General features: G+C 35.0%; 2 protein-coding genes across 3 annotated transcripts; both read left to right on the forward strand.

Moving 5' to 3' along the window:
• Positions 1-3252: 3252 nt before the first annotated feature.
• On the forward strand, positions 3253-93087 carry LOC149576352 (putative copper-transporting ATPase HMA5). The gene is made up of 7 exons (XM_089816972.1): positions 3253-3426; positions 3625-3990; positions 89175-90566; positions 90787-91041; positions 91171-91293; positions 91608-92090; positions 92321-93087. The coding sequence occupies exons 2-7, from the start codon at positions 3649-3651 to the stop codon at positions 92735-92737; spliced, it is 3012 nt and encodes a 1003-aa protein (XP_089673098.1). The 5' UTR covers positions 3253-3426; positions 3625-3648; the 3' UTR covers positions 92738-93087.
• On the forward strand, positions 75927-78183 carry LOC149576353 (uncharacterized). 2 transcript variants are annotated; one of them, XM_089816977.1, is made up of 4 exons: positions 75927-76073; positions 76182-76820; positions 76925-77330; positions 77462-78183. In XM_089816977.1, exons 3-4 carry the CDS (start codon positions 77297-77299, stop codon positions 77785-77787), a joined length of 360 nt encoding a protein of 119 aa, XP_089673103.1. In that variant the 5' UTR covers positions 75927-76073; positions 76182-76820; positions 76925-77296; the 3' UTR covers positions 77788-78183. Both variants share the same exon structure in this region; 1 of them encodes a protein (XP_089673103.1).
• Positions 93088-144179: the final 51092 nt, after the last annotated feature.

A 144179-nucleotide genomic window follows, 5' to 3' on the forward strand; every position in this document is an offset into this window, starting at 1 on the left:
TTATGATCTAGAACTTTATATGATTATCTATTTAAGAGGGGATCCAACCCTAAATCATTACTAGAGAGAGAAGAGTGTCAAGGAGTGAACAAGATAAGTAAAAAGTAAGGAAGACTAATTTTGATAAGGAGATCAGACAGAGCAACCTAGCAATGAAGGATAGAATAGAGAAGACCAGATAAGGAGATTAGATTTAGATATTGAAAAGAGAAGATCCATAAACATATTTTTGAGAGAAAATTAAAGGATCAAGTATTGAAACATTCTAACCACTGAATCAGGGAAAATCTCTTAAGAGAGCGGTTTTAATAGACCTTGTTCAAAATCTCTTAACAAAGTGCTTAATTCATTGTAAGTTTGAATCCTTTAATCAAGGTAGACTTAAAGGTCGTATATTTCTTTTAGCCAAGAAGACCCCTCAAGGGTAGTGACTTACTATTTATTGTGTTGCATTGTAAAAAGGATGAAGTTAACTAAACCTAAAGAAAGTGATAAAATATTATTCCCTACAGGTACGTGGATTAAATTAACTAAATTATGTGTGGTTATATTTAAATGATGAATTTATTTATTACATACATATGTACATTAAATTAAATTTTAAATGCATGGTTTGCAGGTTCAGTTATTTTGGAGGGAACATATCTTAGGCAACACAAATTAGTGAAACATGCAATTCACTTTGTTGATTACCAAACTGACAATAAAGTGATTCAATATAGTCACCATGTTATTACTACATCCATTTCACTACATCCAATTAAACATAAAGGTCGATGTCACAAGTGGAGATTAGATACTAAGGACCAAGAAATAATATTAAATGTTCTCCATGAGCGTGTGGAACCACTTGACATATTTTATATTTGTAGAACTTGCTTAGATATTTCATATTTCATATTTTATTTAATCCATTTCATAAATACATGTGTATGTTCATTATATGTGTCTAGACATGTGTACATGTGTTCATTTCATACATAACTTGCTAGGACTTATATCAAGTGTATACATGTATGTGTTAATTTCATGTATAACTTTATAGGACTTATATTGAATACTTACATGTTCATTTTATATTAAATTTAGGAGACAATTTCTGTACATATACATTTTCATCAATCATGTACATCTAACCATAAACTAAATTTACATATATAATCATTCTAATCATAAATTTAACCATTCATGTACATGTCTAACCATAAAATAAATACATGTATATCACATGGACCATAAACTAGAAACATGTATATCACATTTAGATAATCATAAATTGAACCAATCATGTACACATGTCTAACCATAAATGAAATACATACATCACATCCAGACCATACACTAGAGATATATATGATGATTGAATAAACTTCAAACCAATCATGTGTTAAATAAAAAATGAATCATATATATATATATATATATATATATAGAGAGAGAGAGAGAGAGAGAGAGAGAGAGAGAGATGTCAAATCATAAATGTATATGTCTCAATTAGATCAATGATAAAGTAGACATATGCATGTGTCCTAAACTAGAGAGTCGTCCAAGATGCATACGAACATAGCAACCCTCTAATCAAGAATCATGACGATCATGTGTCTATGGAGTATCAACTAAGCCCTGCAAATTAAAATATAAAAATGCATTAGACACGTATAGGTTTGTATATATACATGGGTTCTAGTTTCAAATATTTACACATGTTTAAATTTAAATGCATTGATAAAAATGCACATGTATCTACTAAATTTCAAATTAATTTAAATTTCTATTTAAAAATTACTTGAGCACTAATGGGTGTCACATCCATCATATTTGTACCCCCATGAGTAGTAGGTATCGCATCGACAACATCTCTCCTCCCACTACGATCAAAGCCCACACTAGAAGATGCATGTTCCGCTACCTGTGCCTAAAAAAATATAATTCATTTGGAAATATTAGTACATAATTATATACTTGTACATGGAAATTAGTTAATATGCAAAAGTGAAACTTAAAAGAGGTGTAACTAGGTTTGAGGAGCAAGAGGGTCATTAGTGACATGTAACTCCCTACCAGGGAACCCAAAATAAATTAACCTAAGTTTTACTAAGTTTGCCAAACTTTTTTTTTGAATAACAACAATAGATATAATATAGTAGAAGTATTAACTCACATACACAACACCATCATAAACAAATTGCAATTCTTAAGGGTCTCATAACATTGAATCACATTTAAGTTTAATTAATACTAAAATCAATGTAAAACAATTCCACATTTAAATGATAACTACAAGTACAAATTTTATTTAAATAATATGTAATTATCTCGAATGTCACTTGACAACAATGAGAGTGCACAATCATCCATTGTATAGGTCATAAGGTATGAAAGGTTGAAATAATATACATCATGAAATAGATTACATCATCTCATAAGATCTATGAAATAAAATAAAATACACTTAGAATATAACCATTCAATGGTCGAATCTCAATGGTATAAGAAAATACTCTACCACTCGACCTTGTGAAACCCAAAAAGGATCACTCACACCATGCTAAAAAGATAGTCTCAAGTCCCAAACAAGATAACAAAACATAAGTCAAAACCAACATCTAGGTTCAAGGAATTGCCTAAAAGAAAACTATCTCAAAGGGTACCAAGACACAAGTATCAACTAATCCCAGAGGCAAACAAAGACATGTAGGAAATCTACTCTGTAAGTGGGCAAGTGTCATTGCATGAGCCAACTCTAATGTTACTCGACAATCTTTTAATACTCTAGCCCCCTAGTGTCTCTATGCAATGTTAGTATCCTTTCGTACAGACAAGGCATACTAACAAGTCAACTCTAAGATTACCCTTTTCACTACTCTAATCAATCGCGGAACTGTCAAGTCCAACTCCACACGACGGAAGTACCCATGTAGAACAAAGCATCTAGGCTTTCGGATATGAATCACTTGTATTCGTTGTCTTCTAGTTTTAGCGTGGAGAAAAAGTTAAAATGGAGAAAGTTAAAAATGGTCCAATCTTAGACGTCCTTCCATTTGAAAGGAGATACTTGTAAAATTTAGGAATGACAACGAAGTCTGGGTCCTATATAATATTTGCTTTTAGCTTGTATCTTTTTTCTTGCGTGCGACGTTTAAAATGGCCTGTGTTGGTGCACCGAGCTGAACGAATTCGAACGAACGAAACTTAGCATTGGAGTGAGGATACATATTTTATATTTTACAACTACTACAAGTTAAGAGAAACGGGCAAGTAGAGCAATAAAATTACGAGAAATGGCGTAAACATCTCAATTTTGACAGGCCCAATCATAATCCTGTGAATATCCAGAGCTAAAAGTACATCTCAATTTTGAACTTTCTGATGGTTAGACAACACACGAGATTCTCAGGACCCGCCTGCACAGGATTCCTGCCATTGGTAAAGAGTAAAACCTAATCATGGAAAAATAGTAAATATTTGAAATAAAACATCTATAAATTGTATTTTTAGGACTAAAATTGTAGGAAGCTTGAAAGCTTGGCAGCCAATCGAAGCAATTCTCGTTTCAATTTTTGCAATGCGAATCTGTGGTTTGCAATTTTGAATGATTTGTTGATGATTTGGAGTTTTCTGCAGTGAGGAGGAGAAGAAAGGAGAACAATGGCTAATAGGTTTTTGGCGCTTTCTTGTTTGGGGAAGGGGAAGAAGGAAAATGGGGAGCGGGATAGCTCTAATCTGGTTTTGTCCCCTCCGCCGTATTATCCTTCGATGCCCAGGTATCCACATGAATCTTCAAGTCATGGAAATGCAGGAACATCTGCTACACCATCTGCAGCTTCTTTGGAGATGAGGAAGGCCATGTTCAGGGTCGGAGGTATGCAGTGCTCTGCATGTGCTGCTTCCATTGAGAAGGCGGTGAAGAGGCTCCCTGGTATCCAGGATGCTACTATCAGTGTCCTCCACAATAAGGCCCAAGTCGTTTACCATCCCGAATTTGTCAATGTAAGGCCTCTTTTCTTTGAAATTCATGCGGTAGATTTATATTTTGGGGGAATTTTGTTCAATAAATTTTATAATGACATAAAAAATAGAGGTTAAAATTAGGGAAATGTACGGTGGTGTATGAGATTTACTTTGCTTGGTTTGCTTCTTGAATGTTTTATATTTGGGGAGTGGATTCGGAGTGTGGTTTGATGTTTTTGAGTTTGGAGATTGAATTTGAACGCGGTGTTTGAAATTTCAAATTATGGAATAATGGGTATATTTGCTTAGATTGTATTCTTTTCATTGTTTGTTGATTTGAAATTCTTGCAACAGGGATTTGTTTCCCTTTAAACCATTGCAGGGCTTTACCTTGGCTGTACTGGCCTTGTCACAAGGCACCGACATTTGGATGCACTGTGTTGCTCCTTATTACACACTAACATGATTGTGATGTGCTTGAATATGAAGTTTTGTATCAATGCCCCAACCTGTTTGATCGTTTCTTTTTGAAGGTGATTTTGTGCGGTCTATTTGGTGCTTTTTCAATTCTTTTCAAGTTCGATTAATCGATTTGAAGGTGGAGTCTGATATCTTTGAGCTTGGGAAGTAGGGCTTTAAGGTGTTGTTTGATATTCTGTTAATTGGGGGATTCGATTTGCAGGCAGTGTGCCTAGGTTTTCTTGGGTTTGGGAATCGGGTTTGATCGCTGTTTTTTAATTTTTAATTTTCATTTAAGTTGGGGATTGAATTTTATGTTAGAATTTTAAATTTGGATTTCACATCTGAACTCACGTGTTTGCAGCTTTTGAAGTTATGGATGTATTTTGGAATTGGTTTCAAAATTGTGTTTGATTAATTTTTTTGTAATTTGGGGATTGGATTTGAAGGTGGTACTTAATTTCTTAAAGTTTGGGCAATATATTTGAATGTGGTGTCTAATTTTTACGGGATTCAATTTTATGTTTTATTGTTTTGAATTTTGAGGTTGCATCCTAAAGTTGGTGTTTGATGCCTTTGAATTTGTGGACGTGTTTTAAAAGTGATTGTTTCTTTCATTGAACATTTTCAACATGGGTTATATTTTCTGGTGTTTTTTTTTCTTCTTTTGTTCTCAAAGGTTAAATTTGCAGATATCATTTAGAAGTAGTGTTCCAGTTTTTGACTTTGGGATTGGATGTGATAATTTGTTTGAATTTGTGGGGATTGAAAGCTTTGTTCATTCATACTAGAAATACTGGTTGGTTTGTTCCCTTTCTTAGCTGTGTTAACATTCCTTGCATTGTTTTGAAGCCTTTCAGTTAGCCACCTGTTAAGTTGTCCTACTCTTGTTCTTCGGACGTTTTCTAAGTTCAAATTCAGATTGATGCTTATGGTGCTATTACATGATCATGAATAGTAGGTTGTACCCTTTTAGCAAGCTATTTTAAAGGTGATGCTCCCCATCCTTTTTTGAACATGTGTACGAAATTTGTTATCGGTGCTTAATTTTTTCTTTTGGATGAATTTGAAGGTTGGGTTTGCAGTTGTGTTTATTCTTTTGATTGTGGTGTTTGGTTTGTTTGAAATTGATGAGTGGAAATGGAGGTTGTGCTTGGTATCAAGTTATTTTTGGCTAGAATTAAAGCAGGCAGGAGGGTTAATACAACTATGGAATATTTTAGGTTTACTTCCTAAAATGTTTTCTCTGTTTTAGCATTCCCTACCTCTTTTTGAAGATTTTTAGTTATTCACCACAACCTATATTTTATATTTTTACAACATGCAATTCTGTATAATGGGTATGTAAAGACATCTATATGTGCCTTGAAATCAACTTTGTTGTTGTGAGTTTTACACTTATTTTGCATATCCTTGGAACTCCTAGTTTCTCCATTTCCTCCTTAAGTTCTACTTCTGTGACCGCATCTATGGTTTTCCTCAGCTCAATAAAAGAAGAGAGCTCTGAGTAAATCTTTAATATCTTGCATCGCAACATTTTCCATTAGCAATCCTTCTAGAATCCTTATGGTTATTACGTGCTTCATTTCATAGATCTAATATGTACATGCACACTAAAGCCCTGAGTTCTGCTTCATTTAGTTTTGTTGATTTTTCATTAAGATTCGTTGTCCTATACATTTGTTAATGGTTTTCTCTAATCATTTCTTTTGTGAACTATCTAGAATTTTATTCTAGAAATATTATGTTGGTGTCAATTTTGAGGAGGATCTTTCAGGAGTTGAACTGAATGGAAACCTGTTTAAAAGGTCAAAATTAAATTTGGCACCTTTATTCCTCAAAATTTTGAAACTTCATTCTAGTCAATTTTTCCTATTAGTTAAATCATCTAATTTTCATCAAAATATAACTGAAGTAATTGTTAGAAATGGCTAGGTGCCACTTGTAGTAGCGATACAACATTAGGACCGAGATTCCTCAGCCAAGCATTATTTGACCCCATTCCAATGACATGGGTCCCTAGATCAAAGAGTAGCTTCACATTACTACTCATAATCCTTAGCCTAATCTCATTGGCATTACTTGTCTCATTCCAATGATATGAATCTACTACTTATGACCCAAGACCAAAGGATAGCTTCACATTACTAGCTCACATTCCTGAGCCTAATATCTTAGGCATGGTACCTTTGTACACTCTAGTCAGTATTATTCCTCAATTTCAAATGCACATAGGGGCTCTATTCATCGTTAACTTCTATGTGTAAGGGGCATGGTGCTTTATTTTCATCCTCCTACAACTTTTTTTCTAACTGTTGCTATGTCAAGGGACATTAATATAATTTTCTTTTCTTGCTATACACAAGGTCTAGTTTGATTGTTTTCTTTTGAGATTTTATCCTGAAGTTCATTTGGTAATGCTAAACTATATTGATCTTTAAGCTTCCTTTGGAACTTGATGATTTCTTTTTAGAGGGTGATTTCTATTTCCTTGTTCTACTCGTAGTTTCCATTGTCTTCTTTCTCATAGGACACAACAATATCGTAGGCATAATCTTCTTGGTTAATTGGAATGTGCCTTATGATCCACGCCACAGAGGATCCAATTTAAGTCCTTTGTATGATGATAACTTATAAAGTGGCTATAAACCCCATATGTAATTCCTTCAAAGAGTAGCACAAGAAATTTATTAAGTTTTTCCATAATCTGTACAATATTTATTAATTATTGTGCATTATAGTCTTTTGCAATTATTATCTCATTGCATTGAGAACGTGGATTATCTAATGAGGGTATTGAAATCTGTGGATGAGAAATGACTGAGTGCTTCATGAGAACACACACATGAAGACTACAACTTGAGTACTTGCCATTGTCTAAGGACACATGTTGTTGATTAGCTATGTTGTGGCAAATGATGGGGAAAGAAATTCAAACTAGTTTCCTAATGAGGTCAAGTGATTTATTGAAGTGTAGGTGGAAAAACATTTTGTGCTGATTTGCACAAGGAGTTTTGGGTCAAGCTTCTAGAGAAAATCACTGATGAATTCTATGCATGGCTTTGACATTGATGTTTTGAGGAATAGTGCCAAATCAATTGGATGTTTGAATTGATCTCTCTATTGAAGCATAATTTCTTAAGGACTTGTTTTTGAAAGGTGTAGATGACTCACACTTTTTAGTTCATTATGATGATGTATGTCGATGGAGGAAGTGCTAAGATTTTGTCAACTATTAGATGTATATGTTTCAAAATAATCTCGCTTTCAATAAAGATGCTTCTTATAGAAAAGTATGTGAAAGCTTTCCCAAAGGAACAATCTTTCATTGTGCTTATGGCGAGTGGATGAGGGCATAGTTGGTTCATAATATATTATAGAAGTGAAGGTGGAGAGTAGCAACAATAGTAGAGAGTGCAAGGAGCACAAAGAGATATGAAACACAATGTAAAGTTGCAATTGTTGAATCTAAGATGAAGGTACCTATATATCAATACATCATCTGCAAATAAGGCAACACATAAATGGAAGTGTTGTTAATGAAAAATCTAAGTTTATTGATGGAGGAGCCGGTTGGTGATATTTGAACATAGATTAATGATTTGTAGATTAGTAGTCTATTTATGGAGGAGGATATGCATTTTGATGAGGATAAACCAATTTGCAAGCCAAGTTCACCACCTTGCATGTATCATAGCACAAGTAGTTTTTCATTCAATGTGAACGAGGAAACACATGTATGGAATGCACATTGAAATGAGAGGCTCCAAGAGGAAAAGGAAATAGGTAGCCGAGTTGCATTATAGGAGGTAACTCAATAGATGGATGATATTATGAACATATATAGTAAATTCTTTAGTGAGCTATTGTCAAATGTGTGCTAAAACATTGATGATTTCAATAAGAAGGAACATTTTGATGGTGGATTAAGAATGCACTTTTAGAAGGAGTTATTGAAGCATACATTATTGACTTAGAAAGATCTTATAGAGGCAATGATTTGGTTGGATTTTTTAGAGAGCTAGAGTCATATGGTTGTAGTGCACCTCAAGTAGAAGATTGAACAAATGGCTACTTGCATGTAGCAACTAGTAAGCCGATTTCAAAGAAAATTGGTTCACAAGGTGATCAATTGAGCACCAAATAATAATTGTTGTTTTCTAATAAGAGCCATTGCCAAAAGTTGATCTTCATGCCCTCTTCTTTGTGCATCCTAGTGTTATATATCAACATGGAACCCCTTCTTTAGTATACTTTTACAAAAGTTGCAAGGGATGGCTACCAATTTTTGGTGAAGCATGTGAGAGGGCGACGCACAACACCAATTTGTGTTAAGCATTGTAGGGTTAAAGAGGTAAAGCCAATAATTACTAATAGCTATTGGTGCCCATTTGTAGCTCACATAGAAAAAAATAATTATAGTAGGGCCAAGGCTTTGGTTTTTATAGAAGTATAGAGGGCAAGGTAAAAGACAATGTTGCATGAGCGTCCATTATATAGTTGTGGAAAGCAAGGATATACTTAATGGGAATTTCCTTATTGCAACTGTTGTGATTGTGACCATATCTATTGCTCTAATTGATGGAATCGTAAAAGAGTATTAGCAAATGATTTGAAAGGGTTTCATTGCTACACCAATAAAGTGACATGTTTGGGTCACAAATTAGAGTAGGACGCAACAAAAAGAGAAGAAAATGGAGTTGTACTTTAGTGTTTGCACTATGTTGCCACAAGAACAACCATAAGATGTCATAGAAAGTGCTAGCTCTACCAAATGCCACCCAAATGTTTTGGACAATATAACATGAATTAATTAAAAAATGAGTCGCTAAGTATAATGAAGTGAGGATGAGGGTTATGCAACTTTGAATCTTTCTTATTTTTAAATTGAAGATGTTTGAAAAGTCGGTGTTATGAGTATGATTTTGAGTTCTTCAATAGGACTACACCCAAAGAGGGTGAGATACACAAAGTGACACATGTAAGAGAACTTGAGTATGATATGTAGCTCTCTTTTCCTATTAATTTGAAATTTTACATGATGCATTTGTATGCATTGATGTTGCAATAAAGGTACTCATGGAAGACATGTGGTAAGCTCTGCATTAGCTTATGATGAGCTTGTCACCTCATGTCTTATATATGACCATTAATACAATGAAGTATAGCTCTCTTTTCCTATTAATTTGAAATTTTACATGATGCATTTGTATGCATTGATGTTGCAATAAAGGTACTCATGGAAGACACATGGTAAGCTCTGCATTAGCTTATGATGAGCTTGTCACCTCATGTCTTATATATGACCATTAATACAATGAAGTAAACTTTGGGCTTTATTAAGGACACAAAGATCAATATTAAATGAGCCTACTCCATTATTGACTTTGAAGTGATTGAGACTGCATGTCATTTTCAATTTTAGGCCAAAGCCAAGATGAGATTCTAGTAATGTATGATTTATAATTTTTTGCTTGATCCATATACATTGAGAAGAAAGGCGTGAGGGATATTTATAAAATAATTATGGAGGCGTAGAACCCAAGTCAAGAAAGTTATAAATTTGGAGGCCTAGACAAAGTGTTGGCTTGTAGGCTATGCGATAGGTGATAAGATCCACACATAATCACGGAAAGAATAAAATGTATAGGGTTTATGTCACACAATATAAGACTTTTTTATGTGCTAAGTTGTTGTAGTATCCAATATATGTAATAGTACACAATACTCCTTATAGGATAAACCAATCTACGCTATATCTCATATATCCCAAATACAATATCATGCTCGCTTACGACCCAATGTTAATATAACCGACGGATGCCATGACCTCAAATGAATGTCTACTCATCCCCTAATATAATTAACTCCACAAACTATCTATATGAAAAAATATAACTACAAAAAAAAGATGTCTCACAAGATCACATCTACATCTAGTTAAATATTTTCTAATATAATATCTTTAGAAACATAACAATAGACTTCACTAATTTTAATTATGTTAACAGGCATTCCATAATGACAACAAGGAGTTTCATTCATGACCATATGAAAAATCTTAAGTTTTTATCAATAATTTTGATTGGGTCCTAGAAGCCCATTCCTATATATGCCTTGAAGCGTTATAACCAAATACAAGTGTTGTTGTCAAACTAGTTTCAAAAACATTTGTCACTATCCTTTTTGGATGTGGCAAATCAACAGTTTTACAAGAGGGATTTTGATATCCACAACTAAATAAGAAAGGGGGGATTTTAGTTAGAATTTTTTGTGGCTAATGACCTTGTAGGCATGTATGCAAAATGTGGGTTCATAGACAAGGCCTTTACTATGATTGATAAGATGGTTTAGTGAACTAGTGTCTTATATTTTAACTTATTTCCCTTAATTCTTCATTGTAACATTTGGCACAATGTTTGGTTTTGCCTAGGGCTTAATCCTCAAGTGTAACTTTTTTCTAAACATTAGATTGACATTAAATCATAACATCTGTTCAATTCTATATATTGTTCCCTTTGGTTGCATTTGTTCATTTTGCATGGGATTTGTTTCTATGAAATGTTTAAAATATCTATGTTGTTTTCACTTAGTCTTCATTATTTTATCTACATATTGCCAGTATTTTGCTTTTCTTAACTCATATTTGCTTTGTTTTACTTAGCATTTGTTTCCCACCATCTCAAGTTATAAAAAAATTAGTGATATTTCTCGTCATTTTCTACATAGATTGAATTAAAAATAAGTCTGTTAGTAATTTCATATCCTTAGGTACATAATAGACTTCACTAATCTAGTTATGCTAAGTGACATTCTATGGTGATAACAAAGATTAATAAGTCATGACCATGTATATAAAAACCTTTAATATTTTGCTAATTTCCCACTCTATTTTAAATCAAAATAAATTAACCTATTTGACTTTTACTTCAATTTTATTTATTCTATACAAATATTATTTTTTAACAAAGACATATATAAAAGAAATATAAACACTACTTGTTTTATCACTTATTCAAATCTTAACATTTATTAAAATAAAATGAAAATAATTTTTATAATTATAATTATTAATTTAGACAACCTAATTAAAAAAATAGCAAATAAAACTACCACACTATTCTAAATAAAAAAAGAAAACAAAAGAACTTAGTTGCAGTCACTTTTACAAATAAAATTACATATCATTATGCCAATTTATCCCTTTGAGTCAATCCTCCTTTGAATTTTAGTTTCATCTTTAATATTTTAAATGTTAAATTATTATTTTTAAATTGTTTATATTATTTATGTTTAAATTTAATATTGTTATTTTGAAGACATTTATTATGGAATGAACAATCTATTTATTGAATCAATAATAGAGAATTAAGAAGGATCAAAAACTAGGATTAATCTCCTTCAATTTAAAGGAATTTAAAAAAAAAAAATTATTATCTATTTTTTATAAGAATATTTTAAAATTATTATCTTTATATTTTTTCAAAAGCAATTTTATTTTAATTCTTCTTTTATGAAAATTAGTTTTTCATTAAATATATAATTTTATTTTAATTTTTTATGTTATTTTTTAAATTTGAATTTTCTTCTTTTAAGAGTTATTTTTCATAAAGTTAAAAGTGATTTTCTTGTTATAAATTTATAAATAATTAAAAATAAAAACTAGTTTAATTTATAATTATTTGTCTTATTATGATATTATTTACTCTCTCTAGAGAGAGGTGTCTTAGTCAAATATATATTAATAAAAAACTTATATCAAATAGCTATAAATTTAGGCTCTAGGTCATTATCCAATACTTGACAAAACACTACCACTATCTACTCATATCCCACCACCACATGCCAAATACTCCTAATTATATATTGACAAATCTGGGCCTAATTCATGCATGAAATGCCTCTTGAAGTTGACCACATGATAGAAGTACAATGTTTGTTTACAAAGTAATAACCCACATCCTCACTAAACTATTAACTATTTATGCATGTGATAGTTGCAAAAACCTTGCATAACAACTATATATCTATATTAACTTATCTATATCCATCTAGCTTGATGGGCCACCAAGACTCGTTAGTGACTTACTCTCCTCGCTCTCTTTTCAACTGAGAAAACTATGATCCATGAAATAACAATCCCCGTGTTGGGGTTGATGTCCAACTAGTGTAGAAGATGTACTTGCAAATTCTTTCACCAACTTATCAAATGCTCCAACCATTATTATGAAAAGATATTGAGATAACACGAGTCCTTCCCTCAATTCTTTGGAGGCTTCAAAGCAACCCTCTAGTGAACTTTTAGCTGAGATTGAGAATCTAAGTCTGAAATACAATTATATGTCTAAATAATATATTGTGTGTTGAATCCAAAGGCTTCTAGGCATTTGCAAAAGAATATCCAATCTACTTTGTCATAGGCCTTTTTGATATCTAGTTTTTTGGTCATACTTCGCATCTTGTTGTTTTGTATCGAGTGAACTATTTCATGAGCTATGATGATGCCATCTAATATGGATATGTTTGGAACACAACCAGTCTGTTCTTTTGAGATTATTGTTTGTAAGATTTTCTTTAGTTTGTTAGCCATGAATTTGGCTAATAACTTATGTAAGGTGTTGCATAAGGAGATTGGTTTGAAGCCATCTTAGCAGTTAGTATTCTTTATCTTTGGGATCAAAGTTATAAAACTACTATTCATCTCTCTAAGAAATCTTTGAGAGTGACTTGTAGCTTCCAATGCCTCTATCACATCTCAATCACCTCCCCCAATTATTTGCCAACACTTTTGAGAGAAATATGTTGGGAAACCATAAATATCAAGGCCTTATCTAGATGGATATGAGAGAGCACAAACTGCTTAGTGAACTTCTCACTAAGCATATGATTTTGTTCATCTTTTGCTTTTGTTGAATATTCCTCAACAACTATTCCTCATTTCTTAGAATTCTTCCTTCATAGTTGTTTAAAATGTGATTTGAAGGAGATTCGGGAACCCCTAGAACAAGGATGGACAAATGTTAATTTTGATGGAGTGTCAAAAGAAAATCTAGATCCATCTAGAGCTAGATTCATGGCTAGAGTCTAGAATAGGAATCTATTAATGATTGTGCTAAATGCCTTTGTGATGAGATGAATAATGAGGCCAAAGTTTAGGCTGCTCTCAATGTAGTGTTGATCATTAAAAAACTAAATGTTTTTCAAGTACATCTAGAAGGGGATTTTTTTATAATTGTTAATACTATAATTAAAGTGAAAATTGGAGTATGGTATTTGAATATGTATATAAAAATAATAATTTCTATAATTGACACATTTGACAATTTTAAAATATCCCATGTAAAATGAGGAGGGAATGGTGTGGTAGATATGTTGTCTAAGGTGGGATTAACATTAAATAATTTGGAGAGTAATCGGTTATAGGAGGATTGTTGTAATGCCCCGCCCAGAGATCCTTGGAACAAGGATAGATAAAAGCCAAACAACTTTTTTTTTTTACAAGTATGGATTCACACAACAACCAACATACAAAGATCACAATGAAAGACTAACCAAACAATCAACACCAAAGATCTCCAAGCATCACCACTGACCAAAATATAAACAAGAAAACATAAGAGACCAACCATGGTCTCACACATGACGAGGGCACAAAGGAAGCACAACTTAACAACTGAACACCATGCTCAAAGATAGTTGTTGACTCCTAAAAATTGGCTAAGTCTGAAATCCTAAAGCCCTAAAATTTGGCTAACTTTGAATTTCTGAAGCCCTAAAATTTCCTAGAATATTTATCTTAGCTCGCAGAGGTCTAGAACCTATCTCAAAAGACTCGTCGCATATATTAGAATATATCTTAAGTATAAACTTAAACGATATATTTTAAACCCCCCAAGAAATCTATTTTGAATTAAGAAGGTGTAAACCATAATAGGGTGTCCAAAACCAACTTCCAAAATTTCCCTAGCCAAGCCTAGATACCCCCTGTTTTTCGCATGAGGACAATAGACTGACATATTCTCGCATGAGGATGTGCAACAAGCCACGCGAGAAATTGCCCTTCGCACGAGGAAGTGCACCAAACGACGTGAGGAATTGCTTGGCCTAGCAACCAAGGCATCCCAAAACTGGTGTGGGCTTTTGCTCGAGAAAGTGCCAAAGGCCACGCGAGAAAGCCCAACACACCATGTGAGATCTTGCATTCTCGCACGAGAAAGTTCAATTTCGCACGAGAATCCAATGCAACACACTAGAAAACAAAAAGGTAAAAAGCTAAGAAATAAAGTTCCTCCACATCGAGGAGTATCGAATCCACATCTCGAGGCAAGGACACTCGAACAATAACTGAAAGACGAAAAGTTGAAATCTAAATCTAAACATGTAAACATAGCAGTGAAGGGAAAGTATAGAAGGTAACATCGCAGTGTACTAAAACAACTTTGCAATAAATTGAAACAACATCGCAATGTATATAACAACCAAACTAAGTACGTGGTTCCTCCCAACTGTAATAGCATCATAAGACCATCGTGGGTCCTAGCCATCCCCCGTGCATAACATCCCAAACCACCGACCAAGTCGTTAGAGCTATTATATGAGGATGTCACTACTAAAATGTGCTACAACATAAGAATAAAGAAATCTAAGATGCTAGAAGTAAAGCATAAGATAATCCTACAAATTAAACTCATCATCTAACATATGCTAAACATCATAATAAGGAAATGCGTCAATACTAACATCATCTAAACATGATATACAAACATTCCAATGAAAGCATAAATCACAAGAAAGTATACTCCAAAACCCGAAGTACCAAGTGAAGACATCCAACAATGGTCACACTAGAATAGTAGACTATCTCTATACACCGATCCCTAGCAGTGGTGAAGGTAGCTATGCCTCCCAACCACGTGGAACCCATAGGTCCACTCTCGCCATGCTGATGGAGATAATGATTCAACCACAAACACACACAAAGCAAATGTCTATGACTAACACTCATGCTAGACAGTATGATGACTGGAACAAAAAACGTAGACCATGCATAAACTACAAGTCTTAGTTAAACAGTCAATGGGCTACTAAGTAGGGGTTGACATCATGGAGAGTCGCTTGGTATCGACACGCCCAAGCTCAGATATGTGCGGACTCAACTTCCCAACAGAAGGCTCTCACATTGAAGCATTTTTTTATTATCTTAAGTTTTATTACCACCCAATGTTTTATTTAGTTATCACTTACTTAAAACTTCCTCTGCAACCCTATGGTGCCATAAACACCAAGTTGTGAGATAGAAGCCCCCTTCATATGCTACCCTACCCTACCCATGCTCATCCAACGACGAGTGCCCGTAGGCATGCATATTCCCAACCCAACTCAAATGATCACAACTCCTAGAAGTACCATGGGAGATCAAGCCTTGCAAGTCACCCGACAATTGTATGTGCACGTACTCATGTGTGGCGCACCACCATCACAAAGATCATAACACAAGAATTGGATGGGAACATAATGCAGAAAATAACTGAACCGAAAACAAACTCGGGAGGATGGATGTGACACACATCCAAATGCAACATAAAAGTGCAACAAAGGTTCAACTGATATCCAAACAGATGCTCCAGGTCCACCACCAAACCCATGCCAAGAAAACTTGAGAAAATAGGGCAACATGCAAAATGAGGTCAAAACCCCAAAAATTGAAAAACTTTGAAATTAAAACCCATTTGGCCTTTGGGCACAAAAACTTTGAAAATCCAATAAAATTTGGATTCAGACATTGTATGCAAAAACAACTAGCATAACGACGTGAAATCCCAAACCCCCATCCCGAAAATAGGGAAAAATGTTCATACCCGGCCAACCAGGCAGGACCAACAAACAAAATCGAAGGGGAACACTAGTTCTCAACCTCCTAACAAATTGCTACTAGCAACAGAAGTTGAAATGAAGCAGAAACAAGAAAACAGGAAAGCCCTACTTGACAACAAAAGGGGTTGAAACTGAAAACAACACAATAAAATAAATTGCCCATTGAAACTACCGGAAATCACGACAAAGCAAGGTCTACCCAAGCCGGATCCAATGAGACTGACCTCGCGAAGATCCCACACTCACAGCTCTCACAACGAACAAAAACGCAATCCTCTAGAAGAGGATTCTCAAAAAGCTCTTTTGTATTTTGCAAAAGTGAGAAGCGAGAAAACAAATCCCTTTTTCAATACTTATTCACTTTTCAAGTGAATAATTGATTAGGGCAAATAGCCAGTTAGACTAGCGAAACTTTGAATTGATCAAAATGAAAATAGGTTATCTCTCGTAATAGGAGTTCACCTAAGGCAAAGCTACCAGAAATTAAATTCAATAAAATTTGAAGCCCGAAAACCCAAAATCACAAAAAATTACTTAACAACTTATGCGAAAATGCAAACCTCTAAATGCACAGACACACTTACTAGTCTAATCACATAATGCAAATGAGTTCGGATCAATAATCACTGAAAGGTTTAATTTAAACAATTAAATAAGGATACGTCGACCATATAGAGACAACATTGGTAAAATATAAATAGTTGAATCGCTAATTACATGTGCCACTACATATGGAGTGTCAACATCATGAATATATGTAATGACACAACTTTATGCATAGGAACCATTTGATGAGGAGAAAGGAAAATATCTTTATTTTCTTACAAACAAAACTAGAGTCCATGATTGTAGTAAGAATGAAGTTTCATCATTTTATACTTACATTGTGTGCTATGGTTTATTGATGACTTTAGTAGAAAGTGAACTTAGTTAAATGAACATGGAAGAGAAGTAAATCAAAATTAAAAAGTCACCCGATTTCACAAGCCTTATTTTTATGGAACATGTATTGCAACTTAACTTTAAATAGATCGCTTAGAGCTCATAACACATTTTTGTGCACCACTATAATTAATAACTCTCATAAATGAGGCAAATATTGATACTTTATAATTTAGAGCTTAAACCTAAGAACAAGAAGCCAAATATTTATATTAATTATTGAGTTGACATAATAGAAAAAGTTTGGAAATTCAGTCGTATCTAATTTGCAACCTGGGGTTGGTTAGGTATGAAAAATACAACATTCTTTTTTTTGCTAAAAACATTTTTACTAATGTCCAACATACATGAGTAATACAAGAGTTTTTGCCTAGTTTGTTGGTAAAAATACTATTCAAAGAACTCACATGAAATGGAAGATGCAAAACAAACATGTCAAAGGATTATTTTGTTAATGAACAAAACTGCACACAATACTTATGATCTTTTAAATAGTCATAGTTTAGATTGCATAGGCTTATAAACACAACTTTATGCATAGGAACCATTTGATGAGGAGAAAGGAAAATATCTTTATTTTCTTGCAAACAGAACTAGAATCCATGATTGAAATAAGAATGAAGTTTCATCATTTTATACTTACCTTGTGTGCTCATATTTTATTGATGGCTTTAGTAGAAAGTGAGCTTAGTTAAACGAACATGGAAGAGAAATAAATCAAAATTAAGAAGTCACCCAATTTCACAAGCCTTATTTTTATGGAACATGTATTGCAACTTATCTTGAAAGAGATCGCTTTGAGCTCATATCATACTTTTTACCACCACTATAATCAATAACTCTCATAAATAAGGTTAATATTGATAGATTATAATTTATATCTTAAATCTAAGAACAAGAAGCCAAATATTTATATTAAAAATGCAACATTCTTTTTTTGGCTAAAAACATTTTTACTAATCTCCAACATACATGAGTAATACAAGAATTTTTACCTAGTTTGTTGGTAAAAATCCTATTCAAATGGAATATGCAAAACAAACATGTTAAAGGATTATTTTTATTTTTACCATCCCAAGTTCCTAACTTAAAACATCAAAATTTATCACTCGCAAGCTTCAAGATCAAAACAAATTTACTAATAAGAATAATAAGCACCATGTGTTATAAAGTTCTCTTATAGAGATTATGCATAAAAGTTTTTTTTTTTTCTTGATCAAAGTGGCATTCCACCATATTATTTAATTATTTAATAATTATAAGCAAGTTGGTTCAAGAGTTCAATGAGGAAAGAACAAGTAAGAAAATCTGCAATCCTTGTTCCAATATTTAAAGGTTACATACAAACACACACACAAAAGAGAAAAAATCATGTCTAATTTTTAAATTAGGAGATATTTATTATTTCTTGTTAAAGACTAGTCTTTTGTTTTCACAAATTAGATGTTTGTACAATTTTAAGAGGTATTTCATGCTTTTTTCCCTTTTTTTTGAAGCCAAGATTAATTATGCTTTGTGATTAATTATTGTTATTATTTATTAAGCTTTATCTTAATGATCACAATTTAATAATATAATTTGATGCATGACTAAGTTAAACAAATTTTTATATTTTGTATCTAAAATCTCTTTATTTTTTATCTCTTTATAATATGCACATTTAAAAAAATATTTTTTATTTTTTTTATTGGATATACATATTGTGATCTTAGATCATTTATTCAATCACTATTTTTATTAGCTAATCTATAAAATTTTAGTCATTAGGTTTTTTTTAAAAAATTGGTAAACGACCGAAGCCTTTGATTATATTAATTTAATAAAATAAAAATACAACAGAGTATCTCCATTCAAACGAGCATTGGTAGGAAATAATAGAGAAGAAAACATCCAGTCTTGCTCAGGACCATAGTCCTTTATTATTACATTATTAAAAGGGGCATACCCCAGTTACCAATTGCTAATTTTTGTTGTTGAGTATAATATAAATGATTGATTCCTTCTGTGAATTATACAAGCTCCAATGATCTTTATAATGATCATTTGAACTCTTCAATGTCTGAGATGAGAGTGACCACTTTGAACAGATCTATATATACTTTATAGTATTTTTTGCAATCCTGGATGGAGTGATAACACCTAGCTAACTTGTTGATCAATAATGCAACTCAAAATGAATGTTAGTACTATTAATTAAAAACATCGATTTAGATATCCTTGAATTCTTGGCTGGAGATACCTATGTTTCTTTTCTTTAACATTATGTCAAAGATTACTGATCAGTAGCAATTTTAAGAATGCTCTTACTTAAATTCTAACATAATATCCACCCATATTACAAACTTGATCCTAACAGTGTTGATCAGTTTAAGATTTTGTCAGTTAATCTGAATCCCTATTAAAAACATTTTTTATTTAAAAGTCTTATACTTAGATCTAAGGTTGTGGCTTCAATCTAATGAGCAATGGTTTCCTAACGGCAAATAGAATCCTACCCTTACATGTCAATTTAATGCCATATCAATTAGCATATTATGAATTTGTATACTTAAGAATTAAGTTTTTAGTTTCCTATACTATAAGAAACAAACTCAGCATGGATAGGACAATATACATTGTAAATACCTAGTCGATATAAATAGAAAGCTAAAACTCATATGAAGGATCCAGAAGCAACTAGATTGTTTGCTATCATTGCCTAATGTCAGCTAGACGACACCGAATAAATCTGTAATAAGATTTAGCTTGGTGTCACATAATGATGATAAGAGCATGGGAGACATAAAGCCTTGAATGTATTAATAAACCTATGCCTCCGAGCAATAAATTAGGAATACAGATTAATAGATATGATTTACTAATTCCTAATTCATACATAAAGTTCCTTTTCTAGATGTTCGAGTTATTATCTAACCATTTTAATTTTTTTTAAACCTTTCTTTTTTGATTAATTATTTTTAGATTGCTTTTGATTCTTTCAAATTCTTGATTAGTAGCTATAAATTTTCTCCCACTATCCCTATGATAACTATGTGGGTCAAATGTTCCAACGACTATAAGTCACATTCAACTAAATATATAGATTTTATGTAGGTATATTCTTGGGCCAACCTTTGCACCCTTGTAGAAATATATATCTAAAGATAATGTAGACGCATCGTTAATCTCTAACGACTCCTCCAAATCTAATTTCACTAATAGAGTGGTTTTCCCTAATCCTTTTATATTAGTATGGCTATTCGGTTCCTGTTTACATTGTTATTCCTTATATATTAAAATATTTTCACTGTCAACACCCTTATTTGCTAGCTGATTTGCTATTTTGTTACCTTCCCGAAAGATATGAAGAATCTGTATATCTTCAAAGTGGTCCAGAATATTTAGTACTTCTTCTAGTTTAGAGTTTAAAACCCAATTAGGCGTCTTCCTTTTCCTAATGGCATTTAGTACAATCTATGAATCTCCTTCAATAATAAGTTTTAATACACCTAGATTTAGGCAAATTTGGAGACCTTGCAGAACTTCTAGTTCAACAAGGTTGCTAGTGGTTGATCTTATGGATTTAGCCCTTTTGGTGATCCACCTACCAGAATCATTATTAATTATACATCCTATTCTAGTAGTACTAGGATTACCTTTTGATGCTCCATCAAAATTTAATTTGGTCCACCCAGTCGACGGTGGGATCCATCTACATTTGTCCCTAGCCTCTTTATTCTTCTTTTTATAAATAAGTGGAGGATTAATTAAGTTTTTCCAATTCTTTTTTATTAATCCATCCCATAATGAAAATGATCCTTCCTCTTTCTGAGTTTTCCTCAGGTGAGCATTTAAAGTTTCAACTATACATGCCTCAATTTTTTTAATAATCTCATCTTCTGTCATGTCCTTATCACGAAATATTCTTTTGTTCCTTTCTTTCCATATTTCCCACATAAGGATAGATGGACACATATTCCATAACTTGATATATATACAATTATTATTATTTGTTGGCCAACCCTTAAGAAAATCATCTAGGGATCCTGGCATGGGGGGGTCCAACCCACCATCTGTTTGAGCCAATCCCAACAATACTGAGTATATGGACATCTATATAAGATATGATCAGTATTTTCACTGACATGCTTACATAGCATACATCTTGATGGTCCCTTAATACTCATCTTACTGAGTCTATCAACAGTTAGGATCCTATTCTTATATGACATTCACAAAAAAAATCCTGCCTTTAGCAGACAAGACGAATCCCAACATAGTTTAAGTGGGATGTTCACTTCTTCCCATATTTGGGAATGTGTGATAACTCTATATCCATTTTTAACACTATACCTATCATCTTTTGATGTTGCTCAAATGAGTTTGTCATTTCTTTCTAACTGCTTATTTTCCTTTTTTGAATGATTTTTTTGTATGTCTTTTTTATTGCTGGTTCCACGTCTATATTCTCCATAGATTTCCATTCCCATCTTATAATTTCAATTTTTTAGTTTTATAATTGCTGACCTTACTTCCCCAGATAAATTTTAGTCATTAGTTAATCTAATTTTTAATTATTAATTATTAGCTTAATTTCTACAAAATTTGATATTTTCTAAATTTTAATATTCAACCATTTTTCCACTCTTTAATCCCATAAAGTTTTCAATCATCATTTTTTAAATTTAATAGGTAATAGGCCAAAGCTTAGATTAATTATTATTTGTTGAAATTATGTGAAATTGGAGGATGGAAGAGGTCAAAAAAGTCTTGGGAAGAGAGAGTTTTAGATCTTTTAAAGTTAGTTTAGTTGGAACGCTGTCATAGACTATGTTTAGCTTCGTAGGTGTTAAAAATCATCTATCTATCTATGTTAAATTCTAATCCATTTTAGGGTGTGGTTCCACGAGGGGGGCTAGAGATTAATTGGAATATTCTCCTCAGAAGTAGCAACTTCAATCATATACCAATTTTTAATTTGTATAAATAATTTTTAAAACATATTTATTTATTTAGTAAGTGAATTGAATATGTTAAAATAAAATAAAAATCATGAGACCACCCGCTTCCATAAATTATGGGTTTAAACTTTAAAAAAAAAACTCCACTACAAAAGACCTCCCACTTTAAAATAATTTTAAAAAATTTCTAGAGTATCTTTTAGATTGATTATTATGTGTTTTGATTAATTATTATTGTTTATTTATTTAAATTGAGGAGTAGATTCGAATTCAAGACTTCTCATATAAGATGTTCAATTTACTGTTGTGTTGTAGGCTCTTGACTGATTAACTCCCAAATTTGTTTGCTGGAATTAACCTGGAATAGGGAAACGAGAATAGGAAAATTGGAATAAATCTATTCCAATTTTGGCCCAAAATGAGAATAAATCGAATTCTAATTTTTTTTTGGAATTCGATTTATTCTCATTTTGAGCCAAAATTGGAATAAATTTATTCCAATTTTTTTATTCCCGTTTCCCTATTCCAGAGTAATTCCAGCAAACAAACGGGCCTAAAGAAATTTAAAAAAATTTAAATTGTATAAACCAGAAGAAATTTAAAAGATTTTAAATTGTAGTCTTCGATGTGAAATTGAATTTGAAGTCTTCCTCGGTCGAATTTCCAGCTCTCGATAACGGATTTCAATTCTCGATTGCGAGGCATCAGCACGCTCCTAGCCATTTTTGTTTGCCATCGCATTAAAAAATAGAGAATAATAGCTATAAATCAATTCCAATTACTGTAATAGTTACCGACAATTGCACTATCGGCTTAATCGTAGTGGCCAGTATTTGTAGATTCGTTGGCCCTTTAACAGATCGGGGCTAAATTAGGGCTTGGATCTCAGAAACATGGAAGACGTAGGAAATTGTTAAATCCTTTTTCATAGGTTTTCTCGTCGTCATATTAGGGACCATTGAAGAAAGAGTAAGTATATCACAAGGTGGTTTCCTAACTTTTAACGATGGTTTCCTACGAAAATGGTTTCCTAACTTTTAACCCCAAATTGTCGAAACCATATGAGCGACCAGTTTGTTCCTTTTACACAATACATCAATTGAATGTTGGTCTGAACGCTGCATGGAAAAATTTAAAAGATCATTCGCAGTCTTAGAAGAAACTCCAGTGATCAGGAAAATCCCAGGTGAAGTCCACTTGTGTGCTGACGGGGAGTATTAGATTCCAAAAAATGACATTAAGGAGGACAATTGGTTTCGCCTGCGGTGCAGGAGTCGGAATCGCTTGGAGGAAATCTGCAAATTCAAACCTAAGATTGTGGAGAAATGGATTTCGAAGGATCGGAACAAGAGTAAGATAACGTTTAACCAATATAGGAGAAATGAGATGACGGAATTATCAAATCTAAGTCCGCTACAATCCCCTGAAATTCGTCAGACCCTTATAATGTAGTCCTAGGCAAGACAAAGAACATCGGGGCAGAGAGTGGGATGGATCTCAAGAATGCGTAGTCCGTCTCACCATCGAATGCAATTTCCGGTGAAATGGTGGTTTGATTGGGTTTAGTAGCAAGCAAAAGAAAAATAAAGGAACTGTTGAAGATGCCACAGATTCAAGTCTGTTGGATTGGGATTTGGAGGAATAATGCTCCGGGGATGATGAATTGGATATTCTTGATCGACGATGTATAATCCAGCCCGTCGCTAAAATTCTGGATAATCAGAGCAAGGGACATGTAGGAAATCTAATAAACAAGAGAGAGAAGCAGCAGCCTCAAAGAAAGGTTGGCAAAGCATCGCATAAATCGAAGGGAACTTTGGAGGACAATAAGAATCGTCAAACCAAAATCAGTGAGGAAGCACTAAAATTCTTATTAAAGTACGATCCTGTTATTGATGAGAAAAGTGGAGGCTTTCCAAAGTAAGCAAAGTTAATATAAATTCTAGGAATTTCATTGAGGAAGCTAAGATTGTTGATTGTATTCTGAAAATTTGGAAATTTACATGGACCAATTGAAGAATTGGATTACCAATATCTCAAAAACACGAGACAGTTTTTTCAATAGGCACGGGTGGCTTGGGGATGCACGTAATGTGATACTTGTATCCTCCCAATTATGGTGTCTGTATTTTCCTGTTCAATTGGATTTGGAGATGAGCGAAAGACCTTGCAAATATTTTATATTTGAGAATATGTTAAGGGACCAATATAGAAGCATGGTAGAAGGTAAATGATACCTTCAATGGAATAATGAGCTTTTGTTTTATGAAGAAACTCAACTTCATCAAGAGTAAACTTAAGATCTGGAATAAAGAATGTTTCAAGAACATCTTTGTTGAAAATGAACTGGGTGAGAATGAATTGACAGAGCTTAATGAAAAAACAATTAAGCACAGAATGTTCATGGCAGATGACCAAATGGAAAATAACTGGGAGAAACATTTGGAACTACTTAGAATGAAAGAAATCTATTAGAGTGACAGAGCTCGGGAAAACTGGATTAAAGCGGGGGTTCAAAAAAAATTTACCCGCTTCTGTGGGAGGCCGTATATATCAAAATTGAATCGATGGAATAAGGCTTTCTGATGATTCTACAACTAGAGACAATAAAACCATTTACTGAGGTGGTGAAATATTTGCACTTATTCTTGCTGACAGCTCAGGGATATCATGCAATCAAATGGAGTCAATTTTGATTGTGAATCCTAATTGTATCAATAATGCTGATAACAGGATATATCAAGTGCCTTCTCACTGGAGGGAATTCCGATTGCTGCTTTTGAATTACACCCTGAGAACCTCCGGTATCAATGGACTTCTGGCTAGATTCTACCAAGCTTGCTGGAAATTCACTGGAATGTTTACCTATGATAGGTTATAGGTCCATTTTTCACTGTGTAGCACTATCTATAAGACAGTTTCTAAAGCTCTTGCCACTAGAAAAACGATACTGGATAAGATTATTTTAGAGGAGCAGAACTGTTTTCCCCAGACACAGAGATTACAGATAATATTATTGTAATTGAGGAAACACTCTGCACAATGTCTTCAAAATAAGAGCTATGCTATTAAAGCCAGATGTGAGTAAAGCACACGATAGGGTGAATTGGCATTCCCTGTTAACATCAGGAGCAAGTTTGGATTTAATTCTTCCTAGATGAAAATGATGAGGGCTTGCTCTATACTCCCAATATTCAATACTAGTCAATGTTAACAAGTGTGGTTTCTTTGAGGCGAAATGGGGACCCTTGTTTCCCATTCTTGATTGTTATTATGGCTGAAATAATAGGAAGACACTTTAAGGAGCAAAGAACTGTAAAGATTTGGAAGGTTATTTGAGTTGTGGACAATCTAGATCTGGTTACACATGAACAATTTGCAGATGATACAATTTTGTTTGGAGAGGCCATGCTAAAAGAATCAGAGGTAATAAAAAAGGCTTTGGATCACTATTCCTTATTGTTCTGATCAAATATCAAATAAAAGAGAGATCACAGATTTTTTTTCTTAAAACCAAGAAGGTGAATCACAGGAAAATAGCTAAGATTCTTGGTTTCACTATATCAGAACTTCAGTTCAAACAACTGGGGGAACTATCTTTTTGAGCTATGTGAAAAATAGTTCCCTAGGAAGATACTATCAGCAATTTTCGGGACAAGATATTGGCATGGAAGAATAAGTGGTTATCTTTGGCTAGTAGGACCTGAATGATTAAATCAATTGTCTCTGTTCCAATTTATGTTACGTCTTGCTACAAACTCACAAGTAAGGCATTGTCAAATTTGGAGACCTATCTGAAAACCTTTCTATAGGAAGGTGCAAAAGATCGCAAGAGGATTCCACTGATGAATCGAGACAGGACATGTCTTTCTGAAGTCAAAGGTGGGAAATGCAAAATACTGCTTTGGGGGCCAAGCTCTCCTGGGAAATGTTTAAGAAGCCCAAGAAATTGTGGCACACGACTCTACAGTATAGGTATTTAACAACTCTAATTTGAGTAGAACACTTGTGATTTCTACCTCCATTGGTGGCTCAACTATGTGAAGATATACTTTCTGCAGTCAGAAGATTATTGTTGACCGCCTCCCTCGGAAAATTGGCAATGGAAAAAAGGTACGGTTTTGGATTGACTCGTAGAACAGTGAGGTGACAGGTTTTGTTAGTTGTCTTCTCACTTCTACAGAGTTGCTTTAGGATACAATTTGGTCCCATGGGGACTTTGTTGCTGACTATGTGGAGAAACTTGGCATCAACACAGATGAATGTCATTGTTGGCATTTGGATGGGCTTTTGATGGCAATAGAGAAAGAAAGACAACTTTCAATAGACACTTAATAGAATAGGAAAATACAGTTACAAGCATTTCAGGAGAGTGGAAAAGAGATATCGTTGCTGAATGCAAAGGACCCCGAGGCCAGTGAAATGTTAGAAGGGAGAATTCCAAATGAGGCTTTCAAAATCCGAGATGATATTATATTTATAAGGGAAGAGTGTTCTTGACTCCTCATTCAAGAATCAAGAACACGATCCTAAAAGAGTATCATGATAGCCCTTTTTCTGACCATCAAGGGTATTTCTAAACATACAAAGAGACAAGAGAAATATTCATGGAAAGGTCTGAAAAGAGATGTCCAGAGATATGTACAAGAGTGCATGAACAAACACATATTGCAGATTCACTACAACCACTACCATTCCTACCAAAAATGGGAGAGCATTTCGATGGACTTCATAACTGGCTTACCCAAAGTACATGGGGAGAACAACATTTATGTGGTGTTGGATAGACTCACCAAATATGCTCCTTTTTTTTGGTCGCTACTGAATATTTAGCCCATCAAATAGCATATAACTCTTCTTCAAAGAATTTTTTTGACTTCATGGTCTTCCGCAGAATATTATCAATGATAGAGATAGTAAATTCCTTAGTAAATTCTGGCAGGAATTCTTTAGATTGGCAGGTACAAGTCTAACCCCTAATAGGGCAAACAAAAATAGTAAACACATGGCTGGAAGGATATCTAAGGAACTATGTCACTGGGCAGCAATCAACTTGGATCAAATGGTTGCACATGAGCGAGTATTGCTATAACACCACTTACCATATGTCTATTGGAATGAGCCCCTTCAAAGCTTTATATGGATATGAGGCTCCTATACCCGGAAGTCTATTTCCTACTGAAAGTTAGGTACCCAGTGCACAAGATTTTGGTCAACAGTGTGGATATCTTGAAAACCTTGAAGGAAAATATACATTAGGCACAAAACCAACATAAGTTATATGTCGACAGAAACTGGATAGAGAGATCATTTGCTTTTGGAGATTAATATTTTTACGATTGCAACCTTACAAACAATCTTCAATTAAGAAAAGTGGAGCAGGAAACTCAAGCCTAGATTCTATGGATTGTATAAGGTGGTAAGGAAGATTAGTGAAGTAGCATATGAACTAGAGCTTCTTGAGAATAGTAGAATCCACTATATATTTCATGTTTCCAAATTAAATAAGGTTTGAGGACGACAGATTGAGACATGTATTGAATTGCCATTGTTGGATGATGAAGGGCAACTTATTTTAGAACTTTAAGTTATCCTTGATACTCGAGAATGGAGGTTGAGGAACTGAACAATTACCGAGTTCCTAATTCGATGGAAAGGACTACCCAAGGAGGATGCCACTTGGGAGAAAGATGCTATTGTGAAATTGCTTGACGACAAGTAAAATTAGTACGAGGAGACCGTGATGACCCTAGATTAAGAGGATGAATTGTAAATTCAGACAAAATAATTATTAATTAAATATAATAAATCCATCTTTATCATCACTAATAATTAAATTATTAAGTATCATTAAAACAGATAGTGAAATAATCATTAATTATTAGTCAAATAGTTATTGAAATAATAATTAATAAAAATGATTACCATTAAAAACAATAATCATTAAAATAATTATTATTAAAAAGATTTTATCGTTAAAATTGTTAAGAATGTTAGCTTACGTGAAATTGAATCTATAATTTTTATGATTTATTTTCAATTAAATTTTATATAACTGATTACAGTAATTATATATATATATATATATATGTATATATATATATAATATTACATATATATATATATAAAACTGATTACAGTAATTATATATATATATATATATATATATATATATATATGTATATATATATATAATATTACATATATATATATATATATCATTATTACTATTATTATATATATATATATATATATATATATATATATACATATATTGAAATCAGTCTAAATAATGTAATTAGTTTATATTCATATATACTACCGATGACTCACGTCTTTATAATCTGCCAATATCATATGACGCACGTTGACCAGTATTCTATGTACTCTCGATGGCAAATTATAAGTTTATTAAAACGTCAGATTATACATTGTGGCCACCTATCTTATTAACCAATATTATTAAATATGTTAAACCATCGGTGACCTGTTCCAGAATCGTGGGGGTGTATATAGTTTGATACATGATTCTTCATCACATCTTTTCAATGCACCATTTCATATATATATATATTATGATAATGATCTGCAGTGAGAGGTAGATCAATCACAGCAGTAATCATACCTTCTCACTTGCAGATTATAATACATAAAATCTAGGATATATCCATTTCAAGAAATTAAATCATCAATAGCAATCCAGTAATCAATATCAGTATCTTAACATCTTCATTTTCAAGAATAATAAAATTGAGATTTACACCAATCAAGATCACAACATAACATAAAACTTTACATGGTATCAGAGCCAAATTGGTAGAGAAATCTCAATTTTTTTAAAGAAGAAATAATGGCAAATAATGTCAGGGTGGAAGACAGACTTGAAGGTGCATCAAATTTCTTCTCTTGGAAAATCCGTATCATTACAATTCTGGAAGAACTGGAACTTGAAGAATACATTGAAAAAGATATTCCAACCTCAAGATGAAATTGAAAAACTCACTTGGAAAAGACAAAATAACAAGGCAAGGAAAATCATTGTTGATTTAGTTAAAGATCACATCCTTCCTTCCATATCAGATATCAAAAGTGCATATGAAGTATTCAAGACCATAAAAAATAAATTTGAGATAAATAACTCAAGTAGACTAATCACCTTAAAATCCCAATTACTGAATACTAAAATGGAAAAAGGAGATTCTATTCACTCTTACTTTGAGAAAATATCTGAAACAAAGAAACAATTATCTTCCATTGGAAACAAAATTGATGATCAAGAACTTTCATTAATAGCTCTGAGAGGACTTCCAATGTCTTGGGATACTTTCATACAAGTTGTAAGCAAACCCTCTATTCCTACTTTTGATCAATTGAAAAATGAATGCATAGCAGAAGAATCAAGGCTAATCTCTAGAGGGATCACTTCAAATCAAGAGGGAAAGAATAGGCTCTTCACACTTTCTCAAACAAAAGAAAGAGGAAATTCAATAAAAAGAAATTCAATAATAATAAGAAAAAAAAGTTTAAGAAAGATCATTCTCATGTTAAGTGTTTTAAGTGTGAGAAAATAGGACACACATTCAGAAACTGTCCAGAAAGAGAAAAAATTCTAGCCTCCCTTGCAGAAACAAAGGAAGATGAAAATCAACTATACTATTCTGCACTTTCAAGTGAAGTAAATTCAAATAAAGAAGCTTGGATTGTAGACATTGGTGCATCCCATCACATATCCGGATTTAGAGATATGTTTGATACATTTGGAACTCATATCACTGAAGGAGTTACAATTGGAGACAATTCTACCTATCCTATAAAAGGAATTGGGACATGTTCTATAAAATTAAAGGATGGAACTACACTTAATCTTAAAGATGTCTTATTTGTACCAGGCATAAAAAGGAACCTAATTTCTATCTCAAGTCTAACAGATGATGGATATCATGTCACCTTCAACAAAGACAAAGTACTATATTGGCATAATAACTCAAATATGAAAAATGCTATTATCATAGGGTCCAGATATGGAACATTATATAGATTAAGCAATATTCAAACTCAAGCTTTTAGTCTTGAAACATCCAATGTTAATGAATTATGGCATAGACGACTTGGGCACATTGGGTTTAGTTCACTTCCTAATTTAGATAAGATAACTTTTGGTACTCCTAAACTAGACTCATCTCGTAGAGGAACTTGCAAAGGGTGTGCTCTAGGGAAAATCATAAAAAAACCTTTATCCTCTAGTGAACATAAGTCAAAATGAGTTCTGGAACTAGTTCATTCAGACCTTTGTGGACCTATGCCCATGCCTTCGCTAGGAGGTTTTCTTTATTACATATCCTTCATTGATGATTTTTCTAGGAAAACCTGGATCTATTTCTTGAAAGTCAAAGAATCAAATGAAGTTCTATCAAAATTCAAAACCTTCAGAGCAGTAGTAGAGAATTAGACAAGCAAAAGGATTAAAACATTAAGATCAGACAATGGAGGAGAATATACATCTGACATCTTCAAAAGTTTTTGTAATTCTGTTGGGATTAAGAGGGAGTATACAGTACCTTATAATCCTCAACAAAGTGGAGTCGTAGAAAGGAAAAATAGAACCATTATTGAAGCTGCAAAAGCTATGTTACATGATTAGAATATGCATGCCTCATTTTGGGCAGAAGCTTCTAAGACTACTGTATATATTCAAAACAGATGTCCACATTCATTTCTAAAGAATACCACACCTAAAGAAGTCTTCTCAGGGATCAAACCAAATCTAAGTCATCTTAGAATATTCGGATGTCCACTATACATTCACATTCCCAAAGAAAAGAGGACTAAGCTTGAATCATCTAGGAAGAGAGGTATATTTATAGGATATTGTGAAAATTCCAAGGGTTATAGAATCTACATTCCTGGACAAAGATAAGTTGAAATAAGTAGAGATGTAATTTTTGAAGAGGATTCTGCTTTAAAACTTTCAATTGGCATAGAAGATGAACCAATCTCAGATGATGAGGAAATTAGACAAACTGAAAATCAGAGGGAGCATACACCTGAAGAGGGAGAACCAGATATAACTAATGGGAAGAAAAGACCATTATGGGCAAGGAAGATGCTTGAAGAAAACAATGTGGAACCAGATGAGATCTCAAAAGAAAACAAGAGAACTCAAAATCAATCATGTTATACTGCTCTTATAATTGAGATAAAAAAAAATCGAACCATCTACAGTTGAAGAAGCCCTAAAGTCACAAGAGTGGAAAGATGCCATGGTAGAAGAATACAATTCCATAATTCAGAACGATGTTTGGGATATTGTTCCTAGGCCTAAAGACAAAATAGTTGTATCTTCAAAATGGTTATACAAAATCAAATACATTGTTGATGGAAGTATTGAAAAACATAAAGCTAGATTTGTTGCCTGAGGATTCTCCCAGAAAGTTGGCATTGACTATGAAGAAACCTTTGCACCAGTAGCTTGTTACACTTCTGTAAGAACAATTATTGCAATTGTAGCATCAAAAGGATGGAAGATTCATCAAATGGATGTAAAAACTACTTTCCTAAATGGGGTCATTAACGAAGAAGTCTACATAGAACAAACTGAAGGGTTCATCATAAAAGATAAAAATTTATATGTATGTAAACTTAAAAAAACACTCTATGGTCTCAAACAGGCTCCTCAAGCTTGGTATGAAAGGATAGATAACTACCTTTCCAAACTCAGATACTTAAAAAATGAAGCCGATTCTAACATATACTTCAAAGTCACAAGTGATGGAATGGTAATACTTGTTCTATATGTTGACGACTTGTTAATAACAGGTGATGATAAATTAATTGAAAAATGTAAGCAAGATTTGATAGCTGAATTTGAAATGAAAGATTTAGGGCTACTACACTACTTCTTGGGATTAGAAGTTAATTAGAAAGAAGACTACATTTTCTTACATCAAGGAAAGTACACTCAAGATATTCTGACCAGATTTGGAATGATGGATAGTAAGCCTTTATCTACCCCGATGGAAACAAACTTACACAAGTTAAGAGAAGAAGCATCAAAATCTGAGGACATTGATCCTACTTTGTTAAGACAAATAATTGGATCTCTTATGTATCTTGTGAATTCTAGACCCAACATATGCTATGCTACAAATGTTCTTAGTCACTTCATGTGTAAACCCAAGAAGGTCCATCTTATCGCTGCACATATATTAAGATATTTATGAGGATCTGTTGGTTTTGGACTAAAATATGAAAAGGTTGAGATAAATTTGGAAGGATATACTGATTTAGATTGGGCAGGATGTTCCACTAACTGCAAGAGCACTATAGTTTGTTGCTTCAGCCTTGGGTCAGCGATGGTATCTTGGTTCAGCAGAAAACAACTAGTTGTTGCCTTAAGTTCTACTAAAGCCGAGTATGTAGCCGCTTCCATGGGAGCACGTGAAGCAGTTTGGTTAAGAAAACTACTATTTGGGCTAATTGGAAAACCTCTAAAACCAACTGTGATTCATTGTGATAATCAAAGTTGTATCTAGCTATCAGAAAATCCAGTTTTCCACAATTGATCAAAGCATATTGAGACTCCCTATCACTACATAAGAGACATGGTTGGCAGAGATATCATTAAATTAAATTATATCAATACAAATGAACATAATGCTGATATTTTCACCAAACCTCTTGCGAAGTTGAAAATTATGTACTTCCGAGAAAAACTTGGTATGATATTATTGTAAATGAATTTGTTATTCATGAATACAAATTATTTTCTAATTTTTTGCTTGCAAGCTTGTATTGTGAAAAGTGACGACTTTTCTTGAGAAAGGTGACGACCTTCAATGTGTTCTAATCCTATGATAAAGTGACAACTTTATTTTAGTTGATCTATTTTCAAACAATGATTGAAGTTATTGTTATCTTTTGGGCCGGATTTTGTCAGACACATTGATAACCTTCATGGGTCTTTTGGGCGATAGCCGGACACCATGAAAACCCATTTGAAAGCTTGGGTTATCCTTGTTCTTTGGGCCGGATTTTACCGGACACATTGATAACCTTCATGGGTCTTTTGGGCCATAGCCGGACACCATGCAAATCCATTATGTTTTTTTTCTCTCTTCCTTAGTTAAAAACATAATGGTGATTATATTTTATTGTGTAAATTAAACTTAATTCAATTTCCCTTGCTAAAGAGGGAGTGTTAAGAATTTTAGCTTATGTGAAATTGAATCTATAATTTTTATGATTATTTTTCAATTAAATTTTATATAATTGATTACAGTAATTATATATATATTTATATATATCATTATTACTATTATTATATATATATATACATATACATATATATATACATATATATACATATACATATATATACATATATATACATACATACATATATATATATAATATTATATATACATATATTGAAATCAGTCTAAATAATGTAATTAGTTTATATTCATATATACTACCGATGACTCACGTCTTTATAATCTGCCAATATCATATGACGCACTTTGACCAGTATTCTATATACTGTCGATGGCAAATTATAAGTTTATTAAAACCTCAGATTATACATCATGACCACCTATCTTATTAACCAATATTATTAAATATGTTAAACTGTCAGTGACCTATCCCAGAATTGTGGAGGTGTATATAGTTTGATACATGATTCTTCATCATGTCTTTTCAATGCACCCTTTCATATATATATATATATATTATGATAATGATATGCAGTGAGAGGTAGATCAATCGCAGCGGTAATCATACTTTCTCACTTGCAGATTATAATGCATAGAATCTAGGATATATCCAGTTCAAGAAATTAAATCATCAATAGCAATCTAGTAATCAATATCAGTATCTTAACATCTTCATTTTCAAGAATAATAAAATTGAGATTTACACCAATCAAGATCACAACATAACATAAAACTTTACAAAAATGATCATTAAACAAGTATATATATCTTATTAAATCAAAGACAACATTGGTATTAAACAGAAATCAAATTAAAGAGACAAATGATCAAAGTGTATTACGATTAATAGTAAGCATAAATAAATTGATGATCTAATAGAAGGGTCGCTACCCATGCCACGTCATGACCTTCGATCGGTAATATCACATACTTAAGGGGGTGACAATACGTAGGAGGAATAACAAGAAAGAAGATCAACATTGAGCAATATACACAAGGAAAAATATATCCACCTTAATGATAGAAAAATACGTTTGAATCAATCACACCAAACATTCAAGAAACATCGTGGAAAGTGATACGGATAAAATGACAAGTCAGCAGTGGAAATACATAGAATAGGAAATTAAGCAAAAATAATATAAATAAAAGTTGAATAGATGGTTTAGTGATAAATACATTGGATAACATTCTAATTGTTTGCCGTGAATAATAAATAAAGCAAGTCAGCGAAGAGTGAATCTTGTTTATTACCAAGTACATATAAGACAATAAAAAACCAAAGCTGAGAACAAAGGACGTTGATAAATAAGACAAAACAAAACTACAACCAACAGATAAACCCAACGATTCCAATGTCATTGACAATAGATAAAACAAAGATAAAGACCAGTCCAAATAGGGAGATAGAAAAGCAAGAAGGAAAATGTTTGAATCTAGCACATAAGGGAGGATATTGACAATAATAATTGAATCACTAGGGACGATAATTCTTGGGAACAATAAGTGTTACATTGATTTGTTTCCGGATTCGATTGTGTTAAAATTTTTACCATCAACATTTCGAATCACACTACGTTTTGAATCACACTTTGTTTTGCATCTCTTTCTCTCTTTCATCCTGATGATGGATCACGTAGTGTGATTTGAAACATTGATGGTAAAAATCTTAACACAATCGAATCCAGAAACAAATTAGTGTAATACAATGGATTGTGGAAATTTGATCCCTTTAACTAATAAGTATGTTCCAATTACAAGATAAATTTAGTACTCATAAATACAAATTACCAACCACATAGACTTAACATATATCAAATATAGCGAGCTACGAAGACCCATAAGCACATACTGAGATATACCAAAGCTATAAAGATAATCTAAGTTACTGATTCGGGTGCAGATTCCGCAACAGATTCTGGAAGTGGATACAGGATGCGAGGAATTTTTTTATGGATGCAAATGCGGGAGGAAACGTGTGTATATATATATATATATATATAATTATAATTATAATAATAATAATATATGCAAAGAAATGCAAGAAATATACAAAACAAATCATTTGATAGTATGACTATGATACTTAACCCTTCATCAAAATTCAAGATATTTCAAAATTTATATGATATATCAATATGTGCTTGTACAACATAAAATTTGAACAAAATTACATTAAAGTTTTGTCTTTCCTGGTTCACTATTTAGCAAAACTTTCTTGAAGCCTGAATATGGAATATATTGGTCATTAATATCAGCCTCCTATAATCTGTTCTTCGATTTTTGCATAAGAGGTGCAGCATGAATACAATCCCTTGTTTCCATATACTTGTTGTGGTCTTAAAGTTGATTCTAATGTAACTCTGTGGTTGGTTTTTTCCAGAATTATACTCTTACAAACACGATGTTACTGCTTTATACACTTTGATTATCCTGATGCAAGTTCTGATTTAATTTTAAATGTTGTGCTTTAATCATATGGAACGTTTATCCAGTGCCTTGGAGTTTGGGTTAGACAAACTACTACTAAGTATTAATAACTATAAAAGGAATCAGTCTGATGGTGCGTAATGTTCTGTAATTGCAAAGAGACATGATGATGAAGTGGCTTTTGTACATCTATCATACTTTTAGCACATATAAGATCATTTGTAACATATTAGGATGTTGTGATCAGTCTTCATGTTTTGGCCGCTAGGCCCGCAAATGCTCTCGGATGCGTCCGGAAGCCTTGTGGAAGCTTGTCGGAAGCCATCCACAGGCTTCCGGATGCGTTTGGAAGCCAACATCAGAATCCACACCTGGGGGTTTCCAAGAAGAATCGATAACTTGGAAGATAACATAACGGTAAGAGGAGGCTTTGACTACAGTAATGATAACTGTTATTTCAAATACAAGAGGACAGTGAAGCTCATTTTATTTTAAACTCCTTTGGGATTAAGGCAAAGATCTAAGAATCTCTGGAGAGCTTCAACAATGAAGCAAGGTAGAGATCAAATATCTCTGAAGGTGAATATACTATATACACTAAAACATATGCATATGAGAGGATGGATAGACTATTGTTATGTGAATCAATCTCGAAGGTTATTTTTTCTCACTTCCTTCGACGCGGTTCCCCCTAGATTTCTTCAACGAGGATAGGGATCAAGGGGCAGCTTCTCTTGCAGGGTCAGGGGAAGAGCCCAAGGTAGGGTCTTGGGGTCACGCCCTAGATGCACTCGCTGTCACGATATAGGGCAGGATCAAGGGGAAGCGTCCCCAAGGCCAAAACGGAATTTACTCTTGTAAAAGGCGTTGGGAGTTATGTTTTCTATTGGATGACATATTCTAGCCTTAATTTTGTAAGTGACAAGTCTTGTATAAAATGGCTTAGGGTTAGGGATTTTTATGATGTATGATGATTTAGTAGCTTCTTGCAGCAGTATTGAATTGCAGATTGTAATAAGGTTGTAATCAATGGATAATAATATTGGACTCACTCTTTGGTGGACATAGCCCAAGGAATGGGTCAACCACGTTAAATTTTGTGTCTTCTATTCACTTATGTGTGCTTTACTCCTTTGTCATATTGGTTATATTTGTATATAATCGTTATTTCAGCCTGTCTAATCCTAACATAGACCTAGTGTGGTTATCCCTAAGTAGGATTGTTGCATCACTACGATTATCTATAAGGTCTTAAAGAGAGGAAGTACTGTAAGGAGGTGTTGCTCAGTGGAGAGTTGTTATACAACTAGAGCCCAGGAAGCACTCCCTCGGTAACTAAGCATCTAATCTCAACCTCTCCTTAAGAAGGGGATGATAGCTTGGGAATTTAGAAGGTTATACTTTGGATACTTCTAATTTGTAATAAGCAGTTCGTATATTATTTACGTTAATGATTTTATTACCTAGAGCACTATGTATTGCAAGTTCATTATCCTAGAGCTCAAAGATTTTAGACAAGAACCAAGGGACATAATAGCCTAGAACTTGTTCAAGTGACGAGTGGAGAAGAGGAACAATATGGAAGAATTTTAGGCCTTCATAGTTATATTTTTATATTGCTTGGAAAATTATATATCACATTTTTTAGCATTTTAAATGTCAATTTTAAGTATTAAATTTAAAATATTAAATGTTATTATTCTAATTTAATGCCTTTGTCAAAACCAATTTATGCAGAATGGATCACCTAGTGTGGTATTTTTGAAAATTTTAGAATGTGTATATCTCAATATCCAGTAGAGGAAGACTCAGTCTTCCTAGGTATATATTGGTGGTGCCCATAACCAAGGGACACCACATTTCATCATGGTATGATTATATAATATAATATAATAATTCTATAATATAATATAATATGATAATTCTATAATATAATTATTATTATATAATATAATACTTATATTTTCAATTTCATATAATTTATATCATATAATTATTGTTAATACAATAATTATATTATCACAACCTTTATGTTATCTAAGTCGACCTAAACGAATATGACCATGACTACAATAAAATCAATAGGTATCAATCTAAAATGCAAGTTGTGTCATTGTCTTTTTATTATGATTATAACCAGGCTAATGGAGCACTTGACATTTTACAGGGAGGAGGTGTTATTGCATTTGAAAAAGTGACATTAGAATTTAGAGCTCCTCTAGAGAGAGTCTAATCCTCTTCAATTGTAGGAAAGATGCAATTAAGTTCCAAGAAACAAGGATTTGAAGAGGATATGGCTAGATTCATGACATCCTTTGTGTCTTCCTCTTTCAATATGCTCATGGTCAAGATAAGGGAATCAATAGGGAGTGGAACAGTGAATAGATTTTGGAAACTAGTAGAAAAATAACACATGGATGATACATTAGCTAATTTGTTTTATTCAAATGCCATGCCATTCAATGTAGCTAGGAATCCATGTTTTAAAAGGAAATTTACAAAGCTGAGGGTTTGGGAAAGGGTACATATTGATGGGTGTTTTTCGACACTTGCAACACAAAAAATAAAGTACCAAGTATTCTATCTTTTCATCTATGAGGCCATCAGATCCATGAGATGCAATAGAGCAGCGAATGAAGAGGGGTTCCAGGCTGAACTCTTTAAGTTTGGTGCCTTGGTTCTAGGCCCCTATTTTTCTACTCTTTTCAACAGAGTGGTTTTGCATTGGTTTTTTGACTTCTTGGTCTAGGCATCTGATTTACCCTATTCATAAGTCCGGTCCTACCTCAGATCCTAAGAATTACAAAACCATTATGATTGGGCACACATTTGCCAAACTTTATGCCACAACTCTCAATGCTATGTTATCTAGTGAGCTTGATAGGAACGCGTGTAGAGCGAGAGGTCAGGTTGTTTTCCGAGTAGACTATTAGACCATGGATCACATTTTTACTTTACGGGCTATTATTGAGGAGGCTAGACACAGATTGGTGAAAGTTTACTGCTGCTTTGTTTATTTTTGCAACGCTTTTGATTCTATTCCTCAAGTGGCTCTTTTTGAGAGGCTTCGGGCGATTGGGATTTCTAAGATGTTACTTACTACTATTATGAGATTATATGAGACTGTGGTTGGTAGATTCAGGATCCCTGAGGGATTCTCAGTTCTGATCCATAGTACCATTGGGGTCAAGCAGGGCTGTCCTCTCTCCCCTACTTTGTTTGGTTTATATATTGATGATCTTGAGGACTTCCTGTTGAAGTAATCGCTCCCACGGAACGGTTGTTATTTACACTGGGTTTTGATCTCCATTCTTCTTTCCGTAGATGATGTGATTCTTCTTGCTTCTTCTGCAAAGAGTTTACAGAGGCTTCTTGATGGTTTGGGTTCCTTTTGTGATCAGCTATAGCTTGTGGTTAACCTAGGTAAGACTCAGGTTATGATCTTTAATTGCCTGAAGACTTCACACCTTCACTTCTTTTTTCAGGGACAAGAGATTGAGATCACTTCCTCATATATGTATCTGGGGGTGAAGTTTTTAGGACCTCGCTTCAGTATGAGACCGACGATTCAGTCCAGAGTTAGTAAGGGTATGGGTTCTCTTGCTATGCTTGAGAAACAGTGCTTCAGACACCACTTTTAGGATACCTCGTCCAAGTTATCCCTCTTGGACTCCCTTGTTTGACCGACGGTTCTTTATGGCTCTGTGGTTTGGGGTCCATCTCTCCTTAGTTTTGACTGGGCCTTGATCGAACAAGTTTAGACTCTACTTTTACGATGCATCATTAGATGCCACAGACTAACTCCTCATAGTATCATTCTTGCTGAGTTTGGTGCTCATCCTTTCAATCTTTCTGTCATTTGTTATCTGATTTGGTTCCTTCATCGTCTGTGTTGCTTTGCAAATTCGGCTACTGAGCATGATAGATACTCTTACTTGGCATATTGCTCTTTTGTCCCTACTGCGAGTTCTGATACTTGTTCTCGTGCTCGTTGCTGGTATGCACAGGCATCTTCCCTACTAAGATCGATTGGGATAGATATTGACCGTCTCCCTCCTTATCAGTTCTTGCTGAATGCCTCTGCTCATCTTCTCCCCTCCCGATAGGAGTTAAATGAGCATGTCAGACTTGATATTTACAGATAGTATGTTATCACTACCTAGACTACCCTGCCAGGTTGGTTGTGTCCAAGGATGACCTTCTATGCAGGGTACTTTTTGGAGATCTGTGATGGGATTATTGTTTGTCCTAGTTACCTATCTCAATGGTGGTCTCATGCCCTGCATATCTCCCTGGGGTCCTTTAGAGTTGGCTCCTATCGTCTTCATGCTCAGACAGATCATCATATTGACAGTGGCGAGCAGATTTGTATGCTTTGTACTTTAGCTTAGGTCGAGACAAAGACTCACTTTTTATTCCATTGCCCTATCTATTATGAGATCAGAGGGAGATGTTACTACCTATTCCAAGATTGCTTTTTTCTTTCTGACTTCTTTAGTTATTGTGACCAACAATGTCTCAAACTCTATCTTCAGGAGGCCACTCTGCTCCGTGACAGTACTTTACAAACACTTCTTCCTCACCAGCATACTTCAACTCAGCTTATTACTACTTTTTTCACACCCTTATCTCCTTTACATGGTGTGAAAAGGCCGTCTAGTTCTTCCAATTCTTTTGGTCATTCTATATCTGTTAGACCTCGTACCAAGTACTTACATCAACGACACTCGCAGAGACATATCAGAGCTTCTATCCACTCGTAGTCGTATCCTTCCATGATTGATTTCTTTTCACCAAGAAAGGACTCCTAATCTTTGTCTTGGCCTCTCTTTGCGTTTCGTTTTATCTCTCTTCTTCTTCTTTGCTTTTGTTGTATGCTTTTCTCGGACACTGTATGGTGTTCCTGCTGTTTTCAACTTTCTGGTTGTAACCTTCTTGTTCCATAGACCTTTGGTGGTCTTTTATTGGACATTAATATTATTATCTTATCTTATCTTATCAACAAGGAAACTTTAAATGCTAAACAAATGTGAAATTGTGTGATCAAGTAAGGCAACTCCAAGGCGTACACTGCAAACTAGTGACTTTGTGTTGGATATAACTTAGTGAATTGATGTGATATTGTTGGGAACACACTAAACTACTTACATAATTTTTTATCAACTTAATCAACTCTTTTCCCCTAAAACTTCTAGATCTTGAGCATTTGATTCAAACTTCAAAAAAGATAAGGGTTTAGAGAAATTCAAATCTAATCTAATATAATCCTAAGGAAAAAGATGACAATGAATGGTTCTTAGATAAATGGATTCCTTAAACCAAACTTTTCTTTTCCATGAGGAAACAACAAAAGACAACTTGATGCAATCTTGAAAGGCAATGAAGGATTTCCATATTTTAATATTCATCCAAATACCTTACACAATCACAATCCTAATGAACATCCACAATCAAACTAGTTCTTTAAGTGTGTTCAAACTAACCATACACTATAATTTCCAATTAGTAAACTACAAATGGTATGGACCAAAGAATTCATTGAGCATCTCCACATCTCTCCATTAAAATCAACTAACTTCAACTAAAATTTGAGAAGTAGAAACCATGCAAATTGTTCAAAAAACACACAAAGAGCCACCATAGCTTCAATGAAAAGTGTTTATTAACTTCAACATTGTCTAGGCAACAATTTCTCATTTCCTCCTCCTAGTGCTATTACTACTTCTTGCTCCTAATACTAATCTTCTAATAATTTTACAAATGAGAAGGCCAAACCTTTTATAGACCTCTCAATTACAATGAAGGGCCGAGATTGATTCTAAATCATTGGCCAATATAATTCAATGAATCCCTACTTGGTTAATTACAACTACCACCTACAAACATTAAATGCCCTTCAAAGAGATACAAATCTTTAAGTACATATCCTTTTAAGGATGAACCAATGGATGAGTAGGTGCCATCTTAGCTTGCACTCTTAAAGTGTTTTCCTTCTTTCATTTTGATTTTAACTCCATTTCGTCATCATAAAGAAGTGTTTTTATCTTTGGCTATATCTTTTGATACTTAACATATTCAACTTTTGACAGATTGTAATGGTTCTAAATAGAAAGAAAATAAGGTTTTCTCGCTTAACCCTATTTTCAATGTGATGATCCAAACTGATTAAGTACAAGAGAGTGATCAATGTAGAAATGGATCATGTGATGGAAAATAGGGAGAGAGGGGGGTTATCGTCTTTCTATTTTGAGAAGTATGTGCTTAAATCCTGAAATATATAAAAGACAAATACTAACCTTAAATCTGGAAAGTGCCGTTTTCTGATGTCTGTATGTAGTTTCGGGGATCTCTGCAAAGTGTTCCAGACTGGAAATGTTGAGGTGGAAAAAACCCAGAAATCTTTTGTCTTTTTGAAGGGAGGTTGACCTTGACCCTGATAGCAGGGCACAATCTTACCCCCGGGCACAATTGGACCCTGAAAAGTCGACCTTGACCTGCACTACTTCGACAATATTTATGTTCGCGGATATCACAAGTTTGACAAAAAGGGTAGCCGAATCTGCTCTTCAATTCACTGTTCCACACCTGTATTTGCAAGAAAAAATGGTTTGTTTGTTTGCCCAGTTTGGAATTAACCTTGAAATTGAATTAAATTTGTAATATAAATAAACTAAGTAAATGAAACAATTCACCTTTCTTATATTGAAATCTTTGTGGAGGATTCAAATCCTTCAATTTGTTGAAGATAGTAGTTGCGATAAAGATCTGTATCTTTGGAAAGATGAATGTTATTACCGTTATTGTCATGTTCAGCTGAAAAGGACACTTAAAGTTTAATTTGTAATATTATAAATGTAAATGACATGTGTCATTCACATGCATTGAGGCATGAATATTTGAAGAGTCTTATTTAATTATAGGAGTTATGAGAAACTCAAGAAACCTTCGGTTAGAATATGAAGAGTCTCTTCTATTGTTATATATTCGCATCATGCGATAAGCATTGTACATTTGAACATTTCATTATCAATAAAGATATTTTGTGTTGTGTGGCTAAGGTTTTCCCTTCATTCTCGAAGGGTTTTCCCAGGATATTTCTGGTGTTCTTTATTTTAGTTTTATCTCTTTATTATTGCTGGTTATTTCATAGTTTTCTGGGCTCTAGTTTCAACACAATCCACAAGTATGGATGCTCCAAATGTATGTAGAAATGTATGTAGGATGTCTCATATCAATGGCATTAGATCTTCAACACCAATCTTGAATGTATCTTTGCATAGAAAAAGGCTGGAATGAATGTGCATGAAATCTTCAAAAAGAGGGCTCCATTGGGATTGAATCCTTCAATGGCTAACAATGGATTTCATTGATGAATTGGATGCTTGAACACTTGAATGCTTGAATGCTTGATGGATAGTAGAACTTCACTTCATTGATTGTAGGTAGATTGTAGATAGCTCGTGGATATGTGTGGATAATGGATAATAGTTGTCAAAATGAGGGAAGAAGGCTCCCTTATATAGAGATCTAAGGCACTAACTCCTAGAGAAGACCGACATAGGATCATTAAATCTCATTTAATCTTAATCCTAGGAATAGACCTAGATAAAATGTAATTTAAGAGTCTACTGATCCAAAACCCGAAACAGCCGACCCGAAAGCGGGAAAAAGAAACTTTCTGAAGCCCGATGTCCCGAAACTCTTGGAAATTGAAAAATGAACCTGGGGTCAGGGACGAGGTCAACCCTGCCCTAGGTAAGGGTCGAGGTTGACCTGACCCACCAAGTCGTCCTTGACCTAGAAGTCAAAGTCCTCAATTTCACAGAGCAGTTTGTCAAAAACAGGCTAGAAATAGAGAGAGAGAGAGAGAAGCAGAACAGGAGAAAAACAACAAATCCATGCAAAGACCCATTCAAGGCACTTGACATGACCCTAGACCACTTACACGGAGGGCTAAATGCTCTTAACACGGAAGTGCTTCCATTTTAAGATGATACAGGTTCATATTCCCAAATTGCATCATCTTGAATGTTCTTTATTGCTTTTGGAATTCTTCTGTTTGAATTTGTTTGAAGTTGTCCTTGTCTTGAAACTTCTTGTAGTCTTGAAACATCTTTCATGAATTTGGATTCCATTATATTTCCTTTTGGGTTTGTTCAATCCATGTAGTAACTAATGTCTTTAGGTTGACTCTTGATGTTGTCTTCCTTCACTCTCCATCATCTTCCTTGAAAATGTTCCTTGTAGTCATTCTTGACAAGAGAAAGGGAAAACATTGTGGATTATGATTGTAAATTAAAACCCTTATCTTAATTTTAAAATCCCTAAATGAAATACAAGACATTAATGATAAAATATTGCCCACTATCTCACATCCTTAATTCATCTTAGCAATCATGCTTTAAGGGATTGTAAACACTGTAAGAACCCCAACCGATTCTAACTCTGAGAAACACCAAATTGCTTTACTTTTCAAATGTTTAACATTTTGTCAAACATTTTGTCAAACACTTTGCATGAAACCTCTATTTCGCTGTCCTTTATTTTTATATTGTATTTGCTTGCTTGAAATGGTTGTAAATGATGTTCAAATGCTTGCAAATTAACACTACAATGACTTAGTGAGATACTAGGTGCAAACGCAACTTCTTTTGGTCTTTCAAATGCATATATAAGAAATTCTGCATGAAAAATGTGCACCTACAACTGTCATTTTCACAAACACTTAGCATGTAAGCTATATACTTATTATTTTGAGCATTACAACAACATGAGGTATGAAACTTATAACTCCATTAAATGAATGCAATAATCACAATGCCAGTATCAAGATGCAACTTATAGTTATTTTCAGAAATATATATAAAAGACCTAGATGGTGCAAATGGTGTTGGCTTCTTTAGATAGGATGAATGAGCCTCTCTATGTCAAATGCCATCTTCACAAATAACGATTACAACTTCTAGAGGAGTAACACTACTATTGTAAATCCCTTATGACAACCTTTTAACTTCAGACGCAGCCTGTTATGTGATTGCTGCCCTTCCTAGACTCCAACTTGACCTTCATAGACATCCAAATCTGTTGTGGAATATGCTAATGCTGCCTCAATAAATGACAGTGATTCAAAATGCAAACCCAAATGTCCAAAACTAACACAAATTTCAAACTTCGTCCTTGATAGATTCTTTCAGAAATATCCTTCAATTCTCAGCAGTAGAATAAGCACAATTCATTGGCGTGATTAAACCAATTCAAAGTGCAGTCAGCATCAAACTCCTCAAAACCCTTGAAGACCTCCAAACTTACAAATATATAAGCAAATAGGATGAGTAAATAAAATCTACAGGTTTTCTTTTATAACAATTAAGGCCAAAATCTTCTTTAACACATAAACAAAAAAAAGCTTCTTCCATACTTTTCACTTAAATGCAAACTTTACTTTTTGGTTGCATATTTGAATTTTGAAATATAATTGCTCCATCTAACTTTCAATTAATACCTTGGAATAGGCTTCCATGAATTAATTAAATAAATGGCCCTTTCGAATGATGACTCAACCCTCAACTTAAGTAAAATTATAACTTTATAATAAGCCATTTAATTATTAAATAATAATTTGGCCACTAAAACAATAATTTGTTCCAAAATAGGCAAGAGCCTACAACACAACGGTAATTTGTGAGCCTCTTCTATGAGAGGTCTTGGATTCGAATCTACTTGAACTAAACGCATAATAATAATTAATATCAATAAATAATAATAATTAATAATTAATATCAATAAATAATAATAATTAATAATTAATATAGGCTTCGAAAAAATTACTCCGAAAATACTTATCCTTTTAACATACCATTTGAAACATGAGTCCCACCTATTTTTTCCCCACATAACCAAATGCGCTATCCAAAAATAGAAAGGGTTCATCTCAATCATCACCATACTTGCCATAAATATGAAGTACATGATACTAAGCCCAAACGAACTCCAATATGAGCCAAATGAAGACCAAACTAGAACATATTGAATTGTGTAGAACACAAGACCCTCCCATAATTGAGCCTCTGCCTTAGAAGACCCTCTATCCACAATAATTTGCCTATGAGAATCGCAATAATAGGCATACCCTTCAAACTTTGATGCTAGCCAAAATGGGGACATTATAGTCCAACTTCCCTAAGATTGCTTGTCCGCCCTCCCTATGATTGCTTGTCCCCAAGCAATCTTAGAGAAAAAAAAATCACAGTCCACCCGGATCCCAAGAACTATGTAATGTCCCTGTTGTGCACAACCGACTCTTGTACCATCAACACCCAAATAACTAACATTAATATCATAATCATTTGGAAACTAATTGTAGGAACTGAAGGAGTAAAAAAGTCATTAGATCTCAACCCAACTGTAGCGCCAACTTTATGAACACACAAGTCCCAATATAACTGACATGCCCAACTATATTGCAAAGATAGTAATAATCATAAAAGCTAGTCATATGATCACCATCTCCAAACTCTATCAAAATGTCCTAGATGTGCTAACACTGCAAGTAATCCAACTTGCGGCTTGTTGCTAAATAGATTGTTCTTTCTAATGTAACTCTTAAATGCCCAAACCTGTGAGAAACAATTTGATACCAACAGTTGGATAATCTATCATGAGGTTGATAGATTTCCTCTGAATTGAAAGGTACAGCTCCCTTATCAATGATATTCAATGAATTTGTTTGTTTCTAAACTAATTGGGTACGTTCTTAACCCGAGAACGAAAGAGGAAAACCAAGCCAGCCCTAGACAGAACTAACTCAGGCAGATTTTAGTTCCTAAACCTATCCAATGCCAAGAACCCACAATTCTTATGACTTCTTGATACCGGTAATGCAATATGGATGCAAATTATGTGAATGCAATGAAGAAATGAAGATTTAATATTTAGATTTCTGCAATAAGAATATATGCAAATACTCTGATCTACAACACATTCATTATTTGACATAAGATGTAAGATAATGTCCAAAACTAAATAAAACAATGCTCTGATTGAATATATTCAGAAAATAAAACCCAAATCCTTTGATTTGAAGAAAAACTCTTCTTTGTTTTAAACACAACAAATACAATGCTTTGATTTTTATTTGCCTGTAACTCTGGCCAAATCTATTATAGAAATCAATGCATGAAATGAAATGCATAAAATAAACTACTGTCTCCCCTCTACTCCAACAATACCTACTCTTGCAGAAAAGAAGAACCCTTTGCAAATGAAAATGTATTACAATAAATACATTCTCCAGCAACTGTTTGGTTTCTTCCAGTGACTTTTCAGTTCTATAACCGATCTTGTCTCTTTGACTTCTCATATTTTTCCTTTTGAAAACTGATATGCTTATTAACTTTTAAAGTTAATAATGATATATATTAACATATTTACATTATATTTTAACAATTGACATTTAAATATGTTAAATCAATATCAAAATCTTTCCTTTGTTGAGCGGACAGCAAAATAAATACTGCTGCTAGGTAAAAATGGGTCATGTTTTGGGGGGCATATCTTTTGATTTCACCGTTGGATTGAGCTCATCTTTGGCTATATTTTTCCAAACCTAATTATCTTCATTCTGACTGGAGTGATCGGAAAAATAATCACTAAGTCAAAAGATATGAGCTACTGAATTCTGCTCTATATGACTGTTACAAAATCAGAATTGATAAAATAAAGTTTCCAACCATTCTTCTTTCACATGCTATGTAACCAAGATGTCTTCAATTTGCCACTATGTTATCTTCCATGCTTACCATGTTTATTCCTTGCTGAATTTTGGAAGTGATTCTCTAGAATGCTTGTGGCAAAAAATCCCAAATGAAGGTTGAAAAGCGTACTAAGTTCTCAGTTTTCCACTTCTCTTTTGTAGGCGAAATTCACACATTCTAGTAACAGCTGCACTTCGAAAATAATTAACAAGCAATACTTCTTCTATTCTATCAAGTCACTGGCCATGGAACACTTTAATTCATCCTTTGTGGAAATTTGACTATTGTCTTCTCCCTTTGTGGAAAACTCCAAACTGATTACTAAAGGCATAGCAAAAAATGAATTTTCCACTTCATATTTAATGTCATGTTGATGTCCAAATCTTCAAGCAATAAATCATTATGAGATTACTATTCTTTGTTTAATCAATTAAGAGCTCTTTTCCATCTCTCTATTGTGGATTTGATGCTTGGTGGAAATTCCATTTTTGAGTGCGAAAAGCGCACCCAATCTTCAATTTTTCACCTTCGTGTAGTGGGCACAATTTTGATGAAGATTGATTCATAAATTACTTTTCTGAAGTGATCTTGATACTGGACCCCATATATCTTCATTTTAGATTGAGATTTGCCTTTTCTCTCATGTGGAAAATTGAACTTTGACTGCAAAAGGCGTAGTGGAAAATGAGTTTTCCACTACGCTTTTCCTTTTGGTGGAAAATGAAACATTTGCTTCTCCAATGGAAAATTTGAAAATGACTGCAAAAGGCACAGCGGAAAATGAGTTTTCCACTATGCTTTTCCCTTTGGTGGAAAATCCCAAGTTGACTACTCTATTGTGGAAAATTCAAGAAGTGCTTCTCCATGGCAGAAAAATGAACTTTGACTTCCATTTGCTTTCACATTTATATATTTGGACTCGGTAAAAATTCAAACTTTCATAGAGATTTTGTTAAGCATACTGGGAACAATTTTGGGAAATTCTTTACGTGAGGCGATTTTAAAAGTTTTTAAAATGGTGAACTAAAAGTGCACCTACAGCTAGCTCTGAATGGGAATTATGTGCTGCTAAGTACATAAAGAATCCAGAATCTCTAGCAAAAGACAAGTGCCTATCCATTGGGCTACAAAGTCTATGCACAAATAGGATGAGGGCAGAGGGGAGCAAGGCAAAACCAAAACTGAGAAAGTGGGAAACACTAAGCTAAGCACACCAAAACTACGGAAACAAAAGCTTATTTACAAACACAGGTGAGGAGGCCTCACCAAAAGAAAAACAAGCAGGAAGAAACTCACACATGGCCATTAACCGACAAAGAAAAATATGAGCCCCTCTGGTGAAGTGCATTATGCTTTTCTAGGCTGAACCAAAACCAAGATCTCCTAGCAAACTCTCTATTTTTGAAAACAAAATTACCATAGTGTAAGTAATTAGTGACCCATTTCCAAACAACCATGCCTCATCATAGACTTCTGATTTTTTTGTACCCTCCTGCACATTATTTCTCATACATCCAACCACCCTCTGTTGAAAAGAAAAATGATCACACACTTCTGAAAATGGAACTACAACATTTTCACACTCGTAACTTTTGATGTGATCACTCTTAAAAGGAATCCCAGTAGATAAATTGTGATTGTAAAAATCTGAATGTCCACACAATTTTAAAACATATGTTGCATCATACTCACATTCACTACAATCATCTTTGATAGCAATTTCGGATTTCAAACCAAGATTGAAACATAATGATTCTTCATCGCACATAGGGTCAAACTGAACTGGAATAACTTCATCACTTTTTGTGGCTATCAATTCTGAAAAATTTTCATCCAAATTTAAAATCTCAATACTCGAATCAGTTGTAGAAGAAGACTTACATTTGGCCGGCATCAAGATTTGATTAGCTTCCATTTTGTGATGAAGAAAAATATAATCCAGCTCTGAATCATCTTCGTGGTGCTGCAACACTTCATTAGCCGTCAAAGGTATTTGTTTGGAATCTATCCTTGCAACCACTTCTTCAACCATATCTTTAGACTTAAAATGATATTCATCAAAACATGTTTCAGCCTTTTCATCAATACATAATTCATCAAGAATACTCAAATTGGCATCTTCTACAAAAGAAAATGATTCTAACACTGCAGATTGAACCTCATCTTTTCTATTATCTTCTTCAAACTTATAAGTCTCATATTCCGCTTGTGTACAAACCAAGGGATGACTTTCACAAGAAATATTATGCAAACAATGATCTTCATTATTCTCTTCAAATCTGAAACTTTCAACAATAGGAGAAAAGGAAAGCATGGGTAAATCCTCATTTTCTATTTCACTTACCATTTCTTTGCCACCCCCAAAAGTGTCTCTGTTCATTGAAATTTGTGCCTCTGGAAGCTGGGGTATTTCTTGTTCTCTAAGAACCAAGCAATTCATTGGTATTCGTTCTTCTTTTACTGATTTTTCTCTAGGTAAACTTGTTGAAACATACTTCCCTTTTCTTCGGTCTTCAACATTAAAATATCCTTGGATCACACACTTTAAGAGTAAAGCAGATTGATGATCTTCTGAGGGATTTAATCATTTTCTTTCAGCTTTAGTAATACTTTGTTTAAATGCAGTCCAAAGGAATTGTAAGTTAGGATCACTTTCAGCATTTATTTCTTCAAATGTGGGTTTCCTTTTGATTTATTTTCTTGGTTGAACTTCTTTCTCACTCAAGACTGAAAAATTATAGGAAACAAAATCAGGTGGGAGTTCTGGAACCACTTTATCATCCAATTTTAATTCATTGCTTAGTTGAAATACCCTTTCTTCACAATGCTGCAATTACTTCTTCTTTACCTCCAGCTCTTTCATCTTGTGATATCTGGAACAAACACTTCTCCATAAAAGAACTGGTGCATGATCTTCTTCAATGCTCAAATTCATTTTTCTCCCGCGAGTAATGCTTTTTCTAAAAGCATCAAACAAATCACGCAATACTGGATCATGCGTTTGATGAAGTTCAAACAAAGAAGGATCTAGCCTTCTTCCTTTCACAACTTTAATGGGCATGGTCTTTTAATAACAGAGTCGCCAATCTCCTGCAAGTAAAGATAATAATAAAAATAGAGGAAGTAAAACTCCAGCGCTAATCTTCTTTTCCGCTTCCCCAGCGGAGTCGCCAAAAATCCGTTGGTAAACAGATTGTTCTCTCTAATGTAACTCTTAAATGCTTGAATCTGTGAGAAACAATTTGATACCAACAGTTGGATAATCTATCATGAGGTTGATAGATTTCCTCTGAATTGAAAGGTACAACTCCCTTATCAATGATATTCAATGAATTTGTTTGTTCCTAAACTAATTGGGTACGTTCTTAGCCCGAGAACAAAAGAGGAAAACCAAGTCAGCCCTAGACAGAACTAACTCAGTAAGATTTTAGTTCCTAAACCTATCCAATGCCAAGAACCCACAATTCCTATGACTTCTTGATACCGGTAATGCAATATGGATGCAAATTATGTGAATGCAATGAAGAAATGAAGATTTAATATTTAGATTTCTGCAATAAGAATATATGCAAATACTCTGATCTACAACACATTCATTATTTGACATAAGATGTAAGATAATGTCCAAAACTAAATAAAACAATGCTCTGATTGAATATATTTAGAAAATAAAACCCAAATCCTTTGATTTGAAAAAAAACTCTTCTTTGTTTTAAACACAACAAATACAATGCTTTGATTTTTATTTGCCTGTAACTCTGGCCAAATCTATTATAGAAATCAATGCATGAAATGAAATGCATAAAATAAACTACTGTCTCCCCTCTACTCCAACAATACCTACTCTTGCAGAAAAGAAGAACCCTTTGCAAATGAAAAGGTATTACAATAAATACATTCTCCAGCAACCGTTTGGTTTCTTCCAGTGACTTTTCAGTTCTATAACCGATCTTGTCTCTTTGACTTCTCATATTTTTCCTTTTGAAAACTGATATGCTTATTAACTTTTAAAGTTAATAATGATATATATTAACATATTTACATTATATTTTAACAATTGACATTTAAATATGTTAAATCAATATCAAAATCTTTCCTTTGTTGAGCGGACAGCAAAATAAATACTGCTGCCAGGTAAAAATGGGTCATGTTTCGGGGGGCATATCTTTTGATTCCACCGTTGGATCGAGCTCATCCTTGGATATGTTTTTCCAAACTTAATTATCTTCATTCTGACTGGAGCAATCGGAAAAATAATCACTGAGTCAAAAGATATGAGCTACTGAATTCTGCTCTATATGACTGTTACAAAATCAGAATTGATAAAAAAAAGTTTCCAACCATTCTTCTTTCACATGCTATGCAACCCAGATGTCTTCAATTTGCCACTATGTTATCTTCCATGCTTACCATGTTTATTCTTTGCTGAATTTTGGAAGTGATTCTCTGGAATGCTTGTGGCGGAAAATCCCAAATGAAGGTTGAAAAGCGTACCAAGTTCTTAGTTTTCTACTTCTTTGTTGTAGGTGAAATTCACACATTCTAGTAACAGCTGCACTTTAAAAATAATTAACAAGCAATACTTCTTCTTTTCTATCAGGTCACTGCCATGGAACACTCTAATTCATCCTTTGTGAAAACTTGACTTTTGTCTTCTCTCTTTGTGGAAAACTCCAAATTGACTACGAAAGGCGTAGCAGAAAATGAATTTTCCATTTCATATTTAATGTCATGTTGATGTCCAAATCTTCAAGCAATAAATCATTATGAGATTACTATTCTTTGTTTAATCAAGAGCTCTTTTCCATCTCTCTATTGTGGATTTGATGCTTGGTGGAAATTCCATTTTTGAGTGCGAAAAGCGCACCCAATCTTCAATTTTCCACCTTTATGTAGTGGGCACAATTTTGATGAAGATTGATTCATAAATTACTTTTTTGAAGTGATCTTGATACTGGACCCCATATATCTTCATTTTGGATTGAGATTTGCCTTTTCTCTCCTCATGTGGAAAACTGAACTTTGATTGCGAAAGGTGTAGCGGAAAATGAGTTTTCCACTACGCTTTTCCTTTTGGTGGAAAATGAAACATTTGCTTCTCCAATGGAAAATTTGAAAATGACTACAAAAGGCACAGTGGAAAATGAGTTTTCCACTATGCTTTTCCCTTTGGTGGAAAATCCCAAGTTGACTACTCCATTGTGGAAAATTCAAGAAGTGCTTCTCCATGGCGGAAAAATGAACTTTGACTTCCATTTGCTTTCACATTTATATATCTGGACTCAGTAAAAATTCAATCTTTCATAGAGATTTTGTTAAGCATACTGGGAACAATTTTGGGAAATTCTTTACGTGAGGCGACTTTAAAAGTTTTAAAAATGGTGAACTAAAAGTGCACCTACATAGCTACTGGCCCCATCTACAAAAGATGGTGCTAACTGTGTAGTTACAATAAATATCCTTGACCTCTGTCAGTGGCTCATCCCTAACAAGTAGAGTATCAAAAGTTGGCTCCAATCTTTGACCTTGGACAATTGATCGACCAAGCTCTCTAGTAACCCTCTCTACAAACCCAACCCCAAAGTCCCTGTGAGGAAGCATTGTAGTCAAAGTTTCTACAGTTGCTCCCACTAAATGTCAAATATTGTGATAATCTCAAATGAGAGAAGCCTTGGTGCCTTTGAAGGGTCCTTCCTGAAACTCTAAACTCTCAAGAAGGTACTGAATAAATGTGTCTATGTAGTAGAAATTGTAATTGGTAGAATCAACCTGTTCTCCTGTAATCCACAATTGATTCCTTTGACTCTGTGACACAACCAACTGTTTAATGCCATCAACTACATGAAATGAAGTAACTGATTTTCTTTTAGGAGAGGGGAACAAATCAACATGAGAGACGACGTCCAAACTAGATGATACTTGGCATGTGTCTAGTGAAGGAGTGTCATGAAGTGTCACACAACTCATAGCCGAATCCACCTCTACATCACAATGGCTATAAAAAATCTGCCCTGCATCACCTGTCAATGGACTAACCCCAAGAGAACATGGTGCAACAAGTGACTCTTTGATGCACTCATCTTCTGTACCAACCCCAACTGTCTCTACTATACTGATATCTGAGATAATGTAGCCACATCCCCAACACATCCATCACCATAATCCGTGGATGTACGATCATCATCGGCTATCACTATAGAAGTTTGTATTGAATCTGTAGTTGGTGAACATTGTACTCTGCTCAACTCTACAGTAATCTCATCCAACTCACATTGTGACTCCTAAAGAGCCAATTGGGTTCTCTCCAATATCTCTAATGTCGCCTCAAGCTCATGAGTGAGCTCAACTACCTCTTCTTTCTTTCTAGACAAGGCATTGTAATAAGTGCAACCTCATTCAAGAAGGTAGTCTCTGTTGGCCAATAGATGCAAATAGTTGTGTTTCATTACCCTGATGACCTCTTGAAGGGTATGAAACATTGCAAGGGAAAGATTACTATCACAATTCTCATCTGTCACTTGAGTACCCCATCTATAGGTAGCTAACATCTAATGGGAAACATCATAATGCTCTATAGCTATAGCAATCTGACTATCACTCACCCTCAAATGCTTGACCACAGGGTGTCTCTGAACTCCTTGACTCTCATGTAAGCTCTCTAGCCCACAAACTGCACTATGATAGGAAGATGTATTTACATTGGTCACCTGATGACACATAGCATCATGTGTGCTATCATCCTCGCACATATCAACAACCGTGGTACTATTGCTGGGTACCTCAACAAATGACACATCTGAATAAGTAGAAGTTGTTGCTATATCAATCTCCTCACATTCTTCCACTCCCCGTGTAACTACAAGTCCTTGTGAGTCACGATCTTGAGACCTATCATCAACCAATGACATCTTGAAATCATTTACTAAAGTCTGATTATGACAAATCAGACTCAATGCAGCATGTTTGTTAGACTCAATGCAGCATGAGTCATCCTCATAGATAACATCATTAATACCAAAATCAAAAGTACCAACAGCCTCTTCTTGTACACTCTAATATTTCATGCTGCTGTAAACATGACCCACCGCTGTCATAGAAATCAGAAGTAGAAGAACTCACATTTTCTACGCAATCCTCAAAACTAACACTCTCATCATGTGAGTCACAACATATAGTGATACCCACAACATCCTCCATGCTTGCCCTATCATTAATACCCTCAATAGGCTCAAACATAGGATTGTTGCCATAAAAGGTCTCCTTCGCAGGATAACAAGAAACCGCTCTGATACCACTGTAAGAACATCATCCGGTTCTAACTTTGAGAAACTCCAAATTGGTGTACTTTTCAGATGTTTGACATTTTGTCAAACATTTTGTATAAAACCTCTATCTCGCTGTCTTTTATTTTCAGATTGTATTTTCTTGCTTGAAATGGTTTTAAATGATGTTCAAATGCTTGCAATGTTCAAATGCTTTCAAATTCATAGTACAATGACTTAGTGAAAAACTAGGAGCAAATGTAACTTCTTTTGGTCTTTCCAAACACATATATAAAAACTTTACATGTAAAATGTGCACCTACAGTCAAGTGTCATTTTCACAAACACTTAGCATGCAAGCGATATACTTATCATTTTGCACATTATAACAACATGAGGCATGGAACTTATAACTCTATCAAATAAATGCAGTAATCACAATGCAACTATCAAGAGTTATTCTCAGAAATATATATAAAAGACTTGGATGATGCAAATGGGGTTGGCTGCCTTAGGATGAATGAGCCTCTCTGTGTCAAACGCCGTCTTCACAAATAATGATCGTAACTTCTCGAGAAGTAATACTACTACTGTAAATCCCTGGCAACAACCCTTTTAACTTCAGGCTAAGCCTATTATGTGACCGCTGCTCTTCCTAGACTCCAACGTGGCCTTCATAGATATCTAGATTTGCTAGAGTCAGTAATTGGAAGCGATTTAGAATGCAAACCCAAAAGTCCAACACTAACACAAATTTCAGATTTTTGTCTTGATCGATTCTCTCAGGAATATCCTTTAATTTTTAGCAGCAATAAGCACAATTCATTGGCATGATTGAACCAATTCAAAGTGCAAAAGTTTGAAATAATTGACAATTCTCTCAGCATCAAACTCCTCCAAACCCTTGAAGAACTCCAAACTCACAAATATACAAGAAAATAAGATGAATAAATCAAATCTAGAGGCTTTCTTTTATAACAATTAAGGCCAAAAACTTCTTCAACACACCAACGGCTAGTATCTTCTTCCACACACTTTTTGCCTAAACACAAACTTTGATTTTTGGTTGTATATTTGAACTTTGATATATAATTACTCCATATACTTTTTAAATAATACTTTGGGGTAGGCTTCCATGAATTAATTGAATAAATGACCCCTTCCAATGATTACTCAACCTTCAACTTAAGTGAAATTATAACTCTATAATAAGTCATTTATTAATAATTGGCAACTAAAATAATAATATCTCCCAAAATACTTATCCTTTTAACATATCATCTGAAACATGACTCACCTATTATTTCCTCACATGACCAAATGCACTTTCCAAAAATAGAAAAGATCCCTCTAATCATCATGAGAACAGCCACAAATAGTAAGTACATGAAATTAAGCCCCCAATTTGAGCCAAACGAAGACCAAACTTGAACATACTGAATTGCGAAGGAGACAAGACCCTCTCATAACTGAGCCTCTACCTAAGAAGATCCTCTATCCACAATAATTAGGCTATGAGGATCACAATAATAGACTAATCCTACACACTTTGATGCTAGTGAAAATGGGGACATTACAGAAAATATGGTGGATTATGATTGTAAGTTAAACACCTTATGTTAATTTTAAAACCCTTAAATGAAATACAAGATATTAATGATAAAATATTGCTCACTGTCTCACGTCCTTAATTCATCTTAGCAATCAGGCTTTGAGGTATTGTGAACACTGAAACCAACATCAGTGAGTCACACAAATATATTTTACAAACCCTGCCAAAAATCTGTAAATGACATTTCACACAATATGGAATTCTTATGGAAATAATGTTTCGGATCTGAGTATGCAATAAAAAATGTGGAAAAATAGACTCAGATATGCATGTGAATCATTAGCTTTTCTTTTAAAAAATGATCTTCCTTCTGCTCATAGTATCAACATCATCTTCCCCCTTGACATTAATTCTCAGTTCTCTGCTGGGAGCTTCACCTTTAAGGTGTTAATTTCTGGAAATTACCTTTGAATCTTCCTTTGATCTTCTCATGAATTTTGCTTTTCGTTTTAATTGTGATTTATCTTTGATCTGAATTTTGATCTTTTTTTGAAATGCATCCCTGCTGCAACTTCACAAGTAGCTTGTGTTTGAATGATTGTGGAATGACGCTTTCCACTTTTCATATATAGTGCTCACTTAGAAGTTGTAATCTCCTTGAGATGGCCGACCTGATTATGTACTTAATTTTCATTTGCAAACCTTTAAAGCATTAGTTTTGTGACCAGCCCAATGAGCAGATTAAAATACTAAGCATTCTATCCTCTCTTGAGCAAGGAAACTTCAAATTATAAATAGTGTAACAAAGGTGTGATCAAATGAAGCAACCCCAAAGTTTATAATGCATGCTAGTGACTTAATGTTGGATATAACTCAAGTGAAATAATCTGATATTGTTGGTAATCATGAAGGGACTTACGCTATTCATTGTGGACTTATCAATTCTTTTCCCTCGAAACTTCTAAGGATCTTTACAAAGTAGTTGGAACTTGAACTAAACTGACTCAAACTTTAAATAAATGATAAAAAGGAAAGGGTTTAGAAGATCTAGACCACTTCCAACAACTAAGGACAATGATAACAGTAGATAGTGCTTTGATAATAGAATTACCTTAAACCAAACTTTGCCTGGATTTAGGTCCTGCCCTATATGATGTAATACGTTTTCTTCTTTCTTGGAGAATGTGATCAGGCTGGCTGACTTGTGGCTTGCGATCATGTATATATTTGTGGTAGTTGTTTCTTTCTAGGATGGGGAGCTTAGAGATTGAAGTAGTTAAGATGGATCTAGATTTTTGTTGTAATCCGACGTGTGTGCTGTGATATTGTAAAATGCATAATGCTATCCAATTTGATATAAATCCTTGATTTTGAGATAAGGAGAAGATTGGTTTAGCATGTCCATTCTGTTGGTTTGTGTTTGAGATTGTTATTTCTGCCATGTTGATTTGTTATGCATGGTTTGGACCATAGTAACGAGACTCGCCGCGAGTCGTCCGAGTCAACGAGTCAAGTTACCTCAGCCGGGTCAAAATGACCTGTGACCCTGGCTCACCGGACTGAGCTGACTTGGCTGACTCACCTGACTCGGCTGACTCGGCTAACTCATTTGACTCAGCTGATTTTTAATTTTTTTGCCTTTGTAGTTATGTAATCGATGTATGTTATGTATGCGATCAAATTACCTTCTATTTTATGATGTTGTTGTGTCTTTCATCTTTATTCAATAATGAGTGCATGGAATTAATTTAAATCCAAAAAAACTCTAAATTTCAAGGGTTTTATCACTTTGCCAAGTCACAAGCGAGTCCGAGTCGAGTTACCCTTGCCAAGTCCGAGCTGGGTCCAAGTCTCGTAACTTTGGTTTGGATCATCTCCTTTGGGGAAACTCCTGTCATGACTATGTCAAGTGGTGTCAAAGTAAGATTCATGATTATGTGTTAGCTGATTGGAGTTCTTGAGCTTGTGAAGCCCTAGATGTATTGGTCTTGAGGTGGCAGATTGGGGATCTAACTCACGATTGTTGAGGATTTGGACAAGGGGATTGTAGGAGGAATGTTGATTAGTTGGTAACCTGTTTTGAGTTGGGACATTCCAGTGGTGAACTGATCACTGAGTAAGAGGAAGATTGCAAGTGTGTTTGATAGATTGCCAAGTGAGAGGTAATTGGCAATTGGCAATTGGATTGTCAAAGTTGAGGTAGTTGCACCGAAGGATTGGAAGGATGTTGCCTAGAAGGATGAACCCCAGACAGATACAACAAACGATGGAGGAAGTCAAGAATAATTTGAGGACTGAAATTCGTAATGTTTTGACTAGATTACAAAGGAATCTTGAGATTGAGCACAAATATCAGGAAGTTGTTGAAGATCTTGAGACTGTTGATGTTGAGGTCCTTGCCGAATAAGAAAGATTGTTGAGAGCTATGTCACAAATGGGTAAAGAGTCAGAGAATGGATGTTCTAATTTTTTTGGTTCATTACATCCTAAGGATTTAATAGACTGGATTGGTGAACTAGAAGATTAATTTGAGCTTGAGGATATTAAGGATCCATAGAGGGTTAGATTAGCACAAACTAGGTTTAAGTGTCATTTTGCCTTATAGTGGAAAGAATTGCAAAAGGATAGAGAATATAATGGTGAATTGAAAATCACTAGATGGAGGGAAATGGTTTCTAGACTTAAGGCTAAATGCATACTTGAGGATTATGAATTAGAGTTATTCAAGAAGTTGCAAAAGTTGAAATAGAAGGACTTAAGTGTGAAGGATTACATTGAGGAGTTCTACAAGATGAAAATCAGATTTGGATACCGAGAGCTATTTGGGGAAAAGGTACCTAGGCACATTTATGATATAAGATTTAAAACCAGAATGAGTTAAGTATGTTGAAGATCGATTCAGTTCAGGATGCTTATCAATTGTATTGAAGGAAGAAGATAAGTTGAAGCGGAAACAAAGTAACCCTAGAGGAAGGGAGAACAAGTTGGTAACTTAAGAAAGCAGAAGCAAGAAGTTGAAGAACCTGATCAACAGACATTCAAGAAGGGAAGTGGTAGCAAGGAATTCAAAGGTACTTATTTCATGTGTGGTAGCAAAGGATATAGAACTTTTCAATGTTTTGAAGGATCTAGACAAACATTGGTAAACAAAATCTTGTGCCACATGAGGAGTAGACCATTGATGAGCTTGAGGAAGGTATGGCTGAATTAGAGATGGGAGAATCTCTTGTGCTTAGGAGAATTATTTTGAGTAAGAAGGAAGATGAACCTATTCAAAGGAGGAATTTGTTTAGGACTATATGTAAATCAGGAGGCAAATGATGTAAGGTTATTATGGATAGTGGTAGTGCTAAGAAGTAAAGTCCACACACAAATGAGAGAGGAGGGGGGGGGTGGGGAGAGGGTGAATTTGTTGTGACCAATTATACTTAAATCCAAACTTATAAATCTTAACTCCAACAATTAAAACAATGCCGCACAACAAGAGAAAACCATACACCATAACACAATTATTTGTTGACTAGGGAAACCCTTGTTCAGATGGTACCCACAAGATAGTGTACTAATACATAAGTTCCTTGTGAAAGGATGTGACCCTATTAGGAGCCAATTACATCACATGCAATACAATAGTCCCTATTAGAAGACAAATCCTTGTTATGAGACCTTGAATCCTTGTTAGAAAGTTATAACCCTGTTAAAGGTTGATAAAGAAACAAATAGACTCACTGCCTAAATGCTTCAACAACTGTGAAGATCAAACTTCACGATAACATATGCAAATCAATGAACTGAGTGATCTGCAATTTACTTGCAAAAATGATTCCTTTGAAGCTCACCACAACCAACTATCTCAATTACTGCTCTTCTCTAATCATCCAACATGAAAGCTACATCCACTGACCACATGCATTACATATATGATGCCACAACGACTCCAACCAAGGAAAACAAATTTTCTTTATATCCTTACAATTAATTAGTTAGGTCGGCTTGTTTAAAGCTTCAATAATGTACAATTAATAACATAGGACCATGCTAAGGCATATACGCCTTCATAAGCATCATTACATATATTACATCATGGTTCCCCAAAGTTACAATACAAATATTGCATTTTACAATGATAACCAATACGTTTCCTCAACACAGTTGGCTGCCAATAAACATACTGCACGTTTCACAATAACAACCTTTCCAAAAAAATCACAAACCCTTGCTATCACAAACATAGCTGCACCAACAAGTCTTCTACTACGGGCCTCCTATGAACCATCTTGAATACGCTGTCCACACTATGAGAGAAAGCTGAATCAAACAAACTCTCCTCAAGATCACCAATGCTCAGTGTACTTACATTTGAGTACACCTCCACACTCTGAACGCAAGCATCGGACTCATCCTCATCTAACTCCGAAGAAGCTGCTGCTGAAACTATCTCATCACCACAATCTCCAGCTCCCTTATCCTCTACAACTAACTTAGAGTCTAGATCCTGACAAATATCATCAAGGGTCACTGACAAAGTAACTCCCTCAACTGACAAGGTAGCCCTGGCTGAAACAAACTCCAGCCACTCAAACTCTACCTCATCCTCATCTATGGGTTCTGGCAACACTGAATCAAGGAACCCATCTCCAACAACTGTCGACGCTAAATCTATGCCCAAAGCCAAAAATAAAAATCCAAATACACTACAACACTCATCATCCTCACTCACAGCAACGGATGAATTTGGAATGCTAGTGTATATATCCTCTAACTGCATCTCCTCTACCGACTCTGACCACGTACACAACTCGACGTCAACCTGTGGATAGGCTCTAGTGTAGCATGGAGTGTCATCAGACAAAACATCTATAACACTCCCATCCTGAGTGTCGTCACTAGAACTCTCCATGCTCACATCCTCAGCACAAGAATATAACACTATCTCTTGTACCAAACCCATACTGTGACTGCTATCATAAATATCAAAACTGTCAGAGCTCAAACTCTCCTCGCAGTCATCACTCAATATCATGCACGGGGCATCATCACCAATGCAACTCACAGCATCCTCGAAAGTGTCTTCAGATGTGTCCATACTAACAACTCTTACATCAACTGTAGGAATCTCAACTGCAGACACGGATCGTTGTACACATGAATCATCGTCAACTTGTACACCAACAATGTTGGAGCCCAAACTGAAATCAAGTGTCCCCTCTGTAATACTCTGATCACCAAGTACACCACTGCGAGACTCCATAGAAGCCTCGGGCCTATCTAAGGAAGCCACTGCCTCTTGAACTGGAGCCACGCTACTGAAGCTGACATACACATCCCCAATGACAATTCCCTCCGAAGAAGAATCTGAATGATCAGAGATGACTACAGCATCAACTGCCTCTGTAGAACCCACAGTAACTGCTTTGAGAGCCTCAACCCAGTGATGCTCGACACTACTGTCCTCCAGTGGCACAGAAACATCCACTGAGTCTGTTGCGACAAACCTATCATCAACACTACGGGTGGTAATAGTAGGTGCTGAACTAGATAATGGTACAAAACTCAAGTCTTCTCCCCTGCGAACCCGATGTCAGCCTGCTAAAAGTAGAAGTAAAATATTTCGCTGCCTTGTCAACTGTAGCCGGATTCGAAAATCTCTCTGCAAATCGCTACTGATGCAATCTTAATTTCTTGACACTTTCCACCAAAGCATCTAACTCTGTTCTCTTCCCTCTACTACTGTGTCGACTTCCCGAACTCGACCTCCTGTATCTATCCATTAAGAAATAGAAATGCTGATCACTTTGATGATAATCTCATACAAATAATGACATCAATTCCCATAGGATTGCAAGAACCTGGCTCTGATACCACTGTAATGACCTTGCTCAAATCTGACATTAAAATGCTGATTGAAGGCTCAAAGAATTTCGTCAAACACTTCACATACAACGGTCATATGACTGATATAACATTTCAATTTGCTTTAATGACTCTTTTCTTCAATTAGCATCAATGAGAATGTTTACAAATGACTCTAAATTGACTAAACAATGACCTAAGATGAATATGCAACTTATTTTGACAATATTCAATGCATATATGTGACTGAAACTACTTGCAATATGCAGATACAGCAACTAGTAATTATGACAAACACTTTGGATGCAACCTAAGATGACATTTATGCACTTACAGCGAAGTGGTATTTTAACAAACATTTGGTATGCATAATTATAACATTATTTATGTCAAAAAACGAGAACCTACAACCAATTGACATTTTTACAAACAATTGGCATGCAAACTAATAAGTTGATCATGAATGGCAATAACATATTCAATTACAATAGTAGTTGATCAACAACTTATATCTCCTTCTTTGCAATAAAATGTCTACTACAATGATGCTATAAATTGGTCAAGACTCTTGGCTTACAATTGTTTGACAATAGTGCCAAATTTGATTTTTTGAGTATTCACTTATAGTAGCAATTAAAATGCCTATGATGACAATGCAAACCACTTAGTGAATGCAAGGACCTAGTAATGATGACGCCCAATGTTGTTGATGAAGAAACAATAAAAATCCAAAGTGATAGGCACCTTCCAAGCTCAAATCGAAATACTCAAGCTGCTGCCCCTGTTCTTGCCTGACAAAAGTTTAGATAATTAATTGCAGCACCAAACGCCTTCCAATTTGCCCCTAAAATGATTGTCTTGACGATAGGAATTGAATGCAACAATACTCAAAATGATTGACCTCCTCAATCGAAAGGTATGAGCAAAAACATGAGACTCACATAGGCTGATCAACATCCGTGACAACAGATTATGAAGGTCTATAATGATCCTGCTCAATAACATAATCAATCTCAGCAATACATCAGTTGCCGAAGTAACTTCTCCATCAAATGCAACAATACATCAGCTGTTGCAAGTACAATAATACATCAACTATTGTACTCAAATAATCTCCACCGTGAAGCACAAGATTGGACTTCTGAAGTAAAGCCCACAATCAGCAATAATTTAGCTGGTATCTCATAGCCTCAAAATTGAGTAACCAATGAGGGTTTTCGTCCTCAAAGATCCTCCAATGGCTGAAACCCTAGCTGGCTTCTCCACCAAATAATCACATCAAACAATCATCAATTCCTAGATGATGAGAATGAGGCCCATGATGTTTATTTATACTTTTTCCTCAAGAGGTTGGCCCAAAATCTAGAAGCTTCCAGAAATTATTTTATTTCTATTAAGTGACTTTATGATATATTATTTTATTTAAGTCACTTTATTAAATTAATTAAATATAAAGTTACCTTTTAATATTTATTTATTTGATAACTTTATAAATAATTAACTTAATACCACTTATTTATTTAATTAAAATAATTAATTAGTCATTCTCATAAAATATTCATTATTCTGGACAACTTAATTAATTAAATCAAATTACCTCCAAAATGGGGACATTACAGCCTGCCCCTCCTAAAATTACTTGTCCCCAAACAATCTCAGCAACAAGTACTATTCTCCTCCACTTGAATCCCAAGTAAAGACCTATGTAATGTCCCATTCATCACCAAACAACTCCTGTAAAGAAATCATCAACATCAACAGTACAAAAATCAGCAACTGAGAAACTGCACTCAACACCCAAATAACTGACATCATTGACAAAATCATCTCAAGACCAACTGTAGATGCCGATAGAAGAAACCACTCTGCAGAACTCAAGCCAACTGAAACATCGACTTTGTCAAAACTCAAGTCCTTGTCTAACTGATACTCGCACCCAACTGCACTATTGATATGACAACAGCCATAAGTACTTGAGTCACTGCCACCAAATCCAATCTCTGATAAACTGTCCTGGGTGTGTCAATACTGTAGGTTTTGTAACTTGCAATTGCCAATTCCATCTGCAAAAGATGGTGCCAATCCATCCCATAATGGATGGTAAGAAACTGCAACCAATCTACACCTGTGTGAAATCAAATCTTCTATCTTTGGGTCAAAAGAAAAATGATGAGCATACCCCACCGTATAATGCCGGTAGGAACCCCCAAACTCCGCTATTGGCTCACCATCACTGAACTGGGAATCAGCAAATGGCTCCAATCTCTGACTTCGAGTGGCTGTAGGCTAGATAGGACCCTGTGCAATCTGCTCAACAAACCCCACCTCAAAATCCTTGTGAGGTAGCATAGTAGAAAGGAACACTATAATCTCCCCAACCAATCTGCAAATAGCAGTAGTACCTCAGATGAGAACACCTTCTGACACTTTATGCGAGTCTAGACGAACACTTGCACTATCCAGCAAATACTCCATGAATGGTTCAGTGCAGTAAAAATTATATGAGGAAGCATCAACATACTCCCTCGCACACCACAACTAATCCCTTTGTAAAGGTGGCATGGCCAACTGTACCACAGTCATTTGTGTAAGAAGAATCAATCTGGAGACTCGACTCCACTGGTATCCCAAACTCATCGGGACCAGGTACTCCCAAATCCTGAACATGTGTGTCAGCCCCAACAACATGTTCCTTAGTAACAACTGCAGGAGCGTACTCACCACCAACCACCTCAATATACAAATGAACTGGGTCTGGGGCTGGTGTAGACCGCAAATGCTCCAACTCCATAGTCACCTCCTCTAACTGAAACTGCGACTCATGTAGATCTCGCTGTGTGTCCTCCAAAGCCTCAGTAGTCGCTGTGAGCTCTTGGGTAAGCTCACTCACCTCCTCACGATCCAAGAGTGTCTCATAGGCTGTATTCCCCCACTCAACCAGGTGATCACGGTCGGCTACCAACTGTAAGTAATCTTGTCTCAAAACCCTGACAGCTTCATGCAAGGTATGAGCCTTTGCCAAAGAAAGGTAACCACCGCTGGACTCATCTGTCATAGAAGCACCCCAACTAGTAATGGCCAACAACTGACGAGCAATATCAAAATGCTCAAGAGCAGTAGTGATATCTCTCTCGCCAACTCTTAACTAGTTGGTCATATGGTGACTCTGCACTATGGGCCTCCTATGAACAGTCTCAAACATGCTGTCCACACTATGAGAGAAAGCTGAATCAAACGAACTCCCCTCAACATCACCAACGCTCAATGTACTTACATCTGAGTACACCTCCACACTCTGAATGCAAGCATCAGACATCCTCATCTAACTCCGAAGAAGCTACTACTAAAACTATCTCATTATCACAATCTCCAGCTCCCTCGTCCTCTGCAACTAACTGAGAGTCCAGATCCTGACAAATATCATCAGGGGTCACTGACAAAGTAACTCCCTCAACTGAAAATGTAGCCCTGGCTAAAACAAACTCCTGCTGCTTAGACTCTACGTCATCCTCATCTATGGGTTCCGGCAACACTGAATATTTTATGAAGATGACTAATTATTTATTTTAATTAAATAAATATGTGGTAATAAGTTAATTATTTATAAAGTTATCAAATTAATAAATATTGAAAGGTAACTTTTTATTTAATTAATTTAATAAAGTGACTAATATATCATAAAATCACTTAAGAAAAATAAAATAATTTCTGGAAGCTTCTAGATTTTGGGCCAACCTCTTGAGAAAAAATTATAAATAGACATCATGGGCCTCATTCTCATCATCCAAGAATTGATGATTATTTGATGTGATTATTTGGTGGAGAAGCCAACTAGGGTTTCAGCCATTGGAGGACCTTTGGGGATGAAAACCCTCATTGGTTATGCAATTTTTGTAAGGAAACTTAGGTGCGGAAACAACTTCCTACACTAATCTCATAAGGAAAGTATGATGCAAATCCTATTAAAATCTTCTACACTTATAGATTCAAAATCATGTAAACAACAATATTGCAGCCAACTATGCATACAGAAAATAGACAGAGAAAGAAACACATAACACAAAGATTTGCCAATGGGGAAAAACCTTTCGGTAAAACAACCCCACCCCTCTAGAACCTGCACAATGTATTATCTTCAACAAAAGGTTACAATACACTTGCAGTGCAAGCTCAACAGCAACAACAAAAGACTCCAATAGCAACTTGCAGTACCAACAATATACCCTCTCGCATCACTTCTTTTCGGTAAAACAACCCCACCCCTCCAGAACCTGCACAATGTATTATCTTCAACAAAAGGTTACAATACAGTTGCAGTGCAAGCTCAACAGCAACAACAGAAGACTCCAATTGCAACTCGCAGTACCAACAATACACCCTCTCGCAGTACTCAAATATCTTAGTTGCCACATGTCTTTAACTGTCATTGAATCTTCCTAAGATAGCTCTTACGTGTCATAGGAATCCATCGTAGCCATTTTAGCCATGATCTCCTTACACACAATTCAAGATGTCGACACATCAACATTATTTGCAAGAAAAACATTTTACAAAACAAATAATAAGAATAGGAATTATACAAGGTTGAGACACCTTATTCCTAACAATTTTGAGGCTGTGAAATCCCAGCTGAATTATTGTTGATTGTGGGCTTTACTTCAAAAGTCCAATCTTGTGCTTCATTGTGGAAATTATTTGAGTACAATAGCTGATGTATTATTGTACTTTCTGAATAAAGGGTTTAAAGGTTATTACTTGTAGATTAGATTTAGTGTTGGCTGCTACATTACCCGTGAACAGTGATCTACTACAGTGATCCGCTACGGTGTCACTACAGTGTTCGCTATAGTATTTTGTAAAGTTTCAATTGCATTTTCAGACCTTCATAATCTGCTGTCATGGAGGTTGATCAGCCTATGCAAGAATAGGGGCAGCTACTTCAGAAATTCGATTTAGGCTTATGAGATCATCATTTCATGTGATATTGCCTGCCTCTTCATCAATGGCATATGGCGATTTGATATATCAGGTTCCTTTGTGATTTACATGCATTTTCATGATTACATAGGTGCATTTTATTGAGCTGTTGTAGGTGAACATTGAAGTCAGATTTTGTATTGCACATAAAATTGATAGTGTTGCAGCTGTAGATGATTATTGTTCATTTCAGATTTTGGCATTGTATGAGATATCATTGCAAAGCCAAGAGTCTTGGCTAATCTATGTCACTATTGGATGCGAATTGTTAGTCAATAAATGGGTTGCATGTCTATTGTCTGGCATAATGTTCATTTTGATTAAAGTATTGGGTTGCATGCCAAGTGTTTGTAAAAATGTGCTTGGCTATAGGTATGCATTAATTCATTAGGAACTCATGTGAAGGAAAGTGCATTTCATTCTTAGCTCATTGTTAGATCATTTGGCATTCATTATTAAACATTCGCATCACCCTCTTTCAGTCAAAGGGCAGACCTTGCAAACTGAAATATTATAACAGTCATATATCCATTGTATGCCAATTGTTTGACATAATGTCGAGTGGCTGAAGATGAATAATTTACATATAGAAATCATTGAAGTGCATTGTACATGATAACAGGAGGTTGTATATGCATCTAGATGATAGTTTAGACATTAAAGTGTTGAATTGTAATCATTTGAAGTCTCTTTTCAACATTTATCAAGCATACAATCAGTCTGATAACTCAGACCAGCAAGTTAGAAGTTTGCATGTGAATTGTTTAACGAAATTCCTTGAGCTTTCAATCAACATTTTGAGGTCAGACTTGAGTAGGGTCATTACAGTGGTATCAGAGCTCTGATCTCGCCATCCTGTGGGAATTGATTTCATTATTTGTATGAGATTATTATCAGAGTGATCAGCATTTCTATTTCCCAGCCGTGGATGGATACAGGAGGTTAAGTTCGAGAAGTCGACACAGTAGTAGAGGGAAGAGAACAGAGTTAGATGCTTTGGTGGAAGGTGTCAAGAAATTAAGATTGCATCAGCAGTGACTTGCAGAGAGATTGTTGGATCTGGCTACAGTTGACAGAGTAGCGAGATATTTTACTTCTGCTTTTAGTAGGCCGACATTGGATTCGCAGGAGAGAAGACTTGAGTTTTCTTCATCCGCTGATTGTGATGCTGATATACCATTATCTAGTTTAGCACCTGCTATTACCATCCGTAGTGTTGATGATAGTTTTGTTGCACCAGACTCAGTGGATGTTTTTGTGCCACTAGAGGACAGTAGTGTTGAGCATCATTGGGTTGAGGCTCCCAGAGCAGTTACTGTGGGTTCTACAGAGGCAGTTGATGCTGTAGTCATCTCTGATCATTCAGATTCTTCTTCGGAGGGAATTGTCATTGGGGATGTTTATGTCGGCTTCAGTAGCAAGGCTCCAGTTTAGGAGGCAGTGGCTTCCTCAGATAGGCCCAAGGCTTCTATGGAGTCTCCCAGTGGTGTACTTAGTGATCAGAGTGTTACAGAGGGGACACTTGATTTCAGCATTGTTGGTGTACAGGTTGACGATGAGTCATGTGTACAGCGATCCATGTCTGCAGTTGAGATTCCTGCAGGTGATGTGAGAGTTGTTAGTATGGACACCTCTGAGGACACTTTCGAGGATGCTATGAGTTGCATTGGTGACAATGCCCTCTGTATGATATTGAGTGATGACTGCGAGGAGAGTTTGAGCTCTGATAGTTTTGATATTTATGATAGCAGTCACAGTATGGGTTTGGTATAGGAGACAGTGTTATATTCCTATGCTGAGGATGTGAGCATGGAGATTTCTAGTGACGACACTCAGAATGGGAGTGTTATAGATGTTTTGTCCGATGACACTCCATGCTACAGTATAGCTTATCCACAGGTCGACATCGAGTTGTGTACGTGGTCAAAGTCGGTAGAGGAGATGCAATAGAGGATATATACACTAGCATTCCAGATTCATCCGTTGCTGTGAGTGAGGATGATGAGTACTGTAGTGTATTTGGATTTTTATTTCTGACTTTGGGCATAGATATAGCGTCGACAGTTGGTGGAGATGGGTTCCTTGATTCAGTGTTGTCGGAACCCATAGATGAGGATGAGGTAGAGTCTGAGTGGCAGGAGTTTGTTTCAGCCAGGGCTACCTTCTCAGTTGAGGGAGTTACTTTGTCAGTGACCCTTGATGATATTTGTCAGGATCTGGACTCTTAGTTGCAAAGGACGAGGGAGCTGGAGATTGTGATGATGAGATAGTTTCAGCAGTAGCTTCTTCGGAGTTAGATGAGGATGAGTCCAATGCTTGCATTCTGTTGGTGATCTTGAGGGGAGTTCATTTGATTCAGTTTTCTCTCATAGTGTGGATAGTGTATTTGCGATGGTTCATAGGAGGCCTGTAGTGCAGAGTCACCATGTGACCAGCCAGTTGAGAGTTGGCAAAAGAGATATCACTACTGCTCTTGAGCATTTTGATACAGCTTGTCAGTTGTTGGCCGTTACTGGTTGGGGCGCTTCTATGACAGATGAGTGCAGCGGTGGTTACCTTTTTTCGACAGAGGTTCATGCCTTGCATGAAGTTGTCAGGGTTTTGAGACAGGATTACTTACAGTTGGTAGCCAATTGTGATCACCTGGTTGAGTGGGGGAGTACAGCCTATGAGGCACTCTTGGATCATGAGGAGGAGGTGAGTGAGCTTACCCAGGAGCTCACAGCGACTACTGAGGCTTTCGAGGACACACAGCGAGATCTACAAGAGTCGCAGTTTCACTTAGAGGAGGTGATCGTGGAGTTGGAGCATTTGCGGTCTACACCAGCCCCAGACCCAATTCATTTGTATATTGAGGTGGTTGGTGGTGAGTACGCTCCTATAGTTGTTATTGAGGAACATGTTGTTGGGGCTGACACACATGTTCAGGATTTGGGAGTATCTGGTCCTGATGAGTTTGGGATACTAGTGGAGTTGAGTCTCCAGATTGATTCTTCTCACATAGATGACAGTGTGGTACAGTTGGTCGTGCCACCTTTACAGAGGGATCAGTTGTGGTGTGCGAGGGAGTATGTCGATGCTTCCTCATATAATTTTTACTGCACTAAACCGTTCATGGAGTATTTTTTGGATAGTGCAAGTGTTCGTCTGGACTCGCATAAAGTGTCAGAAGGTTTTCTCATCCGAGGTACTAGTGCTATTTGCAGATTGGTTGGGGAGATTATAGTGATCCTTTCTATTATGCTACCTCACAGGGATTTTTAGGTGGGGTTTGTTGAGCAGATTGCACAGGTTCCTATCTAGCTTACAGCCACTCGAAGTCAGAGATTGGAGCCATTTGCTGATTCCTAATTCAGTGATGGTGAGCCAGTAGTGGAGTTTGGGGCTTCCTACCGGCATTATACGATGGGGTATGCTCATCATTTTTTTTTTGACCTAGAGATAGAAGATTTGATTTCACGCAGGTGTAGATCGGCTGCAGTTTCTTACCATCCATTATGGGATGGATTGGCACCATCTTTTGTAGATGGAATTGGCAGTTGCAAGTTACACAGCCTGCAGTATCGACACACCCAGGATAGTTTATCAGAGATTGGATTTGGTGGCAGTGACTCAGGTACCTATGGCTGTTGTCATATCCACAGTGTAGTTGGGTGCGAGTGTCAGTTATACAGGGACTTGAGTTTTGACAGAGTCAATGTTTCAGTTGGCTTGAGTTCCGTAGAGTGGTTTCTTCTATCGGCATCTAGAGTTGTTCTTCAAATGATTTTTTCAGTTATGTCAGTTGTTTGGGTGTTTAGTGCAGTTTCTCAGTTGCTGATTTTTGTACTGTTGATGCTGATGATTTCTTCACAGGAGCTGTTTGGTGATGATTGGGACATTACACAGGTCTTCACTTGGGATCTAGGTGGAGGAGAATGGTATTTGTTGTTGAGATTGCTTGGGGACAAGCAATTTCAGGAGGGGCGGACTGTAATGTCCCTGTGTTGGAGGTAATTTGATTTAATTAATTTAATTAATTAAGTTGTCCAAAATAATGAATATTTTATGAGGATGACTAATTATTTATTTTAATTAAATAAATAAGTGGTATTAAGTTAATTATTTATAAAGTTATCAAATAAATAAAAATCAAAAGGTAACTTTATATTTAATTAATTTAATAAAGTGACTAATATATCATAAAGTCACTTAATAAAAATAAAATAATTTCTAGAAGTTTTTAGATTTTGGGCCAACCTCTTGAGGAAAAAGTATAAATAGACATCATGGGCCTCATTCTCATCATTCAGGAATTGATGATTGTTTGATGTGATTATTTGGTGGAGAAGCCAGCTAGGGTTTCAGCCATTGGAGGACTTTGGGGAGGAAAACCCTCATTGGTTACGCAATTTTGACACGATGAAATACCAGCTGAATTATTGCTGATTGTGGGCTTTACTTCAAAAGTCCAATCTTGTGCTTCATTGTGGAAATTATTTGAGTACAATAGCTGATGTATTATTGTACTTTCTGAATAAAGGGTTTAAAGGTTATTACTTGCAAATTAGATATAGTGTTGGTTGCTACATTATCCGTGAACAGTGCTCCACTACAGTGTCGCTATAGTGTTCGCTATAGTATTTTGTAAAGTTTCAATTGCATTTTCAGACCTTCATAATCTGCTGTAATGGAGGTTGATCAGCCTATGCAAGAATAGGGGCGTGTACTTCAGAAATTCAATTTGGGCTTATGAGATCATCATTTCATGTGATATTGCCTACCTCTTCATCAATGGCATATGGCGATTTGAAAGATCAGGTTCCTTTGTGATTTACATGCATTTTCATGATTACATAGGTGCATTTTATTGAGCTGCTGCAGGTGAACATTGAAGTTAGATTTTGTATTGCACATAAAATTGATTGTGTTGCAGCTGTAGATGATTATTCTTCATTTCAAATTTTGGCATTGTATGAGATATCATTGCAAAGCCAAGAGTCTTGGCTAATCTATGTCACTATTGGATGCAAATTGTTAGTCAATAAATGGATTGATAAGTTGCATGTCTATTGTCTGGCATAATGTTCATTTTGATTAAAGTATTGGGTTGCATGCCAAGTGTTTGTAAAAATGTGCTTGGCTATGGGTATGCATTAATTCATTAGGATCTCATGTGAAGGAAAGTGCATTTCATTCTCAGCTCATTGTTAGATCATTTGGCATTCATTATTAAACATTTGCATCACCTTCTTTCAGTCAAAGGGCAGACCTTGCAAACTGAAATATTATAAGTCATATACCCATTGTATGCCAATTGTTTGACATAATGTCGAGTGGCTGAAGATGAATAATTTACATATAGAAATCATTGAAGTGCATTGTAAATGATAAAAAGGAGGTTGTATATGCATCTAGACGATAGTTTAGACATTAAAGTGTTGAATTGTAATCATTTGAAGTCTCCTTTCAACATTTATCAAGCATACAATCAGTCTGATAACTCAGACCAGCAAGTTAGAAGTTTGCATGTGAATTGTTTAACGAAATTCCTTGAGCTTTCAATCAGCATTTTGAGGTCAGACTTGAGCAAGGTCATTACATAACCAATACGTTTCCTCAACACAGTTGGCTGCCAATAAACATACTGCACGTTCCACAACAACGACCTTTCCAGAAAAATCACAAGCCCTTGCTATCACAAACATAGCTGCACCAAGTCTTCTACTACAATCCAAGGTCGTTGATATTAATGCCACCTCGCTAATTGGATATGACAAGTATGCTACCACCTATCTTTGACATTATTCCTATACACTAGTCTACTACTAGTCTTAAACAAACATATTGTAACTCATCCATAACTCAACATAAGATCCAATGAACATAGGAATGATATCTAAACTCATCCTTCTACACAAATCTAAGCTCACATAGCTTAATCTATCATATGCCAACTTCGTTGTAGTAAAAATCATCATGTGATATACAAAAAACCTGTCTGTCATGATCACATAAACATATGTTGTCATCAATAACAAAACTTGTCATCAATACAACACATAAACAATGCATCAATACATTTGAGTGCCAACCAAATCTCTATTTCTAAAAGGTAGTATTGATAACCTTATATTTGAAGAGATGGTACTGAATCTTGGCTTAAGGAGACTTAAACACCCTTGTTGTTATGGGATAAGTTGGTTTCAGGATGACCGTATGGTGCAGTCAGAGAGCGGTGTTGGGTTAATTTCAATATTGGACCTGACAAGGATGAGGTATTATGTGATTTGATTAACATGAGTGCTTGTCATGTTCTATTAGGTAGACCTTGGCAATATGAAAGAGGAGCTATGCATGATTGTAGAAGAAACATGATCTCAATAGAAAAGGATGGGCAAAAGGTCACTTTAGTTTCTTTGCAGGAGGAAGAGGGTAGAAGTGCAAGGAACCCGAGTCTTATGAAGACTTACTGTTTGGCGACTCAAGGTTTTGAAGATCAATTAGGGAATAAGGTGAAGCAAATTGTTGAGGACAACTTAGAGGTTGATAAAATACAAAACGATCTTGTAATCAGATCTGAAGGAAAGAGTTTACTGAGCGATGACAAAGATAAAAATATGCAGCAACAGAAGTAGACTTTACTTGCCAAGGTTTGAGTAAAAACTAGTGGCAAAGGCAAGTTGATCAAGATGGATAAGCAAAGCAGAGGCAGTAAGAGTAGTAAACAATTGTTATCTAGTGATGGAGGTTATAATATAATTTAGAGAAATTTGGTGAATCTGACAGTAGTAGCCAACTTGTAGATAATGAAGGTTTTAGTTAGAGAAGATATTTGTATCAAGAATGAGCATGGGATTTATGTTATGAGTCTTGCAAATGTTCATAAGTTCCTCTTATGGAATATCTTTACTCAGCTTGGGTGTCTGGTTCAAGAACATCCTTGGGCCATTGGCAACCTTGCATTACCAAAAATATTTGTTTGTTTTAGTTCCTATTTGTTCCATTTTTAGTGCTTTTGGAGTCGATTTTTCAGTTTGTCTCTCTTTGAATTGCATAGCTGAGGATTTGTTTAAGGGTTCCAATAGATTTCGTGTCTAGGTTTGCATCTCAATCCGTTCTTTTCTAATAGAGATTTCTTCAATTTGGATTTGGTTCTATTTGTTGTTCTTTTTCTAATGGTCAAATTGGGTTTTCTCATAGTAACGAGAATCGCCCAAAAATCGCTTGAATTGGCGATTCCACGACCAGATTCATGCTGGGCGATTTTTTTTGCATTGTGAATCGGTATCGCCGATTTCTGGGCCATGAATCGCCTGAATCTCTGATTCAGGAGATTCATGTAAAAATCGCCAAAATCGCCTTTAAAAATTGGCCATGAATCACCCGCGGCATGTAAAAAGGGAAGTTGATTTTTTTTTAAAAATCACTTTGTTTTTGACCTATTCTCTTTGTTATAACCCTAAAGGGCCTTCTATTTGTTAAGCATGAGTAGAAAAGAGGAAAAGTGAGAGAGAAGAAGAGAAAAGAAAAGCCATAGGTTTCCAACCGGCAAGAAGGAGGAGCACCAAAGAGATTAGCAGGCCATTTGGGGAGCCCATCAATTGCTTTGGGAGCATTAAGGAGTCAATATCAACACTCCTCAACTCATTTGCAAGAGGTAAGTGCTTATTTTTTTCTTGCATGTTAGTGTATTATGCATTTTTTGTTAAATTTTTAGTGTATTATGCGTTTTTTGTTAAATTTCTATAGTTTTCAAGAATTTTAGTGTAAATCTTGAATGTTATTTATTTTTACTAAGTTGCAAGCTAGGGTTTGTTGTTTTCTAATTTTTATTAGCTTCAAACTTTGATATTTTACATAAAAAAATTTATTGCAGCAGCCTTTACTCTCATTTTTTGCAAATTCCAATGGGTAAAAAAGATGAATGTTGGAAATATAATGAAGAGTTTCGTGGAAGAACCAAATATCAAACAAAATGCATGTTTTGTAAAGAAAAAACAACTTCCGGGGGTATTTATAGATTGAAATTCCACATTGTTGCTATACCTGGACACGATTTTACAGTTTGCACTCACCAAACTCCTGAGGCAAAATGCACTTACTTAATGGCATTAGAAAAAATTGAAAAAGACAAGGCAAATAGGAAAATGCAAGTTGACGGGTTAAGGGGTATTGGCTCCCATGTTCCCGCATCCGCAGCCGCATCCACATCTGCATCTGCATCTGCATCAGCTTCCGCATCCGTAGGTTGTGTTGGAGAGGGTTCTTCTAGGCCTCCTTTTTATCCTAGTTCTTCTGCTCGTGCTAGTGCTAGTGTTAGTCGATCACATACTGAGACAGAGTCCCACACCAACCTATTGCAGCCTAGAGTGCGAAAAAACAGAATGGATAGTTACTTTGTGCCCCGCACTACTCTTGGTTCCCAACCCACGCTTGAGGGCATGGGTTTGAACAAGGAGATTCACGATGCTACCAGAAAGGAGATATGCAAAGTTTGGTACTTTTGCAACATTCCATTTATTGCAGCCAAGTAATTGATTCTTTTTTCTTTGTTTTCTTTAAAGTTAAAATTAAAAGTAAAAGTAAAACTTTAATTATATCTACTTGTTTTATAATTTGAGTCTTTGACATCTAAACTTTTATTTGTGACAGGGCTCCTTATTGGCAGAATATGATAGATGCAGTTGCTATTTGTGGTCCGGGGTTTAAAGCCCCAACTAAGGCTGAGTTGAGCAGATACCTCCTGGATGAGATGGTAGAGGACATGAGGGTTGACCTCGAGGAGAACCGAAAGGAATGGATTGCAAAGGGTTGCACCATCATGACTGATGGTTGGACCGATAGGAGGAATAGAACACTCCTCAATTTTCTTGTATCCTGTGGAGGTGATTGATCATTCTACTTTCCTACATACATTGTAAATTTTGATTTGTTGAATGCTAATTCGTTAATGATCCATTTAATATTATAATTCGTTGTTTTGTTACTTGTAGAATATACCATGTTCATAAAATCCATTGATGCTTCCGCACACGTGAAAAATGCCACATATTTATGTGAGGCTATTGAGGAAGTTATAGCAGAGGTGGGGGAACAAAATGTGATTCAAGTGGTGATGGATAATGCAACAAATTATGTTGCAGCAAGTAAACTTTTAACTTTGCAAGTTTTGAAAATAAATTTATTTGAATTTTGAAATTTGAGTTTCTAATTGACTTAAAATTGTTGTAGGTAAACTTTTGATGGAGAGGCACCCCATCATATTTTGGTCTCCTTGTGCGGCACATTGCATTGACCTCATGTTGGAGGAAATTGGCAAACTTGAGTTTGTCAAGTCATGTGTGGAAAGGGCAAAAAACATATGCAAATTCATTTATAATCATGCATTTGTCCTTAGCACAATGAGGAAGTACACAAAAGGCAAGGAGTTAGCTCGCCCAGGTATCACGAAGTTTGCCTCGAATTTCATCACCTTGCAGTCTTTGTTGACATCAAGGGATGGATTGAGGAGCATGTTTGTTGGGCAAGAGTGGATTTGCTCTTCCTATGCTACGACCACTGAAGGGTTAGATGTGGCGGATTGCATATTTGATGAGGATGGTTTTTGGAAACCCGCTAGAAAAATCCTTAAGGTAAATTTATTGCAATTTAACATTTAGTATTTTGCTTTTACTTTAAGTTATATTATTTTATATTTAAGTTTTGACTCAATTTTTTTGTTTTACTTTATATGTAGGTCACTGAGCCCCTTGTAGCTTTGCTACGAACTGCTGATGGGGAGAAGCCCTCTATGGGCTACATTTATGAGGGCATGGATAGGGCCAAGGCGGCCATCAGAGCCCAATATGCAGGAGTGTAGGAGAGGTATGGCCCTATTTGGGACATCATCGATAGGAGATGGCAGAATCAGCTCCATCGACCCATCCACGCAGCAGCTTACTATCTGAATCCGGCATTTCGTTTCCGTCCTGAGTTCAAGGCGGATGCGGAGGTTCTCACTGGCTTATACACAGTGATTCAGAGATTGAGTAGCGATGAAAATAGCACTGCTGCGATTGTTGAGCTAGACCAGTTCAACAATAAGGAGGGGCCACTTTTCTCTGGCAGGATGGCCATAAATGCTCAGACAACAATACAACCAAGTAAAAATTAAATAATATATTCAATGTTCATGAATCTAGATTCTAAACTTAAAGTTGATTATATAATGCATTAATTTTAGAGTTGTAATTTGTAAATGAGACTAATTGTTTTTGTTTTTTCCTTATTTCAGATAGATGGTGGCAAATGTTTGGAGCCACAACCCCAAACCTTCAAAAAATTGCCATCCGCATTCTGAGTCAACCGAGCAGCTCTTCTGGATGTGAGTGCAGTTGGTCCATGTTCGAGCACATCCACTCGAAGAGGAGAAACAGGTTGACAGTGCAGAGGTTGAATGATCTTGTCTTTGTTCATTACAACCTTCATCTTAGGATCAGACAGATTTTGGGCGCTGACTCTTCTCCGATCATTCTGGAGGAGATTGATCCAGAATCAGAGTGGATCACAGAGATCGTGGACCCAGTCTTCACTGAGGAAGACCGCGTGTGGGTTGACTAGGTGGATGTAGAGGTTGAGGCTATGGCCAGGGCAGAGGAGGCAACTAGAGCACGTTCAGGCATTGGTAGACGCACACGCGCACACACAGACACAGGCCCTAGTGACGTTATTCATGAGCCCATTGCCCATGTAGGAGACATGGCTCGGCGGTCCTCTAGGACCTACCTTACACGCCTTTCTCATAGGTAAACTGGATACTCAGAGGCTGAGGTTGAGGCTGCAGCAGAGCTAGAGGATGATGATGAGGATGATGAGGCTTGAGCTGGAGCCTTGTTTCTATATTTTGTTTACACTGTATAGATATTGATAGTGATACTGAATCACTGATAGACATATGTTTCAAACTTTCATGGATCTTCATCTTAGATTTATACATACATTTATGATTTGATGTCTTATAGATCTTCATGATTTCGTCTTACTGATTCTATGATTTGAATCATTATGATCATTTGATTTTTATTTACTTCAGCTAGCATACAATTTACATTTTAGTACATAATGATAACATAGTTACGTATGTGATGGATTTTATGTTTCATGTTTATGTATGTTAGATTCTATTTGATAATGTTATAGTGTTTTTAAGTTATATTCAATAAAGGGTGCATGAAATAAGTCTTAAATTGTTAAAATCTTTACATTTAAAAGGTTTTTTCAAATTTGCCGATTCATCGCCGATTCACGGGCGATTCACGATTCGATTCGGCCGTGCCGATTCCGATTCACGTTACTTTGGTTTTCTGATCTTGTGAAGCTATTTTTGCAATTGGCAAAGCTTAATGGCACATTGTTCGATTTTCCTACATTCGTGGATGACCTCCTTGTACAATCTCATGACATTCTATTGGCCCTAAGCTATGTTCCCTTGAGGTTCCAGTACAAGGACGACGGGTGATGGCAGGACAAGTTTTCGAGATGGCAAACGGGGACCGCTATATATATAGGGAAATTTTAAAATATACATTGAAATTTGCAAATATTCATGTCATTCATATGGAACTAAGCACAAATCATGTCATTTAAACATTATAGGACCATAACAACATTTGAATGTCATCTAGGAAATAATATTCGATTTTAGTACCCAATTGTCAAAATGCATATCAATATTAGTGAACACTGAACAATTGTCAATATCACAATGTTATAATGATAATTATGATAAATCTGAAAATCAAAATTAAAATATGCCCAAAGCTATAGGCCGAAAGGGTAAAGGGCTACCATAAAGTAATAAGTATCCATGTATCATAATCATATTCATGTTCAACATAAAAAGCAAAACGTAGAAAAATGAAGCAGACTGCTGCTCCTATTCTGCCTCTACTGTCATGGCATCAAAATCAAAGTCCTCAGTATCATTCTCTATAGGAAGTGTAGTCTCATCTAATGGAACTCTAACCAATCCTGGTGTTGTGTCATCCTCATCTATCTGGGCCACATCCACAGGCTCAACATCCCATCGCAAAGTTGGTGTCTGCCTATACTGTAGAGTTTGACAATTGGCAAGTCGAAGAGCACGATGCACTATCACTAGCTTCTCCGCTCTTTTAGAGGTAAGTCTATTCCTCTTGATAGAGTGGATATATGAATATGTGGACAAATTCCTCTCTGTAGTTGAGGAACTAGCAACCTGTGCAACGAGGTGACTGACAAGTATTTTTAACTTAGGTGTATCTCTCCCATGCCAGGTCCACCATCCAATAGGATCTCTCTGTGCCAAAACAACTCTATCCAACCTTGCTTGTGGCTTACCCAAGTTTGGGCCACAAAGGTTGGTGAAGTCAAGGAACTGTGCATGAAGAGTAGAGGCATCTTGAGTTGAATACATCTTATCAATTGCTCTTGTGAAGCCATCCAAAACCTCAAGATCATCACATGAGAGGCCTCTTCCACCCAACTGTGCATACCATTTGGGATTTAAAGGAAAGACTACCATATGAAGTGGGGTATTCATCATGTTCCACCTCCGCGTCACAATAGGCCTAATATGCTCCTCATAAAACCCCAATGTAGGATCCTTTGCTGCAACAATTCTCTTCATCTTCCCCAACATGCTATCAATAGTCTCATAGATCTCTTCCAAACTAGGAGCGTCAGTATCAGCATATCTAATGACATCTACAATGGCTGCTATGACAGAGCAAATATATCTACAAGATGCAAACAAAAAATAAAATCATAATTATAATTTTAAGAATTTTAAGACTTAGTAGGAAAATCAGCAAGCAAAAGACTAATAATAAATTTAAAAATCAGCAACTTATTTCATTGTGGACCACGAACTCTCATCAAGGATCCTTTGCCTCACCACTTTTCCTTTAGAGGACTTAGAATTAGACCATCATCCCCACTCTAGATTCACCACCATCAATTGAAGGGCCTCATACACCTCAATCATCCTCTCCATCAAGATGAAATATGTGCAATACCTATAGCAACAATTATAAATTAAAATATTAATAAATTTAAACTTAAACATTAATGATTAAAATTTAAAACTAAAAGCATCACATGTAAGTAAACTTATTAATAAATTTTTTAAATAACTTAAAGTTAAAACAAACTAAAAGTAAACTATAATTAAAATTGACATACCTTGTTTCGGCTGGTTTGAGAAACTCCTCCTTAGAGAAGGACCTGAATAGAGCAAGTGAAGTGTGGTGGTTGCAAATAAACATTTGCACTTCTCTAGCTTCTAGCACCACCTATTTCACCCATTCAATCTCTCAATGCATTGTTCAAGAAATGAACACAACAAGGGGTCCAAAAGATGTGCCTATAAGCACCCTCTATCATCAAACCAGCTGATTTGCACACAGGTGCAGAATTTGTGATAACCTGTACAACACTAGACGATCCAATCTCCTCTATGGCATCTCTCAAAATGGTGAACTGGAATTTTGCATCCTTCTTCTTTTTTGAGCAATCTACGGCTTTCAAAAAATAAGAGCCAGCAAGGGATGTGACAATGATATTGATGAGTGGCCGATGTCTAACATCAGTCCACCCATCTATCACAATAGAGCAGCCCGTCCTAACCCAAGTGTGCTTCATATTTTCAAATAACAAAGCAACCTTTGAGTACTCTTCATCTAGGATGGTGGTTCGTAGCTTATGCTCACTAGGGGGTACAAATGAGGAATTCATGCTCAAAATATCTTTCACCATTTGTTTATAATAAGTGGAATGGGCTACATTATATGAGATACCATTAGCAACAAAGAATTTACCAATGGATGCCTCACACTTTTCCTTTGCCTGTGCATTGAACATACTTTCCACCGAGCCCTTCTCACCACTACTCATCTTTCTCTTCCCTCTAGACTTAGTAGGGCTACCACTAGTAGCATTGGTGGATGATATATGCCTAGATGATTGTGAGGGAATAGATGGTGATGTCACTGTCAAATTTTGCCTCTCCATTTCAGCCTCTAAGTGCAATCTTTGGCATTCTAATTTTTGTTCATTAGTCAAGTTAGGACAAGCTTTGACTCTTTGGCATGGAAGACCTAAAAAGTGTGACTTCACTCTTGTATAGTTGCCCAGAAAATCATCAAGACAAACATGGCAATTCCACACCCTAGTCCCTCTCGAATTTTTTTTATCTTTTGCCCAAGGTGTGACATATTGGAGAAGAGGTTTTTTTCTTTGAAAGGACCCTTTGCAAAATTCTTCATAATGGTGGAAGGGCATTTAAACAAATCAGATTCAGGATTGGTATTTTCCTAGTCTTACTACTAGCAACATCAACCCCAACTACATCTTCTTGTTCACTACTACTACTCGTACTCCCACTGCTACTCATTGTGCTTTGTTTTGACTCTTGAGGTTTAAATATGCAATATGAATAGATATATGAGCTGAAACAATGAAGAAATAATTAAAAAATCAGACTTTGCAAGCTGCAAATCTATTTAAAAAATGATAGATGGAAGCATAAAGAGTTTCATACTTGGTGCACAAAATAGAAGATCAAACCCTTGGTCAAGCTCTTGGAAGCAAAAATATCACCTCCTCTTCTTGCAAGATGAAAACTCCAACTAGCTGCAACACAAAATGAAACCAAACAAATGAAAAAACAACTAAAATGTGTTGAGTTTAAACCTTTTAGGGCATTTGGAGGGGTGGGGCCCACCTGGCCGACCAACTTGGAAGCTTTAAAGTATTTTTTTATGTTAACTTTCATTAATTTTATGCAAACAAAAAGGGGGACGGTCAATCGTACCCAATACGGTTGGGGGACGTCTAGATGTCCCCTTTCCGTACCGGGTACGACTGGCCGTCCCCCTGTTTTTCCTGTGGCATCCCCACGTTTCCGAAACGTCCCCTACATTTTTTGAGTTTTTGGGGACGGCTAGGGGACGTCCCATACCCATCCCCCCATCCTCGGGACGTCCTCGTCCCTGAAATGTTGGGTTTTAGGTCAGGTATGCATCTCCGGGGAACATAGTCCTAAGTGATTAGATTACTGAGAGGGTTGAGTTAGTAATAAAAAATCAAACAACTTTTTCACCTTTCAAACCACCAAGCAATAATCAAACCTAAAGCATCAAATGGAACTTCCAATACATAAAATCATTCACACATTTGACACAAATATTTTGGTTACGCCAAAACCCAACTTGGATCAAAACCACGGTGGGGGTTAGTACTCACATATAATTTGCACTCTTCTGAACTACGCCCTGTTAGGAGTTTACAAAGACACGGTTAAGTGCCACCTTGTTAGGGAATTTACTTTTAGCCACAGTAACAGGGGGATACATCCCTACTGTTTTTGGGTGCCACACCCAAGATTGGGACGCACCTAGGATAGGGGGACGATGTTCCCACATACCAAGCGGTGCCACCAATTCACCGTCGAGAGGGGGACATCCCTGCGTCCCCGTTTAGGGACTCGGGGACAGGGGCGCGTCCCTTAACCCAGTTGGAGATGATCGACTATCCCACTTTTTGGCACATAAAAAAATGCAAAAAAAAAACATTTAAAAGGTTTTTTTACGTTTTTTTTTACTATTTGTTGAGCCTAAGCCTCAGATTGACAAGGATGATTAGAGGCCTCTAGGAAGCCTCTACTGCATTTTGGCAGCCCTTGGGCCATTAGTACTTGATGTATTGTCTTTTGGTCTTGTAGTTTGTACTTGAGACTCAGATATTTGAAGTTTGAAAGTTGAAACATTGAACATTGTGACCATATCATGGTTGATGCTATTTGATGTAATTAAGATTATGATGCCATTGAATGATTGATGAGATAATGATACTCATACTTTTGCTAAATTGACAATAGATATCTATGACTTTTGAAATTACTTAATTATTTAATCTTTTTGATAGAAATTAGAAGTTAGAACTTAGATCTCTTTTATTTTTCATGAATCATTGTTCAATGTTCAATGCAATGTAAAACTAAACTAGCAATAGCTGTCATGATGAACTTGTATTTCATATTTATGTCTTATATTGGTATATATCTTTTTATAATTAGCATTTTAAGTATCATATGAATAGTGTATACTATATACCACCCGTCTCTCCCTCCCGTTCCTTGCCGCTATCCCCTATCATCCCCAAATTGAGGCCTCTTTGTCCCCCCGTCTCCTTGTCCCCTAGGCCGGTTTAACTATGGTTCTAGCTCTATTAGGAGCTTTACCCTATTAGGAGTAGCTTGGTTAACAAACTTTAAACACAAATTAAAGTGCCATCTTGTTAAAGGATTTGCAATGAGGACCTGTTAGGATCCACTTGGTTAAGGGGTTTCACCTATTGTAATTGTTAGGGAACAAAAAAAAGATTGATCTGTGAAATAGCACTACCTTTGCCTATTCAAATTCACTTAAGTTGTCTTACTCTTCTTAACTCACTTCTCTACTTTCTGTCTGGATCGCACCTTCTTTCACCTGTTATATTGGTTTTCATCGTATATTACAATTTGGAAATTCAAATATCCTGCTCAGATCCAATAGCCAAAAGATGTTATCGTATGTTATTCGTCACTTTTCATGATCACACCACAAATTCATAGTGTTCTGTGCTAGAGGTCAGACACATTTTGACCTATCATGAGCTTCCTCTAGAATCTTCTTCACAAACTCATCTCGATCACTTGTGATGTCTGAAATCACCTCCAAATGTATATCCATGTCACGTCATTATAGATAACTCATCATAAGTCATTGCAACCTTGATATCTTTCACTGATTCCAATTAACCGATCATTACCGAAGAACTCATTCTTTGTTAACCTGTCTATTTCTTCTTTAACCTATCTGTCACAACTTCACTGATCACTTGTCTAACCTGAAACTATCTCACCTATCATCTTTCCATCGTGGAAATGCTTTATCTTTTTTTATCAACTTCACTATCTAGTAACATCCTCCTGTAATCGTTCCACTCCATTCATCATGGATTCATTAAACCAATCAAATAACCCATCAGTTGCCACTAATTGCTCATATTAGTTGCATTGTTACTTCACCGATCATCTTTTTCCTCTCTTCACTCACTGCATCCACTCAATTATTCTTGGCAACATACTAAGAACAGTAGGTCAATAGTTGACATCAATGGCAATACAATAACTAATCATCATGCAATTAAATCATCACTTCTTCTTTGCATCATCGCTTATTCTATCAACCTCATCAATTATGCCAAGAATTTCATCCTTATATGGAGGATCTCTTATGGATTTAGGTCTTGCTCTATATGTTGTAATATGTTTTCTTTTTTTCTTGGAGAATGTGATTGGTTTGGTCAACTTGTGGCTTACAATCATGGATATATCTGTGGTTGTTGTTCCTTTGTAGGATAGGGAGCTTAGAGATTGAAGTAGTTAAGTTGGATCTAGAGTTTGGATATAGATTTTTGTTGCAATCAAGCATGTGCACCATCATAATGTAAATTGAATGATGTAGGCCAATTTGATGTAAATCCTTGATTCTGAGATAATGATATTGGTTTAGCATGTCCATTATGTTGTTTTGTGTCTAAGATTGTTATTTCTACTGTTTTGACTCGTCCTGCATGGTTTGGATCATTTCCTTTGGGGAAACTCCTACCATGACTTCATCAATTGTTTTATAAGCTCAGTAGCACTAAAATACCAAACACACAATCTTACTTCTCCAAATATAGAAGACTTCTAGATCATAGAGTTTGAGCAAACACAATGTTTGACATAATGACAACAAGCAACCAAACTTATTTTTCCAACACACTGCACATCCACTATAAATGGAATGCATGCATTTTCTAAAAACATGGATTATAGAAAAGATATTATATATATGGGGACCCACTGTTGGATCTTTGAACTCCATGCTCTTAGTTTTTATCAAGTGTGTAATGTCCCCCTCTTGCACCTAGCTCAGTCCATTTAGCTTATTCTTGAGCTCTCATCGGTTCAGTGGATATGGTTAGAGGACTTAGTGTCTTAAGGTGAGCTCTTTAAGCAATTTTTGGTGTTTTTCTAAAAGCTTTCAATATTTGGCATGTTGCTATTCTTAACATTTGATCATGGCCTCAATCCCTCTATTTGTTTAGTGTAGTGGGTTTCAATTTGACTTAAAGAGTTCTATTGCTTGGAAAAGAGATTTATTTTAATTTATTCATTGTCTTTATAAAGTGCCTTTTATTAATATGTGCGCCCTTGTGCCAAGTAATATGAATTTTTTTTTAAAGTGGGACCATTTGATATCTTAAGTTGATGCCTAAGGAGGGGAGGAATATTTATTTCAGTAAGCTTATATTATGGTTCCAAAAGGGGACTCCTAGGAGGAATAAAGAAAATATAAAGCAATATTTTATAAAATTTATTGTGCAAGCATAAAATCTTTTTTTTTGCCTCCTTTTAATTTGGTTTGAATTTATTGATCTTCTACACCCATTGTTTGAATTCACATTTGAATACACACTCATGAGATTTGATCATCATTTAGTAGGAGGGAAAATTCCTTTTGTAGTAATTGTTAAATAACATGGATCAATTTCTGCAAATGTAATTACATTGCCATTGTTATAGGTGTGTTCCAAATGCAGATCACAATCTCTTATAAATATAAGAGTAGGAGACATATATCATAAAGAGACATGTCTCCATGATTAATCATTATTAGTTAATATATTAACAATATAAATCACAATATAATACATATATATAATATAATATATTTATAATATTATATATATAGTATAATTATAATATTATATATATAATATATTATATCAACTTTGTATGTTAAGATTAAATCAATCCAACTGTAGCTATAATCTTAACACTCCCTTTTAGTTAGGGAGGATTGATATAGAACACATTATGCTCTTAAGTATATGAAGAGATATCATCTCAGTATGATATTCCTGGAATGGTATATTTAAGGATAACATAAATCCATCAACACACACATATATACATTAACATATATTACATATGGAATTTTCTTCAATTCACTATGAGGCTAAATTTCTCAACAATAATCATGTCATTCCATGTCGTCATTAATGGTGCTCTTGGTCATGTAGGACGTAGTTAGGAGCTATAGAGCAAAGTGGTAGGATGCAGGAGCTCAAGGTTTAGGGATATTGCTTGGTGCATGCCATAGGTCAAGAGTCGAGGTGTTAAGGGAAGGGATGTTGGTAGGAAGAGTTTGAGACTGACAGTTGAAGAGGAAAGATTGGGGTTTGGAAGATTGGAGCAAAGGTGTGCTAGGAAATGTTTAAAAGTTTGATGGAGACCAAGGAAAAAGGTTAGATTTAGGTAGAAAGGCTTGTTAGGATGAGGAGCTTGAAAAGTTTGACAACCTCCAAACACTTAGAGACACAATCACAAAACATCTGACCCTTAGAAGTTTTGAGACCTTTGTAGCTTCTAAAACACAGGCAAGCACTTGGTGGATGGCATAGAACCATTCTTGGCCATTGGTTGAGCTCGTTGAAGATAGGAATTGGCCTTTGTTACATGAACATAAATTGATTGAAAGGGGTCTTTACAACTTTGAATGTGAATTCACTATTATCTAGATGCATATGAAGATTACAATTAAGTGTTAGCTATGGTCTACGTACCAACATGCATAGGAGGATTACAACTAAGTATTGGTCGTGGTCTAGTGTGCACACATGAAATGGTTAACTTCTCCTTCATAGGTGTTTTTGGCTTTTTTATTTTACAGTGTTCTATGGGGATGCAAAGCATCCCCCCCCCCCCCCCCCCCCCGCAAAAAAAAAAAAAAAATCATGGAGTTTCCAAGATGGGGACATTTCAAGGATGGAGGGACACCTTCAAAACATCTCTCTTTGGCACCCCCAATTCTACCACGTTTATCCGCTGACTCGGGGATGTTTCCCTCAATTTCAAGACAAGAAAAGATGTTTCCTAAAGAGATGTCGTTGGGGGATGCCAGGAAGTGTCCGAGATACCTAGAAGTCCCTTGACATCAAAGAGACTTCCAGGCATTTCCCTTTGAAAAAGGTTTAAAAAAACCAAAAATAAAAAAATAACTTAAATAAATTATGGCAATATAGCCCTAAGTTATTTTTTTTAAGATAATAAAATAGTAAAAGAGACTTTAGTCTCACATTACATGCCAAAAGAGGTAGCACATATTGATGTTGATGCTATAGAGACATGGTTAGTTAGTATGGTATGGATGAGCTTGTTTGGTCCAGCAGTTCGAGTGATGAGGACATTGAGGAGTGAATTAAGGAGCTTAGGGATGATTAGAGCCAATAGACTCAACTCCTAATAATTACTTTTTCGTATATTGTTTATGGATTGAACATTGTTGAATCTTGATAACTTGATTAGTTTATTTTAATTTCAATGAACATTGGATCGTAATTAATGACTGTAAAATGAAAAATGAAATTTTTTGAAAATTGTGATTACATTGCTTATATTTGATATTCAGATTTTCAATTTTGACGCTTGTCATTTGAAAATTTATTCTAGGCTCTAGTTATTATGTTATACATCTTTATCTTTATAAAACTAATGGTCTAATAGTAATTTATCAAGTGCTAATAGCAATACTTTATGTATTATCATTATGTCAGCACTGGCCCCCCACTCCCCCCTTGCCTGCCATTACCTAACTTAGGCCCCAAGTACACCTGTCCCTGAAACATGTTTCCTTGTGTCCACAAGGAAACGCCCCTATACCCCATGGAACTATGCTTTTACATATTTATTTTCAGTGTAACCCGTCTTAACAAGAAATTCCTCAGAATATTTAAATCACATGGAACATATGGAACTTTTCCCTAGGAGCCTAGCATTCTTCCTTCATTTCAGTTTTCAATAGCCATAAATTGTATTTTTCTTGGACTAGCTAGAATTTGATCCTAAGAGACATTCCATCAGCATGCCAAGGTGCTGCACCAGGGGGCTACCATCCAATTTGTAGTCTCCAGTTTGACTGCCACCCCACGCCATCCCTCATGAATTCTGGATCCTATTCTGCCTGGGACACTATATTATTCACCATTGACCAGACTTTTCAAGGTGCTATACCAGTGAGCTGCTTTTCCATTTGCAGTATCAAGTTTTTGGATTGTTCTCTTGATAGCCTTCTCAAGCCACACCTCTAGGCTTGGGGATAGTAACATGGATCTGGTATCATGTTATTTTATATGGGCTAGTTAGAACTGAAATGTAGGTCCTCCCATTAGCATGCTGAGGCGCTCTACCACTGTGCTATCAGCCCATTTGTAGTTTGTATTTTGGAGTCTGCACTGCTCTTTGAACACAATGTTCTCTGTCAAAGAGCTGACTTGTTCCTTATCATTTATATTATTCTCCTATTTCTCCTATTGTATTCAAGACAGCTCTCATATGGCATACCATCAACTCTTTTCTACTGTCTGCTATAAGCCTTAGTTGATTGCCTCATTTCTCCATGGAAAAAAGTCTCTGCACTTTGAACTTCTTTCTTACCATTTCTTTCTTCAGTGAGCTGAATGGGAAACATATCTTGAAAATGAAAATTGAAGAATAGAAAAGATAAATTGGAAAGTTAGGGAAAAAAGCTACTATAGCATGATTAACATTTCCACTTTAAATTTCGAAATGATTATAGCTGTCACCTCTTGCATACTATATCTGTGTTTGATTCATACAAGAAACAAAAATCTAAATAAGTAGATACTAAATTGATAAAGCCGAATTCCACAAGGGGTGTTTGGGACGCTTGACACAAACTTACCTGTTTGGAATTGAATTGAAAGGTTGCTTTCTTAATTTCATGATTGCTACATATTTTATCACAACTGCTTTTAGCCACTGGTATAGATAAATGTGGTTGTTAAAGCAATTTTTATTGAACAAATTGATTTTCTTTTTCTGGGTTGTGTTAGAACTGCTTTGCATGTTCATACAGGAGGAATCGATCAGAGAGACAATTGAAGATGCTGGCTTTGAAGCCACCTTAATGGAAACTGACGATGAGGTGTCTGTAATAGCTACATGTCGGCTTTGCATAAAAGGAATGACATGCACTTCATGTTCTAGCACTGTGGAATCTGCCTTGGAAAAGGTCCAGGGGGTGAAAAAGGCTGCAGTCGCTTTAGCAACAGAAGAAGCAGAAATCAGATATGACCCCAAACTGGTTAACTACAAGCATTTGATTGATGTGATTGATGACACTGGTTTTGAAGCTTTCCTGATTAGTACTGGAGAAGATACGAATAAGGTTCATCTCAAATTAGAGGGAAACCCCTCAGAAGGTAGAATTAAATTAATTAATAGTTCTCTTCAAGCTTTACCAGGTGTATTGGATATAGAACTGGATATGCAATTAGAGAAACTAGTTGTGTCATATAATCCAGAAATTACAGGACCTAGAACTTTCATAGAGGTGATTGAGGAGACATGTTCTGGAAACTGCAAGGTAACTTTGTTTCAGCCTGGAGTACTAGGAGGCCCTGATAGAAGTGAAGAAATTAATCATTACCGTCGGTCTTTCTTATGGAGTTTGGTTTTCACTATACCAGTTTTCCTCTTAGCCATGATTTTTATGTATATTCCAGGAATTAAAAGAGGGCTAGAATTAAAACTGGTGAATATGTTAACGCTTGGACAGCTTTTAAGGTGGATTTTATCAAGTCCTGTGCAATTTATCATTGGTAGGCACTTTTATACTGGAGCATACAAAGCTGTACGTCATGGCTCTGCCAACATGGATGTTTTGATTGCCTTAGGAACAAATGCAGCTTATTTCTATTCAGTCTACATGGTATTGAGGGGTGCAACTGATGTGGGGTTCAAAGGTAGTGATTTTTTTGAAACGAGTGCAATGCTCATCTCCTTCATCCTTCTTGGAAAGTATTTGGAGGTTCTTGCCAAAGGGAAAACCTCTGAAGCTATTTCTAAGCTAATGGATTTAGCACCTGACACAGCTACTTTACTAATTCACGACAATGATAGGAATGTTGTCGCAGAGCGCACAATTAGCAGTCAGTTGATCCAACGTAATGATATAATTAAGATTTTGCCAGGTGAGAAAGTTCCTTCAGATGGATTAGTTGTCTGGGGACAGAGTCATGTCAACGAAAGCATGATAACAGGTGAGGCTAGACCCATTGCAAAACAAATTGGTGATGAAGTCATTGGCGGAACACTTAATGAAAATGGAGTCCTACATATTAGAGCTACCCATGTGGGCTCAGAGACTGCTATATCACAAATAGTCCGGCTTGTTGAAGCAGCACAAATGGCTAAAGCACCAGTGCAGAAATTTGCAGATAGAATTTCAAATTTTTTTGTACCATTTGTAAGTAACCATATGCAGCTTACAGTAGTTTTATGATTAGACATCAACAACTTAAGGTCATGACTATATTTGAATTTTTTGTCATGCTTGCAAGTGAAAATTGATCCTTTCACTGTTTTGTGTTTATCCAACAGTGGCAGATGTGAGAAAGTCGAACCCAATCTTCATTTAACTACTTGGTTTATTTTATAACTAAATGTTGTACTTCTCTACCCTGTAGGTAATTGCAATTTCTTTTAGCACTTGGCTAGCTTGGTTTATAGCAGGAAAGGTTGGTTCATACTCCAAGTCTTGGATCCCGTCTAGAATGGATGAATTTGAACTTGCTCTTCAGTTTAGCATAGCAGTTGTGGTTGTCGCTTGTCCCTGTGCTTTAGGTCTCGCAACACCTACTGCAGTCATGGTGGGTACTGGAGTAGGGGCCAGACAAGGTGTTCTCATCAAAGGGGGAGGGGCGCTTGAAAGTGCACATAAAGTAAGCAATTTATTTGGATCGAGAAATTTGTAATTAAACTAAACTTTCTAAGTTTGGGGAATACAAGATTTCTGTTAAAAATATGTTAAAAATGGTTAGTTGATGACTTCGAGCTTTGGTTGTGTGCAGGTAAACTGCATTGTATTTGATAAGACAGGAACACTCACTGTTGGAAAACCTGTTGTTGTTAACACGCACCTCCTAAGAACTATGCTCTTACGTGATTTCTATGCAGTGGTTGCTGCAGCTGAGGTAGGGCCTCAGATCAAACCTGGTTTTTTTAAATAGCAAACTACTCTGATTATTGCTTGCTTGTTTGTTCAGTATCCCTGTCTTCTGCAAATGACAGTGTTTGTTATTCATATCTCTTTATTCAATTCATTGTCGTAATTAGCTCTTTTAGGATAGGTTATGGTTAGGCAGGGAAAGACGTTCCTTCATACTGATTGTTGCAAATATAATATTATCTTTATCATTAACATCGATTTGCATCCAATTGATTTGTTCATCTAAATATTTGAAAGGGTTTTCCTGATTCATTAGTTGAATATTGCATTGTGTTCTAGGCAAACAGTGAGCATCCTTTGGCCAAGGCTGTGGTCGAGTATGCTAAAAGTTTTAGACCAGAAAGTTCAGATCTAAGCTGGTTGCCTGAAGTACAAGATTTTGTGTCCATAAGTGGCCATGGTGTCAGAGCTTTGGTGCAGAACAAGACTATTCTTGTAGGAAACACAAAGCTGATGATAGATTCTGAAGTCACTATTTCTGAAGATGCTTATAATTTTTTGAGGCAGGCTGAAGAGATGGCTCGGACAGGAATTTTGATTTCTTTTGAAGGAGAGCTGGTTGGAATAATTGAAATATCGGACCCAGTAAAGCCAGAGGCACAAGCTGTAGTGTCCATTTTGAAGTCGATGAACATTAAAAGTATGGTCGTCACTGGAGACAACTGGGGCACAGCAAATGCCATTGCCAAAGAGGTCGGAATTGAGACTGTTATGGCAGAAACGTTACCTGAGGGTAAAGCGGAGAAAGTGAAAGAGTTGCAGGTACTTCTTGTCTCAGTCAACTTTTATTTAGCGTTGAAGGCATCAGCCAAAAATTTGTTGAACTACACAAAGGGGTTATATACAACTTTTTTAGGTTATTAACAATTTGCAACGTAGATTGTAGTTTATCTTTAAAGATGCCATCCAAAATGCTGAAAATTAGCTCTAGCTATTGCAAAAATCTGTTCAATATTGGTCTAAAGAACTCACGTCCTCTTTTGAATCTGCAGATGTCTGGAATGATTGTGGCAATGGTGGGTGATGGCATCAACGATTCACCAGCACTTGTGGCTGCCGATGTGGGCATGGCAATTGGTGCGGGCACAGACATAGCAATTGAAGCGGCAGACATAGTATTGATGAGGAGTAACTTGGAAGATGTTATTACTGCCATTGATCTTTCAAGAGTCACATTCAAACGAATCAGAATCAACTACTTGTGGGCATTGGGTTATAATGCAATGGGAATTCCTTTAGCAGCTGGATTATTGTTTCCATTTACTGGATTCCGTATTCCTCCATGGATTGCAGGGGCTTGCATGGCAGCTTCTTCAGTGAGTGTTGTTTGTAGTTCACTTCTCCTGAAATATTATAAGAGGCCAAGGCAATTGGAGACGCTCCAAATGCAAGCTGTTAAGGTTCTGTGACATTTGGACCACGGAGACAATGTCAGGCAATCATGGTTCAGCCAACTAGTGGTTTGTTGGTATTGACCAATGCTAGGTCGCACAATATTGCAGCATAATGTACAGTTTCTTATGCATTGTTTAGAGAACTATTTTCCGTTAGGCTGTCCGATGAAGAGCTTGCTGGTTTGACCTGCATGGTACTTTGGTCGAGCGATTCAGCCAAAATGTCAACTAACCAGACAAGAGCTCTTGTTGGAGCTGAAGTCCTGCCTTATGTGGTATGAAAAGAGAAGAGGATATATTAAATATTTATTATTAAATTTATTTCAATAATTTTAGAAATGGAAACTTTAAATAATTTTATTTTATTTTATCTTTATAAATTTTGATTTTTACATTTTAATAAAATTCATATTTTTAAGGTTAAAAGAATAAAAAAAAGAATTTGATAAAAGATAAAATAAAGAGAATATATATTATTTAAATTCATAAAAGATAACATAAGAAAAATATTTTTTTATTCTAATGAAAAATTAAAGCAATGTCAATGGGTCTTTAGTCTACTGGGGAAGTTGAATGGCTCACAAAGAACCCACCAAGGATCAAGTCTTGCTGAGTGCAAGGCTCAGGGATTGTGCCTCGAGCAAATTTGGCAGCATGGATGCTCCTTAGTCCTTTGTGGGTTGGGATGTTATGGTGTTTTGGTAGGATGTTAGTCCCCATTTAATGTCAATATGATATATGTTTGTATTGATTTTGGCCAACTATACTTTTGGCAATCAATTCCCCTTTTTAGTATCAATGAAAATAAAAAAATGTTACCTATCAAAAAAAGATAACCGAAATATAATGCAAAAAGTTCAAAGTAATAAATTGTTAATCTCATTCATTTTCCATTCCATATTAATTCATAGTATGTTTAGATGATCTAATACAATTAGATATTTCTAACATTATTATTATAGAGCTATATACAAATTACTTCATACCACAAATCGTAGTCAACAATTTTGTTTCCATTCTTTCCTAATAATAAAATACCAAAGATGATAAATTTGTCCTTAGCAAAAGTAGTTAACGTCAAGCAACTTTTAATGTTAGAGTAATGGGTAGATACATGCTCTGGTATAGCTGAATTTACTATCTGGAATTCTTTTTTCCCAAATGCACCTACCAAAGCAGAATCCCATTGCAAGAAATGGATAGTTTCCTCCATTAAACAAGATTGCACTGACATTACCGACAACAAACAGAAGAGCCAAAACATGGTTGGACCCATGTAGCAAAGCTTGCTATTTGGCTCTGACTCTGCCTTTCTCTTCTATGATCAATCAACTTTAATATAATGTCGCTCTCGCCTACAACTAATATAACTGCACATGTGTACCCCAGCTTGCAACTCAAATGAAGCTGTCGTAGCTGTAGACAAAGGTAAAAGTAGCATTATTCCCTTATACATTTATGCAATCACACTTCCCACCGCATTGCAATCAAAGTCTTTCACAGTAAACACAAACAATTAGACTTTACATAGACACGCTCATGAATGAAATTCCCTTGACTAGGTAATCCTCCTCTTCCTCTGAACTTAATTCCTTTTCTTGACTGAGAAGCCATGACTGACACCTAGAGACCCATTTCACTATAATCCTCTGGAACATTGGGAGAAATCCCATGTTGCATTAGGGGAAATCCCTCCCATGTTTCATATGAGATACAATTCAATGTTGCCCTGTCCTTCTTCTCAATGTTTACCCACACACAAATAGAAGGCCAAAATCGATGGAACAACACCCTGAGAGTGATGATTTCAGTGTTTCATATCTCCACTCAAAGCAATGCTTTGCAGTGATCCAACAGCTTATAGTGATTCTCTTGATCAGTTGCTCCAAACTCAAGGTCTTCATTGGCCGCTAGCAAATAATTTGCACACGGCTAGATGCACATGGCTATTTTTTACGTGTAGAAGTTGTTGGAGAGTTCTGGAAACTGCTCATAATTTCTTTATGTTTTTTGAATTTAAAAAAATAATCAACCCCTGGGAAAATTGGTGTAGGCCAATATGAAATTAGAAATAATCTTTCAGAAAACATTTTAAAAATAAAGATTTTATAAACTTTAGACATAGAATAGTTTTCATTACAAAATTAATTAAAAGGGAGCAACTGGGAACATTAGTTTCCTGCCTTATAAATAAGGCAAGGACTAATAAGTACACGTTATAGGAGGCTTTGGTGTACCTCGATGATATGAATGTTCAGAAGCAGCTTGAGAATGTGATATGTTTCAGATGTTTTTATTGCAATTCTATAAATTGTCTTATGTGATTTAAGAAATGCACTTGTCACTAGTACTTGTTTAGTACCTTGTTTTGCCTAGTGTTATCTACCACCATCCATATATATATATATATATATATATATATATATATATATATATATATATATATATGTATGTATGTATGTATGTATGTATGTATGTATGTATGTATGTATGTATGTATGTATGTATGTATGTATATACCTTCTGATCACATCTTGTCTACCTTTTGTTGTATACTTAAAAATGTTTCAAATTTTTTGAAAGGAAGGTGAGGTGTAGAAAATGTTTCCTGAGAGAAATCTAGAAATCTAGATAGTGTAAATTTCTTTATAGTCTATAATTATTATAGAATAAAAATATATTCACAAGAAAATAGCCTCTTTAATATGAATTTACAATTAACAATTCACAATTTGGATCAATCTAAGAGTATAACATTTCATCTACAAAACACAGTATGACTAATACTCTCCAAGCCAACTTTATTTAGAGAAATAAGATTCAAGAGACAACTTCTAGATGAAGATACAAGATGGAGTTGTACGAAATTAACCACTTAAAAGCATGTTTTGACTATCACAACCGATGGTAATAACCCTACATCACATTTGATATTTGAACACAATCATCAAATATGAATGTCTTCCTTACAAGCATGAGTAGTTGTCATATAGTCTATTCTATCATGGACAAAGCAACTACAACTTATTGATACTATAGACACCTAAAATTGTCCAAATACCCTTTTCCTGACTAATTAAATGGATATTTATTATTTATTTAATTATAGCCTTATCCTCCTTTTAATTAAATAAATTTACATTTATTTAATTACATTCATCTTTCCTTGATTTAAATAAATTTAGGTTTATTTAATCCTAGCCTATTTCCCCTCATCTCACTTACATCCTAATCTGTTTACTTTAATTAAGTAAATTACTTCATTTACTTAATTAAACCCTTTTAATCCCACTTGGAATTAAATATTAAATTTAATCCTATTTGAGCACAAGGCTCCTAACTTAAACCCTCACCCAACCTCACTTTCCTAACCTAACTCATCCTTCTAAACCTACCCACCATTTCATCCTACTTACTTTTCCTAATCACCTTGCTAATCTGATTTTAATCCTAAGTGTGTGCTCACACGTGTGAGGAATGCTCACACTTCTTGCACCCCTCATGCCTTCCACACCTCTTACACATTTGTCCCCTTTCACATGAGAATCAAGGTGTCTCACACATGTGTGAGAAACCATGCTTCTCACACTTCTTGCACTTGTCATTGACCCGTCACATCAAAGGTTGCTCACACGTGTGAGCATCTTTCTCCCTTTGACTGGTCAAAATCCTAATCCACATGGAGTCCACTTTGCCTCCACCTCATGGACACCTCATTGATCCTGAGAGATCCTAGCCCTTTATCTTGCATTGAATCTCAACCGTCCATTTCATCTCATTTCCTATAAAAGGAGAACTCTCTCCTCATTTCCATAAGCACTATCTAGCCCATTGTTATGATGCAGGATTTGTGAGCAATCACATCCCACAATGATGAAATCATCAACAACTTGGTGATTTTATGAGGTTTGCATTAGTGTTGTTTTGAATTGTTTAAGCTCTATTGATTTCATGTCATCATTATTCACAAGTTGTCTTTCATATTTGAGGTTTGCATGAATATGTAGGAATAGGCTTTAGTTGCTTATTGTTTATTCCTTTATCACATTTTCTGCAACACATTTTGGCACACCCGATGGGACCCACTTCATAGTTTGAGCTAATCATCTAACGTGTTTTTAGTTTATGTGTGTGAGTTTTCAAGCTTGTAGGTTGAACGCTTGCACTTGGAGATCAAGTTCCACAAGGAGTCTCAAATCGAGCCAAAAAGCCCACCATCATGCTTGAAAAACACAAGAGAAGTCTTTTGACATATAACACTCTATATTTCTCATTTCTCTATTTCCAAGTTGTAGGAGTGTATATATGTTGAGTATACTTCTTTGTTAATAGGAAAGCAAAAAAAAAAAATCTATGTTGATTGACAAATAAATAGATAAAAAGTGTGTCTTATTTTATCTTAATCTTATTTATTCTTTTTTTTAATCATATATATATATATATATATATATATATATATATATATATATATATATATATATATATATATATATATATATATATATATATATATATATATATATATATATATATATATTAACAATATAAATATATAGTCTCATATATATTTATATAAATTGTTTTAAAAAAAGGGTGGTGAAAAGTCTAAATAGGATAGAAATTTTAAAAAAATAAAAAAAAATTTAAATCACTGCTTTTTGTTGCAGGTCGGCGCCACCACTTGTGACACCGCCACCCGCGAGCATCGCCCCTACACCCCCACTATTAGTTTGTGGTGACTGATCAAGAAAGTATTGCACATACTTCATAAATTCTTTGGGGCTCGGGGCATCGGCCCGAATTTTATTTTTTTGGTACTATTCATAGATTTGCCACTAAAGTAATGGCTAATTTATGGCCAACATGCAGTAACCCTAAAGCAGTTTAATACTTGTATAAAAGGGCTTAGGGTTAGGGTTGTTTTATAGTGGTGATGCGAAATAGGTTCTTGCGGTGGTATTGAGTTGTAAGGGATTACAGATTGTAATAAGGTTGTAATCACTGGATTGTAATAATATCAGACTTGCAGTTTGGTGGATGTAGCCTAGGGATTGGGTGAACCACGTTAAATCTTGGTGCCTTGTGTTCTTTTCTATGTGATCTATTATTTTTTGTTATTGGTTATATTTGCATGTAATTGTTATTTTCTGTCTGTGGTTTAATCATAACAAGTGGTATCAGAGCGAGGTTGTTTTCTCAGTTATCCTCTATAGGAAAGTCTCGTGGTTGAGTGGGAGCGATGGTAGACAAGGATAAGCTAAGGGTTGACAAGTTTAATGGGCAAAAATTTCAATTATGGAAGATGCAAATGGAAGACTATCTTTATCAGAAAGATTTATGGAAGCCATTAGAAGGAAAAGCCAAGAATCAAGGATCTATGTCAAATGACGAATGAAATCTTTTAGACAGAAAGGCACTTGGAAGCATTCGATTATGTCTGGCACCATCAGTGACATTTAATATTACAAAAGCAAAGACGACAGAAGAATTGATACAAACCCTAGTGAAACTATATGAAAAGCCCTCCACTTTAAACAAGGTATTTCTCATGAAGCATTTATTTAATATGAAAATGTCAGAAGGTGGATCTATTATAGATCATTTAAATGAGTTTAATACTATTACTTGTCAGTTATCTTCTGTGGGTGTCAATTTTGATGAAGAAATTAGGGCTCTCTTGATTTTGTGTTCTTTTCCTGAAAGTTGGAATGGCTTGGTAATGGCAATGATTAATTCTGTTCTTGGATCTAGTACCCTAAAATATGATGATGTGATCGGTGTTGTTTTGAGTGAGGAAACTCATAGGAAATCCTCAGGTGGATCTACATCAGGAAGTGCTTTGAATGCACAAAGCAGGGGCAGAACGACTAAGAGAGGAAGTAATTCCAAAAATTGTGGGAAATAAAGAGGAAAGTCAAAGGGGAGGAGGTCTCAATCAAGAGGACTGAATGACTATTGGTACTGTGGGAAACTAGGTCATAAAAAGAAAGATTGTTGGAATAGAAAGAAAAATGAAGAAGATAAATCAGATGGAGACAAGGAGGCAAATGTGGTAAGTAACAAATCTGAAGAGGATGCTTTGCTTCTGTCTTTAGAAAGTGTTAATGATTCATGGGTTTTAGATTCTGGTGTTTCATTTTATGCTACACCTCATAGAGGTTATTTCATTGATTATGTCCAAGGGGATTTTGGGCTTGTTTATTTTGAGGATAATGAACCCTGTCAGATTGTTGGAAAGGGAAAAGTTAAGATTAAGTTGCAGAATGGAAATCATTGGCTACTACATGAGGTAAGACATATTCCAAGGCTGAGTAGGAATTTAATTTCAGCAAGGAAACTCGGTGATGAGGGTTGTGTAGTTACTTTTAATAATAAAAATTGGAAGGTTTCAAAAGGTTCCCTTGTAGTAGCAAAAGGTGTGAAAGTAGGCACCTTATATCTTTGTATAGGTCATATTGTTCCTTCTACTTTAATTGTTTCAGAGAAAAATGAATGTTTAGGAACAATTGCTGCAGTTGAGTGGGGAGAACAAATAGCTGCTATAGATTATGATACAGCGTTGGGGCACAACAGACCTAGGCACATGAGTGAGAAAGGTATGAAAGTACTTCATTCAAAGAAAGTTTTACTAGATCTAAAATGTGTTAATATGGATTTTTGTGAAAGTTGTGTGTATGGAAAACAAAAGAGAGTGGGTTTTATGAAGACTGAGAAGGAAAACAAAAAGGAGAAATTAGAGCTTGTGCATACAGATGTATGGGGACTGGCTTAGGTATCTTCCCTTGGTGGCTCTCATTATTATGTTATATTTATTGATGACGCAACTAGAAAAGTATGGGTTTATTTTCTTAGATAGAAATATGATGTATTTCAAACTTTTAAGAAATGAAAATGCTTGGTTGAAAATGAGATTAGTAAGAATTTAAAATGTCTTAGATCTGATAATGGTGGTGAGTATTGCAGTCATGAATTCGAAGATTATTGCTCCACTAATGGTATTCATAGATAGAAAACTATTCTAAAGACTCCACAGGAAAATGGAGTGGCTGGATTTATGAACAAGACTATAATGGAATGTGCAAGGAGCATGAGGTTGCATGTTGGGTTGCCCTTACACATGTGGGAGGAGGCTGTCAATACTACTATATATTTGATTAATAAAGGTCCCTCTACTCGTTTGGGCTGTGGTATTCTAGAGGAGACATGGACTGGTAAGAAGGTAAGTTATTCTTTGCTCAAAACCTTTGGTTGTGAAGCATTTTCTCACATAGATTCTAAAAATAGAACCAAGCTAGAAGCTAAGTCAAAGAAATGTGTATTTTTTGGATATGACATTAATGAATTTGGTTATAGGCTTTGAGATTTTGAAAATAAAAAATTTGTAATAAGCAGGGATGTCATATTCAATGAGAAAGTGTTGTACAAAGATCTGTTGCAGCAACATTGAGAGAAAAAAAGATGATTATGTAGTGTTGGATGATACTTCAAAAGCTGATGTTCCAGCCATTCCTCATGATGTGCAACAACTGCAACAACAAATACCACACACATCGGTGAATGTTAGACAGTCAACAAGGCAAATTAGACCTCCACAAAGATTTTCTCCCTCTTTGTATTCAATTTTACTTACTGATGCTGGTGAACTTGAATGTTATGATGAAGCTGTGTAGGTGGATACTAAAATTTAGTGGGAGTCTGCAATGAAAGATGAAATGGACTCTTTTCTGAAGAATAAGACATGAGATTTATGCAAGTTGCCTGCTGGTAAAAAGGCTTTATAGATGAAGTGGGTTTACAGGTTTAAAGAAGAGGAAGGAGGTAAGAAAATATTTAAAGCCAGGTTAGTTGTGAAAGGATTTGCACAGAAAAGGGGAATTGATTTTGATGAGATATTTTCTCCTATTGTTAAGATGACTTCTATCCGTACTATTTTAAGTCTTGTGGCTACTGAAGATTTGCATTTAGAGCAGCTTGATGTTAAAACAACCTTCCTTCATGGTGATTTGGATGAAGAGATATATATGGCTTAGCCATGGGGATTTGAGGTCAAAGGTAAGGAGAACTTAGTCTGCAAATTGAAAAAAAGTTTATATGGCTTGAAGCAAGCACCTCAGCAATGCTATCTGAAATTTGACAGATTTATGCATGAGCATGGTTACAGTAAGTGTCATTCAGATCATTGTGTTTATTTTAAGAGGTTGGATGATAGCTACATTATTTTATGTTTATATGTTGATGATATGCTTGTAGCTGGGTCTAACATGGATCACATTAAGGGGCTGAAATGTCGATTAGCATATGCATTTGCTATGAAGGATCTGGGGGCAGCAAAACAAATCCTTGGTATGAAGATTTGCAGAGATAGAAAGAACAGAACATTGAAGCTATCTCATGCTGATTATGTTGAGAAGGTGTTGCAATGTTTCTCTATGGAGAATGCTAAAGTTGTCAACACACCATTACCTGGTCATTTGAAGTTGACTAAGGAGATGTGTCCTAAGACACAAGAAGAGGAGGAAAAAATGTCCAAGGTACCCTATGCTTTAGCTATAGGAAGCTTGATGTATGCTATGGTATGTACTAGGCTAGATATTACACATATAGTGGGAATCGTTAGTAGGTATATGAGTCATCCAAAAATTGAGTATTGGAATGCAGTCAAATGGATTCTCAGATATTTGAGAGAAACATCCAATAAGTGTTTACACTTTGGGGGCTCTACAATTGATTTACAGGACTATGTTGACTCAGATTTGGCAAGGGATATTGATACCAGGCGGAGTACTACAAATTATTTCTTTACTGTTGGTAGGGTAGCCGTGAGCTAGGTTTTTAGGTTACAAAAGGTTAATGCTTTATCCACTACAGAGGAAAAGTATGTAGCTACTACAGAGGCAGCCAAGGAGATGATATGGCTTTAGTTCTTCTTGGAAGAATTGGGACATCCTTAGAAGGATAATTATTTGTTCACAGATAGTCAAAGTGTAATTCATCTTGTAAAGAATTCAACTCTGCATTCAAAGACTAAACACATACAGTTGCGATACCATTTCATCCAGTCAGTTTTGGAGGATGGACAATTAAAGCTGGAGAAGATACATACAAATGACAATCCAACAAATATGTTGACAAAGGTAGTAACAAGGGAGAAATTGAACTCCTCTTTAGCTTCGGTTTGATCCAAGACTGAACATGAATAAAAGAACAGTAAAGTCCAGGGTAGTTTGATCCAGTGGGAGCCTCATGGAGTAGCGACATAGCTACAGGATTAGTCTCCAAGTGGGAGATAATTGTTGTTTAGTGTGGAGCCTAATTAGTCCCCAAGTGGGAGATTTTTAGTTTGTGGTGACTGATCAAGAAATTATTGTACATACTTCATAAATTCTTTGGGGCTTGGGGCATCGCCTTGAATTTTTTTTTTTGGTAATATTCATAGATTCGCCATTCGTAGATTTGCCACTAAAGTAATGGCTAATTTATGGCTGACATGTAGTAACCCTAAAGTGGTTTAATACTTGTATAAAATGGCTTAGGGTTAGGGTTGTTTCATAGTGGTGATGAGAAATAGGTTCTTGCGGTGGTATTGAGCTGTAAGGGATTACAGATTGTAATCAAGTTGTAATTACTAGATTGTAATAATATTGGACTTGCTGTTTGGTGGATGTAGCCCAGGGATTGGGTGAACCATGCTAAATATTGGTACCTTGTGTTTTTTTCTATGTGATCTATTATTTTCTATTATTGGTTATATTTGCATGTAATTGTTATTTTTTGTCCATGTTTTAATCCTAACACCTGCTTTGCCACTTCCTACAAACCTCATCCATGACTACAACTGCATCTCCACCTGCTAAAACCCTACACCTCCCTTTGCCGCTCTCAGCCGCAACACCTGCATCTCCATTGAACCCCTACCATGGCACCGTTTCCATTGCCTTTCCCCATTGTAGGCCCTCTGCTGAAACCCTTCGCCGCCGCTCACCCTTCTCCGATGGCCCTTCCCTGCTCACCCCACTACTAACCATCGCTCTGCCCCCTGCAACCTCCGCTCCCTTTGTCTCCACTCAGCCACGGATACTCCTCAGCCACCGCTTAAACCACTCACCATAGTCCACATTGCCTCTTTGCCTTGGCTCTGCACTTCCCCCACTCGTGCTTTCCCCTGCCTTGCTCCTCCACTCCCCGCCGCTGCTAAAACCCTCTGCCTGCCCTCCACTTTGCTATCCCTCCATCGAGTTCCCTCTGCCCACCCTCCCTATAGAGATTTCCTTTTTAAAAAATTTGGGTATTTAGATTTAACTTATAAGTATTGATTTTCTTTTCAATTTTATTTTTTAAAAATAAAATTTATCTTTTTAATCAAACATCTAGATTTCACCTTTTTTTTAACAAAAACAAAAAAATTTCCCCGACATGCATTTAACCATCAAATTTAAGCCTACAAGTCACTGATGTCATCACTGCACTAGCATTTCACATGCTCTTCTAGACCATAAGGAGTAGCCTTTGGTTTTTTGCTCATAACTTGAGCATACAGACTTTGTTTTCAAAAAATGAAATATCGTCGAAAAGTTGATTTTGAGCCCATCATGATGGTGCTGGTTTCATTAGATTTTGATGCTATTTAGATCTCTATTTTTTCTGTCAAAGACCAAAGGTTATTTCATGTTTGTCATACATTTTTGATGCCCTAACTTGTGGTTTTGCAGGGATATTTTCTCACTTGTGCATTGAAGGTTGGAGAATTCTAGAAATCACTAACCATATTGCTTGTAGGTTTTGCTTTAAATTTATTTTGGGAATGAACTTGTATACTTAAACACTTATCTTTGAATGATGGTTAAAGCCAAAACAATTGAATTCAATCTTGAATTCCATAAGGAAATTGAACATTTTAGTGGAATGGATGATAACACAAATGTGAATGTCTAAGGATTAACAAACATTACAATACATATTTCAATTTGGTGCTTAAAATGAACACTCACTCAATCTTGAATGCATAAAGGAATTGACTCTTTCCGTATCAAACTTGCTTATGTTGATGATGCTCGATTTACTTATGTTGGCGAACTCTCAATTTTTATGTTGACAACGTTGTCAAGTTGGAAAGAACATTCTATGTTATAAATATGGGTATCTTCAAAGTAGATTACAAAACCTAAAGCTTCATTGAGAAATAACAAGTGTCTTTTAAACCCCAAGGCCACTTACGTATTCTCTCCTCTCATGTCTTCTGGTGATCTTGAGTGCACAAGAAATAAGTGAGCTTGTTTTTCTTTTTTAGGAGGCCTGCTTGGGGATTTCATCATCCCTTGGGATGACTCAACTCTAGCGTTCTGGAAGAGTATAAATATCAAGAGGTGAATCGAAAGACACCTCTCTTGGAAGCATAATCTTGTCACTCTTGGCTAAGCCCTAGATAACTTTATACCTTTGGGAAGTGAAGATGGAGATTTGGGTTATCGTCTCCTCTTGACTGTGTGGCATTATTTTCTTTCATCTACAGATCTGGGCCTCACATACCTTGTGTATATCGAAGACACCCCTAGTTGAGCTTGTATATCTTAGTCAAAGCCTTATAGGATTGTTGGTCTGTTCTATGTGCTTGAATGTTCAAAAACCTCCCCATTTGAAGGGGACACACACCCATACCATGGCCAATGGAAGCAAATTGGATGCCAAAGATAAAGTGAATCAAGCCAAATATCCACAAAAATCCAAGGATCAACATGTCCCCTCTAAAAGACATGTCCAAGAAAAGAAAAATATGATCCAAAATAGAATTCAAAGACCACAAAGGCTAAAAATAAAAAATGCAAAAATTTTGTGGATCCCAAAGCTACTTAATGTAGCAATGAATCTCAAAGAAAGATTCAAAATGACATCCAAGTTTGCTAATCCAAAGCCTTCCCTCATTCATAAATCATCCAAGCTTCCATCTTCCATCTCCATTTTGGGTCCTTATGCCCCAAGATACACCATCTGAAATCCATCGTCTCCTTCATCCATTTTGGGTCCCTATATTCCAAAATCCAAACTTTCTCCTACATATTCTCCACAATTTCCACCTTTCCATCACCCTTCAAGATGTGTGTCATTGAAGATCTTTCCACCTCCTTCATCCACCCATTCACAAGTCTTCCAACCTAGCATCCATCAACCATGTCTTCCACCCCCTCCGCCCCATTAACCCAAACTTTTTCATAAGTCATTATCCTCCATTCACTATCCTACCAAAATCTATGAAAAAATAGTCAAAATCCCTTGAAAATAACAAAGAAAAAAGAAAAATATATCCAAGGATCCCATCCATGTATCTAGATGCTTGAGTCTTTCTCTCCAATGTCTTCCACTTCCACTTATCCATCCATTCACTTTTCCTCTTCCCCTTGCACTCTACACTGGGGGCAAGCTCCATCCATACCAAACTTCCATACATATCTTCCATACTTCCATCTACCGTTCATCATCCTTTTGTATCTTTGATCTTGACTTTCACTTTCCTTTCATCCATCCATATGTTCACTTGACATATCCTTTGTGCATTATCCATACATTATCCTATATACTCCCATAATCCTTTCATATATTTGATCTTGACATTCTATCCATATCTTGAATCCCATCATCCTTGTCATGTTCATTTCATCCATTTTCCATCCATACTCCTACATATTTCCATCCCCCTTTCATATGTCCTTGATCTTGGTTATCCCATCCATCCCATCCACTTCATATCCCACATTTTATCCATATCATTCCCCCTTTTCCATACCCTCCCTCCCATATTACTTCTTCATTCCACTTTCATACCCATGCTCATGATCACTACTAGATGCACAATACCAAAACATTTATACATGCTTTGGAAGAGCACATGCCTTCTCTTCCTCCATACGCTAGACTTCATACCATCTTTCCATTTCCACACATCCTTTCCTTTGGAATGGGGCATTGTTGGTCACTTCTTTGAAACATGGTCCTTGGCTCCCCATTGTCATATACCAGACCCTTGGCTCCCCATTTTTTGACACCATATCATTTGGACCCTCATATCCTTTCACCATTCCTTTCATCTATCAAATCACGTTGCTTCCCATCCATTTACCATGCCTTAGCCCTCCCTTGTCATTGGTCCCTATCCATTCTATCTCACATTCGTTCAATCAATTCATTTCTATCCATTCTATCCCTTCTATTCCACATTCGTTCATATCACATTCAATCTAATTCTTCCACCACTTCAATCAAATTCATTTATCCTTTGTTTCAATCAATTTTCCCTTCTAATCCTTTCACATCAAATCAATTCTACTCTCATCAGTTTTCATCCTATCATCATCATTCTTCCAATCTCATCCATGTTCATTCTTCCACTTGCATTTCAATTCAATCTATTCATCACAATCTCCAAAAAATCAAAAACATTAAAAAAACTCAATCAATGTGCAATTAATACTAATCCAATCAATCTAGTCTTGCAATCTTGTACATCAATCCTTAATCAATTCATCAATTTGACCCAATCAGTTGATAATCCATTGACCATATTTAAACATCATCATGGGATGTTTCCTTCCCAATCCTCGGATGTGCATTGTGCTTATTGTTAACTTTGTCATCCTCAATCCATCATCTTTAATCAATCCATTAATTGGTTTTCAGCTTGACTAGGGGCAAATTTTGGTCTACTTTGGGTTTATTGTGCATGATTGCTTATTACTTGTATGCATTAGTATTTTATGCATTTATCATGGTCTGTGCATCCTATTGTCCCAAAGAATCAAGGTCTTCCATATCATGGTTTCATAAGGCATATGGTTGTATTAGACCCCTTTTTATCACGTACTTGACACATTGTCATCTTGGTTCCTCATACCTTGGTGCATAGTGTTGAATACAATATCAAACTTAGGTTGTTCACACCATTGCAACATAACTTTATCAATCTTTTTATTTCCCCTCCCTTCCATACTCCCATCCATTTTGAGAGAACATCTGTGTTCTCCTAACTTGCATGTCCTCTCGAGGGGGCATACCATTCCACCCTCGTCATCCTTCCTCATCCTTCCATGAATGGGGCATCATGCTACTATTCTTATCCTTCCATCCACTATATTTTATTTTTCTTTGATATAACATTACTAATGCTATATCAAAGAGGGGAAAAATGTAGACACCTAAAATTGTCCAAATACCCTTTTCCTGACTAATTAAATGGATATTTATTATTTATTTAATTATAGTCTTATCTCCCCTTTAATTAAATAAATTTACATTTATTTAATTACATTCATCTTTCCTTGATTTAAATAAATTTAGGTTTATTTAATCCTAGCCTATTTCCCCTCATCCCACTTACATCCTAATCCATTTACTTTAATTAAGTAAATTACTTCATTTACTCAATTAAACCCTTTAATCCCACTTGGAATTAAATATTAAATTTAATCCTATTTGAGCACATGGCTCCTAACTTAAACCCTCACCCAACCTCACTTTCCTAACCTAACTCATCCTTCTAAACCTACCCACCATTTAATTCTACTTACTTTTCCTAATCACCTTGCTAATCCCCTTTTAATCCTAAGTGTGTGCTCACACATGTGTGAGGAATGCTTACACTTCTTGCACCCCTCATGCCTTCCACACCTCTTACACATTTGTCCCCTTCCACATGAGAATCAAGGTGTCTCACACATGTGTGAGAAACCATGCTTCTTACACCTCTTGCACTTGTCATTGACCTGTCACATCAAAGGTTGCTCACACATGTGTGAACATCTTTCCCCATTTGAATGGTCAAAACCCTAATCCACGTGGAGTCCACTTCGCCTCCACCTCATGGACACCTCATTGATCCTGAGAGATCCTATCCCTTCATCTTGCATTGAATCTCAACCGTTTATTTCATCTCATTTCCTATAAAAAGAGAACACTCTCCTCATTTCCATAAGCACTATCTAGCCCATTGTTATGCTGCAGGATTTGTGAGCAATCACATCCCACAATAATGAAATCATCAACAACTTGGTGATTTTATGAGATTTGCATTAGTGCTATTTTGAATGGTTTAAGCTCTATTGATTTCATGTCATCATTATTCACATGTTGTCTTTCATATTTGAGGTTTGCATGAATATGTAGGAATAGGCTTTAGTTTCTTATTGTTTATTCCTTTGTTACATTTTATGCAACACAGATACTCATCCAACTAATAGCACCACTATACATAGTAAAGACATAACCATTGGTGGATCATCTATTGTCAATGTCACCTACCCAATTTGAATCCACATGTCTACAAATATTCCTAGAATGTCAAGGTCCAATAGGATAACCATGATAACAACATGAATACTTATAGTACCCCTGCATCTATGAACACTACCTTAATTGCAACCCAATGCATTTGTTGAGGATCAACCATTGATCAACTCAAGACTCCCATTGTTTGGATAGTATTTTGTATAGTACATATCATAACATATTTAAGATTGCCAATTGTACTAACATATGGTATAATGATCATGTCCACCTCAATTGGAGATTTTGGATAATCCTTCGCATGTAAGTTTGTTCCTAGTGAGAAAAGAACAATAATAGATCTACATGTTATAATGTCGAGTCTCTTCAACACTAAATTCACATTCTTACTCTAGCTTAATTAAAGCTTTCTGCTAAATTTATATCTTCTAATCTCCATTCTAAGGATGTACCTAGTCATACCTAAATATTTCATCCTAGATTGTGATGAAAGATGGGACTTCCAAGTTAGAAATCAAATAGCCATTTACAAATAGTAACTTATCATCCACATATATAGTGCAATAATGAGAATGTGACCATTCTTCTTCTTATTGGACTTCATCAAAATCCTCCTATAAAAATCTTGTAAGCTCTTATGAGATGTCCTATGAGTTTATAGAGAAAATCATCATGGTTTTCAAAGAGTTGTCTAGGGAGTATTGTTGTCTCCTAAGGGAGTCTAGAGGTCTTGGCCTTCTTTCTACCTAGAAGCACAGTTTTTCCTTATGTGCTAAATGGGTTATAAAAGTTATTTCTAGTGATGATTCATGTAAGATTCTTCTAAAACATTTTATTTTGTCTAATTTTCCAGTTTAGAGACCCACTTGGAAGGATATTGGACTACATACCCATCTAATTATGAGAGATTCAATCCAGATTCAAAGTACTTTCATTGCCAAAAGCATTTGTCATGCCTAGGAGCTAGGATCTCAAACCTTAGCTTTGATGGGCTAGGGAAGGTTTTTGAGATGATCCCTCATTCAACCAACATAATATATGGTGATCTCCGCTAATGGAATCTCAAGTGTTTCCTCTTGCTAAAGTCTTAGGAATTCATACTCTACATTTCATAAATGTGGCATATGCACTTCAAGAGATCTTTTCTCCAGAACTACAATGAATCTTTAACTATGGGATGACCTTCAACTTTAGTTTAAAAATAGAAAATACTATACATCTCAAATCTTAACCATATGTATGCACAAATGAACAAACTAAAAAGTAAAGTACACAACAATAAGAAACTCATAACACCATGATTTCTTTTCTAAGAAACCCTAGTTGGGATGGTACTCTTAACAATGCACTAATCTGAAAGTTCTCTATTAGGAGATTTGACCATGTTAGGAGTCATTACATACATTTAGTACATGAGTCCTTGTTAGAAGTGTCAACCCTGTTAGGAGTTGTAATATAATGGAGCTCATTGCTCTTATAAAGATATAGATTTATACAAGAAGTAATAGATACAATAACAAAATGATTGAATTGATATCTGATTAGTCCTTTCTATATCTTGCATCTGATTCTACCCTTGCAACAATTGATCACATCTAACCATGAAAATATCATTTTAGTACCATAAATAAAGCTTACATGATGTGTGCATATCAATACCATGCTTCCCATTATGAAAATGCCCTTATTATATACACTTCTTATTATGCTTAGCTAGTCAACCTCATGATGAAATGTGTAAACATTTATCCAAAACTTAATTACCAAAACTTGTGAGGTGATGGTTAACATCTAGGATGTTGTCCCTACATTACCAAGTATTGACAAGGCAATATAACTTCTTAGGCCAAATTGCCCGATCTCTGCCTCTTACCTTGTACTCTGCAATATAGACATGTCTTCATATTCTTAAACCAAAACATATGCTAACTAATACATTAGCTCTAATGAACATAATTACATCATATATAGAGTCGATTCTATCATAATACAAAATTGTGTCCAATGATTATAATCTAGTAGAACTCACTGACTAAAAGAATGCCTTTGGTAACAATTTTCCTGGACTATATTTCTGCAATGTTCTTGCTGTATAAAAACCAAAACTATACTTAAATCAATGCAACCTTGTCATTTGATAGTGTTTTAAAAAATTTCAACATTCATGCCTTTTCATATATGACTACTTGCCAACAATATCCCCCTTTGGCATTGATGACAATACTTAGTAAAAAAAGAGACTGTCAAAATTTTCAAAACATCAAACTGTTCAAAACTAACCTTATCAAAAAACTTAACCAAAATATTTCCTTCTCTATACTTGATCATGTTGTACTCCCCCTTTCTTCATATTGTACTTCCCTTTCTAATAAATACATTTTTCAGTGATATAACTCCCCATTTGACATACATGACAAAGACAAGATAAGATTACCACACACTGGCAATTCATACTAGCCTTAGAAAGTTTTCAAAATTCCTTCTTAGTGTAGGAAACTTAGTATCCATATTTTCTTCATGTACTATGCCTCTTGGATTACTCCATAGATTATATATGCTGTAATTTATGCTCCATGTAGATCAATAGGTCTAAAAATCTCATAAGTCTTCTTGGAAGACTCCAATAATTCCAATTGCTTATGAATTACTCTAGCTTTGGTGACAATAAACTTCACAATAATGAAAACCTACTTTAAACTTTGTCCCTTTCCCTTTGCAAAATGCTAATTGCATCAAAACCTTGCTTACATTTTTGACCATATTAACAACATTTTTCTCTAACTTAGCAAACTCATTTGCTAACTTTTCTACCTTTCATAATCTTTGATGCATTTTCTAACACCTTCAACATATTTTATAGCTTTTGTACTAGCAATATATACTTGTTTTCGCTCATGAACACATACCCTTATCTCCTTGATACATTCATTAATCACTTCAACATCATTTATACTATTAGCACATACTTTATGGAATTGTTCTCTTTCAAAGTCATGTTTTTCCTTAGCCTTGTTAGGTTATACAAGTGAAGTATAATGAGTATCAAAGTCTTCTATAACACTTGTCAAATTGTCAATTATTACCTTCAAAGGTTTTTTGTGTGGGCGATGTCTTCTGCAATCTATCTAGTGCTTGTTCTAATATTCATACATGCTTTTCAAACTTTTTCTTTGATCTTTCCTTTGCTTTTACAAAAGCCATTAGAGAATTTTCATTGAACCATCTTCGTCTAGATCTTCCTTAACCATGCTTGAGATATCATGACTAATATTGCTTGCAAAAATTATTGAAATGAAAAAGTGGGAGTAATTGTTGTAGCTTCTATTAACTTCTCTCTGACCTTTGATGTATTTGTGATGTTGCCTTATGTTATTATGACATGTTCAGGAGGTGTAACTGATGAATATTATCTTGTGTGTCAATATCTATCATGATGAATGAAGTTTTACCTTCATTAATCATGGATCTAACCTCTATTTCTATGATAACTTCATCTATTTCTTTCTTTTCCTTCTCCTTCTCCTATTCATCTTGATCAATATGATCTGCTTCATTTGTTTCCTCTGTCATAAAACTTGAATTTTTGCAATACTAACCTCATTGTCCATAAAGGTGTCTTGATCTTTCTCTTTATCCTTTGGATTTGTATCAAGGGTAATGAGAACTCCTTGTCACAAAGAAGTATGTTTTCTTGACTATGCTATGAAATTGGTTAGCTTCTTCTACTTCTTCATGTGGTAGAGATCTATCCTCTTACTTGGTTCATCTAGAACCTCTAGTAAAGCCTTTTCTATCTCCTCTTCTATCTCATCATACAATCCTACCATTATTTTTACAATTCTCATCTTTGTTCTCCTTTTTAGCCTTGCTTCCTCTAAAATTCTCTTCATTTCTCAACTATGATTAAAGTGTAGTGTTTGTATAGCATTGTTTCCCTAATTTTTTTGATCCTCTTCCAATGCAAGTTGTCTCCTTACATCTAGTTTTTCATAAATAGAATTTGGAATGTTCCCTTTATCTCTAAAAGATTTCTTTTGAAGTTTAGCATATACTTAACAAATGAGCTTTCAATTATGGTCTGGTCACCCTTAAAATATGTAATATAATCTTTCAATTTGATCCAATTTTCCTTCATTGTCAATCCTTCATGTGATCTTCTTTATGTCGGGCTCTCATTTCTTTCTTTCCTCTTCAATGTTTTTGATAAGAAAAACAAGTTTTACAAGGATCCTAAAACTCGAGAGATAAAACATATCAAAAGGCTAATAATAAGCAATTAAAGCCCATCCAAAAAATGAAAGCCAACCAAAGGGACAATACAACAGACAAACAAAAATCCAACTAACCAAAAACCTACAATAGTGTAACAGTCCAAAAGATAGGAAAAGAGAAACCAAAGTTAATCCTTTGTCTTTCTCTTGAGCTCCTGCATTGTTTCCACTACTTCATAGGCTTTATTAATCTCCTCAGCCATCTACTCCTGCTTCTTCTGACCATCCTGGTCCATGCTACTAAAGGTAATTTCAGTCATCACATCCTCTTCCATTCATGCTCTTTCTTTTTCCTTTACCTCATTTTCATCCAAAAGACCTTTGGTTTTCAACATTCCAGTAAGGGATGAGATATTATCATTGATAGAAGTTAGAATGGATATCATTTGATTTGCCAGATTATGATTGTAGTTTTCCAAATTCTAGATTCTCTTCTCAGCCAAACTGAGTTGATCCCCCTATTCATTCAAATTTCCCCAATTTGGCACCTTCCTTTTGTTTTCCAATTGGCCTATTTTTTCTCTGAACTCCTTCAATTCATGGTAAAGCCATTTGATTGACCTAAAATTGTCAATCATACTATTTCAAGAATTATTAAGCAAATTCATGCCAGTTTCCCTTGCATTATCCATAATAGCCACCATTGTTGGATCAATGAGATCCTCCAACTAGAGCTGACCCTATTTTTCTTCTAATATTTGGGGGTTCATAGCCTCTTTGACAATACCCATTTTGGAAGTTCTTACATTAAAATTTCTCCAGGCCATGTACCTATCCTTAATTACCACCTCTCCTCCCTCACCATCTTTCTTCTCCTTGTCTTATTCTTGAGGATGAATAGGGGAAAGAGGAATGGCAAAGAGCTTTGGCCCAGAACCCAAAATCCCCTATGCATCCTTCTCTTTAGAGCCACGGGTTCCTCTTTCTTAGTTTCTACCTCCTCATCATCCTCTTCATCAGTTTTCATATTCTCCCCTTCCTCATTGTACTTTTCATCTCCTTGGCCTAAAGCCTTAGACCCGTGTCCTTTAGGGATCTTCCTACTTGGGGTTTTAATTGACAAGGGTGATTTCTTCTCTAAATCCTTGACCTTCTTTCTAGGCAAAATGTTTTCTTCACCCTCCAAACTAATACTTTGGACATCCTTTGTATCAGACGAGAAGCTAGAACTTCTCATATCCACAGATGCAACCACACCCTACAGGGGGATTTTGCTTATGGTCTGAGCCTTGAAATGCTAATAAATAAGAAGTAATAACCCCTGATGCAGGGCCAGATTTGTAGAGGGTTTCTTCTTGTGCCCAAAAATTCCCTTACACATTGAAGTATATAAATAAAAAGGGAACAAAATCTTGACACCATAGCAAAAGTGATTGAGTAAAACAAAATGGTGCGTTCTTACTCTATCAAATCTAGTGTCCAAAGAAATATACTCTATAATGGATTGTAAAACATACCTCCATAACTTCTTGATTGAATCCATTTTGTAGTAAGTTTCACACTTTACTAGTTCATTTCTCTCCTTAGTATTGTTTGCAAAATCCTTCACAGCATTCGCTAACACCTTCTTATCTCTATAAAACTTCAACCCCTCTATCAGAATTTTAGTTAAAAGAGCAATGACTTCCTCACTGACTTGAAATAAAACCCCATCCACTTTAATCCTCCCATCCTTCCATGAATCAACCATACTATTAGTGATCGCAGGGTCGAAACCATGAAGTTTAGCAATATAGTTGGCTATACCACCATTCTCTAACTTTTCCCAAATTTTAGTCCTTTGCTTCCATTTATCTACTTCACCAACAGGTTCCTTCCTACTTCTTTCCCCCACCATTTTTGTATTTTCAACACTAACTATTCTCATAAAATTTGATCTCTGATATCCCTTCTCCAACCTCTGAAAACCCTGATTCCTCTTCAATGTTGAAATCTATGGCTTATGGAGTTTCTTATATCTCAATTTAATCCTTAGACTTATCATTTTTCTTGTTCTTGCCTTTTTCTTTTTCTTTTTGTGGTCTACAACCTTAGCTTTCTTGGGGCTTGGGCCTCGTGCCTTTGTCTTATGCCTTGTAGCTCTAGTAGGTACGTGTTCTACTATTTTATCTAACTTAGAAGTGAGAGGATCCCTTTTAGATCTCCTTATAACCTTGGGAGGATGAGGAGTAACATCAACTTTTGTTACCTCAATAGTGGGTTTATCTAGAATGTCTACTCTTTTTGTGGTACTTTCCTTGATTTGTTCCATGCCTATGCTTTCCAACTTAGCTTTTGTCTTGGGAACTTTTCTTCCCTTCTTCATCGCTGCCCATTCTTCTTTTCTTTTACCTTCTTTCTCTGCAATCTTCTCAACAAACTTTTTAACTTTCCTTTTTCTTAATCCTTGGTATCTTTCCTCTCCAACCTAACTAAAGTTTTCCTTAGATGTTCCCCATCTTTCCACTTCTTTGTCTCTAAGAGATGCAAGCATTACTTCTACATATTGCTCCAAAAATTCTTGACCAACCTCATAATGAAGAGGGTGAATAAATATATGTTGTTTTTCTAGGATCATTTATGCAAATGTTGTACCATTTCCAATGTGATTGATGATTTTCAAATGCAGATTGGATCTCATATATAAGAGAGAAGCAAACACGTCTCTTCAAGAGACATGTCCCTATATTTTAATCATCATTAGTTAATAAATAACTATATGTATAACACACCTTTAAGCATATATAATATTAATATATTAACCATATATGAAATATATTATTATATTATTATATAATAATATATAATGCATAATATATAATATATATTATATTACATAAATAATATATATTATATATATAAGATATCTATCTTAAAGATAATTTACCATCAATGAGATATCTCATCATAAAATCAAATTGACAAAGCTATAACAAGGTCATGACCCATAGATACATGACTCTACTTGGCTAAAGGCCACGTAGGGTTACTTCAACCCTCCCTCTAAGCAATGGAGAAGTAACAAAAACATTTTATGAGATATCAGTATCAAGGATATCTATACATAAAATATTATTTGACTTTAACACTCTAAAATAGTGGCTTGTCAAATAACTACAATCACAATGTTATTAATACTATCATAACATGGATTATGATCTCTAATTGTCTGAAACAATATCTAGAGTAATCATAATGCTTTCATTATCAATGAATTTTGATATATCTAGAACAAAACTATCATAATAATAGACCCATAATTTGCAAGATCATCATCTTACAAAGATTACCTTTTGTTTGTTTGTTATTGTGGTGTCTAGAAAAATCTGACCCAAAGAACTATGATAACATGTCTACCATTTATAAGATCCTCATCTTATAATGGTTACTTTCTGTTTATATATATAAATGAAAGATCATCACCTTTCATTACATATCATATGTGAAATGCTAAAAAGGGTTTTCAACTCATATTTCTCTCTCATAGAGGAGAGTGCATTTTAAATAATTTCTCTTAGAACTTCTCCTCATAGAGAAGATATCATCCACATAAATTTGTATCTCAAAATTTCTCCCTCTGAACATGGATCCTAGGAAGTTAGGTCCTCTTGTGACTTCCTTAGAAACTCTCTTTACCCAAGGATACCTATTGAACTCATCACTCCCTCATGATATACGTAGGCCCATCAATGTCATGCAGTGAACCACATGTATTTCTAGACTCCCTTTGAATATAAATCTTCTAAGCTCCTATATTGCCTATGAAGAGGTGTCATACTCCCTCTTAATGTACAAGGATTTCATAATCTCAATCATCAAGGATGAGAGCTTTATTTTATCCATCTTGATCATTAGGGTCTTTGGAGTTACTATCAATAGGTTGAGTCTACCCAATATCTGGTAGCATGTGTAAAGTACCAACTTTCTTTTCCTGTAAGAACATCCTCAAACATAAAGGAAAAGATCAAGGCAAATAACCCTTATAGTATGTATAAAATTACAAATTAGACAAATGCAAAAGATAAGAATACTTATTGTACATGAAGATTAAGAAATTGTCTTCTTAGATTAACTAAGAATAGAACATCTCCCTTCTAATGAAAGTTCAAGTGGGAATGAAACATTGACTATTATTCCCCCCACAATGTAAAATTCTACTCATTCTTATGATAAATTCTTTCTAAGTTCTAACTTTCTCTTTTAATCCATTGAAAATCCAAACATTCATTTAGCTTAATAGTAGAAGCGAACACAAACTCATCCACACTATGTCAATATGTTGATTGAGTATGATTGTGTCACTTGAATGACTCTACAACTCATATGTCAAGTAACATTTTTCATTTTTCATTTTTCATAGATGGTTCAATTTAAGTCACCACTTTAATATGATGCACATAGGGGGTAGGCCCATTAAAATCACATAGTTGCATGAATTATAGTCCTCTTGACTGTTATAATATATTAATCATTGAAAATTTCACGACAACATGGTTTACTCCCTCTGAATTAATATGATCACGTGTTGAGATTTCTTTTAGAATAATTGAGAGCAGGGGGGGTGGGTGAATTAGTTATTCAAGGTCCAAATGTACAAAATAAAACTTTTCACAGTTTAGTGAAACCTCAAAAATTTCTCAACCATGCATGCATTCATTGTGTGTTAACCTAAACTAATATGCTACTATAACATTAACATGTAGAAGTATAAAACATAAAACATAGCACATCCATCAATACACTAGACACAATGATTTAACGTTGAAACCCAATTTGGGAAAAACCACTAGTAACATGCTACTCTTTTTTCACTCCTCTAAAGTGATGCCCTATTAAAGGCCAACCCTGCTAAAGGTTACAACACACACTGTTAAATGTGACCAGGTTAAGGGATTTCAATCATCCTATTAAAAGTGAGCCTTGTTAAAGGACTTTAAGCCATTCACTTGGAATTCCACCCTATTAAAGGATTTTCCAATGACTATTAAGTCAACATTTCTCCAAAGGATTTACCCTAATTTGATACAATTGTTAGAAAGTAATAGTAGAGCTTTGATCTAATACAACTTACAACCTTACTTGTAGATTACAGATCACTCTTCAATCCTCATCTTTTCTTGGCTTCCATTCTTTGCAGCTCTGACAACTTGTTCACCCTTCAAGCATTCATCCTCTTTAAGCTTTCTTGCTTAGCTCGCCATTGCAGACTTCTTCTCTTGGGTCACTTGATGAAGCAAACCTTCTTCCTTCTCCTTGTCAGATCTTCACTTCCAAAACTCTCTAACCTCAATCCAAGATTGTTTCACATTGCTTCATGACTAGAAATCCCTACATATAGGAAATTAGAACTCTTTTCTTTCTCATTATCCATCTCAAAATTAGGGTTTTCGATGGATTAGGTAAGATACAATGTATCTACCCCATATCTTGTCTTTTCTAGAAACTTCTCCTAGAATCCATTTGAATTTTCCTCCAAAACAATTTACATAAGATTTTTTGCCTCCAGCTCATCAATCTTATCTTCCTCCTAATTCACAAGTTCCAAGAAAACAAACTTGTCAACTTTTATTTGGTGAATCTTCGATCTTTTTCATAATGCAGTGGCTTGGCATTATCAATTTACTGATGCTCGACACATACTATTTTACTCAACATCTACTATAAAATCACTCGGCATCAATTGGATTTTACTGGTGCTTGGCATCAATTGAAAATTACTTGGCTTCCACTAACTTGCTTGACATCTATTAGCTTGCTCGACATCCACTAGAAATTGCTTTCACTCGGCTTCAACTGACTTTTTTCTTGGCTTGCACTAAGTTTGCTCGACACCTTCTATCAACTTGGTCAGGCTTAGAAAATGAACTTTGTCCAATCTTTTCCTTCTAAACTTTCTTAGTGTAGCCAATCATTTTGTAACCTCTAAGTAGATCATCAATACATTATGTTATCATTGTCTTAACTGATTCTTACACTTCAATACATAATCATAACTCAACCTTTCCTCTAGCTACTTTTGTTACATCTTGTTGATTAAATCCTCCTCATCAATCAACTAAGTGATAGTGCTTGAAACATATAAGAAATTGTCTTACTAGCATATAGCAAGTTTGACATCAGTGACAAAACAATGATTGAAAACACTTATTCAATAGGTCTCTTACTCAAATGATCTTTTCAATCATATATCAACAATCTCCTTCTTTGGCATTAATGGAAAACCAAACTAATCAACTAGTCAAATAAATGATAAACATCTTGTTCTATCAAACTAACTAGGTTATAATAGTAAGGCAATACCAAAAAGAAATATTGTGAATAACACTTCCTGCTCTAACAACTTCTTCTTAGGTTACAAAATATAACTCAAGACTTCTCCCTCTAAGTTCCTTCTTATCTGATTTTCTTCTATGATGGATCAACAAAATATCTAAATATCTCCCTTTTTCTTTATGCTTTCTCCCTCTTTATTGCTTTTAGTCTTCTGATCTTCTAATGATGAACTCTTCTTTCTCCCTTGATTGTTTTCTTTGATCATCTGATCATCTCCCTATTAATCAATAAGCACTTGATTAGTTTACTGTACATTCTCCCTCTTTGACAATAATGCCAAAGGCATATACTTAACACTTGATATATTTATATATGTAGATCTAAGCTTTTGCAGGCTCTTCAATTTTACTCCCTCTGTCACCTTGCTTGTGACTAATTTGAAATTCTAGCTTTTTTTATTATTGTAGGCAATTTCCTAAAGTAAGATCCATTGCATCAATTTGTATGAAATGAATATCAACTTGTTTGATGCAAGGTACTCCCTCTATCTTTTACGCAGCCTTTGATATGGTTATCACCTCTAATTTACCTCTCAAATACTCATAAGCATCCTTAGGTAATGCTTTGGTGAAGATATCAACAATTTGCTCCTTTGTGTTAATATATTCCATCTTCACCTCTTTGTCTTGAACCAACTCCCTTACATAATGATACTTTATTGTAATGTACTTTGTCTTTGTATGCATTACAGGATTCTTTGATATATTTATGGCACTTGTATTATCATAATAAAGTGTCACTAGTTCAATGATTTCTTCCTTCATTCCCTTTAGTAGCTATTTGATCCATACAATGTTTGTGCAATTGAAAGTAGGAATGCCATATTCTGCTTCAACAGTAGATTGAGAAGTACAACTCTGATTTTTGCTTGTCCATGTAACAAGTCTTCTGGCTAGAAAAAATGCTCCCCCACTAGTGCTCTTTTTGTCATCAACATTTCCAGCTCAATCAACATTAGTGTAGGCTTTCAGTTCAAACGTTTCATTCTTCTTATAGTACAAGCCATACTCTTCTATTCTTTTTGAGTATCTCATTATTCTTTTCACAGCCATCAAGTGATTTTCTCTAGGGTTAGTAGAGAATCTAGCAACTATCCCCACAGCTAATGCAATATTAGGTCTATTATGTACTACATATTGCAATTTGGCAATGATGGATCTATATAATGTTTGATTGACCTCAGTTGAATCATCATTCTTTGATAGCTTGAGTGTTGTTACCATAAGTACACTTACTAGTTTTGAATCCTCAAGTCTAAATATCTTCAATATCTCCTTGACATATTTTGACTGAGTGATATATACACCATACTTCATTTGATAGACTTGTAATCCCACAAAGAATTTGATCTCACCAAACATTGACATTTCAAACTCCTGTTTCATCTGATTTGCAAAATCTTTACATAGAGCATCTTTTCCTCCAAATATTATGTCATCAACAAATATTTTAGATAAAAATATACCTCTTTCTTTGTCTATCTTCATGTACAAATTACTATTATCATTTGTCCCTTCAAATCCAATCTTAACAAGATGAGTATGAAGTCTCTCATACCATGCTCTTGGTGCTTGTTTCAATCCATATAGGGCTTTGTGCAGTTTACATACCATATTCTTATTTTTTTTATCCACAAATCCTTTTGGCTATTCTATATAGACATCTTCTTCTGATATAACATTCATAAATGCAGACTTAACATCCATCTAATAGACTTTAAAACCTTTGTATTTAGTATAAGCAAGCATAATTCTTACTCCTTCTATTCTTGCAATAGGGGCAAATGTTTCACCATAGTCAATTCCTTCTTCTTGTGCATACCCTTTATAGACTAGTCTTGCTTTGTTTCCTGTCACTTCACCATTCTCATCTAGCTTGTTTCTGAATACCCATTTTGTGCCAATCACATTCTTGTCTTATGGTCTAGGAACTAGGCTCCAAGTCTTGTTCTTTTCTGTCTGTTGAATTTCCTCTTCCATAGCCTTGTACCAATCATCATCTTCCAATGCATCTCTCACTATCTTAGGTTCCTTCATGCTTAAATAACATGCTTTGCCTCTCAACCTATTTGTTGTTATTGGCCTTTCTTTTTTGTCTCCAATGATTTGATCTACAGGATGGTGTCTTTTGACATATTTAGATAGTCTTGGCTCAATTCTTGTGGCTGCATTCTGTCTCTTAGCTTTAGTATCACTATGTGCATCTCTATTAGGTGATTTAGCATCTCTTTCATGTGTGCCAATCTCTGAGCTAGATTGTGCATTCTCCTCATTCTGCAACTTAGCATCTAAATGCAACTCAACATTCACAAGATGTGACTCAACAGTTGTTGAAACTTGCTGCTGGTTTGCTACATGATTTGTAACATATTTTTTAGTAGGCATTCCTTCATAATAGTATGCAAATGTCTTATAATGTTCTGATTCTCTTGTAGTTTCAACCTCATGTTCTTCTGCAAACTCATCAAAATTCACATTTGCATTTTCCACAATTTTGTTAGTGCTAACAATTAAACACTTGTAAGCTTTGCTTCTTGTGAAGTAACCAAGGAATATACCTTCTTCTCTCTTTGCATCAAACTTTCCACTCCTAACATATTTAAGAATATAGCATTTTCTTCCAAATACCTTAAAATATTTCACATTAGGTGGATAACCATACCATAGTTCAAAAGGTGTTGAATGTGTACCTTTCTTTACTTGCATACAGTTCAAAGTATATACTGCAGTACTTACAACTTCTCTCCAGTATTTTAGAGCAACATTTTCCTCCATCATGAGTGTTCTGGCATAGTCCATTATTGACCTATTTCTTCTTTCAACAATTCTATTTTGTGGAGGGGTCCTAGGTGCTAATGTCTATCTCTTAATTCCTCTATCATTGCAGAACATCTCAAACTCATGTGAAGTGAATTCACCTCCTTTTTTTGATCTCAAATATTTCAAGCTCTTACCTATTTCTTTCTCAACTCTTGCCAAGTACCATTTAAACATTTGAAAAACATCTTATTTTTATTTTAGGAACATGACTGTCATCATCCTAGATTAATCATCAACAAGCAACATTATATACCTGTCTCCGTTGTAACTTTGCACTTCAATAGGTCCACACAAGTCAGTATGAACAATTTCAAGTATTTCCTTAAAGGTATAGGCTTTACTTTTAAAGCTTGACTTTGTCATCTTGCTTAGCTAAAATTGTTTGCACATTATATTTTTCGGTTTCTTCAAATTAGGCAAACCTCTAACTCTTTTCATGTTACTAATACTAATTAGATTATCACAGTTAACATGACATAATCTCTTGTACTAAAGCCATACATCATCAAATTTTGCAATAAGACAAGTAGCATCTTCTATATCCAAATAGAACATATTACTCTTAGTTTGATCACCTTTTCCAATCAAATTTCCATTTGAATCATATATCTTGGTTGATTTATTTTCAAACTCAACTTTGTACCCCAAATTATTCAATTGTGACACACTTAGCAGGTTATAATTCAATCCTTCAACATAGTAAGCATTATCACATGAAATCTTTTCTATGAGTTTGATAGACCCTTTTTCTTTTATTAAACATGGTGCATCATTACCAAATCTCACATTATTTCCATCATAATAGGTTAAGGTAGTGAACTTACTCTCGTCTCCATTCATGTGATGTGAGCATCCACTGTCAATGATCCATTTGTCATTCTTGTTCACACAAGTCATAAGTGTAGTAGCTTCATCCTCATCTGATTCATCCTTCATTGCAATATATACCACTTCATCATCATTTTCATCAAAGTTCTATTCATCAACAATGTAGCATGACTTTTTTCCTTTGTCTCTATAATCTCTTCCATCATCTTCTCTTTTGTTTTTGTGCTTGTTTCCTTCTCTGAAGTTCTTCTATGTACATCTTGTTGCAATATCTCCAACTTCATTGTAATTAAAAAAAATTATAGGTAGCTTACTTTTGAATTTATCTTCTCCTTTGTGAAATCTTTTGGCTAGCAATGCTTCCAATTTTTCAATGTCTTCCTCATCTATACTGCTATCACTGGATGCATACTTTATCTTTCTTTTCTTCTTCTTTAGCTTTAGCTCCTCAGAATCCTTCAGAAACAATTTTCTTTGAAAGCTAATTCAATACTTTCTGGTCTATAGTTGTCAAAACTAGATAACTCAAAAACTGTGAGTCTTCCTACCAAACCTTCAAGGGTTAGATCATTTCTTGGAATACATCTTAACTCTTGGATTGTAGACACTCTAATGGAATACATAGACAAAAATTTTCTCAAAACTTTACTTAGCATAGTATCATCATCTATTTTACTAGTGGTACCTTTTATTGCACTAACAACTTCTTTTATTCTAGCAACATATTGAGCAATATTTTCACCTTCTCCCACTTTCATGTCATCAAACTTATCTCTCAGGCTCTTTGACTTAGCTCTTTGAATATTTTTGTCCCCTCCATAGATGGTGGCTAGGGAATCCCACATCTACTTTACACTTTTAAGGTCTTTGATATCATCAAACTTAGCATAGCTTAGGGCAGAGGCAATCTCCAACATCGCCTAATTGTGCTCTTTCTTTTTCTTCAAATCTTCAGCAATTAGGGCTCCTATTGGATCAACATGTTCTAATGAAATGCAAGTTTTTGCATAATCTCCAAGTCCTCCATGGTGTAGGTTCATCACAATTTTCTATGCATAAAAGTTATCTCTATTCAGCTTGGGTACCTCTCTTTTTGACATCTTGATCTTTATGCTTTTAGTACCTTAAAACTAATCCTCTTAAGCAATTGAGCTCTAATACCAATTGTTGGAATTCTTTTTAGAATAACTAAGAGGGAGGGGTGGGGTGAATCAGTTATTCAAGGTCCAGATGTACAAAATAAAACTTTTCACAATTAGTGAAGCCTTAAAACTTTCTCAACCATGCATGCATTCATTATGTGTTAACCTAAATTGATATGTTAGTGTAACATTAACATGTAGAAGTATAAAACATAAAACATAATACATCCATTAGTACACTTGAAACAATGATTTAACATGGAAACTCAATTTGGGAAAAACCACTAGTAAATGCTACTCCTTTTTCACTCTTCTGAAGTGATGCCCTGTTAAAGGCCAACCCTACTAAAGGTTACAATGCACACTATTAAATGTGAGTTGGTTAAGGGATTTCAATCACCCTATTAAAAGTGAGCCTTTTTAGAAGACTTTAGGCCATTCACTTGGAATGCAACCCTATTAAAGGATTTTTCAATGACTATTAAGTCAACCTTTCTCCAAAGAATTTACCCTAATCTGATACAATTGTTAGAAAGTAATAGTAGAGCTTTGATCTGATACAACTTACAACCTTACTTGTAGATTAAAGATCACTATTTAATCCTCATCTCTGCTTGGCTTCCAATTTTGTAGCTCTGACAGCTTGTTCACCCTTCAAGAATTCATCCTCTTTAAGCCTTCTTTCTTAGCTCACCATTACAAACTTCTTCTCTTGGGTCACTTGATGAAACAAACCTTCTTCCTTCTCTCTGTCAGATTTTTGCTTCCAAAAATCTCTAACCTCAATCCAACATTGCTTCATGACCAAACATCCCTACATTTAGGAAATTAGAACTCTTTTCCCACTGAAATTAGGGTTTTCGATGGATTAAGTAAGATACAATGTATCTATCCCATATCTTGTCTTTTCTAGAAACTTCTCCTAAAATCCATTTGAATTTGCCTCCAAATGGTTTACATAAGATTTTGTACCTCTAGCTCATCAATCTTATCTCCCTCCTGATTCACAAGTTCCTAGTAAATAAACTTGTCAACTTTTATTTGGTGAAGCTTCGATCTTTTTCATAATGTAGCAGCTTGACAGTATCAATTTACTAATGCTCAGCACAAACTATGTTACTCAACATCTACTATAAAATCACTTGGCATCAACTAGATTTTACTAGTGCTTGACATCAATTGAAAATCACTCGACTTCCACTAACTTACTTGACATCAATTAGCTTGCTCGACATCCACGATAAATTACTTTCACACGGCTCCAACTAACTTTTTGTTTGGCTTGCACTAACTTTTCTTGACACCTTCTATCAACTTGGTTAGGCTTAGCAAATGAACTTTGTCCAATCTTTTGCTTCCTAACTTTCTTAGTGTAGACAATCATTTTCTAACCTCAAAGTAGATCATCAATACATTATGTTATCACTGTCTTAACTAATTCTTACACTTCAATACATAATCATAACTCAACCTTTCCTCTAGGTACTTTTTTTACATCTTGGTGATCAAATCCACCTCATAAATCAACTAAGTGATAGTGCTTGAAACATATAAGAAATTGTCTTACCAACATATACTAGGTTTGACATTAGTGACAAAATAATGATTGAAAAAAGTTCTGCAATAGTTGTCTTACTCAAATGATCTTTTCAATCATATATCAACATCGAGATCACTGAAGGTTGATGAAACCGTATCCTCTATCTACTCCCTCTCTTTGAAGGTTGCAATTGATGAAATGTCAAATATCTAGCTCCATCTTAATCTCAATCTCCTTCTTCTTATTATAACATTCTTCGAGGAAAAGATCAAGGAAAATAATTCTTATAGTACATATAGAAATACAAATAAGAATGATAGTATTTTAACTCATCCTAAAAATACTTAGTGATGTATAGAAGTCAGAATATAAATATACTTCATCTTTACCTTTTGTATTCTCATAATGAATCTCTTTTATGGTTATCAAACATTATATTGATTTATCAAATATCATTTTGAATAAACGTACACACACACACACATTTTGCAATATTTAATATAAAGCATATTATATATTTATTAACTTAATAATGTAGAGGAACATCTAATAAAAAATATATGTGTATATCATTCAATAATTATATAAAGTAGAACATACATTATACTCACCTTTATAATCATGTGCTTTCATCCATGTCAGCATCCTTCACTATGACAATTGAAATTTTATTATAGATTACAACCATTCCTATTTTCTATAATCCACTTATTCACCTCTTCAATTTTTTATTTTAATTTTATTTTTAAATGTTATTTTGGCTCTTGGATATAATGACCTAAATATCAAATCATATGAGTTAGATATATCAAGCAAGCATGAGGTCTTTCATCTTTATTGATTTTGAAGATCATGTCGCCTTTAAAGTCTAAAGTCTAATGTCTTTATTGACTTTGAAAATCATGCCTCCTCTAAAGTCTAAATTCTAATGACCCACATCATGAAACCTTTCTTTTGGTCTTTTCCATATCACATGGCTGCCCAATTTGTGAATTTCTAGTAATGTTTATATATATCTTTATCTATATGGAACACATTCTTTAAATGGATTTATCCACTTCTATATTACTATGATAATCTTTGATAGGATGGATATGCATTTGGTAGTTGTTACTGCATACACCCAACTCATTCGTTGCTTTTGTTTTGAGCATATGAATCAAATCAAATGAATCTTCCTCTCTAGTATCGTGGTGTTATAAAGAATTTTCAGGTTTCCTTTGTTAGTATTGTCTACCTCTATTCTCGGTACTCAACTTTCCATTTCTCTAATTTTGCAGACTAATATCCATTCCTTCTTTGAATAGAAGACATTGACTATATATCTTTGTTTGATACTTTCCATTGGGTAGCATGATTATTCATGATCTTCATCATGTTGTTGATGATTGAGTTTGACATTATTATCTGAGTCTTACATTATTATTATTTTGTTTCATAGAATATCAGGTTACTTGCATATATGAGATGTTGTGTAGACATTTATGCAAATCATTGTTACCTTGGACATTTCACATGATCCATTGCATTATGAATTTGGCATTCCACTATCATGTATTTAATGCAATTATGGGTCTCATTAGTAAAGTGTCACCCCAAATTTCTTTCTTTTATCCGTCTATTTATGCAAAATCGACATTCAAAGCCATTTAGTCCACTTCTATCATTGATAATTATATCGTCATAAATCTATAGACATACTGGTATTTATGCATGTAAATCATTCATAATTTCATTATCCTGCATACTTATTGCTTTTATTTCCAATTTCCATTTGGCATTTTATTATGTGAGAGTACTTAACAAAATTGTGGATTTTGCTTACACCCAAACAATGGTGTTCATTTAACTTGAGAACTTGAATTCTCTTCAGCATATTGCTTCTGTGTATAGGATTGTTCCATTCTCATCTATTAGTGTAATTTCCCAAGTGTAGTATACTACTAAATGTTTTGAGTCTTATATGCTCTCTAAATTTCACATTTGTAGCTTGATGCTTTGGTACCATGTTGTTTTTCTAGGATCATTTTTGAAAATGTAGTAACATGCCAATGTCATTGATGATTTTCAAATGCAGATTGGATCTCATAAATAAAAGAGAAGGAGACACATCTCTTCAAGAGACATGTCCCTTTATTTTAATCATAATTAGTTAATAAATAACTATATGTATAACACACCTTTAAGCATATATCTAATATTAATATATTAACCATATATGTAATATATTATTATATTATTATATAATAATATATAATGCATAATATATATTATATATAAAATATACAATGCATAATATATATAATATATACAAGATATTTATCTTAAAGATAATTTACCATCAATGAGATATCTCATGCTAAAATCAAATAGACACAAGCTATAACAAAGTCATGATCCATAGAGGCATGACTCTACTTGGCCAAAGACCACATAGGGTCATGTCCCAACTTGATCATCATCAGTGAATAAGAAAATACAATTAGTTTTCTTCTCAATTGATAGTCATGTGGAGGTAAAACAATTACATTTAGGAAATTCATAACATAATAGTATTTTTTGATTATAAGAGCCTGATTAGTTAAATAAAGTCATTTATAAATAAATAGACATACATACATACATACATACATATATATATATGTATGTATGTATATATATATATATATACATATGCATATATATATATATATACATATGCATATATATATATATATATATGCATATATATATATATATATATATATATATATATACACATATGCATATATATATATACATATGCATATATATATATATACATATGTATATATATATATATATGTAGATATATACATACATACATATATATATATATACATATATATATATATACATATGTATATGTATATATATAGATATATACATACATACATATACATACACACACACACACACACACACACACACACACACACACACACACACACACACACACACACACACACACACACACACACACACATGCACACACACACACACACACATATTCTTATCAATAATATGAGACATAAAACGATGTTCATATAAATCATAAATACAAATATTATACTTCAACAATATATCTCTAGGATAAATAGCCTCCATGCATGTGAAATTAGTTTCAACCATAAAATAGATTGTATCTGCATACTTCTCCACAACTAACCTAGGTATTCTATACCTCTATTTCATATCTCTTTGAAATCACTAAACCTAATATATCATTAGGGATATCATCTTTGTATTGCATTTGGTAGTTCTTAGGTATCAAAGCCATGGATTGTGCAACATTAGTCCAGGCATATGGGTACATGCTAGGAAACTTATGAATGGTATCAAATAATAAGTACAAAATAAATGAATGAAACCTAAAAGGATGAGTCTTATCATGCTTGATCCATCTCAAGTTTTCAAACAATTGTTGCCTTAAGATTTCACAATGTCAAAGTGTTCTCTCTCAACTACCATCTTGTATGAAATCTGAATCACTCCTACATACACTTAATTGTTCCTACTATTGTAGTGCATATTATAACTTATAATCTTTTCCCTCACTCTAACATCTTGTCATCTAATACAAGATAAAGTTATGACTATCTTATCCCATTTTCTTCAAGTGTTTGTATCAACTTCTTTCTTAACCATATTTGTAGTAACTGTTGGAATTCTTATTGGGAAACAAGATATTGAGAGGGGTGGGGGGTGAACTAGAATCTTTAAAACTTTTAGTTCCTTAAATAATATAAAAAATTAACTGCATTCACTCCTAATCCATCTCATACCATATAATCATAAACTGTAATGCTGAAATGGAATCTATTTAAGCATAACATTCATGAAAATATAAACACATAACTCAAAGATTTTGGTAACCTAGAAACCCTCCAAGGTGAAGGTAAAATTAGGGTGGGGATGAAACCCATAAATCTTTACTGCTGCAACAACAAAGCTCACCTATTAGGGCTACAATTTGATCACTTCTAATGATCTACATTGAGGTCTTCTAAGTTAAAATAAAAATAAGACTCTTAAGTCCACCTTGATTAAAGGATTTAAAATTATAATAAAGTAAACACTCTTTAAGGAGATTTAAAGAAGGTCTGTTAAAAGCACTCTGTTAAGATATTTTCCCTATTACACTTGCTAGAATGTCTCAGTACCCAATCCTTCGATTTTCTCTCACAAAGATATTTATGAATCTCTCTTTAATGTCTACATTTGATCTCCTTATCTTATTTTCTCTATTATGTCCTTCACTGCTAGGTTTCTTTTTCTAATCTCCTTATCAAACTTATCCTTCCTTGCTATATCCTTAACTTGTTATGTCCTTCACATTCACACTCTTCTCTGCATTCATTACTCTCCCATAATGATTTAGGGTTACATCCCTCTTTAAATAAACACTCATAGAAAGTTCTAGATCATAATCAATGATCCATAAATCATCCTTTTTCTATTTTACCCTTCTAATTTTTTGATTGGTTAATTTTCCTTTCTTGGGATTAATTACTTTTGAAAAAATACATAGTTTTCTCCTTAACTATCTCTACAATCCTTAAATTTCATATAGAAGTTGGCTAAAATGATTTATATAAGTGTTTGTGCCATTATAAAAACATTGCCAAAACTAGTTTACTAATAAATTGAATATTTTGACGCTCGGTCATAACTAACATTCATGTTGTCTCTCAACTTCTATAGGTTTGTCAAAAGTTGACTCACTCAGCATAAGTTAACTTCACATCACTCAGTCTCCATTTTTTTACTCGACATGTATAATAGCTATATCTCTATTGGGGTTTTTGAAAACCTTTGCTTTCTCGACATAGTGATATGTAAATAAGTCCATGTAGCTTGGGCTTCTCTGGATGGCTCGGTCATAGTGATGACCAAACAATGGTACCTAGAAAATATTTAAGTGTTGGACACTAATAGGAAACAAGGCTTATAGATCAACAATCCCCCCCTTTGAAATTAGTGGCAAAAACACTTTGTGATGACTTAGCAATCTGTTCCAAATTATAAAATATCAAAAATAGATATAAAAAATAGCACTCCCCCTGAGACTATAATTCACTCTTCAAAGACTTAAATCTGCTATACAACATGTATAAATGTCTGTGAACTTTGATGCTTACTCATTTGACAACTCTACTACTAATCTAATCTTCTGACTTCACCTGTGCATAAATGATTTTCCCCCTTTTTGAATGATGTCTTCTATGGTAACCTTTCCTCCTTATTTTTATCAATCCATGGCTTGTGAATTGTAGGGGTCAGTTGGTATTTGTCCAAAATGTTTTATGAATATCAAAAATCACCTCTAGTCCTTGATTCCATCTTGATCTCACTGATTCTAGGACCCATAGATCAATTAGGCTCTTTGTGGTTGAGAGATGTGGATCTCTCTATATTAGATTCTGAGCCACATATAGTTCCTTCTGAATTATCTCTAAATGGGGTAGTAGCATGAATTAAATAGAAATCAATTTATTCCTTATATTACTATCTCTAGCCATCAACTCGGTTAATCTTCCCTGATCAAATGTAAATTTTTTGTATGAAAGTGAGCTTGAAATTGCATTCTTTCCCAATGAAATGGTACAAGTCTTCATATCTACCTATATTTGATCAATAGAGTGTTGATTCTCCAATGCAAAGAAATCAACATCACAAAGTTTCATATATAAAGAATGAATAATTGAAAAAAATCATTCTACTCATTACTAGGTTAGAAAGCTCAACCTTCTTGATTGCAAGTTTAGTTGAGACTTTCTCCTAAACTATGTGCTTAATTCTTTCCTCAGACTATCTCATCAGTTTAGTACTAGTCTCTATATCCTTAGTATGTACCTTATCAACTGTATACACTAGTTGATCCAAAATGTGATGTTTCTCATTAAAATCATACATCTCAAAAAAATCAACAAAAATAGCCTTAATACCATGCAATACATACTTTTTCTTGAGTTCTCTCCTCAATTTCTCTTGCTTTGTCTTGTGACTCAGAATATTTTGTAAATTATTAATCTTCTCTAGAATCATATTGTCTAAGTCAAACTTAGGTAGTGTAATCACACCCAAACTTATTGTCTCCTCTAGTTTATCAACTTTTTGTGCTACTATCTATGACCAAGAGGTACTATCACTAGGTAGTGATATCTACAATTGTTTTCCCTTTTTACTCGATCCAAGTGTTTCTTTGGGCTCTTGTGGAGTTAAGATAACCTATTAACCATGTGTAAAAGTTAATGTATTAGTTAGCACAACACTCAACAACTATATTAGAGCTTGAATAGCCTCTTTCTCTTTAGATTTATTATGCTTTATCAAACCTTCCTTCTCTTTTTCCTCTTTCTCATCTATTTTTCCATTTGTGATGTGGGTGAATTGTGGAAACATAATAATTTCCTTGCCTTGCTTCTTAGCACTCATGTCATAAATAACTATAGCTGATGTAACTTGAAAACCATAAGTTTGTGCACTTTCAATCCATGTATAGTCTTGTATTTGTAGCAAAATTAGATAGGTGCATGGTAGAGAGGTGTCTAAGGTTTTTGATTTAGCATTTTTCAAATCCTCAGTTAATACATTTTGATTCAATGGTGATGAATCAAGAATATCTTCAATAGTGACAACATCCTATTTTTCACTCCCCTCTATCAACTATCTCACTTCATCTTCTAATTTTGGAAGTTATTCTTCATCATCTTGACCTTCTAACTCTACAACATCTCTTCCTTCTTCCTCTTCTTCTTCCGATGGAACTATCAATCCAAATGCTTTCTTCTATTTGAATATGCTCTCTTTCTCAACTTCATCTACTTTATTCTTTAAAATTTTGTATGCCCTCTCTTTAGGTACAAATTTCTTTACAAAATATTTTAGGGATATAAACATATGTGTCTTCCCTAAGTCAGGCATTTTTTATGCTAAGATAGTCTCCTTTATTTCTCTCTCAGTGGATAATACCCACTTCCACTTAGCATCTAGTTTATTATACAAATCTTCAATAATGTCTTCACCTAATTCTAGAGATGTATACCTAAATTTTATCATCATATCCATTATTGCTTTCTCTATCTTTTCTTGATCAAATTTATTCAAAGAATCATATTCAATCTATTTAATTCCTTCTATTCCATTTGAATCCCTTATCATTTCACATTCCTAATCAATATTCACTGGAGGTAGTCTTGGTACAATATAAAGTTTTCTTAGATCACTAGACTCATTTTCTTCTTCATCTTCCTCCTACTCATTAGGTGTCACAACCAATTTTCTTCTCGACCTCTTAGGTAGGTGTTTTGGTTTCACAATGCACACCCCATTTTGCCTAGAAATGGGGACCCTCTAATTTTTTTTTTTGGCTTTTCAGATCCCTAGTCTAGGTCTTATTTTTTTTTAAGGGTTTTATCTAGTGTTTTTGATCAAATTCAGTTCCCAGTATAGAATCCTAGATTCTAAAAATCATCATTGGAGAGATAAGTCATTTTTGCAAAGAAAAAAGGCACACTAGTGCACCTCCCTAGGTGTGCTAGTGCACCAAAGCATAGTCAAAAGGCATCACCCTTGGTGATGCATACTAGTGTAGCTTTGTAGCTGCACAACACTAAGGGGTGTAATGGGTCCCAGGTCTATATAACCTAGGGACCCCCCCTCACTTTCTCACTTGTCTTTTTTCTTCTTCCAACTCTCAAGCTATAGCACTGCACCTCTTGAGGTGTGCCTTCCCACCTCCTCCACCCACACACACTAGAAAAAACATGTTAGACACTTAAAAGGTGCATAGTTGTGCACCTATTTAGGTGTGTAGTTTCCCACCTTTTCTTTTCAAAATATTTGGAACAATAAAAAACTTTTAAAAACTAACTTTAAAAGCAAAAACATCTATTGAAGGTGCACAACAACGCACCTACATAGGTGCGTTACTATACACCCCATATGTTAAAGTTTACTAAGGATAAAGGTGCACCAAGCACACCTTAGAGGTGTGGCTGGTGCACCCTTTTTTGCATATAAGGTTTAAAATCAAGTTTTAGATGTTTTTTGTCATAGGATTTTTTTCTAGGTTTTCTCACATCATTATTAGGGTTTTATTTAATTTATTTTTCTCAACTCTAGACTAATAGACAATGTTTTTGTGTAGATTCAATGGCTTCATCATCATCCTCCCTTACTGTGAAGATGGTCCCAAAGACCATGGTGTTTAAGTTTCAAGGTGTTTTGGATAACTCATGCTTTGAAGATGATTATTCAGAGATTTGAGACACCAAACTAGGTCATAAAGACTTGAGGGCATTCCTGACACTATGCAACAAACCCACTAAAAGATCCTTGATGATATTCACATTGATCCAATTAGGACTTGTCAGTGCAACATCACACCTAGTATCAGTGCAATCTTTGGAATTGATTATGACATTAGCAGAGAACTATGCTCCTAAAGAAAGGGTCATAAAGAGCATAACTAGAGAGATCATCCTAGATCTCTGACCCAATAACATAAAGAAGGTGTTCCATCTTTCGAGGGCAGATCAATTCATTAGATTAACCTATCACCAAGTAGAGAGATGGTATAGGGAACATGTTGATGAAGCTTTTGAAATCATTTAGTCCTTGTACCTTATTGAGAAGACTCCTCTAGACCATAAAGCAGGAAAAGTCAACATGATGAGAGGATATATGAAGGAAGATATTGGATAATACTCTTGAGTAGAGTCATGGGCTTGCTAGCATCAGGGAACTTGAACATATGGATGGTGCATTTCATTGAGACTATCAAGATGACAAAGATGCTGATTGATTAGGCTTCTATTCTTAGTGAGAACTTGATGAGGAACTGATGGCATTTAGGAATAACCATAAATTTTACATGACATCATATTTGGTATACTTGTTAGCCACAAGGGCAAAAAATTATCCAGGGCTTTATAAGAAGGGTAGCATGCAAGATGCAAACACATGGACCTATATAGTATATCCTCAACTGGTGAAGAAGAAGCTTCTAGAGCACAACAAGGAATATAGGATTGTGAATGATGCATTTATATTCACAATAGTCTGATTCATTGAAGGGGATTATGCGAAGAGAATGTCAAAGGAGGTAGTAGCTAAGATATCAAAGGTTGAAGCCTACTACTTCCAATTTTGAACATTCAAATATTTGAGGGTAGCGGGTACAACTATTAACCCCAAGAAGCTCCCTAAGTATCCTAGTGATAAACTCATTCTACTAGAGATCACTTGACAACTCTTGTCTGAATATGACAGAGTGAGGAACAACACCAAATATGTTGGGTATGGCCTATTACTATAGGACCTTTTAGTGTGGTTCGAAGACAAGACATTCCATCTTTTGAGTCTGAATGGGATCGATATCCCTTAGAAGATTATAATTCTCCTCGGCCCTATTTTGATAACATTGGAAGGACACAATATTTGGCTGGCAAGACATTTCAGCATGAAGATGCAATTGAGGATCATTGAATGAACACAATAGATGACTATGATATCAGTATAAGGGATTACTGTAAGATGACTCTTTATCTTGCTGGAAGTACTTTGAAGATAAAGATTCCTTTAAAAATAGTGAAAGAGGATATGAAGGATCTTATCAATCCATTATTCAATAGGGACAAGATTGGTGATAGACTTATCACAAATGCTGAGATTGATAAAGAAGAAAAATCAGACATCAATCATAGGGCGAGGCATGTCATCAAATTGACAAAGGATTGGATCAAGAGACCTTTCAAACTTGATCCAATTCCTCAAGTGGTGGTCTTTCATGCTCAAGCCTACCTAGCTTAAGGTTGAGGAGCTAAGGTCATGTGCCTATATTTATAGCCCAACCACTAGTGAGACCCAAAATGGTGCACCAACTTGATAGACCAGTTGGATATTACAAGGCTTAGAAGGGTAAAGGAAAGAGGAAGAGAACTTTTTCTCAATGGGCCGAGCCAAAAGAGGAAATGACTCAAGCACCTTTATAGCCAAGAGAAGAAAATGTACAAGGGTCTAAGAATGTGGAAGCCACACAAACTCAAGACAATCCTCAAGTGTTGCTAGCTAAAGAAGGGCAAGGAGAAGCTGAAATTGAAGTACAAGAAGTGCCTTCACAAGAAGAAAAATCCTCTCTTTCTGCTCCTAAAAGAAGAAATATTAAGACTTCGATCAAGAAGAGACAAAAGGTCATTAGGAGAGTGATTCCTTTCTAATTAGTCCCCAAACCGATCTTGGAGAAGAAAAAGAAGAGGATGATGAGGATAAAGAGGATAATCTACCTTTGAACCAGAGGACTCATCTTGCAAGAGCCATAGAATTGGAATGGAGAAGAAGCTCCACAATCACATCTCCATCCATTCTTGAGTAGTTTATTCAGTCCACTACATCAGAAGATGAAATTGAATAGTGGATAGATGAGAAAGATGTTGAAGGGACTAATGTCTTTAAGATATCAAATTTTGATTTTATGCTGGTGGTACTGAATTGGTGGGAGACAAGTTAAGAGACACTCTAACCAATCAACTGATTGGAGTTAGTTACCACCTCTACCATAAGGACCCAAGGTAGCTCCATCATCCCCAATGCAAGTCACATTTTGGTAGTTACTCCTTTGCCTCCAAACAATAAAGAAGAACATGTCCGAGTAGAGAAGGAGGAAGAGCCATAACAAGTACCTATCAATGAAGTGTCTAAGGAAGGGTAAATATGTGAGTATCCTCAACAATTTTCCCAAGACACAAAGGTAAGAACTATGGATTGCATAGATACAGAGGCTCTCATTGTGGATCCCTCATACAAGGAGAGGACTGTAGAAAGGAGGGATAAGGGAAAGAGCATAATAGAGAAAACTCCTTTGTCCTCGAAGGATAAATCCCTGATTGAGCTTGTATCAAGATAGCTAAGAAAAGAGGTCATTAGAAATAAAAGACAACAACTCACCACTGAGGAGAAGAATATGATGGAATTAATTAAAGTTCTAAGGAAACCTGAGTCACCACCAAAGGATGCATGGGCATTAGCCTTCATCATGAGTTATTAGAACCATGAATTATTTTATCACATAGCTATCCCTCCTCTAAATAAAAATGTTGAGGAATTGACTCCAAGAGACATGTTGGGAAAGCCTACATTGGATACTATTAAATTGATGGTAACAATGGGGATCAAAGAAGTGTTTAGGCACTTGGAATAGGATGGGGCAGAATTGATAACACTTCAGAGACAAAATGAGATCCTAAAAGGATATATAAGAAAAGTTGTTGGTCCCTTAGATCCTACAAATCCCAAAGAGACTTTGAATGCAGCATTGGAAAGAAGAGATAGGGGTACATGCCAATTAGATCCATTTTTGAAAGCTTGTCAACAATGGCAAGAGAGTTTTGAGGAGAAAAGTGTACAAATTATAGAGGGAAATCTCAAGTTGCTACACCATATGTAGGATAATGTAGATAGGCTAGTGGCCATTTTGAATCAAGATTTTGGTTTGGTGGATGAAGTACATACATGGGGCAAGGATTTGCAGGCACTATAGGCAATTGAAGGAAAAAGGTGTCAGATGTTGATGGAAGTATATACAGCTGAGGAATTAGATAAAATCAATTATTGGATAGAGAAAATTGTAGATGGCAATAAAGTAATGGAAACATTACATGCAAAGATTCACAAGCTCAAGGATCAAACCCAAGAGCAAATTTTGGAGGAAGAGAGATATTATAGTGATGTGTGTTTAGACATTTTTTAGGATGATTCTAGGGAGAAGTTAGTAGTGGCAGAGGTAGTAGTTGAACAATTTCAAAAATTTTTTGAAGAAGCTTCCAATGATGATGACATTAGGCAAGCATTTATAATAGAGGAAGCATTATTAGAATTGGATGTAAAACTCAAGAATTTTGCTAAGACTCGCATTGAGGTGAGAAACTATAGGCAGAAAATCAAGGAAAAGTATGAAGCCTTAGATTTTTTGGATGCAGCTCAAGTCATCAAGATCATCAAGGAATTTAAGGTCAAGTACCTAGACATAGCTTTGGTATAAAGGGGAACAAAACCCACAAGCCAAAATTTCAATTTTGACACTTGGGTGAAATTTTTGCATTTTTTGAACTTGCTTCTGAGGTGCACAAGTGCACCAGGTGCACTTTTTTAGTAGTGTTCTGGAATATTTTGAAGAATTTAGAGGTGCGCTAATAGTTAACTACCAATTCTAAAATTAGAGCTTTTCATGCATCAAAAACACATTTTGATAGCAATTTAACTCCTATAGATGCCTAGTGAAGATAGAGCTTCTATTTTTGGCACTTCTAGACACTCCTACATCAACTAATAGCTCTCTCTTTCTTATTTTCTCATGTTTTATTTGTTTTAAGATACATAAAGGCTCATGCATCCAATTAATGATATAAATATGAATGGAGTCCTACTAAGGACAAGTTAGATAGTCAGTTTGTACATAAATATATTTGTTTTATTAGTTTAGAAGCATATGATTGCATAAAGATATCTCTCACTCTCAAAAAAAATTGAGGAGAAGATTTTCTATAAATTTAGGAATGTAATATGTATTCCAAGATGCTATTATTTTGATGCAATAATATGTGTTTTTGGTGCTCGCATTTGAGTGTGTTATATTTTGTGGATGCATGTTCATGAAGTGTAATTGAGCCAATTGTTTTATTGCATTGTTCTTGTTGTGCAATATTTTAATTTTGGTGTTTGCTATGGGTCTACAAATTCCACTGACATACTTAGTTTGAGAAGAGATCACCATATTGTTCCTGCATAGCTTTTCATCTCGCATGAGTGCACTTTCTGTGGCCTTGCGATTTCATAAAAAGTGAAACATCTTACAGTTGCTAAATTCCCATCGACAATTGTATTAGTGGAATTAAGGAAGTACTACTCCTATTTTCATTGGTTACCCACTGATCTTTTCAAAATCCTAACTTGCAAATGTGTTGTTTCTATAGTTTATGTCTATTAGGATTTTACTTTCATGTTATTTGCTTAAAATTCTTGTTACCCTATCTTTGTTATTTTCTTTACTAACTCCTTGGTTAAATTAGGAATTCATATAAGTTGCATTGTTAGATTGCATTCATCTTAAAAACATAAAAAATACAAAAATATATTTCTTTTGTGTGTTTTATCCTTTTGAAACAACAAGCAGATTCAAAATCTTATCCGAATTGTTTAACGAACCAGAAAAGGCCTCCTCGTGAACACTCACATTTATCTTCAAATGAGAAAATTCTAGTAGGTTGCAAGATTTCTTGGAACCTTGGAGTTGATTCCAAATTAGCTTTTCAAGAGAGGAGTTTGAAAGGATTCCTGCCATTAAGCATTGTGTAAAATGACAACTCAATAATAGGCTCTACTTGGCTTCTTTAGCCTATTTCCTCTTTGCTGGGATTCTCTTTGTCTTAGTAGCTAGGGACTAAGCTACCTTGGATCTAGTAATTATACTCCTCTTTGGCTAAGGTTCAAGAGGTTTGACTACTTTCTTCACATTTCTCTTCAGATCCTCCTTCACCTTAGGATTAATAATGATTACTTTCTTTTGTTTAGTTTCCTTGGGCTTGACAATAATTAGCTCCTTACCTTTTGATTCTTTGTCTTCTACTTCTTCAACAGATTCTTCATCCTTTCCCTTTCCCTTAGTTATTTGAAGTTGTCTTCTGCCAAGTTTTCCCTCAAGATTTTCAATCATCTTCTTTCATTTTCTCTCTAGCTTGGGCACTTTTGTTTTATAAGCACCTTAATCTTCAAAGATTCATAATTTTGAAAGGGCTTGACATTCTTGTTTATCTCCTCATATAAGAATGCAATAACTACTACAATGAATTCATCTATATTGACTTCATATTGCATTAGCCTCAACCATGCAACCCTTTTTAACACTACCTGGGCATACATATAATCTGTGTCTACCATAAAAAATATATCATCAAAATAATGACCAACCACTAATTTTGGTATCCTCATCCTATTCTTCATTTTGTTCTTGAATTCATCAAAATAATTATCAATAATAGCCTAAAATTTTTATCCCAATTGATCAATTAGAAAATTTATATGCTTGGTAGCTAGTCTACTCCTATCCCATGTAACTAATCTGATAGTAGGGAATAAATTTTGTACATAGAAGAATATACAAACAAGTAAAGGTCTGAACTTACAAGATGTATTATCACCTTCTTATTGATACAATATTTTTTGACAATTGTTGTAGTTGCAACTCGGCCATTTAATAACTATGATTTTTCCTCACTATCTTATAACTTAGGCCAACTACTACAGAAGGAATACTATTTTGACAACTTGGATGATAAAATTTATGTGTAATTACATGCAAAAAAAACTTAATAAAAAAATCTTCAATCCCATCAATTGACATTCCTTGACCGTACCACTTAGCCTTTGTCTGTTGCTCAAAAAATTCTTTTGCGACACACCTCATTGCCTTTGGTTTGTCCAAGGCGGGATAACCAGTAACTCAATGAATGATTTATTTATTAATCTTTAGTGGTCCACCTTCCAACCATTTTTTCATGCTCAAGACAATCTTGACCCATTCTACCTTGAATACTTTCTAAAAATCTAGGGTACGAGTAAGCCTTTTCTTAGCAACAATATTATTTTCATTTCTTAGAACTCCATTGTCACACAACTTATCATAGGCTAATCATAGTTCATAGTCTCCAATTTTTGTAATCTTACACATGTAACATGACCAAACATCATGAACCATTAACACTCTTGTTGGAATCAATGATAGGGCATGAGATGCATCAACAATCATAGTAGTGTTAGGGTACACTATAAATTTTGGTGGAGGACATTGATAATTCCTCATAATCTATACATTTCTCTCTTTTAAGCTCTCGTTCCCAGTTATGGATGTAGTGGATTCCATTTTGAAACTAGGGTTAAACAAATTTACTTCAATAATTTCTAAATCCACTTAACTCAACACTAAAACCATATTTACTAAATTCTTCAAATTTTTCCAATGACACACTGTAATTTGCTAAGTTTGGCTTGATCACCTTTGAATTGCTTGAATGCACTATAATTTCTTGGTAAATGAAAATGAACCTCAAACATTTGATATATACCTTTAATCTGTTCATTTAGGTTTGTAATAAATGTGTTGTATTATGGTAGGTGCATAACTATTATCTTGGCCTTCACATGTTGTGTTTGCACTTCTTTCCATTGAAATACTTGGTCACTATTACTTGGCTTGATCAATATCATTTAGTTAGGCCAATACATCAGCTTAGTCGATGTAAGCTCTTAGTCTATATTGCAATGCTCAATCAATATATAAAATATTACTAATGCTCAACACTTGATAGTGTAATTGATTCCATTACCCAATTATTCTCTCTAATTTGTCCTAGTGCATCTTGATTCATGTTGATATGAACTTTTAATCACATTTCTTGTTAAGAACTAGTGTATAATATATCATTCAAGTGTACAGTTCCTTACATACCTCTTTTGCTTAGTTGGATGAGGTATGATCACCTGATCCATTGGATTGGGTGATCTCAACTCCACATGATCCACTACATCATGCTTCTATTATCTTTCTACATGATCAATTCATCTCAACCTTTCCTTTTCCTTTGTAGTGTTCATTATTTGGTGCTAGTGATTGGGTCCTATAGTTTTTACTAACATGTCTAACCTTGAGACAATTGAAACAAATTAGGTTTCCATTCAACAATTTCTTGTAGTTAACTCTAAAATATGTCTTAATGAAATATTATGGAATGCATCCATACTCTTGACAATAATGATAATTATACCATGTGTTGTAATCCCAATTGTAAGAGCTACCTTGCTTAAGTGCATGTGTTTTCTTTTTAGATGTTGAGTTGGATTTTTCTTTGGATATGCATGATTGAGCTCTATGTCCATATTTTTGAATGATATAGAAATATCCTTCAAATCTAGGTGTAGTAGGTGCATCACTTGTCTTTGACCTGCATTTATCCCTGATTCTTGCAATTAAAACAATTCCTAGTAAATTTAGGTTTATAGATTTACATACCATTCTTGAATTTGCAAATATTTGGTGTGTCCTAATTTTCCACAATGATAACATGTAGGTTTTCCTTTAGGTTTTGCATTTCTTTTTTCTCCACTCTTTGATGGCTCTCCTTCCTTACTAGATGAAGAGTGCTTGATATGTCCTAGACTAGAAGTATCACTGGATGGCCTTGGTGATCTCATCAGTTCTTCAAAGTACCTTATAGCTTCACTTTTCTTATTCATTATTTCTAGAAGTTATTTCTTAGATCTTAACTCATTCCTTAGTTGGTCATTCCATGATCTCAAATTCATGATCTCCATGTCCTTTTTGTTCAACTCTTGATTTGCATGTAACAACTAATTTTGTTAGAATAAAGTACACCAATATAACTGGGGGAGGGTGGGGGGGGCAACGGGGTGAATTAGTTATTCAAATTAAACATTAACCATATGAGAAATATAATAAAAAACCATAACAAGATACTCATACACAATAACACTAGATATGTTAACTAGGAAAACTCGGGTGGGGATGGTACCCACAAGATGATGTACTAATATAAATATTCCTTATTAGAGGATGAAGCTTGTTAGGAGTCTATGAAAGAATTCAATACATATCAGTCCCTATTAGGAGACTTCAAATCCCTGTTAAAAGATTCCAACCTTGTCAAGAGTTGTCCCAAACCTGTTAGGAGTTGTAGAAGGCAGATGGACCCACTGTCCAAACAACTTCAGGGGCAAGACCAATGAACCCACTATCCAAATGATCTCTATATTATTCCTTGTAGAATAATAGAATTGAACTATACTTTGTTTCCTCTTCCTTTTTCCTATCAATTAGACTTTTGCTCCTGCTAATCTCAATACCAAATCACAAAATTTTCATCCAATAATCCCTTGGATCATTTACTCACATTTACCAAATAATCTGCTCTTTGTTCACACACTTCACACTTATTCACATCCAAAATACACTTTACAATTAAGGAAAATAATTTCCTTCATACCAAGTCCTCAAAACAATTTCCCGAGTCAGCCTTGAGGCTTTCCCAATTATTTAAAATAAAACCACATTAAGATAATTAAACATCTTGCAATTTCATAACATTTTTGGCCCATAGTCTATAAAAATTCTCACACATGTGACTTTAAGACTTGTACACTCATTAATGTCATCATAAAACTATCCTTTGTCACTATATAACTTTGCATAGCTTGATTATATCTCTATTAGGAGATACAATGCAATCATTAGAAACTACTTCTTAGGTATTATGTCTCTACACCACTCTACGTAAATCATGTATACCATCTATATTTCTTTGAATTATGTTACACACACTCAATCTCATCATGATGACATAGTACAGAACATGTACATATCCTTAACCATGTGTTACTGAATGTCAAAACTTTTTCCAAATGATTATGATCTTTGTCAACTACTCTACCAGTCTTCACATAAACCATACTATGTTATCATCAATGATAAACACAGTCATGAATGCAACATGTCAATACTTCCACATGCTCTCCAATTCTTAGGATACTCCCCCAAAGGAATACCATCAGCATTAATGCTAATAGATTCATCATGCCCAGCTGAGTATTTGTAAGATTTTTCACATCAAATGAACTTTCTTCAAGTTTGGTAGCTATTTCTCTTTTGTCTTCTTGAGCTATGATTTTTTCTCCTTCAACTTTCTTCTTTTATTCAATCACTTCACATACTCTTACTGATTATATTTCATGCTCTCTCTTTAGTCCTCTAACTTCATTTAAAATGCCAATAGATCTACTATTACTACATCATTGTCACTTGAATTCCCACTATTAAGAAATTCTTTGGTATCAAATTCCTTATATCAAGTACAGCTTGAGTTGGCCCAGTACAGCTTGAGTTGGCCTAGTGATGGAGAACTTGTACTCTTGAAAGAGAGGTCACAAGTTCAAATCCCACTGGGGGGTAGGGTATGTATGCCTCGTTTGTAGCGCCAAGCGCCTCTCGAAAAAGAGTACGGGGTAGTCCCATATCACTGTCACCATATGTAAATCCAAAAACTATGGCATAGTGTCGTGGACTATAAAATCACCTTTCCTTTCCTTTTTTTTTTTTTCTTTAAGGATTTCCTCAACTCTTCTTTTTCCCTATCAAGTTGTTGTAGTATGATCTAGATCTCAATCATCTAATTCTCAATATTTTTTTACAATTTATAAGCCTCCATCTCCAAGATCTAAACTCTCAAGATGTTAGACTTCTTCTAATTGAACAATGCTCTGATATAGATTGTTGGAAGTCTTATTGGGAAACAAGATCCTAGGGGGAGGGAGGGTGTGAATTAGGATTTTTAAAACTTTTAGTTCTTCAAAAAATATAACAACTTAAATGCATTTACTCCTAATCCATCTCATATCCAAGATGTCATACCATATAATCATAAACTATAACGCTGAAATGGAATCTATCTAAACATAACGTTCATGAAAATATAAACACATAACACAAAGAGTTTGGTAATCCAAAAACCCTCCAAGGTGAAGGAAAAATCAGGGTGGGGATGACACCCACAAATATTTATTGTTGCAACAACAATGTTCTCTTGTTAGGGCTATAATTTGATCACTTTTGATGAGCTACCCTACGAGGGGTTTGCTCAGTTAAAAGCAATATATGACTATTAAGCCAACCTTGACTAAATGATTTAAAATTTTAATAAAATAACTTTCATTGGATACACTTTATTACTACAATAGTGAAGATTTATGGGTGTCATCCCCACCCCAATTTTATCTTCTCCTTGGAGGGTTTCTTGGTAACCAAATATCTTGTGTCATACATGTGTTGAATATTTTACTTTCATGGTATGTATGTATGTATATGCTTAATTTGGTATTTCAATTTATATACATAGATTGTGAGATGGATGTGTGGTGAATGATTTTGAGGTTGAAATTCTTGAGTGCTAATTCACCCCTACTCTTAGAGTAACTGGTATTAGAACTAAGCTCTTTGAAAAGTAAAGTTTTGCAACTTTGAGGAAATATCTTGGAGATGGAAGTCTACAAGTTGGGAAATACTATTGAGAACTAGAAGATTGAAATACAACTTGCCCTATATTAGCTGAATGAAGCAAGAAATGAGTTAAAAATATCACTAAAGAGAAGAAATGAAATTGATATTGAAGATAATGCTAGACAATACCAAGA

The sequence above is a fragment of the Cupressus sempervirens genome, chromosome 1, assembly GCF_028749045.1.
Source record: "Cupressus sempervirens isolate cs-2001-9-10 chromosome 1, ASM2874904v1, whole genome shotgun sequence".
In the NCBI taxonomy this organism is placed as follows: Eukaryota; Viridiplantae; Streptophyta; class Pinopsida; order Cupressales; family Cupressaceae; genus Cupressus; species Cupressus sempervirens.

Bases quoted from the DNA above. Each gene is read 5' to 3' on its own strand.
- LOC149576352 (XM_089816972.1), top strand. From the start codon at position 3,649: ATGGCTAATAGGTTTTTGGCGCTTTCTTGTTTGGGGAAGGGGAAGAAG. The intron at 3,991-89,174 runs GTAAGGCCTCTT...ATGTTCATACAG, and splicing joins ACCATCCCGAATTTGTCAAT to GAGGAATCGATCAGAGAGAC. The intron at 92,091-92,320 runs GTACTTCTTGTC...TTGAATCTGCAG, and splicing joins AGAAAGTGAAAGAGTTGCAG to ATGTCTGGAATGATTGTGGC.
- LOC149576353 (XM_089816977.1), top strand. From the start codon at position 77,297: ATGGCCATAAATGCTCAGACAACAATACAACCAA. The intron at 77,331-77,461 runs GTAAAAATTAAA...TCCTTATTTCAG, and splicing joins TCAGACAACAATACAACCAA to ATAGATGGTGGCAAATGTTT.